This window comes from Chiloscyllium punctatum, chromosome 7 (genome assembly GCF_047496795.1).
Source record: "Chiloscyllium punctatum isolate Juve2018m chromosome 7, sChiPun1.3, whole genome shotgun sequence".
NCBI lineage: Eukaryota > Metazoa > Chordata > Chondrichthyes > Orectolobiformes > Hemiscylliidae > Chiloscyllium > Chiloscyllium punctatum.
In genome coordinates, this window is record NC_092745.1 from 50,399,315 (window position 1) to 50,537,100 (window position 137,786).

General features: G+C 43.4%; 1 protein-coding gene across 2 annotated transcripts; it reads left to right on the forward strand.

Moving 5' to 3' along the window:
* The first annotated feature begins 5,547 nt into the window (after window positions 1-5,547).
* On the forward strand, window positions 5,548-121,084 carry qsox1 (quiescin Q6 sulfhydryl oxidase 1). Of its 2 annotated transcripts, XM_072573518.1 has the most exons (13): window positions 5,555-6,045; window positions 39,099-39,199; window positions 46,870-46,924; window positions 55,691-55,796; window positions 62,946-63,036; window positions 73,890-74,035; window positions 83,302-83,433; window positions 85,076-85,205; window positions 102,330-102,452; window positions 104,518-104,674; window positions 106,636-106,824; window positions 119,769-120,098; window positions 120,652-121,084. In XM_072573518.1, exons 1-13 carry the CDS (start codon window positions 5,814-5,816, stop codon window positions 120,654-120,656), a joined length of 1,797 nt encoding a protein of 598 aa, XP_072429619.1. In that variant the 5' UTR covers window positions 5,555-5,813; the 3' UTR covers window positions 120,657-121,084. The 2 variants fall into 2 exon arrangements, with proteins under 2 accessions (XP_072429618.1, XP_072429619.1); XM_072573517.1 differs by lacking the exon at window positions 120,652-121,084 and having other exon boundaries at window positions 5,548-6,045; window positions 119,769-120,645.
* The last annotated feature ends 16,702 nt before the right edge of the window (window positions 121,085-137,786 follow it).

Here is a 137,786-nt window from a genome sequence, read left to right on the forward strand (position 1 = left end):
CACTTCTCAAGAGAAATCAGGGATGAGCAATAAAAACATATCTAGCCACTGACACCAATGTGCCATGCATAAATAAAAGAAAAGACTGACTTCTCTCTAGCTCCCTGAATGTTAGTGAAGTGCTCTGCTTTGGTGTTGCCAGGTTTCCTATAATGTTTTCAAACTCTCCTGTTTCCTGGTGTGCTCTGCTGTTGATAGCAACTGAGCTTCAGATTCTATGGTAACATGAGCCTTACATCTGCTTCACCATGGCCTTTAAATGCAGAAGCAGAACAACTTAGACAATTAATTTTTTTTTACATGTTTCACTGAATAATCAATAAAACTATCATAATGGAATAATTTGTTATTTTGAAAGAAACATTAGTCAGAAATCCTTCCCTCTTTTCGAGGCCCTTTTTACCAAGCAACTTCTTCTGAGAGTACTACGTTTACACATCAAATCATGAGGTGTCTTTTTTTAATCTCAGTTTCTACAATCTACCAACTCAGTCTGTGAGTTCTTTGTGAATAAAAATACCTGTGATCTGTAAAATGATATCTCTGATAAGCATGGAACTTTTCACGATCAAGGAGACAATTATGCTATTGTATCATTGCTGAAATAGGATTTAGACAAAATCTTATAACAGGGCCTAGAAATGCATTATTAACAATCAGACTGATTTATTTCTTTTAAGTGTAATTTTGATGCGATTGATCGATTGATTTATTAACTTGTCTGCAGAATACTCATATTTCTAAGAAGCAGAAATGAAAGGTCTATCAGGTTGTACTTATATTTCTTTCTGAAATTCTATTTATATCTCTCAATAAAATGGTTCTATATATTCCACAGAACAAATTCAAACAAAATCTACATGGTGTGGTGTGAAATATTGCAGCACAGTTTTCTGGCATTTGAGATTATTATTGCTGCCTGAATGTTATGTTTTGCCTTCCACTGACATTTGCTAATTTTGTCTGGATGTACTCCCGGAGTAGGAAGTGTTGTGGTGCAGTGGGTATGCCTCTGAGCCGGAAATTCTGAGTTCAAGTCTCACTCTAGGCCCTGACCACTGAGGAGGTTGTGTTCATAATGCAGCCATCCTTCAAACATATGACTGGTGGTAAGAATGTGAAGGATTCCTTGTCATGTCATAGAAAGAACATTGGAGCCTCATCCATCACTATTTGCAGCTCTGGATCTACAACATGCAGGTAAAAGTGCATGTCAGCAGGCCAACCTGGATTCCTTGAGAGATTGAGAGGGGCGAGGTGTGGGATCAGGTAGGATGGCCTAGCTTACTGCATGGCCAGTGTGGATTAGACCTATGGCAGGACTCTGTCTTTGCCCTACCCCATGGTGATGATGGTGGTTCTGTGGATGGGATCTACTTTCAGGCAGAAAACTCAAGAAGTGTTCCTGGCGGTTTTGTCACCTGGCTTCTCACCTCCAACAGTCTGAGTCCCCTTAGCTGACTAACACATCTCACTTTTTTTTGTAACTATTAAATAAGGTTATTCAAAGACAAAAAGCAAAACTATCACTGTACTTAACGTCTATGACTTTCATTTTACCATGATCTACATGGTGTGGTGTGAAATATTGCAGCACAGTTTTCTGGCATTTGAGATTATTATTGCTGCCTGGATGTTCTGTTTTGCCTTCCACTGACATTTGCTAATTTTGTCTGGATGTATTCCCGGAGTAGGAATGATCGTTCAAACAGCAAGTCATGGCTTACTTGTCCAAATGTTGGATCATGCTGGAGGACTGATAACCTGAACTAAGTCTCCTCAGTAAAATGGCACACACATTGATTTCAAGTGATTGATCTTGGGTGTCATCCCTCAAAGATTGAGGAAAATGCTTCCAACACTCATGGACAGAATAAACAATTATCACATCTCACCTTTAGTGTGATGGAAATCACATGATGGAAATAGGAGCAGGTTACTATTAATTTTGCTTCTGTTTCGCCATTCAACTCGATCTTGGCTGATGTGTACTTATCCTATTGTGTGCTTACCAATCATAATCTTGAAAATTTCAATTGGCCCAGACTCTAAACCCTGTGAAGAATAGGATTGTATTACTCTTTATATGAAAAACAACTTCCTGATTTCATTCCTACTTCCAGTTTTGTAGCTTTGTCCTTTTGTTCTGGATTTCCCATCCAGAGGAATTGAACCTCTATTACTCGAATCCCTTTATAATCTCAAGCACAAGCAATGCATGAGTATTGCTGAATAAAGAAACATTTAAAGGGTGTTTCTCTTGGTTGTTAGGCTGCTAGGTTGAACATTTGTGCTCATTTTCATTTTTGGCGTGAAATCCCTGACAGTCAGTTGCAAGGTTACGCACTACTGCTGCCATCATATATTAATATCACAAGCAGGTACATAGAACCACATGTAAATGATGACTGTACACCATGTGAGTGCAATGCTATGCATGTTAGTTACAGAGACATAATAGACCAGGACTCCACTTGACATTCCTTCCCTAAGATCGCAGTTCCGTTTAATCTGATTTTATTGACAATGCAGACTAGCTATTACTGTACAACATTAATCTCATATCGACAACATAATCTCTGGTACGTTTCTGCTACGGTTACGGCAGCCTCATTCTGTCCTGTAAAATTCTAAATTCTACAACTCTAATGTGATCCTGTAACACTTTCTAGAAGATTTCTGACAGTTTACACAACAATAATCATTATGTCAGAGTGGGCTAGACTGAATTACATCATGTTGAATGATACTAATTCAAGGTGTTGGAATAATCAAGTAGAAATGCTAACTTGTAAAACTGTTGCATAAACAAAATGAGTATAGCATGAAATTTATGAATGTGTGGAAATCTATATATGTGTATATCTATATCAGACACAAAAAATAAAATGGGAAAGGTGCTTTAAACAGGGTTACCAAGGAAATTAGGGATAGCATTAGATCCAAGGAAAACTGATCAAATAAAGCAACAGACCTTTGGATTGGGAGCAATTTAGATTTCAACAAAACAAGACAAAGATATTAAGGGGGGAGAATAGATTATGAGTGTAAGCTTGCAGGGAACATAGAAATTCATGGTAAAAGCTTCTATTACTATGTGAAGAGAAAACAGATTAGTGAAAACAAATGTAGTCCCTTTACAATCGGAAACACAGGAAATTATAACGGGAGATGAAGAGATGGCAGATCAATGAACGACATTAATTGGTTCTGTCTTCACAAAAGAAAACACAAATAAAGTCCCAAAAATGTTGGGAAACAGGGTCTAGTGAGAGGGAGGAACTGAACAAAATCAGTATTAGTGGTGGGAAAATGATTGGGATTAAAGGCCAATAAATCCTCAGAATTACATCCCAGAATAATTAAGGAAGTGACCAAGGAAATATTGGATGCATTGGTGGTCCTCTTTCAAGACCCAATAGATTCTGGTACAGCTCTTATCTATTGGAGGATATCTAACATAATCCCAATATTTTAAAAAGACAGAGAAAAAACAGGGAATTGTAAACCTGTCAGCCTGAAATCGATAGTGGGGAAAATGCAAGAGTCCATTATAAAATTGTTCATAACAGTGCATTTGGAAAACATTGACAGGATGAGATAGAGTCAGCTTGGATTTATGAAAGGGAAATCATTACTGACAAATCTTTTGTAATGTTATAAGGACATAAGTAATAAAGTTGATCAGGGAAGCCAGTGGATATGGTTTATTTGGTCTTGAGAAGGCTTTATAAAGTCTCACATTAGAGATTAGCATGTGAAATTTTCAGTGTGGGATTGAAGGTAGTGTACTGTCACGGACAGAGAATTGTTTGGCAGACAGGGAACAGAGTATGAATAACTGGGCCATTTTCTGAGTAGCAGGCCATGACTAGCGGGGAACCACAGGGATCAAGGCTTGGATATCATCTATTAACAATAAATATTATTGATTTAACCAAAGGAACTAAATGTAAGATCTCCAAGTTTGCAGACAACATAAAACCAGGTGGAAGAGTGAATTGAGAAGGATGCAGAGATACTTCAGTGTGATTCCAACAAGTTGAATATATGAGCAAATATATGGCAGATGAAGCACAATGTGGATAAATTAGAAATTATTCACCTTGATGGCAAAACCAGACAGGCAGTTTATTGTCTGAATGGAGATATATTGGGAAAGGGGAAGGGCAATGAAATCTGGGTATCCTTGTACACCAGTTGCTGGAGGTGGAGCAGGCAGTGAGGATGGTTCATGGTGTGTTGGTCTTCATAGTGAGAGATTTTGAGTATCAGCACAGGAATGTCTTACTGCAATTACAAAGGCATGGGTGAGACCACAATTGGAGTATTGTGTGTAGTTTACTTTTCCTAATTTGAGGAATGATGCTCTGGTTGTTGATAGAGTGCAACAAATGTTTACCAGTCTGATTGCTGGGTTGGTAGGAATAATGCATAAAGAGATACAGGGTTGATTAGGCCAGTCACTCGACCTGAAATATTAATACTGATTTCTCTCCTCAGATGCTGCCAGACCTTTTCCAGCAATCATTTTTTTATTAGGACTATGTCCACTAGAGTTTAGAAGAATGAGGAGGGATCATATGGAAACCTATAAAATGCTAACAGGGCTATACAGGTAAATGCAGTAAGATGCTCCCGATCACTATGGAATCCAGGTGACTAGGGATTCCAGAACTAGGGATCACAATTTACGGATCGGATAGGCTATGTAGGACTGAGCAAAAGTGAGGACTGCAGAGGCTGGGAATCAGCGTCTAGATTAGAGTGGCGCTGGAAAAGCACAGCAGGTCAGGCAGCATCCGAGGAGCAGGAAAATCAACATTTCAGGCGAAAGCCCTTCATCACGTGCTTTTCCAGCACCACTCTATGTAGGACTGAAATAAGGAGAAATTTCTTCACCCAGTGATGAGCCGGTGGAATTCTCTGACACAGAAAGTAGTTGAGGCCATAAAACATTGAATGTTTTGAAGGAAGAGTTAGATATAGTTTGGAGGTCTAAAGGGATTAAAGGGAATGGGGAGAAAATGGGAACAGGGTATTGACCTATGATCAACCATGATCACAATAGCAGGTTCAAGGTTCTCCTGCTCCGAATCAAGTCAATACATGAGTATGTATATCAGGAGATAAACATTTCGATTCCCAGTGTTATTTATTTACTTGGATCGTCCCATGAATGGTTCGTTCATTTCTTTCTGCACCCAGCTCCGAATTTTGCCGGTTGTTTGTAAGCTTCACCTGAACCTCACTGAGGGTCAGCATGCCTCAGGCAAGGGGAGAGAGGCTGCGGAGGGAGAGTCTTGGGAAAACAGAAATTTGCAGCACAGGGAGAGAGAGATACTGAACATCCAGTCTCCTGGTTACAATGCAAGGAAAATAAAAGGATCTTAGCAGAAATGCACACACGCGTATTGTTTTGCCTCAAATTCCTATACCAGGGAGGTTTGGCGTGTGTGTGTGAAAGAGTCTTTTGCAATTTCACATGATTAATGAAGTCTGAGAGCTTCACGAGGCGCCGGATAAAATGTTGGTGTTCGCCGTCTGTGAAATGGCAATTGCAAGTCTGAAGCACAAGCGAGCGGATTTGTGCCCGCACAGTCTGACCTTTAATCTCGGCCAGACGGTAAATGCAAAACAAAAAGTGGGGATGCAAATACGTTGATAAGATTGTTTTGCTTTCGGGACCACATGATCGAGTCTGTTGAAGCGAGAGCCAACCTCGCTCCTCCCTCTGACTCCCCGCACGTAGAGATTGGGGTTGGTTTGCAGAAGGTTAGAGGTCGGTCTGGGACCGGAGTGATCGCTGAGACATGGCGCTGCGCCGGGACGCGCTGTTCGCCCTCGCCGTGGTTTTCCTGCTGGCGGTGCCCGGAGCCGGCTTGTACTCTCCGAGCGACAACATCGCCCTCCTGAAGACCGACAACTTCGACCGCATCCTGTACAACTCCAGCAATGCCTGGCTGGTGGAATTCTACGCCTCCTGGTGCGGACACTGTAAAAAGTTCGCTGCTGTGTGGAAGGAGCTGGCCAACGACATCAAAGGTTTGGATGCTGGGGATTTTGATTTGTCCTGCAATGTGTGTGTGTGGGGGGAGTGAAAGCAACTTCAAACTCAGCCGTCTGGGAGCTGTCACAACAAGAGAGTGTAGGCTGTGCTGCAACATGTTTTATTTCCCTTACATTGTAACCAGGGGATGGTGACTGAGTATTCAGTATCTCTGTCCTCAGTCTCCGTGCTGCAAATTCCTGTTATCCTATCACTCTCCTCCACAGCCTCTCTCCCCTTGCCTGAGGCATGCTGTACCCTCGGGTTTAACTTGCCATCATTCCTGATGAAGGGCTTTGGCCCGAAACGTCGATTTTCCTGCTCCTGGGATGCTGCCTGACCTGCTGTGCTTCTCCAGCACCACTCTGATCTTTGACTCTAATCTCCAGCATCTGCGGTACCCACTTTCGACCAGTTGTCTTTGTCTACTGAGAAAGCAGTCCTATAAGTCTGGTAGGATCATGGTGATTTCACCTTTACTGTGTTTGGGAGGGTAGTAGGCACCAATCGCAGTCCTCTGCCCTGATGCCAAGACCCCTTGGATACCAGCACCCCTTCAAGTCACTGTTCCATAATTTTGGATGTTGCAGCCAGATTTCACAGAATTCTGCCCCCAGCAGCACCTATCAAGGACTGGTAACCTCTGGGAGAATTGGGGGAGGTATTTGGGGAGAATAACAAAGCTCCTAATTTGCTCCTGGCTAACCTTCGGTGTGAGTGCACTGTTCCAGTGCCCAAATAATGCCAGGGAGACAGGCATTGTGCTGTACGTAGAGGCCAGGCACAGCCAAATAGTTGCATGAGCACAGTGACAACTGGGAAGAATGCAAATAAACCACTGGCAAACAAATCTGTGAGCATTACGGACAGGGGGTTGAATAATGCTGGATGGGAAACATAATGGAGGGCTCAGAGGCTGGGATGACTTTCCAACAGGCATTTTAGTAGTTGTTCCAATGCACTTAGCTGCAGTGAGATCAGGGTGCACAAATGGTTTTCTATCTGGGTGTCTCAGTGAGTGGTGTCACGCTGTGAATCAATACTGCAAGTTGTCTCAGAACCCTGTCAAACTCACTCTTGAAATGTCAGTAGTAAATGGCAAGTAAAAACAATGACTGCAGATGCTGGAAACCAGATTCTGGATTAGTGGTGCTGGAAGAGCACAGCAGTTCAGGCAGCATCCGAGAAGCAGTAAAATCGACGTTTCAGGCAAAAGCCCTTCATCAGGAATAAAAGCAGAGAGCCTGAAGCGTGGAGAGATAAGCTAGAGGAGGGTGGGGGTGGGGAGAAAGTAGCATAGAGTACAATAGGTGAGTGGGGGAGGGGATGAAGGTGATAGTTCGGGGGGGTTGGGAGAGGATGGAGTGGATATGTAGAAAAGAAGATAGGCAGGTAGGACAAGTCATGGGAACAGTGCTGAGCTGGAAATTTGGAACTGAGGTGAGGTGGGGGAAGGGGAAATGAGGAAACTGTTGAAGTCCACATTGATGCTCTGGGGTTGAAGTGTTCCGAGGTGGAAGATGAGGCGTTCTTCCTCCAGGCGTCTAGTGGTGAGGGAGCGGCAGTGAAGGAGACCCAAATGTCAGGGAGCACTGACAATTGCAGAGCTAGGATCTGAGTGGAAGTAGCCTGCCATATGTCCTCACTCTTCATCTCCCTCGATGGTGTCCATTGAAGTATCATTAAAGAGTGATGCCTTGAAACATACTGCACCATTAAGACAACGTGAGCAAACAGTTAATTCATTATTGACGTGTGTCATTCCATCATACTGAGAATGTTGGAAAATGTTCAACAATTTTGACTGCCCTCTGGCTGCCAATTAGTAAAGCTCCACTAGATATTTTATATGTGTGAAACTCAACAAATGTAGATTCCACGTGCCCTGAATGTTCTTATTTGTGCCAGAAAACTGTTGAATTTTAAGGCTTCATAAAGCTTGTGGTCCTATGCAGTGAACACACACTGTTCTGTGCATTGTTTCTTTTTAGACGTAAACAATGGTTCCCTAAAGGCGTAAATCTGATTAACAAGATCTCACACATCACAGCCAACTGTCCCAAATGTGTAAGGCTGTTTATTAGGATGATGCAGTCTGACACTTACTGGAGTACTGTCTGTATCTAACACAAGCTACACACAGCCAAAGCTGTTCCAGGTTGAAGAATGGATCCTTTCTACCAACTCCTCCAGTCTACTCCCTCCCATCCCAACCAAACCAAACCAACTACAGTTCTAATTTGAGTCTGCTGTACTGGCTTAACCGAGTACACCACCAGATAGTACTCATGTATTCCTCGCTGGTCAATCTGGAAGGAGCATTCAGATGGTTAGTATGTTGGCGATGTGAAATAGGGCAGCAGTGAAATTGTCAGAGCGGAAAATGGGAAGATGTGAAGCCATAAACTGAGAGGATTAAGAATTGAGATAACGGTAGGTAAAAAGGTAAGAATCTGCAATGCTGTGTGGAAGAGAAAGGTGATAGGAACAGCAAGGGGTGCAATTAAGATGTCAGAGAAGTGTAAATCTAGTTTTTACTGAAAATGACAATACGCTATGATTCATTTGCAAAGAGTGCCTGAGAACAACTTAACACTTCACACAGAGTACTTTTGCAATGTTGCCACGATAATTCTTTGGCACACAAGGCAACCTATTTGTACATTGTCTAATCCCTGTTTGTGGATTATTTCTAATGGCCAGTTAATCAATTATATGGATGATGGCTGACTGAGAATTGTTGGCTGCAACACAGGAGAACTTCTTGTTCTTCATTGGGGTCCTGTTCATTGTCAGGAGGCAGACAGAACATCACTTTAACTCCTCAAGCAGAGAATGCATGTTTGACGATAAAGCACCCACTGCACATGGGAAAGCGTGCACGCCGATTAGAACTCAGCTATTTCTTCCATTCGGTATTTCACCAGTCTTTAAGTTACACCTCTCTATTTCTGCTGCCACCTCTTATAATGTATTAGGCAAGAACTTTCAAAATGTTCGCAGGTAAAGGGACAGCTGGAAAATGGGAAATCTTCAGAAATGAGATTATGAGAGTCCAGAGGAAGTATATTCCTGTTAGGGTGAAAGGGAAGGCTGGTAGGTGTAGGGAATGCTGGATGACTAAAGATATTGAGGGTTTGGTTAAGAAAAAGAAGGAAACATTTGTCAGGTATAGACCGGATAGATCGAGTGAATCCTTAGAGTATAAAGGCAGTAGGAGTATACTTAAGAGGGAAATCAGGGGGGCAAAAAGGGGACATGAGATAGCTTTGGCAAATAGAGTTAAGGAGAATCCAAAGGGTTTTTACAAATACATTAAGGAAAAAAGGGTAACTAGGGAGAGAATAGGGCCCCTCAAAGATCAGCAAGGCGGCCTTTGTGTGGAGCCACAGAAAATGGGGGAGATACTAAACGTGTATTTGCATCAATGTTTGCTGTGGAAAAGGACATGGAAGACAAAGACTTAAGGAAATAGACTGAGACGTCTTGAAAAATGTCTATATTACAGAGGAGGAAGTGCTGGATATCTTGAAATGCATAAAAGTGGATAAATCCCCAGGACCTGATCAGGTGTACCCTAAAACTCTTTGGAAAGCCAGGGAAGTGATTGCTGGGCATCTTTCTGAAATATTTGTATCATCGCTAGTCACATGTGAGGTGCCAGAAGACTGGAGGTTGGCTAACATGGTGCCACCGTTTAAGAAGGGTGGTAAGGACAAGCCAGGGAACTATAGACCGGTGAGCCTGACGTCGGTGATGGGCAAGTTGTTGGAGGGAATCCTGAGGGATAGGATGTACATGTATTTGGAAAGGAAAGGACTGAATAGGGATAGTCAAAATGGCTTTGTGCGTGGGAAATCATGTCTGACAAACTTGATTGTTTTTGAAGAAGTAACAAAGAGGATTGATGAGGGCAGAGTGGTAGATGTAAATCTATATGCACTTCAGTAAGGCGTTTGACAAAGTTCCCCATGGGAGATTAGTTAGCAAAGTTAGATCTCATGGAATACAGGAAGAACTAGCCATTTGGATACAGAACTGGCTCAAAGGTAGGAGACAGAAGGTGGTGGAGGGTTATTTTTCAGACTGGAGGCCTGTGACCAGTGGAGTGCCACAAGGATTAGTGCTGGGTCCACATTTCATCACTTATATAAATGATTTGGATGTGAGCATAAGAGGTATAGTTAGTAAGTTTGCAGATGACACCAAAATTGGAAGTGTAGTGGACAGCGAAGAAGGTTACCTCCGATTACAATGGAATCTTGTTCAGATGGGCCAGTGGGCTGAAAAGTGTCAGATGGAGTTTAATTCAGATAAACGCAAGGTGCTGCATTTTGGGAAAGCAAATCTTAGCAGGATATATACACTTAATGGTAAGGTCCTAGGGAGTGTTGCTGAACAAAGAGACATTGGAGTACAGGTTCATAGCTGCTTGAAAGTGGAGTCACAGGTAGATAGGATAGTAAAGAAGGCATTTGGTATGCTTTCCTTTATTGGTCAGAGTATTGAGTACAGGAGTTGGGAGGTCATGTTGCGACTGTACAGGACATTGGTTAGGCCAATGTTGGAATATTGTGTGCAGTTCTGGTCTCCTTCCTATTGGAAAGATGTTGTGAAACTTGAAAAGGTTCAGAAAAGATTTACAAGGATGCTGCCAAGGTTGGAGGATTTGAGCTATAGGGAGAGGCTGAACAGTCTGGGGCTGTTTTCCCTGGAGCGTTGGAGGCTGAAGGGTGACCTTATAGAGGTTAACAAAATCGTGAGGGGCATGGATGGGATGAATAGCCAAAGTATTTTCCCTGGGGTGGGGGGGTCCAGAACTAGAAGGCATAGGTCTAGGCTGAGAGGGGAAGGATATGAAAGAGACCTAAGGGGCAACATTTTCACGCAAAGGGTGGTACGTGTATTGAATGAGCTGCTAGAGGAAGTGGTGGAGACTAGTACAATTGCAACATTTAAAAGGCATCTGGATGGGTTTGTGAATAGGAAGGGTTTGGAGGGATATGGTCCGGGTGCTGGCAGGTGGGACTAGATTGGGTTGGGCTATCTGGTCGGCGTGGACGATTTGGACCGAAGGGTCTGTTTCCATGCTGTACATCTCCATGACTCTATGACACTATGAAATAGTTCAATTGTAAAACTGCCCCGATCCACTGAAAGCCATTTCCCATTGAAAGCGGAGTAGATGCCAGTTCTCAACCATGTCCTGTTTACACAATATGTCTCCCCATCTGTAACCCTTTTGGAAAAAAAATATTTTTAAACAGAGAGTACATACTGCAATGTGCAATAATACAGTAGCAAGCAAATTGAGAGGGTTTGATGTAATAATTGCAACTGTAAAGAACCTCAACTACTCCATGGGCCCTTGCTTTGTTTTTTTTTGTGTCATTTCCAAGCAATATGTGCCTTGAGGACAAAGAGGGATGCTGAATGTGTTGCAAATAAATCTGAAGACAACTGGAATGTTGGCCTTTATTGCAAGGTGGTGGAATAGGGGAATGATTTTATGAAGTATTAATTGCCCTTTGGCTCAGCAGAATATACTTCCAGATATTTTAAAACTACCACCATTTTACAAAGATGCTTTATTGCTTTGTAAAAAAAAATGCACTGTTGCTGAAAGTGTTTGAAATAGCTGTGAAATTTTCAGGCAAATTACAAATACTGGGATTCCTTGCCATCACTATATAGTATTTGATGGTAATGTTGCTACATGTTGACAGTCTCATAAATCTCAAATTGACATCATCACCATGAGTTCAGCTGGTAACATTTCAGCGTTGAGCACTGCAGACCTTTTAAAAAGTTAGATTCCCTACAGCATGGAAAGAGACCCTTCAGCCTAACAAGTTCACACCAACCCTCCAAAGAGTAACCCACCCAGATCCATTCCTCTACCCTACAACTACCCCTGACTAAGGCACCTAATGCTTGAGCAGTTTCGCACAGCTAATTCACCTGATCTGCACAGCTTTGGATTGTGTGAGGAAACCCACACAGACACGGGGAGCATGTGTAAACTCCACACAAATGGTCACCCGAGGCAGGAATCGAACCTGGCTCCCTGGTGCTATGAGTCACCATGCTGCTCTGTCATCCTTAACCACAGAGCACTGCCAGAATTGATTCCTCTACCTTAATGTCTGCAAAGTAGTTTTGTTTCTTGTAAACTTTGTTTTGCGATGCAAAGTGATCTAATTGTGCCTGTTCGCAAAATATTGATTACTTTGCCAACAGAACCAAACAGTTGGAAATAGGAACACAATTACTGCACTAGTGGTAGACTTGAAGCAGCTCTCAGTGAAAGGGAAAACAGTCTAATTTGTTGGGCCCTTTCTAGGTGTTAATGGAATAACAGGACATGCTACAGATGCACCTGGCTGCTCTGAGTTGGTTGTTGAAAGGCAAGGGAAGTACATTCTGTGATGTACAGGAAAGTTTTGCAAGTTCACATTACCAGTTCGATTGTTTCAAAAGGGCAAATTTATCTTGGAAGGAGCATGGTGCAGATTCAGCAGAATGTTACCAAGACATCGAAGTGTCGGATTGAGTAGAGATCGTATAACTAAAGCAGTGTTGTCTGGAATGTAAATATTAGGATACCAGTGTATTCAGGAATGTAAATATTAGGATATTGTTTAATTGAGGCATTTAGGATTTTGAATGGAATTGCTGGCATAAATGGAGAGTATAATTTTCTGCTGGTGGGAGAGTCTAGTAATGTCAGATTATGCAGCTGGAGGGGAAAATAGGGATGGAGAATGGAAGAGGAACAAGTAATTCAGAAAGCAAATGGAATGTTTGCCTTTGTTGCAGATAATAGAATACAAATGTACGAAAGTCTTAATTTGACTTCAGATGGCAATAGTGAGACCATATATAAAGCACTCTGTTCAAGTTGCACTCCTTAGAAGATTCACTAAGCTGTTTCCTTAAATGAAAGAGTTGGCTTATGAGGAAAAGTTGAGCACGTTGGGTCAATACTCATTGGAGTATTGGCCCAGAATGAGAAGTGATCTTATCGAAATAATATCAGATTCTGAGGTAGCTTTAGTTAGATGTTAAGAGGAGATTGCTGGTGTGAGGGATGAGAGTACCAGAGACACAATATTAGGTTTTCTAATTATGGTGGAATTTGTTTCTGTAGGTCAATAATCTTTGGAATTCTCTAACACTGAGAGCATTGAAGTTTGGGTCACAGAATGTAGTTGAGGCACAGCCAGAAAGATCTTTTACAAGAGAATCAAGGGTTATGTGGGCTGGCAGAAAAATGGAGTTAAGGTTACAAGTATATCATCTATGCTCCTATTCAAACCAAGAACAGGTTTGATGGACTGATCTTACGATAATAGGAGTGAAAGATAGAGGGTTCTAGTCCTGATGCTCCAGCTTTCATGTGGAATGTTTGAAGGAACAGTTAGTTTTGCCTCGCTTGTTCAGTTTGTATATTGTGCATTAACACACCTCTGGCACATACAATCTTGACCCTGATTCAGAAGAACCAGCATTCCTTCTTTAGTGTTCAAATGCAAAGTGAAAATAAGGAATCTTCTTGATGTACAATTATTCGGTATTTTTCTGTACAGACAATAAGCCTTTAACCCAGCCAACATGCCTTCCCCTACCACCTTCACCAACCCCCACCCCCAATCAGATCATCAGTCTGTGCTCACCTGTCCACTTGTACTGATATTTGTTGGTTTCAATATGTGAAGGATCCACAGAAGAACTGTTGGGAAAACAAAACAAGATATTGCCATCAAAAGGTGCAAGCTATCCCAAGTATTAATTAATCTCAATATATCCTATCCGATAATTGAGAGTTAGTTGAGTTTATTATGTTCATCTGAATTGCTAGTAATCTGATTTCAAATGTATCATAAGTAAAGGCAAAAGCTATAGAGTCCTACAGCACAGAGACAGGTCCTTTGACCCAACCTGGTCCATGCCAACTAAAATGTCCATCCATGCTAACCCTATTTTCCTGCACTTGGACCATATCCTTCTAAACCTTTCATATCCATGTATTTGTCCAAATACCTTTTAAATGTTGTTAGTGCATCTGCCTTAACCTCTTCTGCTGGCAGCTCATTCCAAATGCGTAACCACTCACTGAGGAAAAAAAACATGTTGCCCCACAGGTTCCCTTTTATTCTTTCCCCTCTAACCTTAAACTGATGCCCTTGAGTCCTCGATTCCCCAACCATGGGAAAAAGAGAGTGCACTCACTCTATCCATACCACACATGATCTTATACACTTCTACAAGATCCCCCTCTCAGTCTCCTACGCTTGAAAGAAAAAGAGTCTTAGCTTGTCCAACATTTTGCTGTAACTCTGACCATTGAGTCCAGGCAACATCCTTGTAAATTTCTTCTGTGCTCTTGCCAGTTTAATAACATCCTTCCTTTGGCAAGTTGACAAAAACTGAACCCAATATTCCAAGTGCGGCATCACCAATGTCCTGTACAACTGCAACATATATTCCCAATTTCTATACTCAGTGCCCTGACTGATGAAGGCTACTGTGCCAAAAGCCTTATTCACTTCCCTGTCTACCTGTGACTCCACTTTCAGAGAATTGTGAACCTGAACTCTAAGGTCCCTCTGTTCAACTACACTCCTTAAAGCCCTATTATTCACCATGAAACTCCTACCTTAATTTAACTTTCCAAAAAGAAAGACCTCACACTTGTCTATATTAAACTCCATTTGCCATATCTCAACCAGTTTCCCAGCTGATCAAGGTCCTGCTGTAATTTCTGAAAACCTTCCTTACTGTCCATGATAGCACATAGTTTAATGTTATCTGCAAACTTACTAATCATGCCTTGTACATTTCCATCCAAATCATTGATAAAGATAACAAACAGCAAAAGGCCTAACACTGATCCCTGAGGCACTCCACTTAGTCACAGGTCTCCAGTTTGATGAGCACCCTTCCACTATTACCTTCTGCTTCCTACCATCATACCAATTGTGTATCCAATTAACCAGCGCGCCCCCCCCCCCCCCCCCCCCCCCCCCCCACATTCCATGTGATATAACATTCCAGAGCAGTCTACCATATCGAAGGCCTTACTGAAATCCACATAGACTATGTCTACCATCCTGTCCTTGTCAGCCCTCCTGGTCACGTCATCATAGAGCTCTAACAAATTTGTGTGGAATAGTCTCCCAAGCACAAAGCCATGCTGACTACTCCTAATCAAACCCTGTCTTTCCAAATGCATATATAGCTTTGTAAGAAAATTGTTCAAGTGTGATGTTGAACTTTTGGCTGAAGGTTTGGAGTCATAGAGTTATATAGCATGGAAACAGACTCTTCGGTCCAACTTATCCTTGCCAACCAGAATCCTAAATTGATCTTGCCCTATTTCCCAGCATTTGGTCCATTTCCCTCTAAACCCTTCCTATTCATGTACTCATCCAAATGCCTTTTACATATTGTAATTGTACCTGCCTCCAAGTTGCAATTCATCAAGCATTTGGCCACAGTGTAATTATATTAATTTTAGAGATTGTATTTCAAAACAATGGCATTTGAAACTTGGTTACTTTTGTGAAGGACCTTTCTTAAAAAAAATTTGGATAATCCTTCTGGAAAAGTAAACTAATCCAGTATTTGTCAGAAAGCAGGGAACCCCTAAAAAAAAAGAGAAAATGTTTATACTGTAGTGGTTTATGATAGTTAGAGTAAACATTTGAGTTTGTTGGCTTATTTTCAGTTCAGAATAACTAAAGGTTATGTTCAGATAACCCAAAGATTGAATGTTTTTAGGTCAATTCCGATGGCTCCTGACTTTGTTCAGAAGCAATATATTTCTTTCCTAGGAAAGAGTGTTTTTGCAATAATTAAGGGATAAAGTTATCTCAGTAGAAATGTTTAGTTTGTGCAACTTCCAGACCATGAGCATTTGGTTCAAAATCTGCAGGCTCTTAAAATCCAAGAAAGTGTAAGCTCCTAGTTTTTTAAGTATTTGTGTAAGAAAATTTCACAGTTCACAAGAAAGACCGGGGGAGAATCAATTCCATTGAGCTTAAAAATTTGATGTGCATGAGACATTTATCCAGGTTTGAATCTCAGTAATGTTTTTGGAAAGTAGTTTGAAAATGTTATTTGCTGTTTGTTTTTCTAAATTATCTTTTCTATCTACATGGCTTTTCTTCATTTTTGTTTTCAACTTTTGTGCAATAAAGTTTTATTTGTTAAAGAGACTTTGCATCTTCATATCTGTTTTAGTGACTGAAGATGATATTAAGTAATTTTTAAAACAATGTGGTATATCAAACCAGATTGCATTCTAAGATCTGACTTATCAATGACTTGGGATTGTCACAAATGTGACTTTCTGTGTATGCCTGATTATTTTGGGGTCATAGTAGTTTTAAATCTGTGACATCAGAGACAAGAATGGCTATTTAAGTCATTTGTCAGTGGGGTCCAGTGCATCATTGCTTTCAGAACCTCCAACATTTTAATAACTTGCAGTATCTGGTGTAGTTTAGGATGCTGGATGTAACATTAGCCAACTTGGCTTTATGTCAGCAGCTGAATTGGATGCTGGGTCAGCCTGCACAACATTCCCATCTCGCTATTGCGTCGTTTGCACAGCCTGCCAAAATCAGTATTTTTCCGGATAATCTCCAGGGCACTTTCCTGGAGCAAAATTGTTGGTATCTTTTTGCAAATGTTATTCTGAATGGATGATGGATTCTGTGGATCCTGTATGTTCCTTACTGAACCTTAGAAATTTGCAATTATATCTATTTCCTGCTTGAAATTTTGATCCTTCTCCACCATTATCTTCAGCTATGTGTGCTTGACTCAAGTTGGTCGCAGTTTTATGTGATGCAGGTAGGAGATAAGCTATCGATGGGATTTGAGGTCAATATACAGTATGCAGCCCAAGCCATTTAGAGCCAAATGAGGGAGATACTTGGTTCTGATACGTCATAAAAGATCGAGGCAGCTCAAGAGTGCCTCCTCTCTGTCCAGAACCTGATATTAGTCATGTGTAATGGATCCTCCCCAGGATGGGGTAGGCCACAATTTTAGCTGTCTTGGAAAATGCCCCTCATCCCCTTCAGAGAAACATGGAGGTGCTTCCTGTATAGGCTACTGATGTACACTCTCCCCTTCTGCACCTTTGTCTACCACTTGGATATGCTTGGAGCAATGCTTTACCTTCCAACAGTGGAGATCCTCAGTGGAAGACCCCCTACATAGAAGTCCTTTCCGTAACCATCATGGATCTGGAGTGAGGGGGGAGTTCTGCTCGCAGCAGTGTCATGCAATCATGGACTAAGTCACTACTTTTATATTGAGTGTTTCTGTTTGCAGTCCCTCTTTAGGGTTTCGAAGGGCCTGCTGCTCAATTTCTGGTTGCACTTCAGCCCACATTGCCGATCCATGGGCACCCTGGTGAACATGGGAGGGGTGAACGGGTCAGTGAGCCTGCTCCTGGGTTTGGCCAAAGTGACCGCTAACAAGTCCAGCCAATGGGCTGTGGAGGAAGTCATTGCACTTGATTGTCTGCCCCTCTTTAACAGTTATGTCTGCAATCCATTGAGAGGGAGCATGCGGTGTTCACTGACAAGATAGAGACCTTTAGAATGCAGGGGGTACCACACAGTGTGGGTTGCATCATCACAATGTTATTTTGATTTAGTTAGTCTCTGTTCACCTTAAATCCAGCAAAAAAAAGGAAAAAACAAGATAAGATTTTGGGATTATGTTTGATACAAATGTTCACTTAAGGGCTGAACTCCAGTTAATTACTTGTATTCAAGGCTTCATTTATCTCCTTTAAATCCCTCTTTGCTGATGGCATTTTCCTAATGATGAGATCTGCATGTGTTAAACCAGAACCATTATCTTGTTATGTTTTATCTCAGACTGAAATCCAAGCCATGAATGAATAGAACAATGCCAGATTTGTCTCTGCAGTTTGTCTCTACTAGCCAACACATTAGAGTAAATTGCAAAAGGAGAATGAGAAAAATGACGAATGAACTCAAATGTAATCTGATGAGTCACTAGTGTATCACACACGCCACACAAACACCCCTTAACTAGCTTCAGCAATATAAGCAGACCATTAATAAATAAAGATGCAATTAAAGAATTGAGGTGAAAATTGATTGATGGAAAAGAGAGGTGGGACATCTTTGAAGAAAGCTCAGGAGAAACTTGGTCTCCCATTGAGCCGCAAGAGCATATTTCCAGATGTCACTAGTGAGCAACATATTTTGGTTAAACATTTCAGACAACAGCTTTCTGTAGTGAGTGCAATCAGCTTAAACAGAAGAGGCAACAATGTGTTTGTCAACTCTAAGGATTAATCTGCATGTTTCATCACATGATATCTGGCCTCCAACCTGTATTTTCAATTCATATTTAATATTTATTGAAAAAGTTTTCAAGGAAAAATAAAAATGAACAGGTGACTTAGAGTCATAGAGATGTATAGCACAGAAACAGACCCTTCGGTCCAACCCGTCCATGTTGACCAGATATCCCAACCCAATCTAGTCCCAACTGCCAGCACCTGGCCCATATCCCTCCAAACCCTTCCTATTTATATACCCACCCAGATGCTTTTAAATGTTGCAATTGTACTGGCCTCCACCACTTCCCCTGGCAGCTCATTCCATGCACGTACCACCCTCTGCGTGAAATAGTTGCCCTTTAGATCTCTTTTATTTCTTTCCCCTCTCACTCTAAACCTATCCCCTCTAGTTCTGGACTCCCCCACCTGTGGGAAGAGACTTTGTCTATTTACCCTAACCGTGCCCCTCATGATTTTATAAACCTCTATAAGGTCACCCCTCAGCCTCTGACGCTCCAGGGAAAACAGCCCCAGCCTATTCATCCTCTTCCTATAGCTCAAATTCTCCAACCCTGGCAACATCTTTGAAAATCTTTTCTGAACCCTTTCAAGTTTCGCAACATCTTTCTGATAGGAAGGAGACCAGAATTGCACACAATATTCCTTTAGACTTCTTTTGAGTTTTTTCCTTGGATTGCTCCCATTAGTGTTCTGATGATTGTTCTCCAGTTGCTGGAGGCTCCAGGTCAGTTCTGGAGAGTGAGCAACCCTAGACACAATACATCCATCATTTCAAAGGACAGGACACACTTAAATCAGTGCCATGCCGGTTCTAACGTAACATTCGAGTAATTGTGGACCTGATATTTGCCAAAGGCTAGCTGGAACCAACTAGCATCTCACAGAAGTGGGATAGGCATCTCGTTAATTCTCAGAGGAGGTAAGTCTTCCAAACTCCCCACTCTCCAATCACCCTGGGCAGAGAGGATCTGGATAAATGTGAGGTATTGCATTTTAGTACAACAAACAGGGGTAGGACTTATACAATTAATGGTTGGGCCTTGGGTAGTATTGTAGAACAGAGGGACCTAATGGTTCAGGGACATGCTTCTTTAAAGTTTGTATCGCTTATAGACAAGGTGGCTCAGAAGGTATTTAGCATGCTTGCCTTCATTGCTTAGTCCTTCGTGTATAAGAGTTGGGAAGTCATGTTAAGGTTGTACAAAATGTTGGTGAAACCTCTTTTGGAGTACTGTGCCCGGTTCTGGTCCCTCTGTTGTATGGAGGATATTATGAAGCTTGCAAGGGTTCAAAAGAGATTTACCATTATGTTGCTGGATATGGAAGGTTATAGTTATAAAGAAAGGCTGGGACATTTTTCTCTGGACTGTAGGAGGTTGAGAGGTGACCCTTATGGAAGTTTATAAAATCATGAGGAGAATAGATGGGGTTAATGGTAATGTATTTTTTTTCCCACTGGGATGGCAGATTTCAAGACTAGGGCATATATTTTTTCTTATTTTTAAAAAAGACATGAGGGGCAAATTATTTGCACAGAGGGTGGTTAGTGTGCAGAATGAACTTCCTGAGGAAGTGGTGGATGTGGGCACAATTTAAAAGACATTTAGATAAGTACATGAATAGGAAATGTTTGGGGGGGATATGGGCCAGGAGCAGACAGGTGGGACGAGTTTATGCAGCATCCAAGGAGCAAGAGAATCAACATTTCGGGCAAGAGCCCTTCCTCAGAAACAAAGGGCTCTTGCCTGAAATGTTGATTCTCCTGCTTCTTGGATGCTGCCTGACCTGCTGTGCTTTTGCAGCACCACACTCTTGACTCTGATCTCTAGCATTTGCAGTCCTCACTTTCTCCAGGGACTAGCTTATGTTTGGCATGAACTGGTTGGACCGAAGGGTCTGTTTCAGTGCTGTATGACTCCTCAAAGGTAACAGCAGCATTGAGGGATTGTTGTGCTGTCAAAGATACAGTCTTTCAGCCATTTATTAAGTCAAGGTTCTGTCTACCCTTTCAAGTGAATGTCAAAGATCCAACAACATTGTTGTGACAAAGAGCTTCTAATTCTAATTTTTATCCCTTAAATTGGCATCATTAAAGACAAATTATCTGCTCATTATCACATTGTTGTTTAGGGAGTTAGTGCTGCTCAAATTGCCTACCACATTTCCTAAATTGCAGCAGAAAACTATGAAGTGCTTAATTGGCTATAAAATGATTTGGGACGTTCTGAGGCATTGAAAGGCCCTTAATAAATAAGTGTTCTTTCTGTCTCCTTTGGTGCTTCCCTGTATCAGCACAGATAAGACCGGGAACTGGGTCATGAAAGAACGATGATCTGAAAATCTGCTCCGCTTCTGTAGCACAGAGTGTGGAACTGCACTGTGTTGCGATTTCCTGGAGAAAGAGTGGGGTAAAAGGGCAATGGGGATGAAACCCATGGTAGAGAAACAAAGGAGCAGAAAACACTGGCAGTTCAGGCCTGAGTCTCTCAGTGTCTGTGAGTCTCCTTATCTCCTGTGCTCCTCCAAACTGCTCAGGAATTGGGAAGGGCAGGGAAGCGGAGACTTTACCCACCTTTAGGGCTTGAGCTCTCCCATATCCTTACCTCAACCCCCACACTCCAGGCTCTGTTATCTCGTAGTCTGCCACTACATACAACCCATTGTTAGCTCCTCACAATCCCCTTTAATAGCTATTCACCCTCTAGCCAGATGGTTATCATCTCCTTTGTCTGTCTAACTGTTCTTTCTCTTTGGGCTCCATCCTCACCTAACATTTATTCTTCACCCCCTTCCTCCACCCTACCTTCTGCATGTAAACCAACATTTTCCCAGCTACCATCAGTTCTGAGGAAGGATCATTGGACCTGAAACGTTAACTCTGATTTCTCTCCGCAGATGCTGCCAGACCTGCTGAGTTTTCCTGCAATTTCTGTTTTTGTTACTGATTTACAGCATCTACAGTTCTTTTGTTTTTTTTTATGTTTTTGTTTAATTTACCATGTTCATCAGGTTGGAAACATTGCTGATTTTTCACATCAAACTATAATGGACAGTAATATCTGACAGCGTGCATGGTTAGATTAGTTTCCCTACAGTGTGGAAGCAGGCCCTTCGGCCCAACAAGTCCACACCGACCCTCCGAAGAGCAACTCACCCAGACCCATTCCCCTACATTCACCCCGAACTAATGCACCTAACATGACGGGCAATTTAGCATGGCCAATTCACCTGACCTGTACATCTTTGGACTGTGGGAGGAAACCGGAGCACCCGGAGGAAACTCACGCAGACATGGGGGGAATGTGAAAACTGGACACAGACTGTCGCCCTAGGCTGGAATCAAACCTGGGTCCCGGGCGCTGTGAGGCAGCAGTGCTAACCACTGAGCCACCATGCTGCACCTTTCCAGGGTAATTTCTGTTTTTGTTTCTGATTTACAGCATCTGCAGTTCTTTTGTTTTTAAAATTTTTTTTTGTTTAATTTACCATGTTCATCAGGAAACTGACTAGATTGGAAACTTTGCTGATTTTTTCATGTCAAACTATAATGGACAGTAATATCTGACAGCGTGCATGTTCTATGTAATTCTGTACGTTTCTTACTTAGAGATGTAAGACCGTATTGCCACTGAAATATGACCTTCACAATTGTCTCTGTCCTACTCCGAGCTGAGTCAAAACAGACTAGAAAAGACACACCCTTTGCTAGTTTACTGCACGGTGACCAGGACAGAGCGTGTGGAGGAGCAGACTTGGTCCGAATGCCTCGTGGTTGGGATAGAGCAGTAATGAGCTGGGTCCCCTGCTTCTCTTGAGTATCTGCTGCTTTTGGGGAACTTTAGGTGAGGATGGAGACTAGGTCATGGCTTCAGTGCTCTCATGGTTGACTCCATGTCAATGCTTGTGGACTCTGCGTGTGGTAAAAGGTGTGCATAGAGCCAAGGGTTCAGCTAGGGATTGAAGTCAGCAGCTAACATATGCCAGCTTATTCAGCACAGAGTAAACATAAGGTTGTTAAGATAGCCCTTGACAAGATAGCCTAAAATCCAAAACTGGAGGGATTTTTGCATTGGCAATGGCAGATAGCAAAGCTGAGCAAATTCTCGTGCTGAAAGCCACAGCATAATGTGCTGCTCTGTGTGGTGGTTGGAAAATATAAACAGCAATTCCTTGGCCAGTCCTAGACAAGGCCAGTGCCAATATATCAACACACAAGACAGAGGAGAAAAAGAAAAGTAAATTGCTGAAACAGTTTGAGATTTTTAAAGCCTAGCACAGTTTTGTGTATTTATAAAGTAAATGTCATGGAGAGAATTTAATATTTTCCAAATTGCTAAAGTTATTCATTTCGACATTTAGTCTCATCTGGAGACTTCAGGGACTTGTGGTATAAGTTTGAAGTCCCAATTATTAATGCTTATGAAAAGTAACAGTGGTCCTAGTCCTGAATTGGAGGCAATCTAATATATATCGCTCCAGTACAAAATAAGCAAGCATTCACCACAATAATCTGTTTTTGATGCCTTAGCCAGTTTTATACAAGTGCTGCTGCCAACTCTTGAATTCTATGTGCTTCTACTTTATTAACTCACCATATTTGTTATACTCTGTCAAGTTTTGAAAGTCCAAATATGAGATAAGTTGCTAGTTATCCAGTTGCCAGAGCAAGAGTCAGTCTGTCTTCCAACACCTACCTATTTGCATTTCATGTTTCAGTACAAATTCTAGTCTGCTCTCTGCTCCCTAACCAACACCCCCTTACCTGGAAGAAACAGCCTCTTTTTTTTTTACCCCTCACACAAAGACCAAATTATAAACACTGCCCATCGAAGGCAGTGTAATGATAACAAAAACCAAAATGGGAGGAAACTAGGAAGGGAACTAAATCGAAATAGATAATGCACTCCATCCCCATGCACTGCTTAAACCTTTCGAAAGGCTTTGAGGGTGCTGCATGCTCCCTCTCCAAAGATGCCCAGGCATAAACATATCCCTGTGGAGCTGCAGGTAATCAGGCTTGAAGGTCCCCTCTGTGGACTGCTGGTTGGACTTGTTGATGGTGAATTTAGCCAAGAGAATGTCCTCCAACTTGCCTCTGTACTAAGTGAGAGACAATCCTCACACACGTGAGCAGTTTGCCCTGAACAGATCCATACTAACTTTCCTTTATTAGTTTGTGCAGTTAATTTTCTCCTGGATTATAGTTCCTTAACGATTCTGCGCCATTATGTTAAAGTTAACTGTCTTGTGTTCACTAGATTTACTCATTTCACTTTTTTTCAACAAAGGCAATCCACTGACATCATCCCATTTAATAGAAAATTGGAAAATCGTGGCTGACATTTCTGAAGTTTCAACTCTTACCTCTCTCAGGCAACTAAAGATGCGTCCTCTCTCTATTTGGTGACTTGTTCACTTGAAAGGGTGTCCGTCTTCCTCATCACTTTCTCATTTTAGTCAATATCCTAACAATCCTTTCACTTATTATATGGCAAATCTCCATTTTGCTTTCTAATCAACCTCACTGTTTACAACCTTTCTTAGATAAGGAGACCACTACTATACACAGTTCTCCAAATGTGGTCTCACCAATGTCCTCATAAACTGAGGCATAACCTCCTTACAATGAACCAGAGAATTCTATTAGCTTTCCTCAATACCTGCCTTACTTAAAACGTTTTCTATCATTATTGCACAAGGACACTTAGATTATTTATCATTCTCAGAGCTCTGCAAATTCTCACCATTCAAAAAATAAGCTTTTTTTTATTCTTCCTGCCAAAAATGGGCAATTTCACATTTTCTCATGCTATGTATTTGCCAAATCTTTACCCTCTCACTTAACCTATCTATATCCCTGTAGCCTTCCTTATGTCAGTCTAATTTGTCCAGTCAATATGTACATTAAAATCATCAAGGTCAACTGCAGTGCCCTTCTTCCAGGTGTCCATTATTTTCTGATTTCTACTTTGCCCTATTGTGAGGCAGCTCTCCAGACTGTTCCCACCTGTGACTTCTTTCCCTTGCTATTTCTTCTTTGCACCCAAACTGATTCCTCATCACAATCTATTGCATTTATATCTGTATTCACTACTGCACTGATTCGCAAAGCTAACCCACCTCCTTTTTGCCTATTCTTCCAGAACGTCAGATGTCGTTGTATCTTGAGTTCCTAATCCTGGTCACCCTGCAACCACATTTTTGCAATAGCTATCAAGTTACATTCATTCATTTATGTTTGTGCCTTCAATGTATCGATTTTGTGACAGATGAAGCATACATTCTGATAAAGAACCTTAAGCTTTGACTTTGTACCATTATTACATAGCTTTTGTTTTATTTAATGCTGCACCGATACATTTTCTGTCTTTTCCTGTCACACTCTGATTATTGTTCTCCGCTACACCTCATCTCTACCCTCCATTTTATTGTTTTTTGATCTTTTTAAACTTGCCTTCAATGGCGCTCCCACCCCTCCCCCTCCCCATTTATTAATTCAAAGCATATCGTAAGATCATTTGTATGTTCACATCTACTACACTATCCTAAACAAAAGCAACTCAAACCTAATATAATTCATTCTTTTCCTCTAACTTCTATGATTCTCCCTAAATCTACACTATTTGTAACTCTGTCTCTCCCAGTGTCTCTCTCTAGTTGCTGTAATTTAGTATGTCATCTTGGTGCCCAACTTTTGCCGTTTTAGTCAAAACCCTTCCCCACAACATTTGTTAACCATGCCCTGGGGATATTGCTCTCCCAGCTCTGATCAGCTACATCTCCTATGTTTTGACCAAGTCTTTTTCTGCTGAGGAATTTGTCTCAATGGAATCTACAGCCCTTCCTTGAGCACCAGGTCTCTAGTCCTACAGTTATCGGCCTTATCTTCCTATTTGCACTAAGTGGCCCTGGAAGTAATCCAAAAGTTGCTAACTTCAAAATCTTGGATTGTATCAAAGACCCCTGGTAAAATTGAAGACAGTTGGTAAAAGGGGATAGTTCTCCACAGATTGGACTCCCATCTAGCACAATGGAAGGTGGTTGTGGATATTGGAGGCTCATCATCTCAGTTCCAGGATATCACTGCAAATGTTTCTCAGGTTAGGTGTTTTGTAGAAAACCTGTTCAATGGATGTCATTACACACCTTTGGAGCAAGTGGGATTTGAACCCGGGTCTCCTGGTTTAGATGTAGAGACACTACGAGAGCACCACAAGAGTTCTACTTTCTCAGGTTAGTTTTCAAGGACCAATTATCTTTAGCTGCTTCATTAATGATCTTCCCTTCAGTATAAGATCAGGTGTGGAGATATTTACGTTTAATTGCACAATGTTCAGCACCATTCTTGACTCCTCAGATTGTGAAACAGCCCGTGTCCGTGCGTAGCAAGGCCTGAACAATATTCAGGCTTAGACTGATAAGTTACAATTAACTTTTGAACAAGATGGCAGGCAATGACCACGTCCAACAGCAGAGAACCTAACTATCTTTCCCTAACATTCAAACAACAGTACTGTTGCAGAATATCCCTCATCAACATCTTGGGGATTGCTATTCACCAGGAATCTAACGGGACCAACCATTCTGAGGCTACAACACATGGTCAGAAACAGAGCATTCTAATGGCAAGTAATTCACCTCTTGGCTTGCCTACCATTCACCTCTTACAGCTAAAAGGTCAAGGGCAACTGGGTAGGTCATTCAGCCCCTCATAACTGCACTAACATATGATAAGATGATGGTCGAGTTGATTAGAACCTCAACTCCATTTTTCTGTCTACCCTCACCACTCCCCTCAGAATAGCACTTGACCTCTTTGTTAATCAAAAATGATACATGATTAAAGCCACAGAACCAATTATTTCCTGAAAGCTTCACCTATTTTTTTGTACAATATGTTGGAGGAACTGAGTACATTTGTTACTAGAGGTTGATGATGGTTACTGTCATACATGCCAAACAGTCTAACAGCATTTTGCACTGAAATTAGAGGAAAGATTTTGTCTTGTGTTCCATGCTACAGCACAGTGTCCATGGATTGACCACTAGGTTGACCTTATTGAAGTTTATAAGATCATTAGGGGCATAGACAAAGTAAACAACAAGGGCCTTTTCCTGAGCGTGAGGGAGTTTAAAATTATACGGGGCATATTTGTAAGGCGAGAGGAGAAAGATTTAAGATGGACATCAGGGGCAACCTTTTTACAGAGTGGTTCATGTGTGGAATGAACTGCCAGAGGAAGTGGTGCATGCAGGGTATAGTTACAACATTTAGAAGACATTTGGATAATTTCACGAATAGAAAAGGTTTTGGAGGGATATGGGCCAAAAGTAGGCAGTTTGGCTAGTTTAGTTTGGGAACATGTTTGGAATGGGCTGGCAAACTCATGACTTGCAAATTAATTCATTAAAAGAGACTGATGCCATTCTATGTAAAAAATGTGGGCTGGGATTTGTTAACAGTTCTATTTTTAAAACTGCCAGATGATAATTTATCAGCTGTTAGTCATGTGTTATAAGCAGTCATAATATACCATTATTAAAGGTTGTGAAAGGCCCAAGCCATATCAGTAACAATTCCATCACATCCTGTTTATTAAGAAACCTTAGGAAAGTGAACTGGTATCTTGATAGGTAACAGGGATATCTGGTTGGCATGGATGGGTTGGACCGAAGGGTCTGTTTCCATGCTGTACATGACTCTATTATAGGATATTGTCCATGAGCTTGCCTTCATTGTCTGGCAGGAACTGGTAATTCATCCTTTTCCAGGTTATTCAACGGCTGTCATGTTTTCTTCATGTTTTCAAATGTTAGAGACAGAAGTTTAGTTGTAAAAATAAAATCGAAACTTAACAGGGTAGTGTTTTCACTCAGGAAATTGAAACCAATATGCTTTTGAAATTGTATTATGTCGGTTGGGCTTCAAGTTTCTCCCAACTTCATAAAAACATTACCACAGATGTTTAGTTCTTGCATGAACCGGTGCTATCCAGCAGCTTAATCGCTCATACTTTTTTTGATTTTCTATTATCAAGTGTTCTTGATGTTTTTAAGAGTGGTAACCAATTGCAGTTTTATTCATACGACTAAAAATGGATTTATCACCAAAATGCAACGTTGTTAATGAATGTGTTTCACCTTCCGTGTGTGAATAACGTGATTGAACATAATTGCCTGAATGACTTGCTGTTTTAATTGGGAAACGCTTGCTCATTTCTGAGTAACTTGTATATTTTTGATAAGAAATAAAGCTTTAAAAATTGTCTTTTTCGGCCCTATGTGCCCAAGAGAGCAGACCCAATCTGAACAGCTTCCCTAAATGGAGCAACTGCAGAACCTTGCATTTTCAAGCTGAACCCATGGCATGTCTTGTGACAAATCGAAGAAACATAAGATGTCTAACTCTCAATCCAACATAAGACACAGGAACAGAAATTAGGCCATTCAGTCCGTCAAGTCTGCTCTGGCATTCAATCATGGCTGATAGGTATTTCAACTCCATTCTCCCGCTTTCTCTCCATAACCTTTGATCCCCTTGGCAGTCAAGAACCTATCTATCTCTGTTTTAAATTTACTCCATGACCTGACCTCCACAGCCTTCTGTGGCAATGAATTCCACAGATTCAGCACTCTCTAGCTGAAGAAGTTTCTCGTTATCTCCATTCTAAAGAGTTTTCCCTTTAGTCTAAGGCTGTGCCCTTGGATCCTCGTCTCTCCTGCCAATCTTCCCAATGTCCGCTCTGTTTGGGCCAATCAGTGTTCTGTAAGTTTCAATCAAATCCCCCCTCATACTTCTAAACTCCATTAAGTATAGTCCCAGAGTCATCAAACATACCTCAAATGTTACGTCTTTCATTCCTGGGACATTCTTGTGAGCTTCCTCTGGACCCGCTCCAGGGCCAGTACATCCTTTCCTGAGCTATGGGGTCCAAAATTGCTCACAATATATAAACCCACATGTTTTAAATTCCCAAATCTTTTGCACTGCCATGGCCAATTTCTCCTCGAATTATACTGGGATAACCGGCAGGTATAACATGATGTCTCATTGTGCAGAGCAGTTTAGCAGTCTGAGGTTGGACAGAATGTGATGACGCCATTGAATCACTTCCACAGCATCACTTTCTGAATGAGCTTCCCCTCGACTGATCTCAAGCCCAAAGTCTCCAAAGCCATAAAACAACTATTTGTGGGTACTCTCTGGGAGCTGACGATCTTCAGCTGAAGAATTCATGTATTCTCCCATTGTTTGACTAATTTGTTGAATCTGGAGCCAGGGCTTTGTATCCTGAGATAAAAAGATGCTTCCATATTCACCTATGCCAATGGAAGAGAGGCAAGTCCATATGCACCAATCATGATATTTCACTTTTCTTTCCACACCAGGAAGAAAATTTTACAAGTCTTTATTGTCAACATGATTGTCACTTGTCTTACAGAATTACAGTGTTGGAGTCAGCATGATCTTTGCACAATGTCAAGCTCAAGAAAAATCCCATAACTCCACATGAAGGTATCGAGATATAACAAGAACCTCCCCATGATCAGAGGATTAGATAGGGTAGACATCGAAAGTCTTTTTCCTAGGATGATTACTTCAGCGAGTAAGAGGGGGCATAACTACAAATTGAGGGGTGATAGATTTAAGGAGAAAGTGTGGACTGCAGATGCTGGAGATCAGGGCTGAAAATGTGTTGCTGGAAAAGCGCAGCAGGTCAGGCAGCATCCAAGGAGCAGGAGAATCGACGTTTTGGGCATGAGCCCTTCTTCAGGTGATAGATTTAAGACAGATGTCAGAGGTAGGCTCTTTACGCAGAGAGTGGTAAGGGCGTGGAATGCACTACCTGCTAATGTAGTCAACTCAGCCACATTAGGGAGATTTCAACAATCCTGAGATAGGCACATGGATGATTTTGGGATAGTGTAGGGAGACGAGCTGAGAATAGTTCACAGGTTGGCGCAACATCGAGGGCTGAAAGGCCTGTTCTGCGCTGTATTGATCTTTGTTAAAGTCAATGAAAAACAAGGCCTTCAGCACAGTAAACCATGAAGGCCTATGTAAGGTGCCGTACAAATAAGGCTGCCCTAGCAAGGCCTAGCCATAAGGCTGAAGGTCATGTCTGACAGGGTATTAGAATCCTTTGAGGTACTGAGCAACTTATGCAAGGGAGAGCCAGCGGACGTGATCTATTTGGATTTCCGGAAAGCTTTTAATAAGGTGTCACACAGGAGGCTGCTAAATAAGATTAGAGCCTGATGCTAAGGGCAAGGTACTGGCATAGATAGAGGATTGGCTGACTGGCAAAAGACCGAGAGTGGGGATAAAAGAGTCATTTTCTGGATGGCGCCGGGTGACTTGTGGAGTTCCACAGGGGTCAGTATTAGGACCACAACTATTCATGTTGTTAAGTAGATTAGATTCCCTACAGTGTGGAAACAGGCCCTTCGGCCCACACTGACCCTCTGAAGAGCAACCCCCCCCCCCCCCCCCCATTTATTGCTGACTAGTCCACACTACAGGCAATTTAACATGGCCAATTCACCTAACCTGCACATCTTTGGACAGTGGGAGGAAACCCTCGCAGACACAGGGAGAATGTGCAAACTCCACACAGACAGTTGCCCAAAGCGGAAATTGAACCTGGGCCTCTGGCGCTGTGAAGCAGCAGTACTAACCACTGAGCCACCGTGCCGCCCATAATGTTATACATTAACAATCTGGACAAAGGAACTGAGGGTATTATTGCTACGTTTGCAGATGAGACAAGGATAGGTGGAGGGGCAGATAGTGTTAGGAAGTGGGGAGGCAACAGAAGGACCACCACAGGTCAGGAGAGTGAGGTGATCAACACATCCTAAGGATGTGGGGGCTTGGGAGTATGGTGGGAAAAGGGGGCAGATGGGGAGAAAGGGAATTAGTATATTCTGAAGTTGTGACAGGTGCTTTGGAAATGAGTCTTGGGCTGTAAATTTTCTTTGTTCTTTGAGTCAGGAGGTGAGCTACTTGTCATCGTATTCCTCACCTCTGGCCTGCTGTTGTAGCATTTTATTTATGTAATGAGTCCAGTTGAGTTTCTAGTCAGTGGTGACCTCCAGGATGTTGGTAATGGGTGATTTAGTGATGGTAACACCAATGAATGTCAAGAGTTCATGGTTAGATTATCTCTTCATTGGAGATGGTCATTGCCTGGCATTTGTGTGGCACGAATGTTACTTGCCACTTGTCAGCCAAAATCTGGATATTGTCCTGGTCTTGTTGCATTTGAACATGGACTGCTTCGGTGTTTGAGGAGTCAAACATGGTGTTGGACTTTGTGCAATCTTTGTTGAATATCCACACTTCTGACCTTATGATGGAGGGAAGATCATTGAAGCAGCTGAAGATGTTTGGGCCTAGGACAGCACCGCATCTGTTATGTTGATGCTACCATCCGCTGGGGGCCCTTAGAAATGTCAACCTTTCTCGTCAACTGAGGATTCTCCACCAACGTAACTGACGAGGCCCTCAGCCATGTCTGTCCCATTGCCCATACTTCTGGCTGTTCCCAGTCTGACACACCTTCCTGTTCCCAGTCCGACACGCCACCCTGTTCTTGAAGTGAACTCCCTGCTGTCTGTCAACCATCTACAAGGTGCCATTCAGGAGTGCAGTGTGATTGGGTGGCACGGTGGCTCAGTGGTTAGCACTGCTGCCTCATAGCACTAGGGTCCCAGGTTCAATTCCAGCCTCAGGTGACTGTGTGGAGTTTCCACTTTCTCCCGGTGTCTGTATGGGTTTTCTCCGGGTGCTCTGGTTTCCTCCCACAGTCCAAAGATGTGCAGGCTAGGTGAATTGGCCATGCTAAATTGCCCGTAGTGTTGGGTGCATAAGTCAGAAGGAAATGGGGCTGGGTGTGTTACTCTTTCGAGGGTCGGTGTGGACTTGTTGGGCCAAAGGGCCTGTTTCCGCACTCTAGGGAATCTAATCAAAAATTTGTCTGCATGACCACAGCTCCAACAATACTCAACATTATCTAGAACAAAGCAAATCACTTGATTGGCAGTCCATCCATCACCTTCAAAATTAATCCTCTCCACCTCTGGCGCTACAGCAGTGTATACCTTCTTACAAGATGCGATTCAACAACTTGCCAAGCCTCCTTTGTTCGCGTCTTCCAAAGGGTCAGCTCCACTGCTTAAAAGGGTATGGTCAGCAAATGCTTGGGAACACCAACTCCAAGCATTCTGAATCCTAACTGTATCACTGTTTCCTCACTGTCACTGTGTCAAAACTCACAAGCTCCCTCCCAAATACAACCTACCTACACCAAATGGATGGCGACAGTTCAAGCAGCTGACTCACTTTCTCCAGAGCTGCCTTGGGACAAGCAGTATATGCAAGCCTCATTAGCAGTGTTCATACACCATGAAATAATATAAACAAAACTGTGGGTAAATAGGATATCCTAGAATGTCACAGCAGGATGTTGGTGTTTCTAAGGTGCATTCCTTACATCAGAATTGATAGATTAATCAACTCATATTCCAGGAAATATAGTGGAGGGAAAAGAAAACAGATGAAATATTGTGTGTTAAATGTGGGTGGTTCTTTGTTTTATTCTGATAAGGTAAATGCTTTCTATCTGACTCGTCTGGTGACAACCCAAATGCCACATGCGTCAACATAGTTTCAAGCCACAACCACTGTGTTTTTGGGTAGAGTCCAAAACAATACCAGGAAGATGTCTGTAGTCTCTCAGACTGCTATTTATAGAGTTCAATTTTGTTCTTTCCTCAACATCTTACATCCAAAATGTAAAAGTGTCTGCAGCAACTGGAAGTTGAATTGCAGAAATAAATACTTTGATTTTAACTTTTTTTACTGGAGATAAAGATGTGATTTGATTTATCCCATCTCTTAAGGGATACCCCTCATTCTTAGATTTTGTCATTTAGTCTTCATTTTCCCTTCAAGAGCAAATATCTGCCAACATTCTGTCACATCCCCTCAGGATATTATACATTTGAATGATCTCTCCTATTTCATTCTTCTAAAACCCAGTGGGTAAAAGATTCAACCTGTTTTGCCTTCCTTCACAGTATAAGCCCTTCATCCTGGGATTGAGTTGAATAATCTTTGACCTGCTAACACAATTATGTAATTTTTCAGATAAGGAAACAAAGATAATGTTCTTGAAGTGAACTCATCAAACCCCTGGAGAGCAATTGTAAAATCTCGCTAAATTTATATTCCAGCTCTCTCTCTCCCCCCACCCCCACACTGACCTTGCCACAAGTGGCAATATTTCATTTGCCTTCCTAGACATGTCTGCCTCTGGACACTGACATTTTGTGACACATGTATCAGGACACCTAGATCTCTCTATTCCCCTTGAAATCCACAAGTTTAAATCTTTTTAAATAGTACACCACCTTCCTGTTCTTCCTATCGTGCTGTCATTAGCAAGATTAGCCACTGTCCATTTGGTCCCTTCATGGATGTAGATCGGTAGTAGTTAAAACCCCAGCACTGAGCACTGTGAAACTCAAATTATCAACTTGAAATGGACGCTCTTATCATTTCTGTTTGCTTCGCGTTAGTTAACCAGTCCATTGAGGTGGCCCCATTACCAAAAGTCTTCTGACAATCCACATACACCACATCATCTGCGTCAATGTGACTGATCTTTTCATGGCCTCGGCTCCACTTACTTGTCTGGTCACCATAGCCCTTAATTCCTTTACTGTCCATATATCTGTCTATCTTTGCCTTAAAAACATTCAACGAGGTAGCCTCATCTGCTTCACTGGGCGGGGAACTCCACAGATTCACGACCCTTTGGGCGAAGAAGTTCCTCCTCAACTCAGTCATAAATCTGCTCTCCCTTATTTTGAGGTTATGTCCCCTCAGATCTATTTCACCCACCAGTGCAAACAAACTCCCTGCTTCCTATCTTGTCAATTCTCTTCATAATCTTATGCATTTCTATTAGATCTCCCCTCATTCTTCAAATTCCAGTGAGTATAGTCCCATAAACCAACCCTCTCCATTCCAGAATCAACCAAGTGAGCCTCCTCTGTATCTCCTCCAGTGCATCTTTTGTCAAGTAAGGTGACCAAAACTGTACACCGTCAATGCCCCTGTAACACCGAAAAGGCAGAAAGCATCGCTGCTAATGGTTAGAGGTGGCGTTCCCTACAGGACACTCACACCCTGGTTAGTGTTGTCATGGCATTGGGATAACGAGTGACACTCAGCTGCTAGCTCATGGATGTCTCAGCATTGCAACAGATGAGCTGTCAGTGCATGGACCTTCATAAGTAGTGGGTGCAGTGACAAAAATAGTGTGAGTGTAAAGGGGCCGAGGGCAGAGTTACCCTGGCAGAGAAGAGAAAATAATTGACCTTTTTCCCCTGCAGTCCAGTCCTTTTACACCCTGCCGATGACACCTGGGTCAGTGTCAATCTTCGACCAGGCTGGCATTGGCTGTTGAGAGTGTCTTGCTGCAGCTCCTCCAGGCAGTGGACATTTTGTTGTTGCACCAGCCCTTCCATCAGGACCTCCGGAGCAGAAATGGCTGTTAGTGGCAAGTTTGAGAAGATCAGGTCAGAGAGCGCACTTCAGTTTGTCAGGTTACAGCCAGAATCACTCCGCCGAACTTGACAGGGCTTGAACATAGCTGAAAACGCTGGGTTTTCTAAGCTGGAGATCAGAAGTAGAAAGTGAGAACTGCAGATGCTGGAGATCAGAGTCGAGAGTGTCGTGCTAGAAAAGCACAGCTGGTCAGACAGCATCTGACGAGCAGAAGAATTGACGTTTCGGGCATAAGCCCTTTATCAGGAATGAAGGACTTATGCCTGAAACATTGATTCTCCTGCTCCTCTGATGCTGCCTGACCTGCTGTGCTTTTCCAGCACTACACTCTCGACTAAGCCAGGGATCAACACGCTAAAATTTTAAACCGCAAGCAAGCAAATGCATTCAACCTTGACCCTCTGACATAAACCCCACAGTATAAACAAATGATCTTCCAGTAAAACTGCAAGGTGGGGGGTTGCAGTCACCTGATCTCTGGCACATACTGAATTCGGTCACAATTTTCTTATTAAAATGTCCGTCAGGAAAATAACTAACGCCCATGTACCACTAGTTTTAAATACAAACTCTTGCAAATAATGACATATATAGCACACACCTTCCATCATACATCCGCCAAAGGAGATTGTAGTATCTCTCGAAGAGGCATTTTGATTGACAAATTATTTTAATGCTGTTTCTTTTGTTACATTAGCAATAGTAACATGTTGATAACAACCTAACAACAAGTTTCATGGATTTTACACATGTCCATTTGAATCACAGCACTGGGTTGCTTCACATATGTTTTTGATAACATATCAAATAACATGTCCATTCTAAGAATATCAACACCTATCAAAAGCATTAAACTCCACTGAAATAACTGTGGGTCCCTGTCCCAACACTTCTCTTTTAAACAAAAATCAAAGGATTGTGGCTCATACAAATAAGTTTCTTCTACATTTTTGCTGTTAAACTATCTCAAAGTGATGCGCAGCTAGCAAAGCCTCAATGTCTGTCCCCACTATTGAATATTTCTGTTTACGAGAATTAGTTTTGGTTGAAAAAGCGCTGACAGGCTTTCCCATCCTGAATTTGTCATCTTCTTGTAACAGGTACTGGCACCAATATTGCTATCATCAACAGCCAGTTTCAATGGCTTTTCATAATTCACTGTTACTGAAACCAGTTATCAGCACAGCTTTCAAATTGCCCAAAAGCACTCTGAAGTTCTAATACCCATTCAATTTTTAAAAATCTTTATCACGTTCATCAGAGGAGCCACTGCAATTGCTGAAGTTCAGAACATACCTCTGGTAAAATTCATATGTGCCAATACATCCCAAAACATCGCAAAAAATAAAAGCCTGAAAAAACTGCGGATGCTGACAAAGATATTAATTCTGCTTTCTCTCCACACAAAGATCTGCTGAGTTTTTTTTCCCAGCAGTTTCTGTTTTTGTTTCGCAAAATTTCATGTTTTGTCCTTGGCACAGGAATATCCAAATTAGCTCTTACATTTACTTCTCTAGGTAGTCCTTGGCTGCACAGCATAGGCCAAGTACATTGACTTTGCTTTAGTTAATCCCCTTTTGCCCAGATTTATTTGGCTCTTTTCAACTGGTTGAACATTTGAGTCATGTGTTATAAAGGTTCTTCACAGGTTTAACTGAATACAACCACATTGTCAGTGTAAACCAAGCAGTTACATAGTCCCTCAATGACTTTATTGGTTGACATTGCTATTTCATTTTCCATTCCAAATGCATGACTTTGCATTGTAACACCACTATGCCCACTACTAAGGTTGGCTAAGTATGTCAGCCTCATTTTCTATACCTGTTCTCCTTTTTCTAAAAAAATTTGTATCTAATAGCTGAATTTCTATGTCAGCTCCTTTTTTTTCATAGTCTCTTCCTGCCTCAGTTTATAGGCCTAAGGTTGAGTCACAATACACTCAGGAAAAAAACCAAGGACATCCTCCTGTAACATCTTTTTCTATTACATCCACTCGTGTCTCCAGCAAACTTCAGTGAGCGTTCCAGGCACTTGCCACCCTTTGTGTGAAAAACATGCCTTGCACATCTCTTTTCAACTGCTCCCCCCCCCTCCAGCTCCCCCACTCCACCCCACTGTGTCCCCTTGTAATTGACCCCTCCACCCTCAAGAAAAAACAAGCCCTGTGGGAAAGTACCACTGAACTGCCTTCCCAGTTATTCCCTCTGCCCATAACACCTGTGTATCTATCTGTGTGTGGGAGCAGTTTATAATGGGTTAGAGGTTTAACCAGGAGAGCTGTATGTTAACTGTTCGTAACTGTTTAACTGCAGTTATAATCCGTTTATTTCTAATAAGTAACCATTCCTTTTAAGTGTCAAAAACCGATCCGTGCTTTCTGACAACTTGAGCCTGAAAGACAAGTGAACTGGGAATTTCAGCATTCTTTCCGACATCTTTAAATTTTGTGACAACTCCAGGAATAGCAGCATTTGGTTTCCCCCTCACAATGCCAGAGAGGATTTACGGAATCGGAAGTAAATGGAAGTGTTTACTGACACCGACAGCCGAGGGCAACTATACTCACTGGGGAATGCAAGGGAGCAAGCATTGATGGCATCACAAACACCTTTGTGATGTCATGCGCAAATGCAGTATCGTGCATGTGTGTGGTTTTGAACTGGCTTTCAGTGGTGGGGGAGAGGGATACCGTGCACACGACGGGGTGTTGGAGAGTTCCCAGAGTGAGCGAGGAAGAGAAGGACAGCCCAGCAGTGGAGTGAAGGCAGAGCCGGGTGGGTGAGGGGAGAACAGAACGGGCTGGTGGTCGGAGTGACCTCTGGCACCCAGCCCATCTTTGCTGTCTCCACTGCTCCACCCCCACCTCTCCACTCCCTGCCTAGTTCTGAATCCTGGTTCCTCACTTCCCACTTATTGTTCAAAACTTCAACTTAACCAATTCTTTAAAAGGGACTTGGTTGCCACTTACATTGTATCCAGCACAAAACCATCAACAGCCTCCCAGTTTTTGTGATCTCATCTAATGTTGCTACCGGGCAAGTTAGACCTCAGATGGAAATTGGCTTGAGAGATCACATTTTTAAAGAATATTTAACATTGTGGCCAATCACTGAAACATAGGCACATAGAAGATTAACACAGAAGTGTTTTGAGGTCCATTGCAAAAAATTGAATGCTGCTGGAAGAAATAATAGAGGATTGTTTGAATAAAACTAATCGAGAGTTAGCAGATAAATTGGTGTAAGATGTAAAAGCAGGATCTTGTAGAGAGCACTGGCGTTATGTCTGCAAATTTCCTTTAATAATAAAACAGAAGTTTATTCCTGAAAAGGGAAGATAATAAAATAAGACAAACCAAGCTCTATAAATAAAGAATGGAGTTTGAGATAATCTAAAACAGGCTGCAAAACAAATTCTTAACTATTGTCTAACACTATCATTTTACAGTGATTCAGGTCCAGCAAAGTGACCCTTCAATATCAAATCTTTAGATCTGACTCAAGCATTTCTTTCCAGCTCTATCCTATCCATTGTGAAGTCTTCCTATGTAAAGACTCTCAAACTAAAAATTTGGACTTCCTATGTTTTTTTAAAGAAATAATCTGCTGTCTTCTAACCAAATACTTCTGGTCTGGAGGTTTCAAAGGCTATTACACCAAGATAAGAGCACTTTCCTTGTGCTGCCCATACTGTGCCTTAGAAGGGAAACTATACTTGTTTCAGGTGTCCTCAAAAAAGGACACGAGAAGCTCTCAGTATTTGGGTTTCTCAAGTTAATGAAAAATTCCTTGATGATTCTTAAGCAAATTCAAGCCAATACTTTTCAAATTTTACCCTGCAGTATTAGTAATTATATTCCAATAACCTCCAGGAGGCTTGCAATCACTATCTCTCTGCCACACAATGAATTAGGTCATGGTTACAGAAAGGATTTGCTTGAGCCCATTTTGTTCTAAACCTCTTTACAAAAGTAATCTATATGCCACTGGTTTGAAACGCAAACTCTAATAAAAACCTATGTCGACAATGTATGTTGCAAAAACCACTCACCTTCATTGTAGCTGGAGATGCCAGCCATAGTGACAGAACGAGTGGGTCACTTCACAATGTAAGTAAAAGACAGCAGTAAGAAAAGATCACCCTCTAGTGGTTCTTACAATTACAGCAATACAGAGGAACCTCGATTATCGAGCATTCGATTATCCGAATATCCGGCAAGATTGCGAGGTCCCCATGCTTGGCTAAACTGTGTTATCTGGAATTCAATTAACCGAACGAAATACTCCCACCAGCGTCCTTCAGATAATCGAGGTTCCTCTGTATTTATAACTGGTGTTGATTGATATTTATTGTCACGTGTACCGAAGTACCGAAGTGAAAAGCTTTGTTTATGAGCATTAAAGACAGATCTTAGTAAGCAAGGAAGTACAGATCAGAGGTTGTAAAAAGACTTAGACAGAGGCATGCAAGTTAATGTTGCGCAGGGAGTGGGCTAGGCAAGATCAACATTAGCAAGATCAGCATTATTTGAGGTTAGACAGTCCATTCATCGGTCTAATAACAGCGGGGAAGAAGCTGTTGCTGAACCTGCCAGTGCATATGTTCAGGCTTCTGTACCTTCTGCCTAATGGAAGAGGTTGTAGGAACCCATTACCGGGGTGAAATTATAACATTGAAGAGTGGGTCTGCTACACATTTTGCTGCACATAGCCTTTAGACCAGTGGTGGAACAAAACTTATAGTCATTTTTATTTTCGTGGCTGTTGCAACTGTGTGTAATACTTGGGCAGTGTGACTTTCAGCTGAATAAATGTTTACATATGTCAATCCTTCATAGTTCACATAAAACAGAAGGTTAGCAACAGGGACTTTGGCTATCCTTCCCTTTCAATCATAGAAACAGAGAGCAAGAAAAGGACTCTTGATTTCAATGGGGCAGTCAATTAAACCAGTTGCTATAAAGCAGCCACAAAGATTTTTTTTCCATTGGTTTGGAGCTGGGAGGGGATAATGGTCAAGTGTATAACTCCTTGTTAATGCATAAATGCACAGATTTGCAACTAGCTGTGTTTTTTAAATTGTGGAACTCACCAAATCCCTGTCACTTTCTCCAGAATGGAGACCCGCGGTGAGGCTGGCAGCGGTCAACTGTGCAAACAGTCAGGATAAGAGAATCTGTCGAAGATTTCAAGTGACCGTCTATCCAACAATGAAGGTATGGTGTTAGTGCACTGGATCGCAAGAAATGCATTCACTGAAAATACTTAGGGCACATACTGAGTCCAGTTCCATTCAGCTGCTCAAATCCAAGATCTGAGTGTTTGTAATTGAAACAAAATGTGCCAAACCTCACGTACAACCCCTACTTTAAAACCAGAAATAAATTAGTGCTCCCTCTGCCTGGAATGAACTGAAAGCTCATTTAGAGTTTCGGCCGATTGGTGTGTGAGTGCTGTTTATTTCTGAGCTTTGGCTGAGTTATTTTTATTGTTATTCATTCACGGGATGAGGGCATCACTGGCTAGGCCAGCATTAGTTGCCCATCCCTAATTGCCCAGAGGGCAGTTAGGAGTCAACCATATGGCTGTGGGTCTGGAGTCACATGTAGGCCAGAACAGGTAAGGATGGCAGTTTCCTTCCCTAAAGGACATTAGTGAACCAGATGGGTTTATCTGACAATAGATTCGTGGTCACCACTAAACTCTTAATTACAGATATTTATTGAATTTAAATTCCACCATTTGCCAGGTCCCCAGTATTATCTTTATAGCTATACTTGGGAATCTTGTGGTGCCATGGTAATATCCCTACCTCTTAGCCTGGATTCAAGTTCCACCTGGTCCAGAAATGTGTCACAACATGTCTGAACAGGTCAATTAAAATGATCTATTCTAGGGTTAAGTGCACATGTCTACTCCATTCTCCGGAAGTGGTGGTGGAAGGGTTTTTAACACTATAAGTGCGTGTCTTATTTATCATACAGCGGGTTCAGTGTAGCTATGGCAAAGGCCTTTATACCAGCTGAGTGGGTGATATTTTAAAGGGTTTTATTTAGATCTGTACCAGCTCATCATTGCTCAACAAAAGCTGGATTGTGGATGGGAAAACGTAGCCCTACACTAACTCAGTTAAAACATACTTAGTTACCCTTCTGCGCTTCTTCCATTGCTAACTTGGCTTCAGGTTGTGGTTAATCAGGGTATTGGCTCAGTTGCTTTGTTACTTGTGTCCAGCTGAGTAGTGAACAACTGTTCTCTCGGCTTCTGCAAAATGCCCCTGATGGGCTGGAATGCGAATTTGGCTGCAGTTCAGGCATCTCACTGAGTCTTTCTGTTCTGAGACTGTCTGCAAAATGTGCATTCGCAGTTTCAGAAATTGGCAGCGCAGGTTCGTGTTGTGGAAAAACAAGGGCGCTGCCAGTATTTAACCCAACATTAACTTGGCGGTGAAAGATCGGGGGTAGAATCAGGTGCGTCTCCGATAACTGGAGCAAACAGTGAGGTGCAAGCTGACTTCCACCAATTACAGTCGCTGCTAATGGGGCTTTGATCCAAAACCTCACTGAAATACACATCATTCATATACACCAATTTGCATTTTAATATGACATCCTATTATTTCCTGACTCCAACCAGTTGGTTGCAGTGCTGCTTTCAATGCCCCACCCAGGTCAATGTGATAGGAAGAGAGTGAGCATAATCTCTGACTTCTGCTGTTAGTTTGCTTCTCTTTTGTTTTAGCCTACAACACCGGTTAGCAGCAATGCAAACAAGCAGATATATACTTTTTAAAAAGTCAGTTTGTAATTCCCTTCTGTTAGTGTACAGCCTGTCTGTCAGCTAGTCCACAGCTCCTCATGGAGACACATGGAGATCTCATATCCTCAGACAATAATGTCAGTGACACTCAGAGGAACCTTGATTATCCAAATACCAATTATCCGAAAGTCAGATTATCCGAACGAGATCTCGAGGACCCGATGGAAGCGTTGCAACAAAGATGTGTTTCCAACAATGATCGCACCTTTTGTTTACAGTGATTAAACAGGCACCGTCTCCAAATGACTGACCTCCTGTCCTGTCTCTCACCCCACACGTTCCCTGGAGTTCTACAGAGGGGTGTCCCCTAACCGTGCCCCACCACGCTTCCCCCGATAATCTCTCTAACATTGTCCTGTACAGGGCAGAGGTGGAACCTGTCAAAACGTTGCAGTACAAAATTGTGTGTGTGTGTGTGTGTGTATACACGTGTGTCTTGTTGTTGGTGTCCAGTCCAACTTCCCCGGAGAGGGGGCAAGTGTCTACGGGAATGGGGGGCAGGGACGGTATTGGACAGGGTTGCGGGAGGAGGGGGGTTGTTGGACAGGGTTGGGGGTGGGGACGGTGTTGGATAGGGTTGTGGTTGCAGGGGTGTTGGGGACAGGGGAGTGTTGCACAGGAGTAGAGGGCGCGGTGTTGGGGGCGGGGGTACAGTGTTGGACAGGGTGGGGCTGGGGAGTGTTGGGGGCAGGGGGGTGGGGGGGCATGTTGCACAGGAGCTTGGGCGGGGTTGAGGGCAGTGTTGGAGATGGGGTCTCGCGCGTGGTGTGCTGCTGCAGTCTCCTGAACAGTGAGCAGACTTTAAAAGCTCCGAGCCCCATAGGAAAGGCATTTGATCAAACAACCAAATAATCAATTATCCAAACGAAATAGTGCCCGCCCATCAAATTCGGATAATCGAGGTTCCTCTGTAAAGGCTTGGCAACCCCAGCCCCTAGATGTATACCATGCAGATGCATTACCATCTGCGCATGCTCCGACACTCGTGAACCAAGCTGCCTGCTAAAGGCAAACAGCTCCCCTGCCTCAGAACAAAGAATCGGTGGTGGAGCTCAAAGGTGGACTGATACCTAAATTAAGTTATTATAAATTTGACAATTCCTGCAATCCAAGTGGATTGGGGTGGCATGATGGCTCAGTGGTTGGCACTGCTGCCTCACAGTGCCAGGGACGTGGGTTCGATTCCATCCTTGGGCGACTGTCTGTGTGGAGTTTGCACATTCTCCCTGTGTCTGCGTGGATTTCCTCTGGGTGCTCTGGTTTCCTCCCACAGTCCAAAGCTGTGCAGAATTGGCCATGCTAAAATGCCCCATAGTGTTCAGGGATGTGTTAGTTAGGGGTAAATGTAGGAGAATGGGCTTGGGTGGGACACTCTTCGAAGGGTCGGTGTGGACTTGTTGGGCCAAAGGGCCTGTTTCCACACTGTCGGGATTCTAAGCCATGGCCAAAGGTAGTGTGCTGCATTCCTTTGGCCTCAACCATGGCATTTGAGAGAGGAGCCTTGTCATATGGGTATCCTAGAGTCTTAATACATTGAGTCCAGATTTTGCCCAGACATTCTAACACTAAAGGGAAGGTAACCATTCAGGGTGATAACCCCAACTAGACTGGCATAGAGAATGGGGTGCTGTGAGCTGTCTCCATTAGTGGGAGGGATTATTTTGACCCAATGGAGCAGCCACTGCCTACCTGTATTACACCTGACTTGTAAAATGCTGTCCTGCCAGAATCCACCAGCTTCAAGGGAGCTTTGAGTCCCCGCTGAGGAAGTGACCGGAATTTAACTCACCAGGGAAGCAAACAAAACATTCAAAGGGAGATTCCAAATTTTCCATTGCCAAGCTAGAAGGTCAGGGGCACTTGCACAGGGCTGACCCAGGTAGCTGGTTGACAATGCCTGCAAGACACCTGTACTCAACAAGGGAGTCCCCAGGCTGACCATTGGCATTGCCACTCAAGAAAAGACCAGGCTCATCCCTGTAGTGGACCACGGGAAGCAAAAGAAGCATTACAGTCACCCGACAAGACATGTGTTTAGCGGAAACGCATCAGCAAGGTGTCGCTTTCTGTGCAGGATGCAACTCTTGAATCTTTAAAGGCGAAACATTGTCCTTGTGTCAGATTCAGTCCTGCTGCCTACCTGGATATAGACCTGCAGTTCCTCAACTGAACTGAACAGGCGCTGTCTGACATTCTCACGTAGGTTTCAGGATGAGGGGGGAAAGATTTAAAAGGGACTGAAAGGGGCAACGTTTTCACGCCGAGGGTGGTGCGTGTATGGAATGAGCTGCCATAGGCAGAGGTGGAGGCTGGTACCGTTGTAACACTTAAAAGGCATCTGGATGGGTATACGAATAGGAAAGGATCAGAGAGATATTGGCTAAATGCTGGCAAAATGGGACTAGATTTACCTAGGATATCTGACCGCAAGGATGAGTTGAACCGCAGGGTCTGTTTCTGTATTGTACATCTGTATGACTGCAAAAGGGAGCAGGAACACACTTGGAGATACTGTCTGTAGTACCATGCTCTTGACATATGGGAGGTCAGTGCAAGAACATGCTGTCTGGTTTGAGAATCGTACCACTGAGATGGAACCTCTCCTTGAAGCCAAGCAGCCTGCTCCAAGAGGGTCAACGTACAGCTTAACACACTGTTCGGCAGGCTGCTTTTGGTGACATGATGGCTCAGTGGTTAGCACTGCTGCCTTACAGTACCAGCAACCCAGGTTCGGTTCTACCCTCAGATGAATATGTGTGGAGTTTCCACATTCTCCCTGTGTCTGTGTAGTTTTCCTCCCACAGTCCAGAGATTGCAGCTTTGGTGGATTAGCCATGCTGAAGTGTCCAGCTAGGTGGGCTAGCCATGGGAGATGCAAGGTTAAAGGGAAGGAGTGGAATAGTGTTTGGAGGGTCGATGTGGACTCGATGGGCTGAATGGCCTGTTTCCACGCTGTAGGGATTCTATGGTTTTAATGACTGGTTGTTGTAACTGTGCTAAAATATGCAGACGACTTTTGATTGAGGGAATATTAGGGAGAAAAATTAAAGTATCAAAATGTCACCCTGTCCATCAGTAAAGAAAATAGTTCCATTGAAAACAAAGACTTTGGATGTTAATACTGGCTGCAGTAAATCATTGGAGAGATGATTAGATTACTTAGAGTGTAGAAACAGGCCCTTCGGCCCAACAAATCCACACCAACTCTCTGAAGAGCAGCCCACCCAAACCCACTCCCCCACATCTAACACTATGGGCAATTTAGCATGGCCAATTCACCTAACCTGCGCATTTTTGGAGTGTGGGAGGAAACCCACACAGAGAATGTGCAAACTCTACACAGATAGTCGCCTGAGGCGGGAATTGAACCCAGGTCTCTGGTGCTGTAAAGCAGCAGTACCAACCACTGTGCCACCGTGCCGCCCACCTTAAGACTTACTGTAGGGAAAGCACATCACATTATATAAAGTCAGCTTGGTGAGAAGCTGATATGGAGTCCATAGCAGAGGAGCTTAGCAGATCTGTTGACTTGGATAAAGATCCCAGTTGCTGATGCAATACACCCTCTACTCTTAGAACACGGAAAACTGGCATTCCTGCAATAACCACACAGATGCCACTGTCTTTTCCAAGAGTAGGGGCAGCAGACCATACCACCATGCAGGCAATCAATGATCTAGTGGTATTATCACTGGAGTATTGATTCGGAAACTCAAGTCATGTTCTGGAGGCCCAGGTTCGAATCCTGCAGTGGCAGATGATGGAATTTGAATGTGATACAAATCTGGAGTTAAGAGTCTGAAGATGAAACCATTGTCACTTAATGGAAAGCCCATTTGGTTCACTAATTCCTTGTAGGATCTAGTCTACATGTGACTCCAGGCCTGCATCAGTGTAGTTGATTCTTTATTGCAGTGCAGGTAACAAGTCTAGCCAAGTCAGTGATATCCACATCTGTGAATGAATTTTTTAAGAACAATTGACGGTAAGAAACTATGAGGTAAAAACAATGACTGCAGACGCTGGAAACCAGATTCTGGATTAGTGGTGCTGGAAGAGCACAGCAGTTCAGGCAGCATCCAAGTAGCTTTGAAATCGACTATGGCCCTGTAGAAGAACAGGAAAGACCGCAGTGATTGGAATAACTATTGAGGTATCTTGGTGCTAGGCATCATGAGAAAGATATTTGCCCACATTGTCCTTCTGCAGACTGCAGATCCCAGCTAACACATCCACGCTAATCACATTGTGGTTTCAGAACTCAATCAACAAATTACATGATTGTCTTGGTCCAGCTGTTGCAAGGGATATCAAAAGCGACAGCTATCTAATACCTACTTTGATCTGACCAAGGCATGCGACCATGGGAGCAGAGACAGTGTACTTAAACTGCTGGAAATTGGAAATATGTTCAAACTGATTAAGAGAGTTGAACAACTGTGGTCTTACTGAGAACTGAGTCTACCAAGCAGGAGCAAGGCCCGAGCAGTTTCCATCAATGATGTCTTCATTGCCTCGGCCACTTGCATCAGATGGATGATGACCGTGTATCCAGATATTTTCTGTACAATGAATTGGGAATTAGTTCACAGCCTCCTGGACATCCAAACTGTGCTGGAAGGACATCTTCAAACCCTATGTGAAACTGGTGGATACCAGCATTGAGGAGGAGGGACAAGTGAGGACTGCAGATGCTGGAGATCAGAGTCGAAAAGTGTGGTGCTGGAAAAGCACAGTCGTCCAGGCAGCATCCAAAGACAGTTGATATTTCAAGCTTGAGCTCTTCATCAGGAAACCAACATCGACCAACTGGGAGACAGCCCTGACCTCTGCAGAGGTTGAATATTTGGAATGACAACAGAAGAAGCTAGCAGAAACAAATAGGCTCAGTGAGCTGGGCACAGGGCCCAGTTCAAACAGAAGCCAGAAAATAGTGCATCTTCTCAGCTCAGCATCTCCCTCATCACCAAATGTTACTGGGAAAGCTGCTTCTGAATCCTGCTCCCGCCTGTCCTCAGAGCCTCTTGATTCACTATAGTTTAAGAATCTCTTTGTCTCAGCCTTGAATATATTCTATGACTCAATCTCTGTGGTTTTCTACGAGAATTTATTTGTCCTCTGAGAGACTTTTTTCCTACTCATCTCCACTTTGATTGGGGGATGCCTAATTTGGACATTTGCCCACTAGTTCCACATTCTCCCATGAGGAGAGTCAGTTTCTTGACATCTGTTCAGCCAAGCCCCCCCCCCCCCTCAGAATCTTCAATGTTTTAATAAGATCACCCCATGTGGTTCTAAACTCCATTGAGTCCAGGCCCAACCTATTTTTTCACCAAACAAATCACGGTGTTAACCCAACACTTTCTCTATCAACACCTTCTGTAAACTGCCTCCAGTGAGGTACACTGATGCTTGGATAAAAGGACCAAAACTATACACAGTACTCCAATGCGGTCTCACTTGTAAAACTGTGGCAAGATTTCCCTATGTTTTCCCACCAGCAGATAATGATACAACTTCCTATACTGCTACTTTCCTTACCGTCAGCATCTTTTCTTGATAAGGGCATTGTGTTTGTACGTTTCCAATTTGTTGGAACGTTTTCCGAAACTAGGGAAGTTTAGAAAAGTACAAGCCTTTCCTATGTGTGAAACTGTTTCCGAATTTCATTCTTCTATGGTCTGACTCAAGTTTCCCCCTTATCCTTGGGAGTCCGTAATCAGCAGAATTACAGTTTAAAAAAAAACTATCTGTTTCCTGTATTATTTTGTTGCATTACTTCAAATCGCTCCTAATTCATCCATGGACAAAATTTAACTTGCAAGAATGAAAAGCAAGCGAAGCCAATGTTTCAAATGGGATGTCACGATATTTTAAAAATTTGGCCAGTATTTCCAAACAGATACACTTTGTGTTTATGGCAGTGTTTCAGGAAACATTCTTCATGATCCTGTGGTGAAAGTTGGTCTAGAAGATGTCACTGTGACTTTTGGAATGTATCTCTATCTCTGACCTGTTTCACTTGGCTGCCTTGATTATAATTTTATTTTGTTTTTTTTCTCCTCAGTTCTTCAGAGCATTTTCAAAACCGCCATTCAAGGGAGAGGCTCTTAAAGATGCTGGTTAGTACATTTTGAGCATGGTCTATCTTCGCACTTCAGTTCCATCCTGTTCATCAATCATTTGTATTTTGCTAGCACTGTTTCCATAGAGCCCTTCAAAAGGTAAGTGATATGGTGGCTCGGGGGTTGGCACTGCAGCGCCATAATGCCAGCTACCCGGGTTCAATTCCACCCTCTGGCGACTGTCTGTGTGGAGATTACACCTTCTCCCTGTGTCTGCGTGGGTTTCCTCCTGCAGTCCAAAGATGTGCAGGTTAGGTGGATTGACCGTGCTAAATTGCCCATAGTGTCCAAGGGTGTGCAGGCTAGATGGATTAACCATAGGAAGTGCAGAGACAGAGTAAAAGGGGGTGGTTAGGATGCTCTTCAGAGGGTCAGTGTGGGCCGGATGGGCCACATCGTGGGGATTTTGTGTTTCTATGGATATCTGTTCTGGGATATTATGCTTCTTAAATAGTCGGCATTTGTACTTGGCTGTACGGTGGCACTAACATGGCATCAAGAAGCATCTTATTTCCCTCATTCTGGCCATTTTCTAATTGAGTTGCTGCACCTACACCCCCTCCCACTCCACTGCCTCGAAAGGATTTGCCAGGAGGAGTTTCCAGACTATCGGGTAATGCTGCACTTTCCACCTCTATAAGGCTTCTGTGGACCTCTTGGCATGTGACATTTGGCATCATGTTGGGTTCCGGGATGTACCAATCACTGGTGGAAGAGCGTGGGGTGCCTTATGCTGCCAGTGTTGGAACCAAACATCTTTGTTATGTTTGGATAGATCCTTGAAGATAAACTTAAGGCGCGACTAGGTATCAACGAATGGGCTAGGATGCCTGATTCTGAGCCAGAGACCCCATGTGCTAATGTTCCAATCCCCAACATTCGTGGTGATGCCTATGTTGCTCCATACAGCTGGCTGTGCATTCAGTCTATAGCAGTCGTGTTTGTACTTTGGTATTTTCATCTTTGAAAGAGACGGTAAGTGGAGGGCATATTAGGCAAGGTGGTCAATTAGACTGCAGTTGGAGTGCTAAGTAAACATCAAGCAGAACAACAATGCTCAAGAAAGGACAAACAGACCCGGGGATGGACAAAATATCAATGGTCTGGCATATCCAACTGGTTGCATCTAACCACAGGGTAACCTAGGTGACCATCCTCTGACCCATATGACACTCATTTGAGTTACTCAGGAGGAGCCTAAGTAGAAGGAACAGAGAAGGCTAGATGTCATTGGACCAATCCTCACCATAGATATTTTAGAGGACTTTTACTGAAATCAATCCAAGATCAGAAAACCAGAGCTCAGTGCATTGCGAGGTGGGATTTCAGGGGTGGGGAGCTGGAGGAAGGAGAGGGTAAAACCCCAAAACCTGCCTCTGTGTAGTCAGGAGATCAACTGGAGAAATGGTGGAAACGAGGACAACACTGAGATCTCGCTACTGATAGCCAAGAGAGAAAACCTGGTTTAACCATCATCCCTAAGGCCCAAAATAATGACTGTAATGAAGCTGAAGAGACTGGGGAAATCCAGAACAGAGTAAGGCTTTCCAGGTTGATTTCAGGGAAGAATTCTTCCCACTCAGGGTCGTGATGACCTGGAACTCACTCCCTCTATTAAGGCTCGACAGTCAATGGAAATGGTGACAAGTCCGACTGGCACATTTTTATTCTAGCAAGTATTTTAAAGATTCTGGAGCCAAAGTAGTTAGGCACACACCATTGAGAGTTTGAATAGCCTATTTGTGTTTGTGCAATGCAATGTCAGTCTTCTGGAGATGTTCTTCAAGGCTTTTTCCTTTGCCAAGTGCTGAGCACTTGTTCACCAATTCCAACTGGAACAGATCAGCGAATACACTTATCTGGTTCGGAGGTTGAGCCATGCAGTTTAAGGAGGGAAAGGCGTTGGCTGAAGTAGCTGATGCTGCCTGAGTTAAAAATCACACAACACCAGGTTGTAGTCCAACAGGTTTAATTGGAAGCACTAGCTTTCGGAGCCTGAAGCTACATATGAGGCTGTTCCATTCTCCAGGGTACTGTTGAGATATGGATGTGTTCCCACTCCTTGTTAGTATCTCGGCCTAGACTGGTGAGATTTTGTATCCAACTCTGAAGTAAGAAAGCACCCGGAAGTGCTTCCAGTTTCACCCATCAACTGCAACCTGACTTCTGCCATTGCAGCTTGCCCTTCCAGTCATGCACTGAGTTTCCACTGGACCTAGTAGAGGGCCACCCAAGATGGACTGGTGCCAGACTGTGAGTTGAGATCTGCAATTGGCCAACAGACATTGAAGAAAATCAAGGACATAATCTATAGGAGAGTATGGAGCCCTTTGTCTGCCTCATCCATTTCCAGAGGCAGGAGCTAATGAGTCTAAGTAATGAAAGTAGTATCCAGTAATAGGAAGAGTTTTGATTGTTCTCTTCACTTTTCTGCTCTCGTTCAAAAATAAGAAAAGTAGTTATTAAATAGGAAATTAGAATTTATGGTAAAAAAAACAATTGAGACCCATAAGGTAGAGATATGACTATGAGTTGAAAGGAGTAAAAGAGCCAAGTTAAATCAGGAACTGGTAAGTGCCAGCATTCCCTCTAGGCCACGCAGCCGTTCCGAGAGTCTCTGAGAGAGATTGGTGTGCTGACACCGTTCCCAATATTAACCTCCAAAGGCACTTGTGCATGGACCTAGGAGGTCCTTAGAGGGGTAAACATAATTGGACGGAATATGGGTAAGTCCTCACGGCAATCTTGGCCTTTGAAAATTGTAAGAGGGAGGAAAAGGTTGCAGGTGGTTTTGTACCATTCTGTCCTTTTGAGTCAGAAGGATATGGGTTCAAGGCCCATTCCAGAGACTTGAGTGCAAAATCTCGGCTGACTTTCCAGTATTGACCTAAAGAGACTCTATACTCTCAGGCATCAAACATTCCACAGCACTACACGAAGATAAAGCAAGAGCACTCTTCAAGTGTCCGGGCAGCATTTGTCCCTCAACCAGTATCAAATGAAACTAGTTCATTGAATAATTTAGCTGGCATCTCGCTTTGTTCGATTTGGCCACCATGTTAACTGCACTCCAACAGTGACTACACTTCAGAAAAGTAGTTCATTACCAGTGAGGTAATTTTAGGGTGGCCTGAGGCTGTATGAAAGCAAATTGGTTTGTTCTTTATAAATCAGAAAGAAGTTACCATTGTGGGAAAAATAAATGTTAGAAATCCTTAAGGCTATCTAAAGCGGAAATTGGAAGGAAACTCCAAAGCTTTGAGATTTGGTAAAGAATGAGATAAATGGGGAACCTGTGATAAGTTGGTGGCACGGTGGCTTGGTAGTTAGCACTGCTGCCTCACAGCATCAGGGATCCAGGTTCAATTCCAACCTCAGGCAACTGTCTGTGTGGAGTTTGCACATTCGTCCTGTGTCTGCGTGGGTTTGCTCTGGTTTCCTCCCACAGTCCAAAGGTGTGCAGGTCAGGTGAATTGGCCATGCTAAATTGCCTGTAGTGTTAGGTGCATTAGTCAGGGTTAAATGTAGGGATGTGGAATGGGTCTGGGTGGGTTACTCGTCAGAGGGTCGGTGTGACTTGTTGGGCTGAAGGGCCTGTTTCCACACTGTGGGGGATTAAATCTAAACTAAAATGGGGAACAGGAGAGATGACTTAATGTAGCATGTCAGGAGTATAGTCAGAACTGGAGAGGAGTGTTTAGAACTGTATTAATCAGCATAGTATTAATCTAATAGGGAAGGATAATGAAGAACCACGGATGCTGCAAAACAGAAATGGCTGGAAACACTCAGCAGGTCTGGCAGCATCAGGGGAGAGAAATTAGAGTTTACTTTTCAAGTCTGGTGATCCTTCTTCAGAACTGAAAGTTAAGGAGTCTGTGACAGAGTAATTGAGAGGTACTAGCTTGGGGATTGATCTTGACTTGTGGATCAGTGACTAGATAACCAGTGGCTCATCAGATAACTAGTGTTCACATTTTCACTGAAACCTGGATCTGCCAAACAGTCTCGTGCTGCTCAGAACCCTGAAGAAGGCAGATTCAGAGTGGAGCCATCAAAAGGAGGTGGAACGGTGATTAGATTGGTGTTAGGAAGGGCATGTTCTATGAGCTTGTTTGCAACACACGGTACCAACTCATGCTACCCTTGATGCAATCCTCCGAAAATAACAACATGTCACTTTTAAAATGTCGCTTATCTGACTCCCAGCAGGTTATCCAGCGAGTAGCTCAATTATGCAAGACATCAGACCAAGTTAGCTGATGGCAGAATGATGTACACTTTGGCTACCCACAAAGCTGATTTCTCCTGCTTTCTATGCAGTGATCTCGACTGGAAATGGATGCACATAATTGGACGTTAATTGAGGACAGCACTGAGAATGGTTATGATGCTCCACGCAGTCCGTGACATTGGCTGAGCTCTGGGGAGGGGGTTCAGCTTGTACCTAGTGAACTGCCTCTCTGTGGTATCCCAGGGCTGGGGGTTTGAGAAAAAAATACGACAGAGACGTTGGAGGCCACTTTGCTGAAGATGTTCACTCCTTGAGAGCCTAGATGCCCCACCCTTTCCAGGAGAGTTTGTGGATGTGCCAGATCTCCATGGGCAAAAGGGTGACTCAGGCACTGAGTCTGGAGAGGATCCTGATGATCTCTTGTTCACACTTACTGATCCTTTATAGCAGAGATCACTGTCTGTCAATCAAGAAGGTGTGTAACCTTCTTTCCTCACTCTTTTCCAACCCATGCACACTTGAGGGCCCTTCAGAGCACATTTAACTTGAGTGTCCCAAGAAGACTTCCTTCAGGAATTTGCCTGCTTTATGAGCAAGAGGATTAAGTTGACTGTTTGCTTCCTGTTCAAGGTCAGATTCCTTTTGTGTTAGCAATTAGTCTGTAGTTCTGAATTCCTTGCCGCTGAATCCAAGACTGAGCATGCAAGAATTGCACGTTTTTACAAGCTTATGCACACAAGAGAGGAGATTGGCTTAATTCTCTAAGGAAAAAGAACTGTCAGGTTGATTGTGGAGACACATCAGTCATTTGCGTCAGTGGAATGCTGCCACAATGTGGTGCAAAGCCAGGACTAATCCTGCTGTGCCAGAGATCTTCAATGTCTGCGGATTGATGCTGGAGGCAGCTGGGAGCCTGCCAGGAGCTTGCTTGCCCTGGCATTGCACATACATGCCCAGCCACACTGGCGGGTGCCAGCCCATTTCTGTTAAGGCTGAAACTCAGGAAAATTGTCACCTCATTTCACCTTGTTCAGCTAGGTCCAACCGAAGGGCAAAGAATGAAGCAAGTTCTAGTTTAAACATAAAAGAGAGTGTGCAGCCAAGCTCTGCTTTAGTAGAGAGAGAGAGAGAGAGCTCCTGCTGTGGCTCCATTTAAGGACTTTTTGTTCCATCACTCTTTTTGAGCGAGGGAGAGAGTGTGGATATTTTCCACTGGCAGACAGCAGCCAGTAGAGGTACGTAGAGACCGCAGTGCAGATAGAGACAATTCAAATTACATGTTATAACCCACATGTTTACTATGTCTTTTTTGATTAGATTACCTAATCTAATTACCCTTCGGTCCAACAAGTCCACACCGACCCTCCGAAGAGAACACCCCTCCCCTATATTTATCCCTGACTAATCCACCTAACACTACGGGCAATTTAGCATGGCCAATTCACCTGACCCACACATTTTTGGATTGCGGGAGGAAACAGAGCACCCAGAGGAAACCCACACTGACCCAGGAAGAATGTGTAAACTCCACACAGACAGTTGCCCGAGGCGGGAATTGAACCCAGGTCTCTGGCGCTGTGAGGCAGCAGTGCTAACCACTGAGCCACCATACCGTCCTTGCCATCTTCATGGGACCACTTGAAAGAGGGATACTTCAGAAGCTAACCCATAACTGGGCTTCACTTTTTAGTCAACTTGAACCAAATGCAGGCCTGCTCACTAGGATTACCTCTGGGATATACTTCTGGAGGTTTCTGCACTTACAGTCATAGAGGTTTACAGCATGGAAACAGGCCCTTCGGCCCAATTTGCCCATGCAGCCCAGTTTAAATTAGTCTTAACCCCTGTCCCTAACTCTTTGCCTTGAATCCAAGCTCCAACCTGCCTGTGCCCACTATAAAGTGATCAGATTCTTTGAATTAATATGGACTTCAGTGCAATAGCACTTTTCCTCCTTACCACCCCCTTCCAGCTCTAATCATTATATAACCATTAAACAAATTTTTCCAATATTTATTTTTCTGAGGGCCTATTATCTTTTTTTTGAGTATGCTCGCAACTATGCCCTGGAGCTTAATCTTCAATTGGTGAAGATTCCAGGACATCTCCATAAGGTCAACGCCTGATAGTCTGCATTTGAAAAAGATAATCTGCTCTGAAAAATCAAAGAGAACAGTGGAAACTGGTTTGGAATTCCCTACTGAGCCAGAAAGGAGTGTAAGTGGGCTTCTTCTAGTGAGGAGTAAAACTTTGGGATTTTGTCACAGCATGTACTTTGCTGAATTGACCATGTCTGATTTGAGAAAGAATAAGGGAAGACATTGAATATCCAGCGGAAATAATTAGATTAGATACTCTACAGTGTGGAAACAGGCCCTTCGGCCCAACCATTCCACACTGACCCTCCGAAGAGTAACCCACCAGACCCATTTCCCTCTAATTAATGCATCTAACAACTATGGGTAATTTAGCATAGCCAATTCACCTAACTGGCACATCTTTGGACTGTGGGAGGAAACCGGAGCACCTGGAGAAAACCCACCCACAGGGAGAATGTGCAAGCTCCACACAGACAGTCACCCGAGGCTGGAATTGAACCTGGAACCCTTGTGTATGAGGCAGCAGTATTAACCACCGAGCCACTGTGCCGCCCCCGAAATGTGTTGTACTGTCTCTCAGGGTGGATGTCCCTTCTGCGCGGCTTGGTCCCGCACCGGAGAGGGGCTAGACTCAGTGCCTGCACACCATTCATGTATTCAATTTCAGCTGGAACATTCAGTCTCCATGGCCGTGGGCCAGGAAGAGAGGGAAATGTGTCCGTGTCCCTCCCAGCTAGAAAGCACCTGTGTATGAGCGGATGGAGGCATCGTGGGACTGTCCCAAGCCAGATCACCAGAATACAAATTGTGTTTGGACACCTGGTACTTAAGTATCAAAGGACCTCTTAAAACAGAACCAATAAAATAGTGTTCATGGGGCAGTGGGAAGTGGTAGTGAGGGGATTTGTGTGGGGCAGACAACGGATGCAAATTTGTTCTGCTACTTGATGTTGCAAATAAATCAAAAGGCAGTGAAGGTGGAATTCTCTAGTGTTTAAAGTTTCGCATCCATGAAGAACCTCAGACTTTGATCTTTGTCTGAGATTTCCCAAAGTTCATCTGTGATTCTGCCAAACACTGAACCAGTAATTGGCTGATTTTTCATCATCCAGTGTGGTATTCTTGGAGACGATGCTCCCAAGTTGTCTGGACAGAAAGGAGGGGTGTGTTGTTGATTCTGACTATAAGGTCACAAACCTGGATCAGACCCTGGCCCTGTGGCCAGGACCAGGTTGTTGCAAGGTCTCTGTCTTCTTCAGGCTTATTGTAAGGCCAGAGTGCTGTGGGGCGAGCAGTGTGCGATCATAAGTGACTGAATGACCTCTGGAGAATGTGCTATAGGAGTGCAGTCGTCCATGAACACAGTGCTGCATACCTGGCATGGAGAGTATGTTGATCAGACTCTAGCTTTGTTGTGTCAGTCCTGTCATTCACACAAGGATGGCAATATGCTACAGCCAGCTGAGTATGGGAACCACACCTCCCACACCCCACCACTGCCAGAGGGCATCTCAGTCTTCAGTGTAAAGACCAAGCTCAGAGCCTGCAACCTGGATCCCAATAAATGAGAGATCAGCAACCTTGGCCTCTGACATTTGAGGAGAACAGAGTGCAGTGCCTTCAGGACAAGTGAGCTCAGTACAAAGACATCTATCTTTCCAATGCTGATGTCCCATGCCATAATTTGCAATCTGTTATGCAAATTGAGCCTTACCCTAACATTGCACGAGGCTGCATTCACCTGGGCTATGAACTGGTCTTTTTGTTCCTTCTAATTTTTGCGGAGCATTCAAATGAAGTTATAGGAAAATCCAGCTCTCGGATGGGGAGATGGGTGGGGTGGTGGTGTGGGGAGTTTGTAACTACATTCTCAGGGCCTGTAATTGGGTACCCAGGCAATGGTGCTGACTACTCGGGATCTGTAGTTGTAATCTGGCAGTCTGTATTTATCCTTTAGTGGTCTATAATGGTCCTCCAGTGGTTTGCGATCTTCCTCCTGGGATCTGTAACCTCATGTCCAAGGTTTATAATCATATACCCAGTGTCTGCACTTGAGTCAGGGTATCTTATGATTCCAGATCCTCAATATTGTTCCATGTTACCTGGGATTGTCAGAGAGCCTAGAGAATAAATCAGTCACATCCAGCAGGTTCATTCAACCTATTTTTTGTCAACTTGGATGTCCGTGTTCTGGTGTGTACAATTTACTAGTGTTGGTGAAATGGAAAATAAAGCCAGGCCTGGCTCTGTAGTACTGGTGAATAGTAACAGACGCACAATGAGGGGGATCCTACTGAGTTAAATACCTTCACATCTACCTTACAGTCATATAACACCCAAAATCCAACATTCTCTTCAGATGCCCCTATTATTATCTCGCCCTGGTTGCCAGCACGTAACTAAATTCAAATTGTGTTTGACTTTATACAGATTCCAAGTCCAGTTTAGTATCTCTACGCCATTACATCATTGACCTCCTGGAGCAACATGGAGAGGCTGAGTGGCCCCCAGACTGCCCCCCATTGGAACCAACCAGGTAGGCATCTGCTTGAATTGAACTTGCATGAGGTCATTCCTAATGTGTATTCATAATTGTAGAGATTGAGCTGTATCTGATACTTAACCAGAAACTGGAGAGTTGGAGTGCTCTCCCCAGCAGTGGTATCTACATCCAAATGAGGGATTGTAGAGAAGGTGGAAAGAAGCCTAGAAATCCCAGTTTGTGATGAATTTGCACCTCATCTCCCATGATGTCTGCTCATCCAAAAAGGTCACCTCAGCTAAGTAAAGATCTACTGGCACTGGAGGCAGTCCAGAGAAGGTTCACTAAGCACATCCCAGGAATGGAGGGAAACTCTTACGAGGAGAGATTTAAATAGTTTGAGCCAATATGCATTGGAGAGTAGAAGATTGAGAGGTGACCTTATTAAAATATACAAGCTTCTTAAGGGACTTGACTGAGTAGATGCGAAAAAGTTGTTTCCTCTTAAGGGAGAGTCCAGGAAAAAAGGACATAATCTCAGAGAAAATGGTCACCCATTTAAAACATCTCTCTGAGGGTAATGAGTCTGAGACATTCTTTACCATAGAGACCTAACAAGATTATGTTGTTAAGTCTATTCAAGGCTGAGAGAGACTGATTTTTAATCAGTAAGGGAATCAAGGGTAAAGGCAAAAAGATAGGACAGCAGAGTTGAGGATTATCAGATCAGCCATGGTCTCAATGTTTGGCGGAGTAGATGGAATGAGTGGAATAGCCTGCCTGTGCTCCTGCTCCTTATTGTCTTTTGTACCACACACACATCCCACACTGTCCTGATTACAAAGAATCCCTGATCAATGCATATTTGTTATCTGCTTATTCTTGTTTAGAATGCGAAGCTCATGAAGCTACTTTTTAGTAGTGAGTCAGATCTCTGTAAAAGCACTGGCTGGATTTGGACATGAGGAAAAGGTGAGGATTGCTGAGGGAACTGAAGGACAGACATGCGCCTAGTGTGAGCTAGGACAGAAGTCTGAAATGCATGGCCTTTCTCATTTTGCAATGCCTGCCATCACCTCCAGCTTTACAATCTTCAAGAACTTCCATGCTGTCCGGCGCTGGACTGGTCCACTCCTTTATGCTGTATCCCTCCTCGTTTATGACTGTCCCTTCAAGGCCAGGGCTCTGAAACTCCCTGCTTAAATCTGTGTGCCATCCATCTCCATTCTCCAGCCTTATTTGACCAATCTATTGGTTACCTATCTTATTATATTCTCCATTGGTTCAAAGTCCATTATTAACAGATTATAACCCTGTGAAGCAGTCCTTGGCATGTATTATGATGTTAGATGGCCCGTATGCTTTTAAAAGCAAGAGAGTTGTGGGGTGTTGTGATTAAAATCAAGGATGTGCAAGAGCCCAGTATGGGAAGGAACACAGCTATTTTGGAGGATTGTAAGGCTGCTGGAGATTTCAGAGGTAGGGAGGGGTGAACCCAAGGCAGGATTTCAAACAATTTCTGAATTTCAAAGCTGAGCTGTTACTTAACTGGGATCCCATGTGGGTCAGTGAGCTCAGGGAGAATGGGTGAATTAGATTTGGTGCAGTGTGGGACATGGGACTTTTGGATGACATTGTTTGTTTGAGACGTTCCAGTCGCAAGATTGTCACTTCAGCAGGTTATTGTAGAGTCAGAAGCAATGATTTCTGTTGCCTCCTCCACACAGTTGCCACTGGTTTCTCCTAGGGATCTAACCTTGACCCCCTCCTACCTGGTATCGACGTGCTATCCCTCAGCAATGTTATTTCAATAACACAGTACACTGTCAGCACCCACCTCTGCAGTCTAAAAAAGTCACTTTGCTCACCTGACACTCAATTCTGGATATGTAGAAACATCCTGCAGGTCGGTGTTGGGAAGGCCAAAGCCATTGTTGGCAATCCCTTCACAAACTCTGTCCCTGAACTACCAACGTGACAATGCATAATGCTGTGAACCAGACTGCTCACAGCTGTAGGATCACATTTGATTCTCAGATGAATTCCACCTCATGTCTCCACTCCATCAGTGAGTTTATTTCCATGTATCCTATTCAACTTTGTAACTATCACCCAAAATCAGCCCTGCCTCTGCTCATTGGCAGCTGAATCCTTCAGCCATAAGTTTACCTATCTTCGGATCCTTTCATCCCAACTTATTCCTGCCAACCTCCCATATTTTAACCTCAGAAATTCCAAATGCCGTCGGAGCACATCTGTCTGACGGTATCCAGATTTCTAAAAATGCCCATTGAACTTTTCATGTATTTTGTGGCCAGACATCTTAGACTGGCTGCCCCCAGATGCCTCCATCAGGCTGCTGTCTAAGCCTTGACACACCATAAATGAGAAGAAGCCACACTTGCTGTGTTGCCAGACCCTCCCTTATAGGTAGCAGCAAAAGTCACCAAGATTAACACAGAAAGCGAAGTTTTACAAAAGGTAAGACTTTTATCTTTTTTCTGTTCCTTTTTAAACAGTATCATTTTTATTGATTAATTGCAAATGTAATGATTTCTTTTTAAACTTTTAAAGATGTATGTCCAAGTCTTGGTTTTGCTCTGTTAATGATGCGATGTAAATGCAAGTTGCTGTTGAAAGATCATTTACAAACATTTTAAGAATTTCCAATTGCCTTAGTCCACAGCAACCCCTACTGGTCAATAGCAGATATTTCTGAATGTCTAAACTTTGCATTGCAAGCCGAATAAGCTAGAAGACATGGGGCATCAGACAGTATCCACTTGCCAAAAAAAAGGAATACATGGCATGGTTAATTTGTACTTCATGATTTTTTTTTGTATTTATTTAAGTTTCAGCTGCATTATTTGCTTTTTGTGTCCTTAAAGTTTGCTCTCACAGCATCCATGTCACATTTGCTGCGCACAAAGTTGTGAATGAACATAATCCAAAGAAACGCCAGTTGAATTTAGTCCTTTGTGAGCTCTGAAGTTTATAACTGAAACATCAAGTGAGCATGAAAGAGGAAGGCATTGAGTTGCAGGATTAAAAAAGACTCTGCACAGTGGCAGCTGCTCATTCAAGGCTGTTCCACAGTAATATTTGATCGATATTTAAGAAGGTGGATTAAAAAGCTTCTTTCGTATGATGTTCTACTCCCACATTGCAAAGATATTGTTCTCATCAACTGATGATAACCCGTTTTGTATTATCAAACACTGTTTTTGGTTATTTTATCCGTTCTGATATGACGATTGTTCAGTTAAATTTCAGTGCTGCAAGAGTTGTCATCTGTCACCACAGAGAAAGTAAATGAGGGCTTTTAGTAAAGGTCCTTTAGACCATAGCAAGCTTATGACCTGCAATTTATTAACCGGAAGCATTTTTCATTGTCTTCTCCTGGACAGATCCTTTCTGTTGTCCCTGTTGATTTCAGCACAGTAGGTAACACAGGGATACAGTTTACTGGGACACTGGTATAGCATCATCCAATGGTGGGATTGTGAGGTCACGCTGACTGTCCTCTCCCTCCACCACACCATGTCCTTCCACCACACCATTCAAGATTCAGTACACCAATTTGAGTGAGGTGCTGACTATGGTTCACCTGTCTATGTATGCAGCCAGTAAATGGAGAGGGTGCTTTCTCATGGCATTTACTGCACAAGAGGAGGTTATTTGACCCATTATGTCCATGCTTGGGATCTGAGTCCCTTCACACCCTGATATGTTGACTGTCGTAATAAATTCATAAATCCCCACATTGATATATTGGGATATGATTTTTTGTTATTTTCATCTCTTCACTCCCTTGACTTTGTGACCATTAATCATGGTGTTAGTTCAGACTGTGACTGCAGGGATTTGCAGTCCTGTAGTGAACTTCCAACAGAATTTAACAATTGGAGCTGGAAACAGTGGGACATTTCTTAGTAATGTCATCTGTACTTCATCCCTCAGTCTTGGGACAACTGTGGGCAACAAGGTGCCTTTGCAGAATCACAGAATCATGCAGCATAAAAAGAGGCCATTTGGTCCATCATGTTAATACTGACTTTGTGAGAGAGCTAACAATTAGACTCGATCCATGGCTCTTTCCACAAAGTCATGCACGTTATTGCCTTTTTAAGTGGAGATCCGTTTCCCTGTTGAAAGGTTTCGACTGAATCTGCTTCATCTGCCCATTTGTGCAATGCATGCCTAGTTTGGCAGAAACACTGAGGCAGGGATAGAGTTGGACAATGTTGCAGTGGAATTTTATAACAGTAAGCACATGGGATCTGAACCCTAGCTTAGGCTCAAATCTGACCATGGTCTAGGTTAGTTTGAGAGGGTGCCTGAAGAGGAAGAGGAAGTTGTTGGCAAGGTTACAGAGTTTGAGGCGGAGGTCAAAGATAGTGACTCCGGTGTTTAACTGGTGGCAATCATGCTTCAGAAAGCTTGGTCAAACAGTCTGACTGCACAAATGTAAAAGAAAGGTCAAGAGATGTCGGGTTTACATGGCAAACATAACACTTTGCCTGCGGATCATCTTGCAGACAGGGCAATCAAAGAATTAAGGTTATGGATAGCTTGATCATCAGCCTCCAAGGATGACCATGTGAGGACTGAGGGAGGAGCCATTACTAGGGATTCTCAGGTTGTGAATGGATTGACATGGGGTTACTTAGGTGCATTCAGCTTGGTGGGCAAGGGGATTGGACAGAGCAGCAGCACCAGCTAAACCAACAGTGTCTATCTTGAGGACAGAGAATTTCATGAGAACCTCACAGAATTGCTGTTATTGATGGGGCTGGAGGAGAGGAGTTTCAGGAGATCTTCGATCATGTAGAAAAGAAGTAGGTCCTTAGCTTTGCATTCCAGGATGACTATGGTGGACTAATTAACATGTTAGAGAGAAACTAGGCCTTATAGAGGAGAGCACAGATCAGGTGACTTATGAATCATCTAGCTATGTGCCAGATACACTCAAACAATGGTGTCTATTCTACTTGATAAAATTAAGGGGAGGGTGGGGCAGACAAAAGGGAATGGGAAACAATTAAACTTTTATTAGGGACATTGGCATTGAAGTGTCAGCATATTTAAGCAAGTCAGCATTGAACATCGAAAACCTTGCAAGGGTTCAGAGTAAAGTGCCGTGCCCTTCAGTATCTACTTGGGCTAATATAGCTGTTCAGTGACTTATTCTCCAGCCCCTCAGCTCTGGAAATATTAAAAGCTGGAGGCGGGGATGGATTTTATATACAAAATTGTTTGAAATAGTTACGAATTAATAAAAGTCATGAGAGAAATGAGTTTCAATCAGTAATTGTCTTGCTGATGTATTGGGTGGAAGGTCAAAGGTCAGCTGTGAAATTCTGAAAGGGGCCTACATTTGTCTGGGCTTTCAAGGTGTTAAATGGGCTAGCGGGAGGCGGAAGCAGAGGTTGATGTTTTAATAAATGGGGGTCGTCCCAGGAGGATCAAAGGTCACGGAAGTCTCAGACAGGGGATATGTCTTCTTATTAAGGCACGATTTGACAGTCGTGTTGAATGTGTGTGGAAATCGAGTGGGGTAGAGTCACTGTTCCACCATCTGTCAATCGGATGACCCTAAAACTCCACCCTGGCCCTTTGCCACTGAAAGAGCTCAAGCTGGTGGCAGTGAAGAGAGATGAGATTATTGCGTTTGTACAATCAGGAGTACACTCAGGTCAGCGAATTGAGTTCTCTAGCCAGCCCCCCTGAAGATCCTACATTGAATGGATTTGGGCAATCTGCCATCCCATTTTATGTGGGTGTACAACACTAACCTGGCTCTAGGATTCCCACTTTGAAGGGATCACAAGGCTGACTCACATGGGAAATAGGAATGGCAAAGGAATGTTTCTAAAATTCGAAAAGTAGTCGATGTTTGGGTTAAAGCAGGTCATGGAGAGCAGAGCACACTATATTTAATCCAGCCTGTGCCTGCTTTGGGAGTGCTAACACACACTGAGGTTGACAACAACAATACTGTAAAGAACCTCTGACATAATACAGTGTCTCAAGGTGTTTCCCTATTGCCACATAGGGATATCTTAGAAATGTCAACCAAGAGCTTGGTTAATGATGTAAGTTTCAACAAGTGCCCTGATGGAGGAATATGAGGGTGATTTGGTTCCAGGTGGGAACTCAAGAGCTTGTGGCCTGTGTAACTGAAAGCACAGCAAAGAGTAGTGAAATGATTAAGACCAGGGATATTCAAGATGATTGAATGTAATGAGCACAAGTATCTTGTAGGATTGTGGCGCCAGAGAAAGTGACAGAGATGGGGAGAGACAAAGCCATGGAGTGACTTGAAAGAAAGGTTGAACGTTTTAAAATGGAGTGTTTGCCTGCACAGCGTCGATGGGTGACTGGTGTGAGGGAGGATCTGGGTAGCTGATTTTTAAGTGATCTTCAATTTACTGAGTGCACAGTGGGAGGCTGACTAGGTGACCATTGAAAAGGTTGGTCTGGTGGTAAGAAATGCCTGGTAGCATTCTCAATAACTGAGAGTAGAAATGGGCAAGGTTAGGATGGTGGGAGTCACGAAGTTATATAGCATGGAAATAGACCCCTTGGTCCATCTTGTCCACTCCAACCAGACATCCCAGTCTGACCTAAAAGTCAGTGGTCTCAGTCATCATATAGACAGATAGTTAAATTCCGTTGAATTTGCAAGGCTGCTGCCTGTACTTGTACGAATGTATCTCAGGTTTGTTCCCGTATCCCATGCTTTGACCAGCCATATCTCAACATCCGTAGAGTCTGTTGTTGAGGGTAATGAGCAAGAATTGGTGCTCAAAACCTCACTGTCTCTATTTTATTTTGTCCCTTGAATGGGTCTGCTCTGACCAACAGGTTGTAGGCAAATAATGGGAAAGCTGACTTCTTGAAATGCCCAGCTAGCCAAGAAACTGGATGTACACACAAAAGGGGAAGAATTAAAGGGTTACAGGAAAGAATGGGGAGAGTGGCACAAATTGGAAAGTTCTCTAAAAGAGTTGGGGCAGACATGAGGGGTCAAACGCTCACCTTCTGCACTGTCATTCCATGATCGCCTTCAATTATATTTTCAGATTTGTTGCAGATTGACTTAATACTTTTCTATTTTTAATAAGGCTGAAACTTTTTTGTAGCTTCTTTTTCATATTGCAGTGTTATTTACGTATATGATTGTCCTTTCTTCCATTCTAGCATGGCAGAGGTCCAGAATTTCTTTGCTGTCAACAAGGTTCAGTATTTGGCACTGATTGTTGAAGAAGAGAGCTCCTACCTGGGGCGTGAGGTAAGACATGTGCTTGTAAATTTTAGTTGTTCATCTCAACCAGTAAGGTTCCCCAATTTGTTTCAATTCCAGATGGAATCCCACAGTCTATTAAGTTCCAGGTGAGGAGGGATAAAATTGCTCTGTTAGAGTTATTCCTGCCTGGTCACAATAGAGTTAAGTTTGAAATTAACTTCCCTTGCCTTATTCATATTTTCTCCCAGACCCAAATGAAGTTATATTTCAAAAGGAGCCATTTTAAGTGGGCTTTCTTGAGTTAACAGTGAGTGAATTTATTAATCGCTAAACATGAAAAGAAATGCAACAGATGTCAAACACAGAATAGGACTAAGAGATGACTAAGAGATGAGTCCAATAAAATAAATGTATTGAAAAAAAGAACTGTTTGTGCGGAGACAGTAATTGAACATTGCACCCATTGCAGTGGTTGTCACATATAATATTCGTAGTTGATTGATCAATTTTGAGGTTTCTGCCTTTATACGGTGACCAAAATACAGTTGTCCTGATTCCTTTTAGCAGTGACTAACTGGCAGCCCTGGGAGTGAGAGAGAGTTCCTCCACTTTACAGTACATGTAGTGTTTAAATGGCTGTTCTCACAGCACACTAGCCCACATATTAGGATGTCAGGTCATGAACACAAGTGTTGAAGTTGATTTTTAATCTCTATTGTTTGCATTTTCCTGGAAGGCCAAACCACACACACATTGTGGAAGAGGTGTCTTTCTGTTGGCGGTGAGAGGAGAGTGTGTGGTCAGTCCTCTTGTTATTTAGAGTCATAGAGATGTACAGCACGGAAACAGATCCTTCGGTACAACTTGTCCATGCCTACCAGATGTCCTAAATTATTTTAGTCCCATTTGCCAGCACTTGGTCCATATCCCTCCAAACCCTTCCTATTCATATGGCCATCCAGATGCCTTTTAAATGCTGTAATTGTACCAGCCTCCACCACTTCCTCTAGCAGCTCATTCCATACACACAACACTCTCTGCATGAAAAAGTTGCCCCTTGAGTCCCTTTTAGTCTTTCCCTTTCATCCTAAACCTATGCCCTTTTCATTCTGGACTCCACCAAGCCAAGGAAAAAACCTTGTCTATTTACCCTATCCATGCCCCTTATGGTTTTATAAACCTCTATAAGGTCACCCCTCAGCCTCTGATGCACCAGGAAAATTGTCTCAGCCCATTCAGCCTCTCTTTTTGGCTCAAACCCTCCAACCCTGGCAACATCCTTGTAAATCTTTTCTGAACCCTTTCAAGTTTTGCAACATCCCTCGGAGACCAGAACTGCACAAAATATTTCAAATGTGGCCCAACCAATTTCTTCCTGCTATGTTTTCTCTTCCTCTTAGAAGTTTCCTGGACCCTTTGCAATGTAACAGTCCCACAGAGGACTTTGCCAAATGGCCACTAAATTTATGTCTGCAGTCATTCCTTGGATGGGCAGACTTCTTTTGAAACAGCATGTGTTGGATTGAAAAGTTTAAAATGTCCATGGTACTTTGGGTTTGATCTGTCTCTAAGACACATAGCACTGAAGCCCTGTTGGAGAGGCCTGTTAATCTTCCTTTGGGTGTCTGGCCATTACTGTATCAAAAACGGTCACCAAAAATCTATGTTTTTGTTTAATGCAACTCAGTAACCAGTGTTGTGCAACAAATAGAACACACTCTTCAATTCTGCATCTTCCAGGTCAGGTGACTAGTGACTTTAACTCCTCATTGCAATAAGAATGTTAGACTTAGAACGCTGGAATTATTTTTTGAAGGAAGATGCTACATAATGAACAGGGTACAGTTCGGCTATTGACCAAGGTTATTTTGACAGCATTTCCTTTCTGATAAGTACAAAAGCAGCAAATGTTATGGGAAGACCAATAGAGATAAATCCTCCCCCAAGGCACACTGCCATGTTTGGGTTTATATACCCATGCGTACGTGCCTGATTTCAGCACTTCATTGGGACGCAAATATCCTTGGAGAAAGTCCAAAGAATGTTCACCAGGTCAATTCTCGTGATGATGAGACTTCCTTCTGATAGGAGACAAGATGAACTCACTTTTAAAATTGTGTATACAACTGGGGATGGACTTATGGGACAACAGTTCCTCCAAGTACAAGATTATAATTCTGACTACTCAAGTTCCAACAATACTTTTAAGCAAACAAATACTTTGTTGCAGAAGGTCATTGATAAGGATTAGCTTAGGGATTGTTACCAATATAGACAGCATGGTAGCTCAGTGCTGCCTCACAGCTGCAGGGTCCTGGGTTTGATTCCGCCCTCAGACATCTGTCTCTATGGAGTTTGTACGTTTTATATGCGTTGGTTTCCTCCCAGGTGCTTTGGCTTCCTCCCACAATCCAAAAATGTTCAGATTAGTTCGATTGGCCATGCTAAATTTCCCACAGTGTCCAGGGATACAAGCTAGGTGGATTAACCATGAGAAATGCAGGTTTATAGGGATAGAATAGAGGGGGTGAGTGTGGGTGGGATGCTCTTTGGAGGGTCAGTATGGACTCGATGGGCTGAACAGCCTGCTTCCACACTGTAGGGATTCATTGATTCTATATTTATTTGGGAGTAAGGGATTTGGAAAGATGCTTGCAGTAAAGATAAGGAATGTGAAGACGTACTTACAGTGAGAAAACGAATCAGATAAGGAGGCAAAAATTAGTTCGCACTAACCAAAGAAATTAATAAAATGGCAGAACAAGTTCGATGGGTATAATTGACTGATTCTTTCATAAAACAAGGTGGGATATAGGCTCTCTGAATGATGACACAGATTTGATGCTGACCCACATAGATCAAGAAATGCTCCATTTGCACTGAAATCTCAGACACAATACAAGTCATTGTAGGACCACTACTGCTGGCCTCAACACTTAAGAGACTATAGAAACATAGAATCCCTACAATATAGAAGCAGGCCATTGGCCCATTGAGTCCACACTGACCCTTCCGTAGAGTGTCTCATGCAGACCCACCCTATCCCTATAAACCTGCTTTTGCCATATCTAACCTACCTAGCCTGCGTATCCCTGGACACTATAAGGGCAATGTAGTGTGGCCAATCCACCTAACCTGCATATCTTTGGACAGTGAGAAGAAAATGGAGGACCTGGAGGAAACCCACACTGACACAGGGAAAATGTGCAACCTCCACAAAGACCTGAAGATGGAATCAAACCCAGGTTCCTGCTGCTGTGAGGCAGCAGTGCTAACAACTGAGCCACTGTGCCGAGATACACAGAACAAAAGAAAAACAATCAGATCTACTTTCTGCTTAGGGAAAGGTAGTCACCACGTGAATTTTATTTCTTCAGGCAGCAAGGTTTATCAGTGGTGGATTAGAAATTAAATGACGTTGAGGTTCCTTTGTGAAGTACCCAAGGTCGTAGAAGCTGGGGAAAGTGAGGGGTGCAGATGCTGGAGAGCAGAGTTGAAAAGTGTGGTGCTGGAAAAGAAGAGCAGGTCAGGCAGCATCCGAGGAGCAGGAGAATTGATGTTTCAGGCATAGGCCCTTCATCAGGAATGTTGGGGGTGGAAAGGGGCTAGAGAGAAATAAGGAGTTGGGCGAAGGTAACTGGGAAAGGAAAGGTAGATGCAGACAGAGGTGATAGTAGTAGGTCAGAGGGGAGGATGGAGTGGATCGGTGGGATGGACAGGTGGGACAGTTCAAGGGAATGGTACTGATTTGAAGGGTTAGATCTGGGATGTGGTGGGTGGAGGGGAGACTAGTGAAACTAGTGAAGTCGACATTGATGCTGTGGTTGGCTGGTCCCAAGATGGAAGATGAGGCATTCTTCCTCCAGTTGTCAGGTGACTTGGATTTGACAGTGGAGGAGGCCCAGGGCATGCACGTCCTTGGTGGAGTGGGAGGGGCAGTTGAAGTGGTCAGCCACAGGGTAGTGGGTTTGTTTGGTGCGTGTGTCCCAGAGATGTTCCCTGAAATGTTCCGTGAGTTGGCGTCCTGACCCCCAATGTAGAGGAGAGCACGTTAAGAGCAATGGACACAGGAAATGAGGTATTTGGGTGCGCAGAGAAATCTCTGTCAGATGTGAAAAGATTCTTTTGAGACCTTTGGTTGAGGTGTGGGTGCAGATTTTACACCTCTTGCGGCGGGAAGGGAAGGTGCCAGATATGGATGGTAGGTTGGGGAGGGGTGTGGACCTAACTAGGAAATCACAGAGGGAATGGTCTCGGTGGAACACAGTTAGGGTGGGGAGGGAAATGTATCTCTGCTGATGGGGTCTTATTGTTGGTGGCAGAAATGCTGGAGGATAATGTCCTGCGTCCGGAGATTGGTGACGTGGAAGGTGAGGACCAGGGGATTCTATCCTTGTTGCGGTTGGGAGGGTGGGGTTCAACAGCAGAGGTACAGGAAGTGGAGGAGATGTGCTTGAGGGCATTGTTGATCGCGTGGGAGGGGAACTTGTGGTCCTTGAAACAGGAAGCCATCTGGGATGTCCTGGAGTGGAACTGGTCCTCCTGGGAGCAGATACATTAGAGGTGGACGATTTGGGACTCTGAAGCCCCTATAGTAGAATGGCCTGCCAGTATACATTGACTGAGTCAGTCGCCTGAGGCGGGAATTGAACCCGTGTCCCTGGTGCTGTGAGGCAGCAGTGCTAACCACTGTGCCACCATGCTGCCCACCTAACAAACCAAACCAAACCAAATCAGCCTCACTATCACTGGATTTGCAGCTAAGTGAAATTGAAACATTCAATGACCCTCAAAATTGCTCCTTTGTTCCAAACCAGAATTTACAAATAACAGGTCAAGTTCAAAACTTAAACACAAATTAGCAATTTATTATTAAGATTTAAACTTTAGCAAAACAGAGATAGACCCTAATTAGGTTGCTTTGTAGTTTATGTTCTGGACCCAATCTTCTTCAAATATAAGCCTTCACAGACAGACGAATACAATTAAGGGATAAATTGGAAAGGAAAATAACAAGATTGTAATTTGCCAATTTGATAACTATTTCAACAATGAATAGCAGGCCTTCATAAGATCCTTTGATAAGTTGTATTACAGGCATATGGGACTGTATATCTTGCTTGAATTCCAAAGCCATCAGTTAATGCAAATAGCTTCCGCAAACAAAGAGACTTTTACTTCTTCCTTACAGACTGGGGTTCTTTTGTTGGAACTTCCAACAAGTCAATAACTGGAGGATAACCTGAGAGAGAAAAACTGAGAAACATTTTCCCAGTTCGGCAACTTCGAAAGTAAAGCTGCCTCCTCCCTGAAAACCTAGTGACAACCAGTTCGCTCTTTGCTTTCTCTTTTTTCAATATTCTCTGTGCTAAGCTGGCCAGCACCATTGATTGTACAGTTCTACATCGAACCATCTGCTATTCCTTGAGAATAACCATGCCTCAGTGCCAAACTGACTATAGCACCCTTGCAGCAGTAATTAACCTACATTATCTTTCCAGGCCAGTTTCCTGTAGCAAAAATCAGGCTTTCATTCTTTTTGTTTTAAACAAGCTGCTGTTCAAAGTTCAGACTTTAATTCTCAATTGCAACTCACAATTCCAAACCAAAAATAAGAAAAGAAAAATTATGATGGTCTCAATATTGTACTGTTCTAAGAATGGAAGCTTGCATTTACTTTGTAACAACAGTGTGAGATTGTGGAGATTTATCTGTGTTGCTTGCTTGTTTGGAATGTCGATATTTTATTCTCTATTTATGGAGCCCTTCTAGTCAGCAAGGAAATTAATTGAATTGCAAGGGGATGGTAGCATCCTTCTCAATTGTGGGTTGTCAACAAATTTAACAATCTGTCTCCACTATACATGGGCCCGCTTGGCATTGGAATAAATTGCTGAAGGATAATAAAGGGTACAGAATAGACAGCACCGAAGCCGACTGTTCGACCCAACTCTGTGCCAGTGCTTGGACTCTAAGTGAGTTTCTTACTATCCTACTGCAGCTAACATTTTCACAGTGACACAAACCCAAGGGTAAGTGCTACCATCTTCTCTCTGCTACTTCATACCCACAAAGCCACCACTTACTCTAACCCCTGCCACTGTACATGCCTATCACCAAGTCTCATAGACTGCAACTCTCACTCTGGCTTGCTTCATGTCTTCTCAACAGTTCACATCCACTTTCCTCCTCCCATCCAATTAAGCCTTCCTGCTCTCTCCACCTCAAATTCACACGAGGCACCTCATCACATCTCCAGCTCCTGTATCACCAATAATTACTCTTCCAATCTTTCTGTCATACTCAGTCTCTCCCTCTATCTCATTGCAGAAATAAAATTGGCCTTTCCCTCCAGACTGATACCTCCACAGCACCCTGACTGACCTATAGCTGTTGGGCAGGATGCACTTGACCTGCAAGATTGACCATAGCTTAATGCCCAGACTGCAAAGATTCCTGAACTCTGGTAGGACCAAGTGTCTGATCAACTGTGGTCAACCCACTGGACTGGAATAGGCTGAGCCCCTTGACAGACAGGCAATATTATCTGTTGACTGTAACTTCCCCCTTCACCCCACTAATAATTGCTCCCCTTTAACTTACAAATAGACCATTCATGAAACACTTGATGTGTTTGCTGCGTAAGTTGCAGGTGTCATATTGATGTAGCCCAGTGCCATGCAGTAACATGTCCACCTCCTTGGCTGCTCAGTGCTCCTAGCAATGACAAGCTGTATGCCTCTCCTTTTGCACAAGAAAAGCATTGCAAACCACAGAGGCTGGCAGCCTGTGTGTGAAGAGACACACAGAGACTGCTAGTCCTTTGGACGTGTCCCAAAGTCAGTGAGAGTGCAGTAAGAAAGCAATGTGAAGTGCATAGAGGCTAGCAACTTTCAAGTCAGTACAGAATGGATAAGCACTAAAAAAGAGCCGTAAAATTCATCCTATGTAGATGCATGAGATGTGTACGTGCCTCTGCAATCAAAAGAACCATGCAAGTCACAGGTGTCCCTGAATCTCAAAGTAAAGTTTTGAAGGGATGAGGTGGTTCATTAATTGGTTTGAGAATAGGCATGATGGTGCCATGAAACAGTTGGTTTGCCACAATGCAATTGTGTGGCTAAGAGATAAAGGAGGATGTTGGACATGGAGCATTGTTACAGACAAACATTTGCTTAATGTCTGGGCCAAGCATATGGCAATCAGATTGGCATGTTGGGAAGCAACAGGAGAACGAGAAATGACATAGAAATAATGCAAGTTGAGACCATAATGTCTTACAGTTGCGTGTAAGTAAGGTAGTCACTTCACAATGGCATGATTCTGAAGTCGTCATTTGAACCTTGAGGGGAAATTTGGAAGAAAGTTTCTCAACTTTGAAATTCTGTTTCTTTCCTCTCTATTTCTCACCTTTCTGACATTTTTCATACAACACCAGGGGGGAGGAAATTCCATTTTGTGTAAAGATACACAACACTTTTCCCAAAGCAATTTCACAGCCAATTAAATACTATAATCATGAAAAATAGTCATGACTGCAATGCCACGAAGCAAACAACAAGTTGGGTGTTTTGTCGTAATGTTCCATCATAGCAATGGGGAATGCTTAGGAGAATAAATTAGAATATGTTGGATACAGTTTTTGATTGCAAGTTAGTGTAAATGGTGCTAGTGTTTGTGCAAAAATAGAAATGCCCTTTAAAGACATTAGATTAGATTACTTAGTGTGGAAACAGGCCCTTCGGCCCAATAAGTCCACACCAATCCTCTGAAAAGCAACCCACCCAGACCCGTTCCCCAACATTTACCCTTTCACCTAACTCTATGGGCAATTTAGCATGGCCAATTCACCTGGCCTGCACATCTTTGGATTGTGGGAGGAAACCAGAGCACCCGGAGGAAACCCATGCAGACACAAGGAGAATGTGTAAACTCCACACAGACAGTTGCCTGAGGCAGGAATTGAACCTGGGTCTCTGGCACTGTGAGGCAGCAGTGCTAACCACTGTGCCACCCACATGAAGCATTTATGCATAAATCTTGCCCAGGAAACATGTCACTTGGGATTTTGCTTTTGAACCTGTGTAAGAAAGGCAGTTGGCCTCCGCTAAATAACTGGTTCTAACCCTTGGTACTGATTAGCATTTGAGGTGATAACTCAGAAGACATTCTGCCTGCCAACTCCATTTTAATGTTAGTTCCCTGTCTCTTTCCCTGCCATCCCCTTTGTTGTTCTGTTTTTTTTAAAGTTAGTAATGTGGGTAGTTTGGTGATGGTTACACACATATATATGTATATATAAAATAATTGGCTTAATGACAGCTATGAATGTGTTGCTGGGAAAGCTCAGCAGGTCAGGCAGCATCCAAGGAACAGGAGACTCCAGCATCTGCAGTCCTCAGTTTCTCCTCCTTAATGACAGCTATGGTGATTTAACCCAATGAAAAGATGGGTTTTGTGTGCCTCTCCTTTCCTGAGTTTTTGTGTCGTACAATTAAGAGTTTCCATTCTGCAAAAATGGTTTCCATGACCACATCCACGTGGATGGCAGCAATATTGGTTAAATGTTCTTCCAGATTAGTGTTGTGCTGGAAAAGCACAGCAGGTCAGGCAGCATCCGAGGCGCAGGAAAATCGACGTTTCGGGCAAAAGCCCTTCATCGCTCTTGTGTCATCCTGATGAAGGGCTTTTGCCCGAAATGTCGATTTTCCTGCTCCTCGGATGCTGTCTGACCTGCTGTGCTTTTCCAGCACCACTCTAATCTAGACTCTGATTTCCAGCATCTGCAGTCCTCACTTTTGCCTAAATGTTCTTCCAATCTGTCATACTGGTAAAATATGTGGCATCAATTTTGTGCTCCTCCTGAGTCATGGGACTGTCCAATGTCAGATGCTATTGTAGATTTAATTGTAGCTTTTATTTTGAAGCTCCAGAAACCACCTTAGACCATGATAGGTTATGGTCCAGCTCTTTGACTGAGAATGGGAGAAATTGAGAACAATTTGAATCAAGACCTATTTTGTGGCATTGTCGTTTTGTTTCAGTCAGCTACCTATGAAAGATTGTTCATAAAAGAACTGGAACTCGAACATGATTTTGTTCTTGAATTAGCATATATTCCTTGATAAATGTTGGCATTGTCTACAGAGAGATCTCAAGAACTAATAATACATATTTGCAGCTAGTGTGTGTGCCAAGCCCTCATAGGAACTGCCACAATACATAGACCTGAAAAGAAGTCTGTTCATCACTGCCTCACTGTATACTCAGACTTTACACAGCCTTTAATATCTGGAAGCAGTTGACCCTGGCATTGTAGCTATCAAGTCCAGCTTGGGATTCTCTCTTGTGTCATTGACTTCTCGTAATTATCCTTCAAATTCAAGCTTAATCCATCCTAAAGATCAAGAATTGTCTAAAATGCTCCTATTTCTTGGGAGACGCAACTTATCAATATACGATCGTATATGAAGGCATTTAAGGGTAGCATAGATAAGCAAATGAAGGAGAAAGGAGCAAGAGGATGTATTAAGAGTGTGAGATGAAGTGATGCTCATGTGAAGCAAGCAGGAATATCGTCTTTGACCTGCTCAGTCAAACACGCTGTTTCTGTGTTGTAAGATTCTACATAGTAGAGTCCATTTGAGATTCCTGGGCTTAAAGAAGCTGTTTATTTTCTGCAAAAGTAGGCATCCATTATGGAACGTTGTTAAGAGTACCGTCACAGCATAATATAAAGGATAGCATCACACTTTTGTGATAAACTAAGGTCCATTGAAATAGCCATTTGGTTGGCTAGCCAATCGCTAGAGTCTGTATTGTGGTGAGTCATGCTCTGTGTGGATAGTTGGTTAGTAACCCCAGTATTTGATTTTCTGGCCACTAAAAGCTCCCTTAGAATACTTAAACTGCGGGACTTGTCTTTTGATACAAAGCGGCTCTATCTGCTCTAGATGAGAGGCCACAAAACCCCTTGACTTGACAAACAACATTTGAACTTATAATTTTTAACTGATCTGGAGGTTTATGAGTGTCAGAGATGAATCTTTCCAGCTGCAGATTTACCCACTTGCATTTCGCTCACTCATGCTGACAAGCTTCTTAGCAATGGGTATCACAGAGATGTTGGTAGAGGCCAGTATCTTATTATGTCTGGGAAGAACTGTCAAGTCAATTAATTAGATAGAAACACTTGCATTGATGAAGAGCTTTTCATCACCACCAGATGTCTCTCAGCACCTTTACAGATGATGAAGAACCTTCTGAAGTGAAGTGTAATGTTGCAAACACAACAAATAATTTGTGCTCAGCAAACTCCCATGAGCTACAATATGCTAATGACTGGATAATCTGTTTTCCGTGAAGTTGATTCAGGGATAAATATGAGGCGGATCACAAGGGATAACTTTCTCTGCTGTTCTTCGTAATCGTGCTAAAAGATCTTTTTGAGATCATTTGCATCCTTTCGAACAGCTGGATGGCTCTTTGTTTAAAAACTGATATGAAAGAAAAATCTTGAAATGTGTTTCTTTTCATTTTAATGTTTTTAGTTTCCTGTAACAAGCAAAAGTGGTGACTGATTGCATCCCAGCGGGGGGAACTGGTGATTTTCAGATGACTCTGGGGTGTTGAAGTATAAAGATTCCAAACAGTGTGTTACTTCCATGTCAAGTATAGTTGCAGTATCCACTATTGTTCTTCAGGAACCATTCTTGTCACTGTTTAAATCCTACTGCTTGAGTTTTGTGATAAACTACTTGCAAACTTGTCCTGATCGTTCGTTTTGGCAGTTGTAGTCAACTTAACTCGTGCAGAGTTTATTTTTTCTGTGCTATTGTCCACAGTCTCTCTGAGCTGATTTGAAGGAAGATTCTAAAAGACGCATAATGTTCTCTCAGGTGACCCTGGATATGCTGCAGTACGAAAACATCGCTGTGCGTAGAGTTCTGAGCAGTGAGGCGAACCTCACAGCAATGCTTGGCGTTCAGAAGACCCCATCCTGCTATCTATACTTTGCCAACAACACCTTCAGGAATGTCACAGTGTACGTATGGCTCTGCAATTGCACACTCTGTGTGGTCTGTCATAAGGTATCATGCCATGTATGCGACTACCATAGCTACAATCTCAGTCACGCCATAACACTTACATCTTGAAGATCCTGGGCTTTACGGTTAAGTAACACCATTATACTGTCACAGCTCACTATGATAGTATTATGTTACTGTTAAACATAAGGTTGAAAAGAAATGCTAACAAACATCCTTTTGAGCATTACCAATTACAAAGAAGCAAGAAACTTCCGACATGCAATAATTTGGTGAGTTCGACTGGCCAAGTTATGCAATCTCCAGGGTTAAATAACCAAGGGAAGTTAAATAATTTAGTATTGCATTTTCTGGAATTTGAAAGGTTAATGGATCATTTGTTTGAAGATTTCAGATTATGAAGTAAATCATAATAGATAGGAAGGAACTATTTCCGCTGCGGTTTTTCTCTGTTTTTGATACAGGATATAAAGTCGTTGGCGGATCCCACTGTCAAACTCTAATGAGGGCATCTAGAAGGGAAATAGTGTTAAAAATAATCATACCAGTATTATTGACCAGACCAGACCCTCTCAAGATATTTTAAGAAGGTTGCCTAGACCCTATTTTTTTTATATTTTAGAGGCAATTGTTAAGTGTGTGTTCCAGATGTGATGTGACTGGTCAAAGTACTCGACATGATGTAAAATTAGTTTACACTTGTGTTTCATCTTGCTAGAATCCCTTCTACAATTATTTCTGCAAATAGAAAGCAGCATGAACTTGAAATTACAATATTTGTTATAAATATGGAGAGTTTTATTGTAATGGCGCCTTATTTATGCTATCCCAATGCTAGGTATTGGTCCGTGAGGGATTATTCCACATCATAAGGGGCATGTGATCTAATTATGACCATGTTTGATGTTACTAAACCTGGGAAGATAGTGAAGGGTTCAACACAGCAACCTGCTGTGGTGCAACAGGCCCTGGAATCCCTTGCTTTGAGGTTCCCTCCTTGACATATCCATCAATTCACAAAATTACCTAGAATCTTGAACATTACAGAGGTTCACCAGAGTAACTAAATGTTACAGTGGGAAATCCCCAGCCCTTCACAAAGTGAGCTAATGCCGCAGGGTGAAGCATTGAAAACAACAAACCATTAGTTACGGAAAACCAGAATTCTCCCATTTAGTCATGCCTTGTTTCCTTACCACTGCTTTGGTTATCCAAATATGCCTTTTCTCATATTTAAAACTCTTTACCTCAAAGGGCTCAGCCAACAGATATATTCAACACCAAGATTAACAGATCTTTAAATGTGTAAGATGCTGCGAGTGATATGGAAAAGGTGCTGTAGAGGTGATCTAATCAAATAGCACAGCAGTGGTGAAAAGCCATGTGGCCTAATCCTGCTTCTTTCAAGTCACAGAGTCGTACAGCATGCAAACAGACCCTTCGGTCCAACCAGTTCATGCTGAACTCTCCACTATCTTCCCAGTTTTAGTAACATCAAGCGCGGTCATAATTGGATCACATGCCCCTTATGATCTGGAGTAATCCCTCCTGGCCCAATACCTAACATTGGGATAACATAAATAAGGCGCCATTACAATAAGACGCTCCATATTTATAATAAACATTGTAATTTCAAGTTCATCCTGTACTCATTCAAATGTCCTTTAAATGTTGGAATTGAACCCACATCCACCACTTCCTCAGGAAGTTCATTCCACACGCGAACCATGCTCCATGTAAAAAATTTGCTCCTCATGTCTTTTTAAAATCTCTGTCCTCTAACCTTAAAAATGTAAGCCCTATTTTTGAAATACCCTATCATCAAGAAAAGTCAACTACCATTAGCTCTATCAATGCCTCTCATTATTTAATAAACTTCTATCATGTCGCCTCTCAACCTCCTATGTACCAGTGAAAGAAGTCCCAGCCTATCCAGCCTTTCTTTATAATTCAAACCTTCTATACCCAGCAACATCCTGGTAAATCTCTCCTGACGCAGCTTAATAATACCCTTCCTATACATGGGCAACCAGAACAGGCATGATCTTTCTAAAAGAGGGCTCACCAGTTTCCTGTACAACCTCATCAGAGGAGTGATCATTAGAGATCCATAATCAGGGGATCAGAGAGGCATTTCTGTGGCAGTAAATGTGACTCCAGGAACAACTGTGTGCTGCCTCCCCAGGGTCAAGGAAATCATGGAAGGGCTGAAGGACATCCTTACACTGGGGGGAGGGGATTGGTCAGAAGTCATGGTCCACATGGATATCTGTGGCATAGGTAGAAGCAGGAGTAAGGTCCTGAGGCACATTTCAGGGAGTTAGGAAGGAAATTACAAAGCAGTAATCTCAGGATCACTCCCAGTGCCGCATGCGAGTGAGGATGATTGATCATTTGAATATATGGTTGAAGAACTGTAGGAGAGAGTGAGCATCAGATTTCTGAAGAATTGGTGCAGGGGTGGCAGAACCTGAACAGCTTACACCTCAATGGGGCTGGGAATGATGTACTTGCAGGAAGATTTGCTAGTACTCAGGGTGGATTTTAACTAGGATATCAGGAGCTTGGGAAACTGAGGGGTAACCCAAATTGGAAGGAAATGAAGTCAGTAACAAAAAATCAGAAGGAGATTACGCAGACTGAAAGACAGGAGAGCAAAGCCAATCATCATGTATGCTTCAGAAACAGAATTATGTCATGAAGGAAAAGTTGAGGGCACTCTAGCTGAATATATGCAGCATCCACAACAAGGTAGACCGCTTAATCACAAATAGAGTTCTTAGGCATGATCAAATTCCCATTATAGAAATGATACTGGACGGGAGCTGAATATTCAACATTTCGGAAGGACAGATGAGAAGGACAAGGAGGTGGAATTGCACTAATAAAAGATGGGACCAGTACCTTAATGAGGGAGGATCTTAAATCAGAAGAAGTTATTTGAACCTGTTTCGGTGGAACAAAGAAACAGCAAGAGACAGCAGACATTGATTGGAGTTATTTATAGGCCAGCAAATAGTAGTGGTCGTGTGGGGCATGGTATTTATAAGGAGATGAGAAGCATGTAGCATGGACAGTAACTATCATGGGTGACCACTCTGCATACTGACTGAGTTCACCAACTGAGTATCAACACTGGAGGATGAGTTTTTGGAGTGTGTTATAGGATTGGCTAAATACTTCTCACTGTAGTTACCCACATATGTTCCCTTGTCTTTTCATGCCTTTTTTTTAATCTACCTGGCCAATCTAATCCTGAATATTGATAGATTTTTTTTTAACCTCTACCAGTAATGTTGTAAAGTAGATTTTGATTATGCACAGTGTAATGTTCTCCCCTCCCTTCGATACATTTCCTGGTTCATACAGGTTTGTCTGCTACAGTTTTTGATTTATAACTTCTCTAAGTGCCCATAGCACTGTGTGTTAGTGTAGCTCATAACTGAGCTAAGGACTGATGACAAAGTCAGCACAGCAATGTATTGTATTCCTAATGACAGAGCGTCAGCATTTCTGAACAGACCTGGGAGGCATTTATAATAAGCATGCTTGCAGGTGCAAGTATTTGCATGTACACGAGTGAATGTGTTTTTCTCTTCCCTTTTCCCAATTGTTCTGAGTGATGTTATAAAAGGCAGGTAGCTACAGAGCTTGTCCCTGATTCTTTCCCAATGCTGCCATGAGCCTAGATTCCAAGAAATACTGGACAACAGGCTCCTTTTCAGCACCTCGAACTAGGAAGACTGGGAGTCCCTGTCAGGAGCATTGTCCCAGACATGGTTTCGCAAATAACACATCATGTCCTAGCACATTGCCACTTTGGTGCTGCCACTCTTGCAGATCGAAAGCATTGGTGTTCAAAGTCATTTTGCCAATTGATGGCCATGCCAAGGAAGGTGGCTGAGGTTGCCGGGCCTACTGCATCAGCTGTCCACCAAGAGAAAGTGAGGACTGCAGATGCTGGAGCTCAGAGTCGAATAGTGTGGTGCTGGAAAAGCACAGCAGGTCAGGCAGCATCCGAAGAGCAGGACAATCGATGTTTCGAGCATGAGCCCCTTGTCAGGAATTTCATCCACATTCCTCTTGAAGGGGTCATGCCCGAAACGTAGATTCTCTGTCTGTGCTTTTCCAGCGCCACACTTTCCAACAGCTGTCCACCAGAGTGAGTAAGACATGCAAAGGAATTTGCAAATTAATCCAGATGGGTATGAGCTAGACACATAATGGTTGACAGCAGGTAGCCGAGAACCGTGCTCAGCAGACCCATAGGTACTCCTTTCTAGGTGTAGCCTTGGTTTAGTAAGGCTGTGCATCTGAGATCTATTCCAGAGGCTTAAACACAAAGTTCAAGCGAAGAATTGCTCTCCACGTGTCACCTTGGGGGAAAGGTTATCAAAACAAGGCTTGGACTGCTCCATCCAGCAGTTGTAAAATATTCTACAACGTTGTTTAAAGAATAGCGGGAAGTTCTGCCCTGTCCGCTGACCCTTCAACCATCATTGCTAGACTAGATTAAAATTAGATTAAATTCCCTACAGTGTGGAAACAGGCCCTTCGGCCCAAGAAGTCCACACTGACCTTCCGAGGAGCAGCCCACCCAAACCCTTTTCCCTCTGACTAATGCACATAAAGCTATAGGCAATTTAGCATGGCCAATTCACCTAACCTGCACATCTTTGGACTATGGGAAGAAACCCTCGCAGACACAGGGAGAATGTGCAAACTCCACACAGACAGTCGCCTGAGGTTGGAATTGAACCTGGGACCCTGGAGCTGTGAGGCAGCAGTGCTAACCACTGAGCCACCATGCTGTTAAATCTGGACTTTTTTCACATAACTGTTCATGGGTGTTAGTTGTCCATAGATTGGCTGCTGTTTTTTTCCTGCAATAAGGCAGTGACAAGACTCGATAAATAACTCATTTACTGGAAGGCACTATGGCAGGTCCTGAGGTGGTGTATGATGCCATGTAAGTCATTCCATAGGCTATCGCTCGGGCAGCAGCAGCACTTTGCGCAGAGTGTTGACATTGAGCTATTGTACAAAGTGGGCTGCACCATGTTTTAAATGCCTGATGTGGAGGCTTTACAGCAGACCCCTCCCTGAAAAGTACTCCATTTTGGATAACATTGAGTTTACGGTGGGGAGGAGTAAGAGGAGGGGAGAGGGCAAAGATCAGTGCATTGTCTGAGTTGCCGTGGAACTGATCTGTGAGAGGTAAATAATGGAGCCAGCATGTCCACTGGGGAATGCTGTCAAGCAAAGTCTTGCTGAAATAATAAGGAAAAAAGATTTTGGAATTAATACAGGAACCTTTCACAACCCCAACATGCCTTGCTAATTCATTGCCTTTGAAACATTGTTGCTGTAATGTAGGATACACGAGCCAATTTGTATATTGTGAGGTTTCATATGAATAGGAGTACAATAGCAATTAGATTTTTTTTGTTACTAAATGACATTGAGGGATGCAGTTTGGCTGGGATGGTATGGAGAGGTACGCTCAAGATTAGTGTGATGCTGGAAAGACACAGCAGGTCAGGCAGCATCCGAGGAGCAGGAAAATCGACATTTCGGGCAAAAGCCCTTCATCAGGCCTGCTGTACTTTTCCAGCACCACTCTGAACTTGACTGTAATTTCCAGCATCTGCAGTACCCATTTTCGCCTGGAGAGGTACCCCACACATCTTCAGAATCCACATTGCAGTCTTGTAGGAACTGAGGTTGCCATAAGGACACAGAGGAAATTCCCATGAACAGCAGTCTGGGAACGACCAGCTAATATTGGTGGATTGGGACTTGGGGAGTTGGTGGGGTGTGTGTGAGTGGTGACTGGTGAGCAATCCACACGGACCCATTCCCCTACATTTACCTCTTCACCTAACACTACAGGCAATTTAGCATGGCTAATTCACCTAACCTGCACATTTTTGGACTGTGGGAGGAAACCGCAGACACAGGGCAAATGTGCAAACTCCACACAGACAATTGTCTGAGGCGGGAATTGAACCCAGGTCTCTGTGAGGCAGCAGTGCTAACCACTGTGCCACAATGTAGATCGGAACAGTGAGTGAGGGTTTTACAAATAATGCATTTCTCAGTCTCTTTTAAAACATGTAGCAATATAGGGAGAGGGGGCAAACACAACTGAAACAGGAACCTGGCGTTCCCTTCCCAGTACAATTTCTGGTACGTTCACTGGCTGAGTCCGAAACAGTTAACATTTTGCTGCATGGAATATGCACCGGAGAGTGTATGGCTCCTGCACAATAGGAAGATGTTCCAAACTGTTGCATGAGAACAATAGGGTTTTTCTGGTTGACTGAACAGGGGCAACTGGTGCGATCGGAGAGTTAAGTGACAAGCAGATGGGATGTTCTCTCGGTGAATGGATGATTAATGCCGTGGTGCCGAGCAATGGCACAGTGCAAGGAGCAATGGGACAGTGCGCCACATTTGGGTAAATGGAACTTGCCAGGGAGAATTTCATCAGAGCTGGAGGGACAGATGTGGGAAGAAGCTAAAGTCAAGTGTAAGCCTGTCCCTGGCCGCAGCCTCCCTTTCCGCTGTCTCCTGCGACAGACGCCGGAGATAATTGGATGGTGCTGATGACATTATCAAAGTGCCAGGCTTTCTTCAGAGCTAGTGGAGGGGAAAATTATTTGTGATCAAGTAGGAGGCCTCCATCTGCTCGTGGTTAATCTACATGCCTGTGTGTGTTTGTGTGTGTGTGTGTGTCTTTAAGAGGGGCTAAACAGAACAGTAAATATCAGGCAGCAAGGTCACAGAACTAATGGCAGGGGCATGTTGGGCACTGCCTCTTTCAAACCTCAAAGACCACCCAGTTACTTTCCCTCCCTTTGTTTCTGGTCTCTTAGGTCTTCCTTTCTTGTGCTTTTCTCTGCAATTTTTTTCTCATCCCACTCACATTTTTCTCTGTTACTGTTCTTTTCTCATCTTTCTATCGCTTTTCCTCTCCTTTTTTAACTCTGTTGTCTGCCAATTACAACTTTTGTTTCTTCGCTTCACTTTTCCTTCTTTCTGCTGCTTTTTGTTTCCCCTTTGTAGTTCCCTCACCAACATTGGACTCTCCACCTGCCAGTGTTTCTTTACAAATAGACTCCTTTTTGAGCACTTCAGCTTCCTTCTCTTCCTCTCGGGGACCCGTGGAGGTAATTTTGACTTTCATAACATAAAAGCAGCTAATCAGATCAGTTGCCCTTTGTAAATCTCTTCCTGTTCATGTTTCCACTGAAAGTTGGGAAAGATGTACAACGGGTGACTTGACCATTTTGCCCCGTATCCTTTTGTCAGTAATATTATGCTGTATGTCTTTCTGGGTTTCTTAGTGTGTATCTGAGCACTGCTGGCAAGTTCAGTATTTAATGTCCTGATATAGTTGTCCTGAAAAGCTGTGATATAACTGAGTAACTTCCTGAACCATATCAGAAAGCTGTTCAGTGTTAACAGCATGGGTCTCAAATCTTTGTCCTAATTTTCAGTTGTAGATTTTGTTGGTAAAGCTAGTAATTATTCGACTTCCCCGGTTGCCTTCTTAAATTCACTCATTTTGGAACGAGTTTGGAAGATAAAAGAGAAAATGCTAGAAAATCTCAGCAGGTCTGGCAGCATCTGTAAGGAGAGAAAAGAGCTGACGTTTCGAGTCTAACTGACCCTTTGTCAAAGCTTACTGGAAGATAAAAGGTTGTATTTCATAACCACAGGTCATTTCAGTTCATTATACCAATAAAGTACTTTGAAAACATTTAATGTAGGAAACAAGGTAATTAATTTGTGCAGCTGAAAATGTGTTGCTGGAAAAGTGCAGCAGGTCAGGCAGCATCCAAGGAGCAGGAGAATTGACGTTTCGAGCATGAGCCCTTCTTCAGGAATCTTCAGGATTCCTGAAGAAAGGCTCATGCCAGAAATGTCAATTCTCCTGCTCCTTGGATGCTGCCTGACCTGCTGCGCTTTTCCAGCAACACATGTTCAGCTCTGATCTTCAGCATCTGCAGTCCTCACTTTCTCCAACTAATTTGTGCAACCAACTCCACAGACAGCAACCTGATAACCTTTTTTTTGTGATGTTGATTGAGGATCATGGAGGGTATAGAACATAGAACATAGATAATTTCATTGTTGTTCCTCACAAGGTATTGATGATAATTGGTAGTTAATTAAAGAGAATAGCAAAGGGACAGGCCACAACTTTGATTTATAAAGTACCTTTAATATTGGAGGTGAACTCAAGGTATACAGTAGAGATATTATTATGTCACTGAATGAAAGACATTAGGAGTGGCAATCAATAGCTTGGTGGGATGGATGGCTTGCAAGGAGAGCCATAGAGTAATTTGACTATTATTGAAAAGGATTATGTGTAGCTGAAGCCATGCTTTCACCAGCAAAGTTCAAGGGTCATAGAGGAAGAAGAGGGAAATGAAGAGTTAGATGTGTAAATGTCATTAGAGCTAGGATGAGGAGGAATTTCTTCAGCCAGGGAGTGGTTACCCTGTTAAACACATTGCCGCAGAGGCCAAACCATTGAATGTATTTAAGACAGGGATAGATAGATTAGTTTAGATTCCCTACAGTGTGGAAACAGGCCCTTTAGCCCAACATGTCCACACCGACCCGCCAAAGAGTAATCCACCCAGACTCATTTCCCCTCTGACTCATGCACCTAACAAGGTGGGCAATTTAGAATGACCAGTTCACCTGACCTGTACATCTTTGGGCTGTGGGAGGAAACTGGAGCACCAGGCGGCAACCCACGCAGACTTGGGGAGAATGTGCAAACTCCACACAGACAGTTGCCCAAGGCTGGAATCAAACCAAGGTCCCTGGCGCTGTGAGGCAGTAGTGCTAACCACTGAGCCACTATGCTGCCCCAGAGGTTCCTGATTAGTAAGGGGATCAAGGGTTAAGGAGTAAAAGCAAGCGAATGAGGTTGAAAAACATGATCAAATGGTAGAGCAGACTTGATGGGCTATATGGCCTAACTTAGCCCTGTCACTTATAGTCTTATGGGCAGGTGATGGTTTGGTCAGCTGACGGACAGGCGGCATGCAGTTGAGGAATTGAGAGCTTGAAAGCAAAGTTTTAAGGGTGCTGGGCAATGTAGAAGCTGAAGAGCTAGAGGCAGTCACAGAGATAGTGTGATCCTGGCAACTCTCTGGTGAAATGTTTTTACTGCTAAAAGGGTTTGAGGTGAAACGATGAATATTCTTTGTGCTGAAACTGGCTGTTTCTCAATCTGCAGGGAAATGCCAATACGCGCTTTCTACAAGTATTACTTGAGTCAGTTGCCAGGGGTGATACGCGTCGCTCCGAGTCTGCCTACTGTAGAGCCCATGAACATGACCACTGCACCACCATGGAGAGACTTTGACAGGTAAGATGCCATGAATAGTTGAGTCACAGAGTTTTTAACAACATGGGAAAAGGCCTTTCAGCCCATTATATCTGCACTAGACATTAAGCATCTCTCTATTCTGATCCCATTTTCCAGCATTGTTGCCTTGTATGCCATGCCATTTCAAGTGCTCATCTAAATACTTCTCAAATGTCTTGAGGATACCTGCCTCCATTATCCTTTTTTAGCAGTGAATTCCAGATATCCACCAGTCTCTAGGTGAAAAAGATTTTCCTCAAATTCTCTCTCAATCTCCTGCTCCTCACCCTAAGACTGTGCCCCTTGGTCATGGCCACCTCTAGCAAGAGGGAATAAATCTCTGTATCTACCCTGTCTATGTCTCTCAGAACTTTGTATTCCTCATTCAGATCCTCCCTCAACCTTTTCCACTCAAAAGGAAAACTACTCCAGCTTATCTATTCTTCCTTCATAACTGAATCGCGCCAGCATCCTGGTGAATCTCCTCTGCCCTCTGTCTTGTGCTATCACATTCCCATGGTGGGCACTGATGGGATAAATATGATGGGGAAGAGCAATAGGCCTCACCATGCAACTGCACCACATCCCCCAACCTCCCCGAGCCCCTTTGGTCCTATCCAACCAGCATTGTTGAATTGAATAAGCACTTAGGTCTTATTTGCTGATGACCTTCTCAGAGACAAAAAAACTGCAGATGCTGGAATCCTGAAGAAAGGTTACACCCGAAACGTCGACTTCTCCACCTCCTGATGCTGCCTGGCTTACTGTGTTCTTCCAGCCTCCTGCTTGGCTACCTTGGACGATCTTCATAGAGGAAGAAGAGGGAAATGAAGAGTTAGATGTGTAAATATCATTAGAGCCAGGATGAGGAGGAATTTCTTCAGCCAGGGAGTGGTTACCTTGTTAAACACATTGGGTTAGAAGTTTGAGCTTGCTAGTGAAGGTAAGTTTCAATGGCTAGTGTATATTACCACTTGGTGAAGCAAGGGGAAGCTCATTGTTCCCCCTCTTCCCTAACCTCCCATTTACCAGAACTGGACAATGGGCTGATCTATTGCTTAGGCGAAAGTGAGGACTGCAAATGCTGGAGATTAGCGTCAAGAGCGTGGTGCTGGAAAAGCACAGCAGGTCAGGCAGCATCTGAGGAGCAGCAGAATCGACATTTCGGGCAAAAGCTCTCCATCAGGCTTAGTCTACTCATGATTATAATGTATCAATAATTTTATGAAATGCCAAACAGATTCTGGTTTTGCAATACAAACAGAAATGAATAATGCACTTCTGTTATATAAAAATGACTTTAGATTACTGAGTTGATGACTTGTCTAGCTAACTTCATGGAGGGAGAGTTTCAGATACACTCGATTAACTGTATCATTCCCACTCGCTGTCAGAATGCAACTTTACTTCTCTCTCTATGAAGGTGTAACTGTATTCTCTCTTGGTGTAACTGTCTCTTGTCTCAATCTCACTATTTCTGTTAATGTGTGACTGTATTCTCTCTCTCTCTCTCTCTCTCTCTCTCTCTCTCTCTGTCTCTCTCTCTCTCTCTCTCTCTATCTGACTCTGTTAAGGTGTAACTCCATTCCCACATTGCTATCTAACTGTATCACTGAATGTTTGCATGTGTTGCTGCCCGCAGTTCCAAGATATACATGGCTGACCTGGAGTCATCACTTTACTACTCTCTCAAAGTGGAGGTGGGAACACATCAGGTGCTATCTGGAAAGAACCTCACTGCCCTGAAACACTTCATCAGTGTGCTCACAAAGGTTAGTTGCACAGTGAGTTTGGACATGTAATACTGAAATTTGAACTGTGTTGAATTTAACTGGAGTTTGTAAGCCATGGATAAGAAGGTCTCTCAGGCTGAAAGGTGTTGGTTTAAAGGACACCTTTATAAGTTATCTTTAGCATTAATCTTTTTAAAGTACTTTTACATGATTTCCCTCATTCTAATTTCATAAAAGGTACTGTGGTGGATCTATTCCATGTTTTATCTCAAACTGTGATGTTCCATATGGGGATGAATTTGAAACTATTTTCATTTCAGTGGGATTTCATAATTCAGTGATACCTTGTAAAGGATTTGTTTCCAGCAGGGAATGAGTGCCTTACTGTGTCACTGCCTGCAGTGTCTGTTTGTTTCTCACTGTATGAGCTTCTAGTTTACTCAGCAAGGTGAGGGTCACTGTATAAGTGTGGGATTTTCCATTAATTCTGTTGAGGCTACTGGCTGTCTAACAGTAATGAGTTTTACAGAACCAAAGAGCTAATATTGCTGAGTACCGACTGACTGCTGTGTGACTTTCAGCTCAATAACATTCTTGGTCCTGAGTAAATCTTTCTCAAATTTTGAGGCAAGATAATGATGACACTATTTATATTGGATATTTAAATTGTACCAATATCATTTCGTTGTCACATCACATTTTCCTGTGTGTTACATTTAGATGTTGCACTTTTTGATTCAATTAAATTTAATCTTCTCAATAAAATCAATAATGAGAGTTGAGCAAATGCACAAGTTGAGAGTGAGTAAGTTGGCAACAAATCAAAAGTGAGGTGTTACGTCCTGCTGGGAACTGGGACTACATTAATTTAGGATATCTCCTCATGGTCGACATGGACGAGTCGGACGGAAGGGTCTGTTTCCATGCTGTATAGTTCAATGACTAACTCAAATCTAGAAATGAAGCCAAAATGAATTTGCTCAAATTTTAAGGATGGGAGTTTCCTTGCCTAGCTCCTCCATCTGCTGACAGTGAATTCTAAACAGGATTTTTAATAGAATGGGATCATTAGCAAAGTTACAACTTTAATGCTAACGTTATTACTGAACAGTACCTTGAATATTACCCTTTGTATCTCTGATTTAAGGCCATATATAGGAACAGGGGAAGGTCATTCGATCCTGTAAGCTTACTCCACCATTCACTGGGATCGTGGCTGGTCCAACACTGCTCATGTACACCTTCAAAGTTTGCGAAGTGCAAAATCAAGTGTCATTTTGCTACAATTGCCATTTCTGTAAAAAATATTTTTGGTTTCTCTCAAATTATTTGAAAGCAAGCTGACCATAGATTCCTTGAAAATTTAACATCCCAGAAGCCACCATCACCATCCTTGGATATGTCCTGTCCCACCAGCAGGACAGACCCAGCAGAGTGGCGGCACAGTGGTATACAGTCAGGAGGGAGTGGCCTCGGAGTCCTCAACATTGACTCCGGACTCCATGAAGTTGCATGGCTCCAGATTAAACATGGGCAAGGAAACCTCTTTCTGCTGACGAATTGGTACCCCTGCATGTTGAGCAAAATTTGGGGCAAGCACTTAAGGGTGGCAAGGGCACAAAACATACTCTAGGTGGGTAGGGTGGGGGAGGGGAGTTTGAACGTCCACCACCAAGAGTGGCTCAGCAGCAATATTACTGACCGAGCTGGTGGGGTCCTAAAGGATATAGCTGCTAAACTGGATCTGTTTAGGGAACCAGCAAGAGGAACCTGACCTCATCCTCACCAGTCTGCCGGCTGCAGGTGCATCTGTCCAAGCCGGTATCACTAAGAGTGACCTCTGCACAGTCCTTGTGGAGACAAAGTCCCACCTTCACATTGAGAATAACCTCCATAGTGCTGTGTGGCACTGTTACTGTACAAAATGGGACAGCCAACTCAAGACTGGGCATCCATGAGGCGCTGAGGTCCATCAACAGCAGCAGAACTGAACTTCAGCACAATCTGCAACCCCCATGGTCCAGCATATCCCCCATTTAACCGTTGCCATCAAGCCAGATATTCAACCCTGGTTCAATGGACAGTGCAGGAGGGCATGCCAGGAGCAGAACCAGAACCTGAAAATGAGGTATCAACCTGGTGCTGCGACCAAACAGGACTACTCACATGCCAAACAGCACAAGAGCAAGTGATAGAGCTAAGAGATCCCACAATCTATGGAAGCAAGCTCTACACTCCTGCCAAATCCAGTGGATAATTAACAACTTGCTGGAGGAGGACGCTCCACAAATATTCCCATTCTCAATGATGGAAGAGCCCCGCACATCAGTACAAAAGATAAGGCTGAAACATTCGCAGCAATCTTCAGCCAGAAGTGCCGAGTGGCTGATCCTCCGGTGGTCCCCAGCATCACAGATACCAGTTTTCAGCCAATTTGATTCACTCCACATGATAACAAGAAACAGCCAGAGGCACTGGACACTGCAAAGGCTATGGGCCCTGACAAAACACTCCAGCAATAATACTGAAGACTTGTGCTCCAGACCTTGCCGTTCCCCTAGCTAAGCTATTCCAGTACAGTTACAACCACTGGTGTGTATTCAACACTGTGTGGAAAATTGCCCAGGTGTATCCTGTAAACAAAAAGCAGGACAAATCTAACTCAGCCAATTACCATCCCTCAGTCTACTCTCAATTGTCAGTAAAGTAATGGAAGGTGTCATCAACAGTACTCTCAAACAGCACCTGCTCAGCAATAATCTGCTGAGTGACGCCCAGTTTGGGTTCCACCAGGACCACTCAGCTCCTGACCTCATTACAGCCTTGGTTCAAACATGGTTCAAAGAGCTGAATTCCAGAGGGGAGGTGGGAGTGACAGCCCTTGACATGAAGGCTGCATTTGATTGACTGTGGAATCCAGGAGCCCTAGCAAAATTGAAATCGATGGGTATCAGGGGGGCAATCTCCACTAGTTTGAGCCCTACTTGGCACAAAGGGAAGATGGTTGTTGTTGATGTTGGAGGTCTGTCATCTCAGCAGAACTTCCTCAGCATAGTGTGCTAGGTCCCACCATCTTCAACTGCTTTCATCATTGACCTGCCCTCTGTCATAAGGTCAGAAGTGGGGATGTTCATTGCTGACTGCACAATGCAGCACCATTCATGATTGCTCAGATACTGAAGCAGTCCATGTTCAGATGGAACAACATCTGGACAATACCTTGACAGAGTGGCTACAAGAGCAGGTCAGAGGCTTTGGATACTGCAGTGATTAGATTAGATTACCTACAGTATGGAAATAGGCCCTTCGGCCCAACAAGTCCACACCAACCCTCCAAAGTGTAACCCACCCAGACCCATTTCCCTCTGACTAATGCAATGGGCAATTTAACATGGCCAATCCACCTGACCTGCACATCTTTGGACTATGGGAGGAAACCAGAGCACCGGAGGAAACCCACGCAGACACTGGGAGAATGTGCAAAATCCACACAGTCATCCGAGGCTGGAATCAAACCTGAGTCCCTCGTGCTGTGAGGCTGCAGTGTTAACTACTGAGCAACCGTACCGCCCAAGTGAATATTTCACTTCCTGACTCCCCAGAGTTGGGCCACTATATACAAGGCACAAGTCAGGAATGTCATGGAATACTTCCCACTTGCGTGGATGTAACGCCAACAACATTAAAAAAGCTTGACACCATCCAGGACGAAGCAGCCCACTTGATTGGCACCACACGCACAAGCATCCACTCCCTACACAACCGATGCTCAGTTGCAGCAGTTGTGTGCTATCTACAATTGTAGAAATTCACCAAAGATCTTTAGACAGCACCTTCCAAACCTACAACCACTTCCCTCTAGAAGGACGAGGGCAGCAGATATTTGGGAATGCCACCACGTGTAATCTCCCTTTCAAACCATCTGACTGTTCTGTCACTGTCACTGGGACAAAATCCCAGAATTCCCTCCTTAATGACAGCATCATAGAGAGTCTCAGAGATGTACAGCACGGAATCAGACCCTTTGGTCCAACTCACCTATGCTCCTCTGCAGCCCAATAGTAGCAAAGCTCCACCAAGCAGTTCTATACCGTCCAAGGCAGCAGCAGTAATTGATTCTTGAGAACTAAGCTGTGAGATGATGACCATCTGAGACTCTGATTTATTTTTTCCTTATCTAACCCACCTCCACCCAACCTTATGGCTGTCTCCAGAAAATCCCACAGCACAGAAGAAGACCAATCAGCATTCCAACTTAACACCAAATTGTATGCAAGCTTCAGTTGATCAACTCCAGTGAAGAAAGTTAGCCTTGCTGTGAGGTAGTATTGGACTTGCACCAAAAAATGCATCGGTAGTATAACTCCAGACACTCCATGTCTCTGGAACCCAGCCTTAGTTTTGAGTTGGTGAGAGATGACAGTTCCTCAAAGCTTCAAGCTGCTGACACTGATCCCCATTCATGGTTGAAATTCAGTGGCAGCAGTGTAAGGGTAGCTAATAGCCAGCAGCTCTAGGTGACAGAGTTCAGCTTCGACACTGACCCCCACGTGTGACCCTTGCAGAGCAGCAGCTCTCTGTCCTGGCAGGAGGCTGTTGGGTCACCAGCATGTATCCCCCCATCCCCCATCCACACCTCCAGCTGCTTTGTCAAGTTGAGCTGTTTATCAAGACTTGAATGCCTGGCCGCTTTAACGACTGGTAAGTGGTCACAGAATTGACGCCTTGACCTTTTCAGTCCCACTGTCTGCAGGGGTCATTAGACGCATACAAAGGGACATGAGCCAATGGGTGTTGCATCTGCTTTCAAAGTGAAGAGGAGAAAAGAGGGATCTGGCTCTTCAGGCGGGGTCAGTCTGATTCCTTTAATAAGTCATTCCAGTCTACTAGGGGAACTCTTCAAAATGACAAGCTATACTGGAGGAATTGGTGCAATTTTTCACAGTTAATGTGTTTAATATTTTGGTTTGTGTTATCACAATAAATTTGTTGGAATAACAAAGAAAACGTAGAGAAACTACCAAGAGCAAGCCTATTTTAAACTGAAAATATCTCAAAAATGGGTTCAATGAAATACATCACCACACTCAGCTCTCGCACCTTATCCCTGACGAGCAGTCTTCCCTTCTATGTAGTCTAGCCTTGCCAGCAATAACTTGCATTTGTATACCACCCTTTTGGCATTGCAAAATCTCTGAGGTGCACTATTTAATTTGGCTCCAAGTCTGTTCTCCCCAGCTACCCACTACAGTTTGTTCTTGACATGTGCTCTGTCAGTGAAGAGGGCTGTGAGCTGATAGCACCGCAGCTATGGCAGAGGCTGCAAACGAGTGAAGTGGGGGAGGATATCCATATTTACTGACTCAGCTGGCATGCAATTACCAAATCTCCTGTTGCTCTGCCGTTCCTTCCTGATGTGCAACTTGGCCATCCACAGTGATGGGGAGCATTTGACATTTAACTGGTTATGGTATCAGCAGAGGAGTGCATTAGCGCGAGAGACTTTCGCCAACTAGAACTGAACATTGCAATGATTTCTGACACCATGTAGGTTGATCAACCTTCGCATACTACACTATAATAGACAATAGACAATAGGTGGAGGAGTAGGCCATTCTGCCCTTCGAGCCTGCACCACCATTCAATATAATCATGGCTGATCATCCTTAATCAGTATCCTGTTCCTGCCTTATCTCTATAACCCTTGATTCCACTATCCTTGAGAGCTCTATCCAACTCTTTCTTAAATGAATCCAGAGACTGGGCCTCCACTGCCCTCTGGGGCAGAGCATTCCACACAGCCACCACTCTCTGGGTGAAGAAGTTTCTCCTCATCTCTGTCCTAAATGGTCTACCCCGTATTTTTAAGTTGTGTCCTCTGGTTCGGCACTCACCCATTAGCGGAAACATGTTTCCTGCCTCCAGTGTGTCCAATCCTTTCATAATCTCATATGTCTCAATCAGATCCCCTCTCAGTCTTCTAAACTCAAGGGTATACAAGCCCAGTCACTCCAGTCTTTCAGCGTAAGGTAGTCCCGCCATTCCAGGAACTGACCTCGTGAACCTACGCTGCACTCCCTCAATAGCCAGAATGTCTTTCCTCAAATTTGGAGACCAGAACTGCACACAGTACTCCAGGTGTGGTCTGACCAGGGCCCGGTACAGCTGCAGAAGAACCTCTTTGCTTCGATACTCAATCCCTCTTGTTATGAAGGCCAGCATGCTATTAGCCTTCTTCACTACCTGCTGTACCTGCATGCTTACCTTCATTGACTGGTGTACAAGAACACCCAGATCTCTTTGTACTGCCCCTCTACCTAAATTGACTCAATTTAGGTAGTAATCTGTCTTCCTGTTCTTGCCACCAAAGTGGATAACCATACATTTATCCACATTAAACTGCATCTGCCATGCTTCTGACCACTCACCTAACCTGTCCAGGTCACCCTGTAATCTCCTAACATCCTCCTCACATTTCACCCTGCCACCCAGCTTAGTAACATCAGCAAATTTGCTAATGTTATTACTAAAACCATCTTCTATATCATTAATATATATTGTAAAAAGCTGCAGTCCCAGCACTGATCCCTGCGTTACCCCACTGGTCACTGCCTGCCATTCCGAAATGGAGCTGTTTATCACTACTCTTTGTTTTCTGTCAGCCAACGAACTTTCAATCCAAGTTAGTACTTTGCCCCCAGTATCATGCGCCCTAATTTTGCTCACTAACCTCCTATGCGGGAGTTTATCATAAGCTTTCTGAAAGTCCAGGTACACTACATCTACTGTATCTCCCTCGTCCATCTTCAGAGTTACATCCTCAAAAAATTCCAGAAGATTCGTCAAGCATGATTTCCCCTTCATAAATCCATGCTGACTCTGACCTATCCTGTTACCACTATCCAGATGTGTCGTAATTTCATCCTTTATAATAGACTCCAGCATCTTTCCCACCATTGAGGTCAGACTAACTGGTCTATAATTTCCTGCTTTCTCTCTCCCACCTTTCTGAAAAAGTGGTACAACATTAGCCACCCTCCAGTCTGCAGGAACTGATCCCGAATCTATTGAACTCTGGAAAATAATCACCAACGCATCCACGATTTCTCGAGCCACCTCCTTCAATACCCTGGGATGTAGACCATCAGGCCCTGGGGACTTATCAACCTTCAGACCTAACGGTCTCTCCAACGCCAGTTCCGGGAAATATGAATTCCCTTCACTTCAGGTCCTTCAGACACTGTTACCTCAGGGAGATTGCTTGTGTCTTCCCCAGTGAACACAGATCTGAAGTACCAATTCAATTCTTCTGCCATTTCTTTGTTCCCCATAATATATTCCCCTGTTTCTGTCTTCAAGGGCCCAATTTTAGTCTTAACCATTTTTTTGCCTTTCACATACCTAAAAAAGCTTTTACTATCCTCCTTTATATTTTTGGCCAGTTTACCTTCGTACCTCATTTTTCCTCTGCGTATTTCCTTCTTAGTAATCCTCTGTTGTTCTTTAAAAGCTTCCCAGTCCTCTGTTTTCCCACTTATCTTTGCTATGTTATACTTGTTCTCTTTTAACTTTATATGTTTCTTAACTTCCCTCATCAGCCAAGGCCACCCATGCCTCCTCCTAGGATCTTTCTTCCTTTTTGGAATGAACTGATCCTGCATCTTCTGCATTATACACAGAAATATCCGTCATTGTTCCTCCACTGTCATCCCGTTAAGGTATTGCACCATTGAACTTTGGCCAGCTCCTCCCTCATAGCTCCATAGTTCCCTTTATTCAACAGAAATATTGTCACTTCCGATTGTACCCTCTCCCTCTCAAATTGCAGATTGAAGCTTATTGTATTATGGTCACTACTTCCCAATGGCTCCTTCACTTCGAGGTCCCTGATCAATTCTGGTTCGTTGCACAATACCAAATCCAGAATTGCCTTCTCCCTGGTAGGCTCCAGCACCAGCTGTTCTAAGAATCCATCTCGGAGGCACTCCACAAAGTCTCTTCCTTGAGGTCCAATATCATCCTGATTCTCCCAGTCTACCTGTGTGTTGAAATCCCCCATAACAACTGTAGTAACATTTTTGCGACAGGCCAATTTCAGCTCCTGATTCAACTTACATCCGATATCCAGACTACAGTTTGTGGGCCTGTAGATAACTCCCAAGAGGGTCTTTTTACCCTTAGAATTTCTCAGCTCTATCCACACTGACTCTACATCCCCTGATTCTAGGTCCCCCCATGCAAGGGACTGAATATAATCCCTTACCAACATGGCCACCCCACCCCCTCTGCCCGTCAGTCTGTCCTTACGATAGCACGTGTAGCCTTGAATATTCATTTCCTAGGCCCTGTCCACTTGAAGCCACGTCTCAGTTATCCCCACAATATCGTATCTGCCAATTTCCAAAAGAGCCTCAGCTCATCCATCTTATTTCTAATGTTTCGTGCATTCATATATAGTATTTTTAATTTATTACTGCCCTCACCCTTCCCATCAACTCCGATTTCACACAACCTTACAGCATGATCCATTTTTGAGTTTTCTGCTTCATTGACACCGTTGTCTTTCTTGACTTCCCTTGTTCTAATTTTCCCTTAAACATCCAGTTTGTCCCCTCCCCCCCGCTACTTAGTTTAAACGTAGCTGTGTTGCAGTAGCAAACCTGCCTGCCAGAATGCTGGTCCCCAACCTATTAAGTTGCAAACAGTCTCTCTTGTAGAATTTATGTTTACCACAAAACACACCCCAGTGATCCAAGAATTTAAATCCTTGCTTCCTGCACCAGTTCCCCAGCCACATGTTCAAGTCCATTATCTCCCTGTTTCTGGCCTCACCAGCTTGAGGAAGTGGAGATAACCACCCTGGACGTCCTGCTTTTCAGCCTTCTTCCTAGTTCTCCGAAGTCCCGCTGTGGTATGTTCTTCCTCTTCTTCCTGACATCATTTGTGCCGACATGTACCACTACCTCTGGCTCTTCACCTTTGCCCTTGAGGATTTCCTGCACTCTGTCTGTGATGTCTTTAACCCTGGCACCAGGAAGGCAACACACCATCCTTAAGTCCCGTCTGCTGCCACAAAAACCCCAGTCAGTTCCTCTCACTATGGAATCCCCTATTACCACGGCTCTGTGCAATGTCCGACTCTTCCACTCTGCCTCCACGCCAACGTTTGATTGACAGACCTGGTCGCCTCGCCGACTGGCAGTGTCATCTGTCTCTACTATTTCCAAAAGGTTCAATTTGTTCCTGACAGGTACTTCCCCCAGGGTCTCTTGCACCTGTCTCCTCTCTGCCTTCCTCATCGTCTGCTCTCTTCTGGTATATTGAACAAGTTGGTTGCACCCCCATTCCTGGCCTGGTCCTATAATAATATTCTAATCTTACACCATGCCAAAAACCAAATTCCTTGCAAAGTTTTTTGTGATGTAGAGGCACAGAGATGTCCAGCACGGAAACAGACCCTTCAGTCCAACTCTTCCATGCCAACTAGATATCCTAAATTAATCTAGTCTCATTCTCCAGCATTAGGCCCATATCCCTCTAAACCCTTCCTATTCATGTACCCATCCAGATGCCCTTTAAATGTTGTAATTGTGTCAGACTCCACCACTTTCTCTGGCAGCTCATACCAGACACGAACAACCCTCTGCATGAAAAGTTAATACTTAGGTCCCTTTTAAGTCTTTCTCCTCTCACCTTAAACCTAAGCCGTCTAGTTACCCTGCTACCTTGGAGAAAAGACAATGTCTATTTACCCTATCTATGCCCCTCATGATTTATAAACTGCTATCAGGTCACCCCTCAACCTCCAACACTCCAGGGAAAATAGCCCCAGCCTATTTAGCCTCTCCCTATAGCTCAAATCCTCTGAACCCAGCAACATCCTTTGTGGGCGGCACGGTGGTTAGCACTGCTGTCTCACAGCGCCAGAGACCCGGGTTCAATTCCAGCCTCAGGTGACTGACTGTGTGGAGTTTGCACATTCTCCCCGTGTCTGCGTGGGTTTCCTCCGGGTGCTCCGGTTTCCTCCCACAGTCCAAAAATGTGCGGGTTAGGTGAATTGGCCATGCTAAATTGCCTGTAGTGTTAGATGTAGGGGGAATGGGTACGGGTGGGTACACTTCGGCGGGTCGGTGTGGACTTGTTGGGCCGAAGGTCCTGTTTCCACACTGTAAGTAATCTAAAAACAATCTTTTCTGCACCCCCTCAAGTTTAACATCTTTCCAAAGCAGGTGAGTGCGCTATCCCAAATGTCTTGCACAGCTGCAACATGACCATTGTCGAATAAAGGCAAGTGTGCGTTTTGGAAGGTTGAGGATTCAGTGAGATTGTGAATTGGTCGTGTGTGGGATAGGTGTCTCGATGGCTAATCCAAACTTATTAATGTGGGACATGCTGAGATGCCATATAACTGTACAGGTTATCTGCAAAGAAATAACATCCAATTTGCAGTTATGTCGTAGGACCTAAGATTATTAGTTCAAATTTTTAAAACACACATTTAATCCAGTATCATGCCAAATATGTTGATGGGAAAGAAACCTTCCCAAGGAGAGCAGTTATGTATCTCCCTGCTTCCTGTTTTGCACACACTGTCCACTATGGATATTGAGACATAGAAATCTCTGATTTCTACAGGCGGTAATGGTCTTATCCAAGGCCAGAGCAATAGTGCTGGCCTCCACACCCCAAGGTTTGGGGCACAACGAAGCCAAAGATCCTGAGCTGCATTACACACGCCCCTTCCAAGCGAGGTTACTGAATAATGTAAGTGTCAGCTGAAGGGAAGCCTTGGGCTTTTTGAGGTGACTCCCACTCTATGGCTGTATGACTCTATGACCACTCCTCAAGAAAACAGTCAGTTAGCGTGAAGAATCACTTGGGTGTTTGTTAATGAATGACGCTGTAGAATTGCACCCTATTCCGAGGCAAGTTAAAAGGGAGGCGGTTGGGAGATAAAGTCAAAGGTAGGAATGGGTTCAAGCAATTATGGGAATTCACACTATCATAATAAGGAAAGTGAACCAGAGGTTGAGTGTGCTTGCAAGAAGCACAAAGCCCAGGGAGAGGAAAGCAAATGGAACTGCATAACTTGGGTCCGGCTGGCAGTGATTTTTAAGGTGGCTGCTCACTGACATCACTGAGGAAAACCTAGAAAGTCAGAAGCCACACAACACCAGGTTATAGTCCAACAGGTTTATTTGAAATCACAAGTTTTCAGAGCACTGTTCCTTCATCAAGGAACTATGCAGCTGCACCCCAAGGTCTCTTTGTTAGGCAACACCCCCCCAGGACCCAACCATTAAGTATATAAGTCCTGCCCTGATATACTTTTCCAAATTGCAGCACCTCATATTTATCTAAATTAAACTCCATCTGCCACTCCTCAGCCCATCGGCCCATCTGATCAAGATCTCATTGTACTCTGAGGTAACCTTCTTCACTGTCCATTTCAGTACCAATTTTGGTGACATCTGCAAACTTACTAACTGTACCTCTTATTTTCACATCCAAATCAATTATATAAATGACAAAAGGGGTGGACCCAGGACTGATCCTTGCGGCGTACTGCTGGTCACAGATCTCCAGTGTGAAAAACAACCCTCCACTACCACTTTTGCCTCTTACCTTCATGCCAGTTTTGTATCCAAATGACTAACTCACCCTGGATTCCATGTGATCTGTCCTTGCTAACCATTCCACCGTGCAGAACCTTGTCACACACACACCCGGCAATGATCATCTCCAACATCCTGAGGTTTACGATTGACCAGAAACTGAACGGGGCTCAACATGTAAATACTGCAGCTCCAAGAGTAGGTCAGAGGCCAGAAATACTGTAGTGGGTAGCTCAGTGAAGCACACCTTTGGAGTGTGATGGAATAATCTGCACTGGTCTGGATGAGTGCAGCTCCAATTATACTCAAAAAGCTTGACACACCATCTAAGCCAAAGTAGTCCACTTGCTTGGTACACCATCCACTACCTTCAACATTGGCTCCTGCTGGGCCAGCAATTTGGTTCTGAAATGTTGCAATAATGTGTTCAAAACCATCCATTGACTCGCCACTCCCAGTCTTGGCAATCTCTTGCAGTTTGGTCTCCGCTGGTGAATCCCCTATTCTAATCTTACACAAATGGCAATCCCATTTTCCGTTGCATGGGCCTCAAGTTCTGAAATATCCTTCCGAAACACCTCAACCTCTCTGTACCTCGCATTCATCTGCTAGGCAGCCTAACTTTTTGACCAAGTTTTTCATCATCTGACCTCAAGCACTCTGCCACTTTGGATAGTACTTTATTTTGCGATGCTGCTGTGAAGCACCTTAGTGAGTCATTGTTGAAGTCAGAAGGATCATTTAAAATAATAACTCTTCTCTGGGTTTCCTTTCTGCTTCCAATTAGGAAATGTATGCTTATGAGTACTTTTACACAATCATTTTTGGGTACACGTTTATACACAGGTGGGACTATGTGTAAATGTGTGTCTGAGTATGATCATGCATGTCTCTCTGCATCTACATTCACCAGCAAGAAGGCTCTACCACAGCATAGGTTGAGGACAAATTGCCCCGTGAGAGGTTTTTGAAATCCTATTAGTGGAGCAAGTAGCGTAGACTGAGGCCACTGATTCCATCGTAAGCTTAGACATAGGTCACTGGAGAGGAAGGAGCCTGTTCAGTTAACCATGGTAATCTTGTTTTTAACCCTGATTGTGGTGAGTGTTCTCAGATCCTGTGGTGTTTGTCTCTGTGCTAATACTAATTGAATTTTAGTTTCAGTTATTGAACAGAAGTAGATTTTCTGGGTCCTTCGGGGCTGTGGTTGTTGGATTGAAGCAGACATGATTTTATCTCAGCTCGTAGCTGAGTGTTTAAGACAGAGAGCAGAATACTAATGGGGATTAACAAGAACTTCTGCAAGGCAGAGGGGAGTGGGCAGGCATCCAGAAATTGTGGAAACACAATTTTACTTTTTTTTTATTTTAAAGAAGTGAAACATGAAAAGGGAATTTTAATCTCCTTTTGTCACAGCTGGGTCTCTCTCAGTTTCTCTTGATAAACCATGCAGGTACACTCATGTGCCAAAGCATGTCATACTGACAAGGGAAATGGGGGTATTGCCACTGGGCTGTTAATCTAGGGACCCAAACACAAATTACTGGAGAAACTCAATAGTTCTGGCAGCGTTCATGAAGGGAAAGCAGAATTAGCATTTCAAGTTCAGTGACCCTTCTTCAGATGCTGCCAGGCCTGCTGAGTTTCTCCAGCGATTTCTGTTTCTGTTTCAGATTTTCAGCGATTGTAACTCTTCTAGGGATTTTGGCTCTGCCATCCTTACCTGGTGACTACATGTGACTCCAAACCAGTGCAGTTCACTATTAAGTGGTCCAGCAAGCCCTTCAGTTGGATCCTGCCACAATAAAGTCTGAAGGAAGGAAACCCACATTGATGTAAAAACTGGAAGATTGGTAAATACAGCCCTATCAACCCTGCAATTCCCTGCTTACTAACGTCTGGGGGGTTTTGTCAAAGTTGGGAGAGTATCTCACAGACTATTCATGCAACACCCTGGCCTAGTCATACCCATGGAATCATACATTATAATTTGTAAGATGCTGCACTTACCAATCTGGGGTGTATCCTGTCCCAGCAGCAATGGGATCAAGGATTAAAGCTGGAATAAATGGGAATCCAGGGGAGAACTCACCACTGTTTGGAGTCATTATCTGACACACAGGAGGATGGCCATGGTTGTTGGAGGTCAGTCATCTCTGCTCCAAGACATCTGTGCAGGAGTTTCTCAGGATAGTGTTCTAGGCCCAGTCACCTTCAACTGCTTTATCAATGACCTTTCCACCATGATAAGGTCAGAATTGGAGATATTCACTGATAATAGTATAATATTCAGCACCATTTGTGACTACTGAAACAGTCCATGCCCAAAGGCAGCAAGACCTGGACACATTATCCAGGCTTACACTGATAAATTGTAAGTACTATGTATGCCATGCAATGATCAGGCAATGATTATCTCCAGCATTCTGAAGCTCACCATTGACCAGAAACTAAACTGGACTGGCCATTTAAACACTGTGGCTAAACGGGTGGGTAAGAGGTCACTTCCTGACTCCACCATCAATGACATATATTAGGAGTGTGATGGAATACTCCCCAATTACTTAAATGAATGCAAGAAGTTTGACACAGTCAACTACCTTCAACATTCATTTCCATCACCTCTGACATATACCTGCAGCAGTGCATACAATCTACAAAATACACTGCAGTAATTAACCCTGGTTTCATCGATAGCATTTTCCAAACCCACAGCCTCCACCATCAAAAAAATACCAGAGCAGCAGATACATGGGAATGCTACCACATGCAAGCTTCCCTAAAAGCCACACACCATCCTGACTTGGAACTTTATTGCTGCTCCTTCAGTGTCTCTGGATCAAAATTATGAAACTCCCTTCTAGACAGCATTCTGGGTGTACTTCATGGATTGCAGCAGTTTCAGAAGGCAGCTCACCACAACCTCCAGAGAAGGCCTTCTGACCGAGCCAACAATCTCCACATCCCAAGCACAATATTTTTTTTAAATCAGAATGTGAGGAAAACCATAGCCTTACTTTGTAGTGCTTTGCAAGCTGTGGATGAGAGAGGGTTGCTAGAGAGATATGTAGTCCTGGTCCTCATGTGGCATGCATTTATTTCCCTCCTTTGACTGTTTGCAAATGGACAACGGGGTACTATTAACCACATGAAGTAACCATCTTGGCTGAAAGGCTTCCAGCTGAGCCACATGCTCTGGGTTTCCACTGTGCCCAATCTTTTCTCAAGCCGTGGGCTGCTGTTGTTGGAATAGGCAATCGTGCCATTAGTAGGTGAATACTCAGCAAGTCCATGCAGTCAATGCCAAAGATTAAGACTAATGGATAAGTTTGAGCTGGGGCCCACTTGCCAATTTGAATACAAATTGCACACAAAGTTATACTAATGTTCTAAATTGGTTTTACCATTTGGGTTTCTGCTTAAATTTATTTAGACAATCACAGATCTAAAATCTGCAATGGACTGGTGTGGCACGCGGACAGCACACGGCCTCAGTGGTTAGCACTGCTATCTCACAGCACCAGGGACCTGAGTTTGATTCCACCCTTGTGTGGAGTTTGCACATTCTCCCTGTGTCTGCATTGGTTTCCTCTGAGTGCTCCGGTTTCCTTAGGTTAGGTGGATTGATCGTGGTTAATGTGGAATTACTTGGGAAGGTTAGGGGGTCTGGGGTAAATACTCTTTAGAGGGTCAGTGTGGACTTGAAGGACTGAATGGCCTGCTTCGGCACTGTAGGGATTCTGTGTTACGACTGGGCAGAGTTCTAGAATGCAATTTATTTTTCCAATAAAAGTATTCTTTGATAGTTTTAATAATCTGTGAGGAAAGGCATTTTTAATGCTTCTTAATTTTACCATTGTGAAAAACCCTATTCAGTATAACTGCAAAATGACTTTGCAAAGCCATTTATTATTTGCTGCTGTGTGATAGTCAATGTCTTAGGAAATTAAATAGCACTTAATATCTAAAAGCTTTTAAAATGTGTCTATTAGTTCCCAACAGCTAAAGAAAAGTAAAAGCTGTGAAGGCCTGCAATGAGGCACAGATAAGAACATCTCGATGATTGATTCAACCTGGGAGCATCAATTTCTTGAGCAGAATTCACGCTGCGTTTTAAAAGCTCATGGGAACATGATTTCCACGGGCCACAACTTGCACTTGAAATTTCACAATCTTTGGGCCATTGTTGTTGAATTTCTCTACAAATATCAATGCAACCGAACAGAAACTTTGCCCTCCCGTATGAACAGAGCTCACCACAGGCCAGGGTGCTGCAGAGGCAGCTGTAAAGTCCTTAGCTGCCGGCTTGCTCGTCTTAATAATAGGAGTTAGTAGCAAGCTATCCTGTTCGCAGATGGGGTTCTCCAGATTTGGATAATAGGGCTGGGATCCTGTTGGTGCTGGCGTAAAGCATATGCAATTGATGACAATCAAGCCGAAGCTCCATCTTAATAGATTGTTAAGTACAGTTTGGAGACCATTGTCATGAATCTGGCTTTCTGTATGCATCAGGCAGCCGGAAGACAAGGAAAGAAACCATCTTGTGAGAGAAAGCATGAGAATGTCCGTAAGAAATTTGACAGTCCTAGCATTTTTACAACCAATTGAGAGAATTCTGACAAAACTATTGGACTTGTGGTTTTATTGGGGCAATCAGTCTATCATTTTCTTTACCTGGCTCTCTCTGCAGGGATATCCCCAACCTTCATCTGGTAATCCCCAAGTCATAACATGATAAAAACAGGCATTCCCTAAATGGGGTCTCCCAGCACAGGCCCATGCCAATTTTCGTCTTCGCGTCCACCATATTAGACATGTTTGAGAGTCAATCTCATGCCATATACTGTGCCCATAATGGAAAGTTGATGAAAGACTCAGTGATTTATCTGCTAGAAATTACTGTGACCAAAGGGAGGCTCAATGCCTCGAAAAATTTCTTCAATGTTTTGTGTAATGTCCTTTGTAACCATGCTCTGTGGACTCCATTGGATAAACATCAAAAATGTAATTTGTTCTGATGAGCTGAGGGGTACCTGTGTGAGTGATTTAACAGACTGCACATTTAAACAGATTGTCAGCTTCCATTGTTTGCAATCAGTTATTTAGCTCTTGCCTGATTGTCAAGGATTCAGTATGGAATTAATCCAATTTTCAAATTGACATGTGTCCATGACAGAACTGACCCTTCACTCAGCTCACCACTGGCAGGGAATTGTCAGCAGTGTTCAATGGGGAGGCCTTGGAATCACTCGTTTTGGAGTTGAAAATGTCATGTAGTGCTCTCTGGGCTGCTGTCCTAAGGTTCATGGACATTGCTTTCAGAGGGACCTAAGATGCACATTAAGTCTGATAACTGGATGCCTTCATTCATTCAGACACTAAGTGGATATCAAGAAGAGGGAATTTTGTTAGATTCTCCTTTTGAAAGATGGGCCAAGGGACACTTGCTCATCAGGATTCATCTTGTGGACTTAGAATGCGCAACAAAGGAAGCATATGTTGGTTTCTTTTTGAATAATTGTTAACATGCCTTGCTTTCTTTTCCTAGTTCTTTCCTGGGCGATCCTTTGTCATGAAGTTGCTTCAAACCACTAACTCCTGGCTAGAAGAGGGCAACATGACATCAATCTCCTACAATGCTTATATTGATGTGCTAAACAACAAGAATGGGGTAAGCTGCCTGATTGATGCATTGAACGTGCAGATCACGTCCCATTTTGTGATGGCATTCTTCCTGTCTGGAGCTTGAATTCTAACTTAGTCACTGGTAAATTCAATAGGAAATTCAGGAGAATCTTCTTTCAAGATTGCTTAGAATGTATAACTCTCTCCAATAGGATGTAGATAAGATGCATTTTGGGGAAGCTAACCATAAATATAAGGAATAAAGGGATAAGCTTATGCAAATAAAATTTGTTTCTAAGAGCCAAGAGGCCACTACTCTATTACAGTTACTAAACTTTGTTTTGCTTGGAGGAGACCCTTTGGTTCAGATACTGAATATATCAGAACCAGGAATCACATTCTAAGGCATTTCGGACTGAGATGAGGAGAATATTCTTCACCCAGAAAGTGCTGAGCCTGTGGAGGTTTCTGCTACAGAGGTAGTTGAGGCCAAAACATTGATGGTTTCAACAAGGAGATATACAGTCATCAGGGCTCAAAGGATGAAAGGGTATGGGGAAAAAGCAGGAACAAATTACTGAGTTGGATGATTAGCCCTGACCGTATTGAAATGGTGGAGCAGGTTCAAAGGGCAAAATGGCCTACTGTTGTCTGTGTACCCCTAAATGAAGGTTAAGCTGTACAGACCAGGGAGTAGATGTTGAATTATCTGGGGAAACAGCTGGGAGTGTTGGAATTGGTCAATGTATCACTCTTACTCCCTCTTCAGTTGAGTGTATTAAACTTGGCACGGTGGCTTAGTGGTTAGCACTGCTGCCTCACAGCGCCAGGGGCATGGGTTTGATTCTACCCTCAGGCAAGTGTCTGCGGTGTTTGCACATTCTTCCCGTGTCTGCGTGGGTATCCTCCAGGTGTCCTCACTTCCTCCCACAGTACAAAGATGTGCAGGTTAGGTGGATTCACCATGCTAAGTTGCCCTTAGAGTGCAGGGATGTGCAGGCTAGATGGGTTAGTCATGGGAAACACAGGAATACAGGGTAGGGGGGTAGATTTAGGTGAGATGCCCTTCAGATGGTTGGTGTGGACTGAATGGCCTGTTTCCACACTGTAGGGATTCTATGGTAAGTTTTATGATCTGGAGAATAAACTGTAAAGAAACACACATAGTTAGCCCCTCATGTAACATTGTTAACATTTGTCAAGCACAATAAGGTTTTAACCTGTCAGCCAGGAGCAAACAATTGTTTGGGCAATAAAACTGTACTAAAAAGTTTTGGCAAATTGTTGAGAGCTGTTATAAAATTCATAAAATGAATTGTGTTAGCAACAGCTGCCATTCTAAAGTTTGGTATGGCATTTGTTTTACTGGGAACTGTTCTTAGTTAAGTTAGTTTATTGGATTTGATTAGCCAACATAGATCAAAATTATAACAGTATTTTATACTTGAAATTGCTGCATTTAAACATGGATTATTGTACGAATGCTTTAAAGGAAACAAGTGCTGCTGAGTGGGAGAAGGGTGGAGCATAGCAAAGGAGGCAGAGGGAGTGATGTTGAGCTTGTTAAGAAGTTATATGGCAGGGAGCTTCTCTTGACCTTTGTCACAGGCGTCAGGTCCATCAGATCATCCCCACCCCTTAGAAGACGCCAGAGGATTCAAAATGGCCTTCATGGCTATTAGCTGCACAGCAGTCAATGCTGCCATGGAGCTCGGGACTGTGAAGTCTTGTCAAGCAATTCCAGCAGGGTTCAGGACCCATGATTTGGGATGGCCTGTGTAATGCTTCTCAGTGGCAGAACTTGCACAGAACATATCTACTCATGCACAGGACTATCTACAAGTTCACTCTGGCCTCTCTTTAATACAGTGGGAAACAAAACGTCGTCCGTGACATGGAATGAACTTGAGCATGGGCTAATTGTGTAGTACAGCAAGTTTGAGGGGCTGAATGGCCTGCACCTACTGCTAGTGATCCCACTTTTATCAGCGCTGCAAACTTTAAAATCCCTGAATGACAGCTTCTGAAAGCATTTCTGTGTAGAAAGTGCACCAAACGTGTTCTTGATCTTGACTAACACCTGTTTCAATCTGTTTCTTTCCTTCTCCTAGACAACTGGGGCCCTGTTGCCTGATGGACAGAAGTGGGTCAGTTGCCAGGGCAGCAGACCCCAATTCCGAGGTTACCCCTGCTCTGTGTGGACACTGTTTCACCTCTTGACAGTGCAGGCTGCAAAACACAACAAATCAATGGCTGACAGGGGAGAGAGTAAGACTTCATCTTCCAATTTTTTTTTTCTATATGTTGTCTATCTCCCGATCTTAAAGGAAAGGTGATTGAATGGCTGGTTGCTCTTGGTTACCTGTTGTCACCCATGTCAATCCTCTAAATTGGCTAAAAGAAAATAGGCCATCATTCTTCGCATTCTTCTGAAAAGTCGTGTGGATCTCTTTTAAGTTATGAAGGATATTCGTTTTCCAAATCCTCAGTCATTCTCTCAAGGTATCTCTCACTCACCCAACTCCAAATCCCTCATGGCCTGTTCAAAACTCCCTCCATAAATTGTCCAAATCACTCGCGCACACCTCATCCTGTCCATCCACAATCATAGTCACCCTCTACCTAGTCACACGAATCCACATACAATATTTTAATGATTGACAGCAGTTCCACCCAATGGGAACGTGTCTATCTGATAAAAGCCACCTGCCCTTCCACAGGTAGCAGCTCAGGTGGTGTTCCCAAGTGGCTGAATGTGAAGTTGGTGCAGGCGATGGAAGGCAAAATGGTGTCACAGGATGTTTGTTCAACCCCGTCCCTGGAGCAAGCCACCCTCAAGATGGAGGCAACCATCTATCATACTCAGAGAGCATTTGGTGTGCTTGACTGAGCCTTCGGTGAAATTAGTGAGATCGATGCTGAATGCGAGAGGCTTCCCGCATGGGTCATTAATCAGGAAGCGCAAAGACTTTTCTAATAACCAGAATCTCTGTGCACTTTACACTTTAGCTGTCACCAGCTCTGGTGTGAATCAACATTGGCCCTTAGCAGATTATTGCCCCTGACTTAAAACTGCATAGCAGTCATGCTCATTAATAGCATTAGGAAGAGGACGATGGGGCAAGGAAGGGGCAGCTTTAGACATTTCACACCCAGAGATCCAACTTAATGAATGTACCACATGGGCAGGAGTTAGGTTAGACACACAATTCATGGTGGCCTTAGTGACGCTTTTGATAGTCCATCAATTTTAGAGTGTCCTGACTTGGAAGCATTCAAATTTCTTACCCAAAAATGGATGAATGCTTAACTTTAGAAAGAATAATGTCTTAATTAGATGTGGGTAATACTGACAAGACCACATTTTTTGATTAGCCCTTGCTGGAGAAAGGGCCAGTGGCTCCACCAATCGAGCCCATGTATTCCTTCTGGATCATGTTGTTGCAATCCCAGGAATTGGACCCAGTCTCACTGGAGGAGTCCGGTCAGAACAGTGTGCAATTTGGATTGAAACCTGGAGCTGAAAACGCGCTCATAGCATTGTGCTTTCTCCAGAGCCAGGGAAGGGAGTTTTCACAGAAGGCTTGACCGTAAGCATCCTGCAATGCATCAATCGCTACGCTTGCTTCCCAGTTGTTACTCAGGTTCAGAGAGCTGTGAGTTGGTCTGACCCAGGCCAACATCAGAACGTTGGAGTTGAGTTCAGCACCTTGAGGCAGCAGAGATGAGACTTCACCAATGATTGCTTCCCCTGTGACTGCTGCTGGCAGTATGTCGAACCTTGGTGGGTCAGGAGTGGGTTTGGTTTTGAGCTGCCCTTACCCTCTCCCAGAATTAGCCTGCCACCGTTGCCTGTCTAAACCGGCTCGTGGCCTTTGGATAAGGAGACCCAGCAAAAGAGCATACAGGTCGTTTTGTGATAATGTGCATTTTGTTAATGCAAATTCACTGTAACACAATTGATGAATTGGGGACATTGTTCTATAGCACGAAATTCAAAGCACACATTGGTTCGAACGGGATTCCATTTGTTTAAGTGGTGCTGCTATTACGTAATTTTCTTAGAACACGGGGATGCACGAGAATGAAACCACTGCGTGATAGCACAACATACTGTCCTGGCTGTTGGCACAGAGAAGTTGCTGGGCAGTGGGGAAGGAAGGGATTAGCACTCCTTGCTAGGCCTTTAGACTGAGCACTTTTTTCCTCTTCCTCCCTTTCTCCCTCAGCTACACAGGCTGACCCTCTGGAGGTGCTGAATGCCATGAGACAGTATGTCAAGCATTTCTTTGGCTGTGGGCATTGTGCCAAACATTTCGAAGCCATGGCACAGGAGTCCATGGACAAGGTCAGCAGCTTTGATGAGGCCATCTTGTGGCTGTGGTCTCGGCACAATCGGGTGAACGACAGGCTGGCAGGTAAGAGCAAACCGCTGGATGGTGTGGCCAGAGGCCATGTACAGAAATGCATTAGTGCACCTTAGAACAGTGCCCTGCCTGAGTAACCCCATTCCCCGTCTGGGTTAAAGTGACACTTGAGAATTCAAAGGCCTTCATTTATCGCCTCACCAGCTCAGCATGTCCCATGTGTTTTCAAACTGAGTGAAGGGTAGTCTCTGTTATCATGTTGGAAGAACACAACTGATTGTCCCACTGCCAGGTCCCACAATTCAAAAAATTTGCTGTCAACAGATGTTAGGTAAGAAATAAGTACTGGCCATGACTCTGTAGAACTCCCCTTGCTCTCCGTTAAACTAATGTCACATTTACACGAGAGGACAGAAAGAGCTTTTGTTGAACCTCCTGTCCGAGAGTGGGCACCTCTGACAGTGCTGCACTCTCCCAGAGCTGCACGTTGTACCTGACGAGATTTGGTGCTCAAGCTTTAGACTAGGACTTCTATCCATAGCTTCTCATTTCAACACACAGCCACAGCAAATGAAACAGCACTTGGGTGGAAAGCAAACTTTCTTTTCAATTAATTCAATTGACACATAAAGACTTGACTTGATTGGGCAGCACTGAGGACAGCTCATTCTGCACAAACCTGAAGGACGATCAGCTGGAATATATGGACTGAAGGGAGACTTCAGTGCTGGGAGTGTTACTGTCCCTGTACACGGTGGTGTCAGGTTAGACAGTGCGGGGAGTGTAACTGTCACTGTACACAGTGCTGTCAGGTTAGACAGTGTGGGAAGTGTTACTGTCTCTGTACACAGTGGTCTCAGGGTAGACAGTGCTGGGAATGTTACTGTCTCTGTACACAATGCTGTCAGGTTAGATAGCGCTGGGAGTGTTTCTGTCCTTGAACATGGTGTTGTCAGTTTAGGCAGTGCTGTGAGTGTTACTGTCCCTGTACACGATGCTGTCAGGTTAGACAGTGCTGTGAGTGTTACTGTCTCTGTACACAATGCTGTCAGGTTAGACAGTGCTGGGAGTGATATTGTCCCTGTACATGGTCTGTCAGTTTAGACAGTGCTGGGATTGTTACTGTCCCAGTACGCAATGCTGTCAGGTTAGACAGTGTTGGGAGTGTTACTGTCCCTGTACGCGGCGCTGTGTTTTGACAGTGCTGAGAGTGTTACTGTTCCTGTACATGGTGCTGGGAGTGATATTGTCCCTGTACACGGTGCTGTCAGAGTGCTGTGAATCTCGGTGACAGAATAGTAAGTCTATTTTCTGTGGTAGCACAGTTTGATTTTGCTGCAAGCAGTAAGGGGTTAATGCAACTGATCTGTCTTTTGTGAAGAACTGGATTGGAAGTGGCCAGTTTGTGTTTTGTTGAAATACAGAAGCTTGGTGGCACAGCAGGCTGAGGAGTGAGGACCCAGGCTGCTGCTTAGCTCCTGCAGCCTCCTTCAGTTTGGTGTTTGGAGAGAGGCAGGAGGCACGTCTGTACATGGCACATGGAGCATCGCTTCTCCCTGGGGGAGAGTGTTTGAAGTGTGCGGTTTTACTCCAATCTTTCAGGGTCAAGGAAGCATGAAATCCTACCATTTGTAAAGTGTCAACGCAATTAATTTGATCCCCTCCCCAACCCCACAAAATGCACTAATGACAATTGGGATCTTTGAGAGGTTTATTGGCCAGTATAGTCTCCTGGGGGAGTGGTTCTCCTTTGATTTAAAATCTTTTGATTTTAGAAACTAAATAGAGAGAACCGATTACACACCAAATTAAACAGTTTACATAGCGTTTACGTACAACTTTTCCACTTGACTGACTGGGTTGTAATTCGATTCTTTTGCCTAAAGAGGCCTGGCATCTGAAAGAACTCTTCAAGTTGTCATTGAGCCATTCCAGAAAGCAAATCTTTATTTGTTTCCGTAACAGCCTTTTTGTACACAACTTTGAGGCGATTCACCAGAATGATGTTGAACTCCAAAGTGTAATTTATCAGGGGACAACATGCAAACCAGGGTTATATTCCTGGGAATTCAGAAGATTGATCGCATTTTTCAAGATGTTACGGGGAACACATAGATAAGATAGAGTCATTGAGATGTACAGCATGGAAACAGACCCTTCGATCCAACCCATCCATGCCGACCAGATATCCCAACCCAATCTAGTCCCACCTGCCAGCACCTGGCCCATTTCCCTCCAAACCCTTCCTATTCAGATACCCATCCAAATGCCTTTTAAATGTTGCAATTGTACCAGCCTCCACCACATCCTCTGGCAGCTCATTCCATACACGTACCACCCTCTGCATGAAAAAGTTGCCTCTCAGCTACCTTTTATATCTTTCCCCTCTCACCCTAAACCTATGCCCTCTAGTTCTGGACTCCCTGACCCCAGAGAAAAGACTTTGTCTATTTATCCTATCCATTCCCCACTATAAGGTCACCTCTCAGCCTCCGACGCTCTAAGGAAAATAGCCCCAGCCTATTCAGCCTCTCCCCGTAGCTCAAATCCTCCAACCCTGGCAACATGCTTGTAAATCTTTTCTGAATCCTTTCAAGTTTCACAACATCTTTCTGATAGGAAGGAGACCAGAATTACACGCAATATTCCAACAGTGGCTTAACCAATGTCCTGTACAGCTGCAACATGACCTCCCAACTCCTGTACTCAATACTCTGACCAATAAAAGAAAGCATACCAAATGCCGCCTTCACTATCCTATCTCCCTGCAAGTCCACTTTCAAGGAGCTATGAACCTGCACTCCAAGGTCCCTTTATTCAGCAACACTCTGTAGGACCTTACCATTAAGTATAAAAGTCCTGCTAAGATTTGCTTTCCCAAAATGCAGCACCTTGCATTTATCCGAATTAAACTCCATTTGCCACTTCTCAGCCCATTGGCCCATCTGATCAAGATTCTGTTGTAATCTGAGGTAACTTCTTCGCTGTCCACCACACGTCCATTTTTGGTGTCATCTGCAAACTTACTAACTATATCTCTCATGCTCACATCCAAATCATTTTTATAATTGATGAAAAGTAGAGGACCCAGCACCGATCCTTGTGGCACTCCACTGGTCACAGGCCTCCAGTCTGAAAAACAATCCTCCACTACCACCCTCTGTCTTCTACCTTTGAGCCAGTTCTGTAACCAAATAGCTAGTTCTCCCTTTATTCCGTGAGATCTAACCTTGCTAACCAGTCTCTCATGGGGAACATTGTCGAATGCCTTACTGAAGTCCACATAGATCACATCTACCACTTTTCCCTCATCAATCCTCTTTGTTACTTCTTCAAAAACATCAATCAAGTTTGTGAGACATGATTTCTCACGTACAAAGCCATGTTGACTATCCCTAATCAGTCTTTGCCTTTCCAAATACATGTACATCCTGTCCCTCAGGATTCCCTCCAACAACTTGCCCACCACTGACGTCAGGCTCACTGGTCTATAGTTCCCTGACTTGTCCTTACTACCCTTCTTTAACAGTGGCACCATATTAGCCAACCTCCAGTCTTCCAGCACCTCACATGTGACTATCGATGGTACAAATATCTCAGCAAGAGGCCCAACAATCATTTCTCCAGCTTCCCACAGAGTTCTAGGGTACACCTGATCAGATCCTGGATATTTATCCACCTTTTGGAGAGAAAACATCTCTGGTACTTGGAATTAGAGGCCACAGTGTAAATACTGAGCAAGGTGATTCAGGAGCGAAATTTGGGAACGATTCATCTAAAAGATGGGGAAATGATTGAGATAATCCGTGTGTGTGTGTGTGTGTGTGTGTGTGTGTGTGTGTGTGTGTCTGTGTTTCTTGCTGCTTTGACTGCAGGAAACAAAATGGAGTTGCTTCCCTTCAGTACTAAACTCCAATGACTGAGCTGGTATTGCACCTCTACCTGGCAACCAGGAACTTAGATGAGTAGTTGGGTTTTGGACAGGGCTTCAGGATGAGGGTGGATCTCATGATAATTGAGTGATGTAGGAGCCTGGACATTAATCCCTTTTACCCCTTAACCCCATTAGAAGATGGGGCTGTGTGAAGACCTCAAAAGACTGACCACAGACGATCAAATCATGCCGCACACCATAAGGCTTTTGAGTGCCTTTGGGAGAATTTCCTCCACCCCTCACCACTTCTGAAAGATTACAACTACCCACCATCCACACTCCCCAACTACTTCACCCAAGTGACTATCCTTAATATGTTCACGTTAAGGTAGTCACCCTCGGGTATATGTTGAGAACTCAGAGGTAGTCCGTCATATAAAAATAAGGATGAAATAGAACTCAGTACCTCGGGGAGTGGTTGAGGCAAATGATTTGGATGCATTTAAGGACGGGCTAGATAAGCATGTGGGACAAGGGAATAGATGTTTACAGTGAAAGATTTAACTGAAACAAAATGAGCTGAGGCTGAAGTGGAGCAAAAATACTAGCGTGGACTGATTTGGGCTGAATAGTCTGTTTCTGTGCCTTATACCCTGCCTAATCTTATGTAATCCATTATAAGGTCAGACTGCAATTTTAGTACTGGCTGTTTGACAGTAAGACAAAGCACAGTGTTGACCAAATCCCAACAGACAGACACTGCAACAGACCAATATCTAATCACTTTGTTGTTCTGCACTGTGAGATCTGGAGTTCCATAGAAGTTCTGAACTGGGGCCTAGACCCTTACTTCAGTGATGATGGTACCTCAATGCTGACATAAGGTCACTACTCCCAACAATTTCTCAGTGGTCGGGTTAAGTTAAAACGACTCCTGTTCACCCCTCATCACGAAGCCCTGTTTAACAACGCACTGGCCCCAAGGGCATTTCATTTCAAGGCCCTGCCGGGGATAAGGAGGTCACGCCCTTGGAAAGAAAGCAACTGCCAACAAAGATCGTGAACTTTACTTTGAAAGTGACCTGTCACTGCAGCTGATGGGCTAAATGCGGTGGCCTGTTAGTCGGGAAAGACCCACAAGCCATCACATTTGCATTGATTACTCAAATGCATCACTGGGACTTGCAGTCTCCTGGCTTTCAGACTCTATCTCTCCTTCTGTAATTCCAGAGAGTACAACAGTTGAGGCTGGTTGGCTGTGTCAATCATTCATCCCTGTTAAATGCACAAGACCCGCACTCCTGAAAGGGTTGGTTTGGCCAGGGACCAAGTGAGTGACACAAGGATTCAGTGTCGTGAAGGGTGTATTAGACTCTAGAGAGAAGGGAGCAGCTGTCCCCTTGTCCCTTCATAAAAAGGGGGTTGTATTGAACACTCCAGGGTGGGAGGGAACTCACATTATGTTTGGCAATAAATGGAACAGGACCGTTTATCAAGAGGCAGGATATAGTGGAAACGTGGGTCCCACAGGGTGATGGATTTATTCATGAGCATTAGAAAAATTCTCAAGTTACGAATGAACAAAATGGGAATTGTTTTGTTTTAAGAGGGATGTTTGACACCTCTTGAGGGCCACTATAAATTTTCCATTTGTTTCTATTCCTGTTGTGGAGCACACCCCTAAACACAAACAGGATCTTACAGTAACTCAACAGTGAAACCTCAATGCCTTTTAAACATGTTTAAGAAACAAACACTAAAACATGCAGGGTTTTTTGTTTTTGTGAGCTGCGACTCTCACATCTCACTGTTTAGGCTTAGGTGTTATAGATGCTTGCGCGGTATTAAAGTTTACGAAGGCACTGCTGCAAAAAGTTACATTTGTATTCCACCTTTCAGTTCCACAGGATGTCCTATGATATTTTACAACTAATGAAGTACTGTCAAAGCGTAGCCACTTTGTAATATTGGGAAACAATGTAACCGATTTCTGCACAGCAGGCTCATACCAGCAGCAGTGATTTAATGACAGGATTGTCTTTTTAGTAGTTGATCGAAGGGTCGATAATTCACCTAGGTATCAGATAAGGCTCCCTACTTCCTTTGAAATGTAGCCATGAACTTGTCTGGCCTCTAATCAACGTCTTATTCAAACAACCCTATGTCACAAAGTGTGTGCCCACTTAGTACTGCACTAGAGTGGCTGATGGACAGGTGAGACTGCCATCCATTGAACCACAACAGATTTGGAAATAGGTACCCCATTTCAAGTCTTGCCAACTGAGAGGCACCCTAACTACCTGGGTGCTGCAAGTCAAGAGATGCTTAACTATGTACATGTCCATGGGAGATGAAAGCAGGTTAGAAATCATGTCAGTTTTCAAGGTTTGATTGAATTTGTTGAGAAAGGATAAAGAGATATGGGAACAGTGTAAGTAATTGTGTTTCAGAATATCAATTTCTGTGTTGCAACATTTATTAATGTCTATATTTAGCATCTGCTGCTCAACGTTGGAAGTTTACGTCAACAAGTATTACTGATGGATAGGCTGTTCTGTTAAATGCTGAAAGCTGAGGAGAATCTTATTCAGTAATTGGAAACACAGGTTCTTTTGTTGAAAATCCAATGTATCGTAGAGTTTTAAGCAGCAGATGGCTTTGTATGCAAAAGCATTGAGAGGCCTGTGTGATCAGAAGCTCTTACTATCCAGACTGTTAACCCATTAATGAAGTGTCCAGTCAATCTGCCTTGTTAGCAGTAGAGCTTTTAACTGTTCAGCCATCCATCAAAGAGCACAGAGCAGTTGAGCTCCAAAGTCTCAGCAGACTCACTATCCCCGAGTCCATCACTCCTGCTTGTTATCTGGCAGAGTCCCAAGTGCCACATTATAGTGAGGGTCAGCTGTCACTATGTTGTCTATACTTGTCTTTCTTTCTCTGTCATCAGATGTTATGGTAATTGAAATATATTGACTAACAAGGGGGTTGGTAAATACCTAAAAGATTTAACCTGTGAATGGTGGCAGTAGGTCCGATGCCTGGTATCATGAAGGTGTGGCAGTAAGGGCATAATATTGTGGCACTGTTTTATAGTGGTTTGTATGAGATTTCCAAGAACCAGCCTTGGGAGGCATTGTAATATTCATTTTGGAAGGATGAATTTGAATGCAGATTACAGGGTTAAAAGCAGGATTCTTCATAGTGTGGAGGACCAGAGGGATCTCGGGGTCCACGTCCATAGATCTCTCAAAGTTGCCATCCAAGTTGATAGGGTTGTTAAAAGGCATATGGTGTGTTGGCTTTCATTAGCAAGGGAATTGCGTTTAAGAGCCGGGAGGTTATGCTGTAGCTCTACTAATCTCTGGTTAGACCACACTTGCGTTCAGTTTTGGTCACCTCTTTATAGGAAAGATGTGGAAGCTTTAGAGAGGGTGCAGAGGAGATTTACCAGGATGCTGTCTAGTCTGAAGGGCATGTCTTATACAGAAAGGTTGATGGACTAGGACGTTTCTCACTAGAGTGAAGAAGGATGAGAGGTGACTTGATAGAGGTGTACAAGACAATGAGAGGCATAGGTAGAATGGATAGCCAGAGACTTTTTCCCAGGGTGGAAATGGCTATCATGAGGGAGCATAATTTTAAGGTGATTGGAGGAAGGTTTAGGGGAGATGTCAGGGGTAGGATCTTTACACAGAGAGTGATGGGTGCGTGGAATGCACTGCCAGCGGTGGTAGTAGAGTCAGATACATTAGGGACATTTAAGCAACTCTTGGATAGGCATATGGATGATAGTAAAATGTAGGGTATGTAGGTTAGTTTGATCTTAGACTAGGATAAAAGGTTGGCACAACATCGAGAGCCAAAGGGCCTGTACTGTGCTGTACTGTTCTATGTTCTTATACTGGTGACACAGTTCTAAGCCCGGCACACACTTATAGAATAACACTCCATGAGGTTACTGGAAACTGGGATGAATGTAGATCTAGAACCGTTTTTATTTTAGTGCAGATTGGATGGGCCAAAGAGCATCATAGAACCATAGAGATCTGCAGCACGGATAAAGAACCTTTGGCCCACACTGATCAAAAACAACTCCCTAACTATTCTAAGGAGGGAAATGGGTCTGGGTGGGTTAATCTTCGGAGGATCGGTGTGGACTGGTTGGGCCGAAGGGCCCGTTTCCACACTGTAGGGAATCTAATCTAAAAAATCTAATCTGTGTACCTGATGATTGATCCCTCTGCCAATGGGAAAAGTTTCTTCCTGTTTGCCCTCTCTAAATCCGCTTATAATTTTGTTGTGCTCAATCTTTTCCTGTCAATCCCCTCTGCTCGAAAAAGCATTACTACAGTCTGTCCAAACTCTCTTCATTACTGAAGTTCTCCAACCCAACCAACATCACCAGTAAATCTTCTGCATCCTTTCCAGTGCTATCACATCCCTCCTATAATGTGGATTCCAGAACTGTATACAGTACTCTGACTGTGGCCTAACCAACATTTTATACATTTCCAGCATAACCTCTCTGCTCTTAAATCCTATGCCTCAAGGGCAGCACGGTGGCTCAGCGGTTAGCACTGCTGCCTCACAGCACTGGCGTCCCAGGTTCGATTCCAGCCTTGGTAACTGTCTGTGTAGGGTTTGCACATTCTCCCCGTGTCTGCATGGGTTTCCTCTCACAGTCACAAAGATGTGCAGGTCAGGTAAATTGCCCATAATTTTAGGTGCATCATGAAATGGGTCTGGGTGGGTTACTCTTCAGAGGGTCAGTATGGACTGATTGGGCCTGTTTCCACACTGTAGAGCATCTAATCTAATCTAAAATAAAGACAAGTATACCATGCATCTTCTAAACCACTTTATCCATCTGCCCTAATACCTAAAGGGACTGATGTACATGCACATCAGGATCCTCTGATCCTCAGTGCTTCCTGGTCATACTGTTCATCATGATGGAAAATATTCATCCTGGAGTTCAGTTCCTAGTGGTGTACCACAAGGATCTGTTTTGGGTTCACTGCTGTTTTTATAAATGACCTGGATGAGGGCATAGAAGGATGGGTTAGTAAATTTACAGATGGCAATAAGGTCGGTAGAGTTGTGGATAGTGACGAAGGATGATTGTAGGTGACAGAGGGACATGGGTAAGCTGCAGACCTGGGCTGAGAGGTGGCAAATGGAGTTTAATGTGGAAACGCATGAGATGATTCACTTTGGAAGGCGTAACAGGAATAAAGAGTACTGGGCTAATGGTAAGATTCTTGGTAATGTAGATGAGCAGAGAGATCTCAATATCTAGGTACGTAGATCCTTAAAAGTTACCACCCAGGTTGATAGGATTATTAAGAAGACATATAGTGTGTTAGCTTTTATTGGTAAAGGGATTGAATTTTGGAACCATGAGGTCATGCTGCAGCTGTACAAAACTCTGGTGCAGCCGCACTTAGAATACTGCATACAGTTCTGGTCACCACATTATAGACCGCAGGGATGTTGTCTGGTATGGAGGGAAGGTCTTAACAAGGAAAGGCTGAGGGACGTGAGGCTGTTTTCATTAGAGAGAAGAAGGTTGAGAGGTGACTTAATTGAGACAAATAAGATAATCAGAGGGTTAGATCGGTTGGACAGTGAGAGCCTTTTTCTTCGGATGGTGATGTCTGGCACAAAGGGACATAGCTTTAAATTGGGGGTGATAGATATAGGACAGATGTCAGAGGCAATTTCTTTACTCAGAGAGTAGTGGGGGGGGGGGGCGTGGAACACACTGCCTGCAACAGTAGTAGACTCGCCAACTTTAAAGGCATTTAAATGGTCATTGCTTAGGCATGTGGACAAGAATGGGATAATATAGGTTAGATGAGCTTCAGATTGGTTTCACAGGTCGGCGCAACATCAAGGGCCGAAGAACCTGTACTGCGCTGTAATGTTCTATGTGTTTCCTTGCCTCTCTGAACTCTATGATTCTATGAGACCAGTTGTCAATACCTTATCAATGCCCGCATGTTTCAGAACTTCAATTAATGCCATCCAAATGCCAAGTCATTCCAATATTGGTCAAGAGCCATTAGGACATTTGACTTTGATATTAAATAGGAAATGACAAAAAGTTCTCTGTTCACTCAAGAACTCATTGGGTGCAGTTCTGGGTGCCACACTGTGGTTTTAATATGAATGCATTAGAGGGAGTGCAGGAGAGGTTTATAAGAATAGCTCCAAGGATGAGGCACTTCAGTTATGAGGAGAGATGGAGAGTTTGGAATTGTTTTCTGCATAGAGGAGAAGGCACAAAAGAGATTTGATCATTCTTAAACTCAAGAGGGGTAGAAGGGAACCCACTCCCTACAGACCAAGAACCTGAGGGCGCACATTTAAAGTACTTACAGAAGAAGCAAATGTGAGGTGAGGTAAGTTTTTTTTTTGCATACAATGCCTAGTTATGGAATGGTGGAGGCAGGTTCGGTTGAGGCATTCAAGAGGCTCTGGATGATTAAATAACATGCAGGGAAAGGCAGGAAGGTGGGACTAAAATGTTCAGCAGACACAGTGAGTAAATTGGTTCCTTCTGCATCGCAGCAATCCTATGATTTTGTAAATCCTGCCTACAAGCACTTGACACTCATCTAAATCTTGCTTCACAATAGTTCTGTTGTACCTGTGTCCATACATCAGCAGAACTACTTTGAATTAATTCCACTTTTAATAACATTGCTTTACTGAGCTGCTAATAATGCCACATTATTTCAAAACCTGCTGCTATTTCAGTTTTATCACTGGCGTGTCAGCATCTCATTCGGAGCAAGATTAGGCCATTCAGCCCCTCAGGCCTGCTCCACCATTCAGTAGGATCATGGCTTTTCTGATTCGGCCCTAACTCCATTTTTCTGCCCACCTCTTAAACCCTTTAGCTCCCTTACTTATCAAGAATCTAAATAACTCCGCCTTAATGGCCTCCCCTCCATTGCTTCCTGGGGAGAGAATTCTACAGATCACACCCTCTTGGAGAAAGAAATTCTTCTTATGTCCATGGGAGACTTTACTTTTTAAATTGTGTGTCAAAGTTCTGGTCTCTCTCACAAGGGAAAACGTTCTTTCATTCTCTTCCCTGTCAGCTCCATTCAAGAGTTTGTGTGTTTCAGTAAGATCACTTCTCCTGGAACAGCTTGATTGATCATGCCTGCACCATACTCTCAGTCAGTGAATTTCATATTCTAACCACTTGCTGTGAAAAGATTTTTTTTTCCAAATCACTTGTTTTTCAAATTACTTTAAATCTGCGTCCTCTTGTCCTTGATCCTTCCATGAATGGGAAGTTTCGTCCTATGTATTCTGTCCAAGAGCCTCATGATTTTGACCAGGGCGACCAAATTTCCTTGTAACCTTTTCTTCTCTGAGGAGAATAATCCCAGTTTTCTCCAATCAGTCTGTGTAATTGAAGTTCCCCATTCCCAAAAGAATTCTCCTCTCTCTAATGTTCACATCCTTCCTAAAATGTCATGCCCAGAAGTTTGTTCAAGTCCATACTTTGAACAACTTTAACCTAATTGTTGCGATTTTCTACTCTATGCTCCTATTTCGAAAGCCAGTTTAATGAAAGTTTTGTTAACCACTTTCACATCTGCCCTGCCTCTTTTCTGTGATTTACGTACAAGTACACCCTGGTTCCTTTTATGCCTGCACTTTCTTTAGAATTGTTGCACTTTAAATTATCTCTCTGCATCCTTCCTTTTACTAATGACTCAAAACCTCTGAGAAAGGAGGGTAAATAAGTGCTAGATCTGCTTTGGACTTCACCTCACGGCAACCAAAGAGCTTTTTAAGTGGCTCCTCAAGATCTGTATAGGCATAGTTTGCTGAATTAGCTTTGGCAATGCTGATTAACAGGAAAATCGCATCGAGGTCTTAGCTGTGTTATTTTAGCCTTATCTACTTATGTTAATTAGTTCTCTCATTCCAACTTGTTTCTGAAAATGTGGTAGTGACTGAACTCAGTCCCTTCTTGACAAGTATTGCAGTGAGGCCTCCAACTATGAGCGGGTGACTTTCTCCCTCGATTTTCCACTTCCATTTTATGCCTAAAGTCAGTCCAGCAATCTTCAGCTTTCTACAATTACAGATGGAAGAGGTATTAGAATATGTTTGAGCCAGATTTCAGTACATTCTTGTGCTGTGAAGCTGCAGCCCACTTCACACCTCTCTGGGATTAACCAAAGTCTATGTTCTGAAGTCCATGTTGGTCAGTCATCATGGGATCAGCCTATATTCTTGGATGGAATTGCTAAAATATAGAGCACAGCAGCAGGCCATTCAGCCCAACTACCAGTGTGTGTACCACATAACAAATCTTTTGCCACTCAAATTCCCTTTGTCCTAGCTTGCCCTTGGATCCTTGTAGTTCCTTTTTCCTAATGTGTCCAAGGAGCCTGTCCATAATGTGCCAATCCTGTTAGCTTTAACCACACTCTCTGTATAAAGAGGTACACCCTTCATACATATAATCCTTTATTGGGTCCAACCCTTTTGTTAATGCATTCAAGAGATGGCACTGCCAAGGCTGGCATTGATTGTCCAATGTGCAGTTAAGAAACAATTATATTGCAGTGTGTCTAGAGACACATATAGGCCAGACCACATAAGAATGGTAGATTTCCTTCCCTGAAGGACATTAATGAACCGGATGGGTTTTTACAACAAATCGGCAGTAGTTGCATGATCACCATTGGGTCAGCCTTTCCAATTCCAACAGTTTATTGAGTTTGCATTTCACCATCTGCCAAGGTGGAATTTGAACCCATTTCACCAGAGCATTGGCCTGGGCCTCTGAATTAGCAGCCTAGAGATAATACCACAAGGCTGTAGCCTCCCCACTCATCTTCACATTTCCAGAGAGAAGGGTCACAGTCTCTAAAGTGCTTCCGGATGCTTTCAATTCTAGCAACATCCTTATCCTTTTTCTTTTCAATTTCTCCAGGACTTCAATATCCAACTTTCAACATGGAGAACAGAACAGCAAACAGTACTTCATGTTGTCTCAGGAAGGAACCAGATACACTTTACTGGTCAATGCAAGCTTGGAATATTACGCTGTATATTCAATTGAATTTTCTTTCTTTTATGCCCTTAGGTGCAGACACTGAAGATCCAAAATTCCCAAAGCTCCAATGGCCACCTCCAGATATGTGTACAGAATGTCACAGTGCACACAGTGGAGAGCACATGTGGGTTAGAGACGAAGTGCTAACATTTCTCAAGACCCACTATTCTCCTCAGAACATTGATTACAGTTACCTGGAAGGGGAGCAGGAGCTACTGAGGAAACAGAAACCAAAGGAAGAAATTCAGCAGGGCCAACAGAAGGTGCCACTAAAAGAAGAGGAGAACGAAGACGAGGGTGAGGAAGAAGAAATGACAGAGGAGCCACCAAAAAATGATGAGATCTCCAGAACCATCACAGGTATAAGAAGGGAAGGTAGTCAAAAGAGGACTTTCATTAAGGGAAAGCAAATATCCAGGAGAGAAGAAGATGATATTGTGGACTTAGACTTATTTGTGAATGAGCAGTACAAAAGCCAAGCTTTGAAGCAGAGGGCTGAAAATCAAAGGGAGGGCCAAATGAATGAGGGACTCCGCAGATCACAACTGCACCTACAGTCCATTGATGACTCAGAGTCACTCAACCATGCCTTGCTTCAGTCAAGATTGCAGAAACGAGCAATCGAGGGCAGGCATCTTGGAGCCAGGCCTAATTGGCTGAGCATGCTGGGAAGGAGCCTGTCCCGTACAGACCTCAGCCTTTGTGTGCTGCTGTACCTCCTGTCCTCTCTGTGCCTGCTGTCCATGTACCTTTATTTCAAAATGAGGTTTCGTTGGCGGAAATGGAAAAAGAGCTTTGCATCCTCCTGATTAGGAGTAGCATGTAGCATTGGAAAGAAATGGTGGAATGAATGCATGGACTATGTCGGTCACAGGGACTGAAGTAACTTTTTGTTTTTTTTTTCTCTCCTCAGATTAACTGTATATAGATGAAGAAGCCCTTGACATAAAACAATTTGGAATGTCACTTAACTGTATGTGGGGTGAACATATTTTCTTTGGATCTCTTATACAATTATGGTCATGTGATTACGCAATAAGGAGCACTAAATTTAGCAGATTGCAATTAATCTGTGTTATCTCCAGCTTTTAAAAAAAAAATCCATATCTGAATGTCTGTCTCTCCAGTAAAGTCCCGCTGCTCTTTGAAGGGATTGCTGTTGAAAAAGAAATTGAGTGCACTCGACTTAGTGCAAGGCTTAGCTCCTGTAAATTCACCAAATTTGAGTCTGATAAACCTCTCACTTGAAAGCCTATCCTACCAAGGATCTATCAGGCCAGGCTTCAGTGTCCCTGTTTCCAGACCTGTTCAATTACTCAGGGGAATGTCAATGGGAAAGTTGAGCATGGGGGGGGCGGGGTGGGGGGGTGTGGAGGTGGGGGCAACCGACCACACTTTTCCCTAGGAATAGCTAAGTCAAGGCGAAACTTTTCAAGGGACAACTTTTAAAGCATATCTAAAGAGTGAACCAAGAATCCCTTCTTGGAAATCATCTTGTTCATTCACATGGTGAACTGGGCAGATAATCCCACATAAGTAGCACATTTTGTATCCCTAATTTCACACTGCTCCATTCTTGTTTTAGGAGACAATTTCATAACAGAAGCTTGATTTAAGAGGCTAAAACCTCACCAAGTGCCAATACTTTACCTGCACATTGGAACATCTGATGGATGTCAATCTTGCAGCTTATGGGGAGGGGAGTAGGGTGAACTTTTCTTTTTGTTTTGAAGTTGGAGCTGAAACGCATTAAGTGGTCATTGGCAATGAACTGAAGTTGGACAAAGTTTTGGGCCTTCAAATAGAGCTATGTGCATTAAGAGTGATTTTGTTTTTTGTTGATGTTGTTGGTTTTTGAGAAGACATGTCTGACCAAGGTTGCAACACTGCATTCACGTGAGTATAAACGTTTGCAAGCCACATACATATAATGGGAGAGGAAGAGAGAAGACCTGGGGAGGGATTCTTTTTTTCACATCTGTTTATTGGGATGTCGGACATGGTTCAAGGCTCTTGCCTCTTCATCTCTAAGATTGTCAGTTCAGTTTGCCCTCCAAAAACTTGGGCCCATAATCCAGGTTGGAACGACAATGCAGTGCTGAGAGACTTATGCACTGTCGGAGGGATTTTCTTTCAGGTGAGAGGTTGAACTGAAGTCTGGTCTGCGCCCCAAAGGTGAATGCAATGGACCCCATTACTACATTCAAGAAAGTGCAGTGGCGGGCTACTTCACCAACAGGAAAACAAATTATACAGTCATAGGTATCTGCTTGTTGTATCAATGTTTGTGGGATCTTGCAGAATTTAAATTGGGTGTCGGGCATCATACGGTTTTACGCAAAATGAAAATGTCGTTGGCCATTATTGCTTTGACATATCCTGAAGTTGTGAAAGGCATTCTAAAAGTTCTTCTGAGAAAAGTGATACTTCTGTCATAAAATGGTGATGTTGGGTTTGGTATTTCTAAAATGATGTTACTAAATGATTTTCAGTGCAGAGAGCATTTGTTTCGGGACAGGGGCAAGTTACTGACACGGCTCCCCAACCCTGCCTTGTACTCTGACAGCAGCAGCAACCATCTACAAATGGACAATTTTGTCCGTAGATCCTTTCTGTTTCACTGCAGCTTCAAGTGACAGCTTCATTGTATTCCAATGTGAACGCTAGGCCTACTGCAGCAGGTATTGGGAATGAACAAAAATGCCAGTGTATCTCGAAACAAGAGCAGGAGGACACCTCTCAAACCAGGATCTCCTATTCATCCTCAAGTGATTGCTTATTGATTGCATCATTACTCCTCTCACAATGATCAATGAATTTGAAAACAAGCCTCACAGCTGCCTTTGGCCCCGCTATCATTTCCTGGTGTCACTAATATATCAAATGCACTTGCCTGCCTGAGAGATAGACAGTTTTGACTGTGGTTCTTTAGTGTTAAACACAAGGGGGAAGGGGGAGTCATAAGTTAAGGTCATGGATTAACATTTTAAAATAAAAATGGCTAATTCTTTCCTCGATGGACTCCTGCAGTTTGTATCTGCTCTCCCGCTACCAGCCCCAACTCCTAAAACTGATGCAGGCGCATTGGTGAAGAAGCTACACTGCAAGATGTTGGGACCTCTATTGAACAAGTATTGCTTTACTTGTGTGTGCAGCATAAAGATGTGTGCAGCACTCCGATGTAAATTTATACCCAGTGTATGTTTCCAGTGTTACAGCAGTGCTCCAAAATAGTCCTTAATTGACCATGAAGGTGCCTTGCGGTACCTTCAGGTCATGATGTATGCGGAGTGTCTTCTTGAACTGCATAGACTTTGATGTGGAGGTGTCAGTGTTGAATCAGGATGAGCAAGATCAGAAGTCACACAACACCAGTTTTATTTGAAATCACAAGCTTTTGGGATGCTGCCCTTTCATCAGGTAAAGTCTTCACCTGACGAAGGGGCAATGGTCCGTAAGCTTGTGATTTCAAATTAAATCTGCAGATAAAGAGGACTGAAGATGCCGGAGAGTCAGAGTCGATAAAGGGTGGTGCTGGAAAAGCACAGCAGGTCAGGGCAGCATCCGAGGAGCAGGGGAGTCGATGTTTCAGGCATAAGCCCTTCGTCAGGAGGGGGGGTGGTGGGGGGGAAGGATGCTGAGAGATAAATGGGGGGGGGGGGTGGCATTTGGACGGGAGGTAGCTGTGAAGGCGATAGGTAAATGCAGGGTGATGGGTGATGTTGATAGGTCAGTGGGGAGAATGGAGTGGATAGGTGGGAAGGAAGATGGACAGGTAGGACAGGTCAAGAGGGCGATGCCGGGTTGGAGGCTTGGATCTGGGATGGGGTGAGGGTTCCCCTCCAACTCGACACTGCCCTCTTGACTTGTCCCACCTATCCACTCCAACCTCCCTGCTGATCTATCATCATCACCTCCCACTTGCCTTCACTTATCGCGTTCCCAGCTACCTTCCCCCCACCCCCTATTTATCTCTCAGCCCCCTTTCCCCTCCACATTCCTGATGAAGGATCCTGAAATGTTGACTCTCCTGCTCCTCGGATGCTGCCTGACCTGATGTGCTTTTTTCCAGCGCCACACTTTATTGACCCACCACCCCCCCCCCCCCTCATTTCAAGTAAACCTGTTGCACTATAATCTGGTGTCATGTGACCTCTGACCTTGCCTAGACTCTGGGCCAAGTAAGTAATCTGAAGCAATCTTGCTGCCTTTTCTACATCAGATAAATGCCATTCATATATCTGGTATTTTACTTTACAAAATGCTGGGCTATCAGAAAATTAGCTGTTTGGACCATGCCTTTATATGAAACATTTACTGCTGGAGTAGAAACCTTCCCTTCCCAATCCTGTTCATTTGAATTTGAACAGAAAAATACAAAATGGTATAAGTGGGCAGCATGAGAGTGTGGTGCTGGAAAAGCACAGCAGCTCGGGCAGCATCTGAGGAGCAGGAAAATCAACGTTTCGGGCAAAAGCCCTTCAATCGAGAACCTCATTTCTGACCTGCTGTGCTTCTCCAGCACCAAACTCTCAATTCTAATCTCCAGCATCTGCAGACCTCAATTTCGCCTAAGTGGAGGGATACATTAATGTTTCTGAGATGACTTCTTCCCAAGCTCCGGCAGAATGTTAAGCAGTTCCTTTTTTTCACACCCACTAGCAGCACGTCAGTCTCCTCTCTCTGTGTGCTTATTCCCACTCTGGTATCCAACCCTCCAGGATATTATCCAGGAGTCTCCCGGAATTAAAAAATATTAACCTGCCGAATAAATGTTGCGAGCGACCTAAATGAATAATCAAATGTGGAAAGATGACTTTTTTTTTTGTCTTTAAATTCTCTTTGACCCTTTTGTTTTCTGTGGTATGGAGAGAATCAGGCTAGCTGACTGGATGTCATGTGATGTAGCTCTCAAGAATTTGTTCAATCAGATGACTTGGCATGGTGGCTCAGTGATTAGCGTTGCTGCCTCACAGCACCAGGGACCTGAGTTCAATTCTAGCCTCAGGTGACAGTCTGTGTGGAGTTTGCACATTCTCCCCATGTCTGCGTGGGTTTCCTCCCACAATCCAAAGATGTGCATTGGCCATGGTAAATTGCCCATAGTGTTCAGGGAGGTGTAGGTTAGTTGCATTAGTCAGGGGTAAAAAGAGGATAATAGGGTAGGGGAATGGGACTGGGTGGATTACTCTTTGGAAGGTCGGTGTGGACTTGTTGGGTCAAAGGGCCTGTTTCCAGACTGTAGGAATTCTATGATCACTCATAGTTTATTGTGGGGCTGTGGTAATGTCTCTACTAATAGACCAGAAGGCATAGGTTCAATTCCCACCTTCAATAGAGGTGTGTCAAAGCAACTCTGAATGTTGATTTAAAAAAATCTAAGTGTCTATTGAATTGCTTGCAGTGACCTTTGATGAGAAGGACATTGCTTGCAACTGGCCACTCGGCTGTTTCCTTTCTTCCTGGTGATGGAGTATAAATAAAGATTTATGCGCTTGTTGTTCTTCACTGTGTCCTACACCTGCACACACACGCACACACACACACACATGGGTGCTGAGGAAAAATAAGCACTACCGCTGTTTGGTGGTAGTGTGAGGGAGAGATTAAAAAAAACAGGAGTGTCAGACAAAAAGGAATAAACAGGAGACCTCTTTTATGTTTTTGGTTGCCCCACTTTAGCCCCACCCTTCTGATCTTTGGGTATCCCATGCAGAGGGGGGAGGGTCGGTCACAGGATCTCCTTGTGTGTCTGCTCCTGGGCCTGGCCAAACAGGACATAAACAGGTCCAGGCACTGGGCTGTGCAGGGGGTCAGTATGGCTGATTGCCTGCTCCTTCTTCTGTGTTTACATCCATGGCCGGGATGTCCCTGGAGAAGGAGCATGCAGTGTCCACCAACAGTCTTGAGATTTTCAGGGAGAGGTGGGCATCACAGGGTATGGAGTGTTTTCTTTCCACCTCCAACTCAATTTTGATTTAGTCCCTGCTCTCCCATTTCACTTTTTGATCACGGCAGAATTGCCTTTTGATGAGGAGGGCACTGCTTGTCACTGTATGGCTGATTGCCTACCCCTCTTCCATGGTTACATTCAGGCCCAGATGTCCTTAGAGAAGGAGCACGCAGTGTCTACAAATGCCCTTGAGATTTTCAGGGAGAGGTGGGCACCGCAAGGTGTGAATTGTTTTATTCCCCTTCTGATTGTATTTTGATTTAACCCCACCCCCACCCCCACCTCACCTTTTCAATCACACTGCTTGTCACTGGCCACTCGGGTGTTTCTTTTCTTCCTGGTGGTGGAACATGAATGAAGATTTTGGCACTTGTTTCTTCACTGTATCCTACAACTGCACACACACACAACATGGGTGCTGGTGAAAATAAGCTGTTAGGCAGTAGTGTGGGTGTTTAAAAAATATATAAACTAGAGTTAGATTAGAATCTCCTCAGTTGAGGACTGACTCAGAGCTGGCTGGCCACAGTCAGTGTACTGCGGTGGAGAAAAGGTTCTCTGGACTGGGAGAAATTTGCCCCCTTTTTGGAAAAAAAAGAAAAAGGCAAGTCTAAACAGGAGATCACGGCTGTGTTTGTGCCTGGGTGTCACTGGAGAAGGAGCATGTAGTGTCCACCAACAATCTCAATACCTTTTGGGAGAGGTGAGCGCAGGGGTTGGAGTGCTTTATTTCCCCATCCAGTGCTGTTTTGACTGAGTCCTTACCCTCTCCCTCACTTTTTCTTTCACACAAGCATTGCCCCCATCAGCACTCTACTTGTCAGTGGTTCCTTGATTACGTCAGTTTTTATTTTCCTGGTGGTAGAATCTAATAAAGTTATTTATACAACTGGTGCATCAAAGAGAAAGAAAAAAATATTTATAAACAGGACATTCCAAAGGTCCCTTCAGTGTGGGGAGTTTGCTGGTCAGAGCCCATGTCCTGTGAACATGTAAATAAAGGGGCTAGATACCAACATCTGTGCAGTTACTTCACTCTTGGAATCACCCCACTTTTTCAATTCCATTCCATGTTGAAAGTTACCATTGTGTCACTTCCCACCACACGTTCAACCAGATGGCAAGAAGTCATTTGACTACCATTGCCAATTTGACTCCCAAGAATGTCAGTGGCTGCAATGGCGGTACTAACACTGGATCACATAGTGAGCATCACATCTAAGATGACTTACATGCAGGGTGGAAGTCCTTCAAAAAAAAACCTTGCCCCACAAAATGACAGGACAAGGGGTGGAATTGGAAGGAGGGGTTGATCAAGCAAATCTTGTTTTGCTGGTGGGACAGGGAGGTGTGTATGCTGCATTATTCCTGCATGGAAGAGCAGAACTATAGCAGTGTTTTCTTTTGACATTTAATTTACTTTTTGAGAGCAAAATAGGAGGAGGATTATCTTAAATTCTGTCATGGGAGATGATTTGCGGGAGACACAAGTGCCATTGCTCATTCTGCATGCCGCTCAGTTGAAGTGTGGCCTGGCCATGTCCTGATAGTATTGTGCGTGCTTTGAATGTAGTTTTCTCAGAGTCTGTCAATCAAGTCTACACTCCCACACCCTATGCAGGATGCATCATATTCAGAAAAGGAGGGAGAACAGAATTACTTAAAATCCTTAATTTGGAATGATGGGTGTCCTTAGGTATTTACATGAGATGTTTATTTATGATTGATCATTCTTGCCATCAATCAATCAAAAACCAGTTGGGTTTTTCCAAGCTGATGTCTTACTGCAGGACCTCATGCTATAAGTGTACATCTCTTTATCCCAAAGATTTCACAACCATTACTAGTGTTAGGTATGTATCGTGACCAAGTAATGTGGTAGATTGGTTGCCTGATATATTCTAATACTGGATTAGTGGTGCTGGAAGAGCACAGCAGTTCAGGCAGCATCCAACGAGCAGCGAAATCAACGTTTCGGGCAAAAGCCCTTCATATTCCTGATGAAGGGCTTTTGCCCGAAACGTTGATTTCGCTGCTCATTGGATGCTGCCTGAACTGCTGTGCTCTTCCAGCACCACTAATCCAGTATTTGATTTTCAGCATCTGCAGTCATTGTTTTTACCTTGATATATTCTAATGCTTAACCATTGAATTCAGTGAATGGAGAGAACAGGCAGGATAAGTAATTGATGGCTTATCTCTTACCACCAGCTTTTCACTAGCTTAAAATTGACACCACATGTTTTGGTTGTTGTATTGAAATTTTGACAGGACGTTATTGAGCAGCAGGTTGGTGAACATGGTAAGGGTGTCCTGCAGTGTGACAGTGGGATTGCTTTCACAAGGCAGCTGGAGTCATCTGTGTACTGTGCACTAAGGATAATGATTAGCTGTGGAGCTTGGTCCCCTGAGATCTGCAGTGACACTCCTCCAGACTAATTTAATTAAGGCCCCTTGATGACCATACAACAGGACACTTCTTCAAGAGCTGCCCGATGCCACTACTAGAATTCATTAAAGGATCACTTTTAAAAATGAAACAGTTAATACAATGCTTTGCATTGATGCTCAGAGGCTATGTAGCACGTTAGGTTCCTCAGTGCTTTGCACTCGTAAAGCCCTGGTGCAGTACATACTATAAATGTAGTGGTTTCCTGACAAAAGTGAGGCTTTCTCAGAAATATCTCTCCTTAAACTTAATAACCGTGTCAGCATCATAGTGAGTTCGTTAAATCCTTAATAAAGTATGTGTTGGAAAGTGAATCATGTCCAAATTTTGCCTTGCCTTTAACAACAAGTTTATTTTCAACAGAAAGGTTAATATTTCCTTGCACAGTTCATAGAGCAAGATAAACAAAAGGAGCAGGAGTAGGCCATTTGTCACCTAGTGCCTGCACAGTTGGTCAATAACATCATGGCTGGTAAGATGTGACGTTAACTCCATTTTCCGACCTGTCACCCACAACTCTTCACTGCCTTGTCAATCAAAGGTGGAAGTGATTCAGCCTTGAATTCGATACGGACTTAAGACGATGATAAGGTTCAACTTTAGACACGCTTTACATTTCATTCGTGAAACTCCTGCTCGCCCCCACAATATGGTCTATATTTAAAGGTGAATTGGATTTGTTAGCCAGCCTATTGATCTCAGTCATTTCTTGTCCACACCAAAATACAGCTAGCATTGATAGTCAGACAGGCTGTTTTAAAGGATTACAGGAACAAAGTTGTGAAGGGTGCTTCATTCAGGAGTTAGTTTCCAAACATGGGGGCATTCCACTTCCTTCCACACCGCCTACTCTGGAGAACACAGCAGCTCATCTCTCACATCTCCAACCCATCCCCAATCCCCACACAGTCCCAGGGCCAGTGGACGCCTCCCCAGTGAAGGGTGCTTCATAGAGTCATAGAGATGTACAGCATGGAAACAGACCTATTCTAATCCCATCTGCCAGCACCCAACCCATATCCTTCCAAACCCTTCCTATTCATATACTCATCCAAATGCCTTTTAAATGTTGCAATTGTACCAGCCTCCACCACTTCCTCTGGCAGCTCATTCCATACACGCACCACCCTCTGTGTGAAAAGGTTGCCCCAAGGTCTCTTTTCTATCTTTCCCCTCTCACCCTAAACCTATGCCTTCCAATCCTGGACACCCCAACCCCAGGGAAAAGACTTTGCCTATTTATCCTATCCATGCCCCTCAAAATTTTGTAAACCTCAATAAGGTCGCCCCTCAATCTTTGATGCTCCAGGGAAAACAGCCCCAGCCTATTCAGCCTCTCCCTATAGCTCAAATCCTCCAACCTTGGCTTGCAAATCTTTTCTGAATCCTTTCATGTTTCACAACAACTTTCTGATAGGAAGGAAACCAGAATTGCATGCAATATTCCAACAGTGGCCTAACCAATGTCCTGTACAGCCACAACATGACCTTCCAACTCCTGTATTCAAAACTCTGACCAATAAAGGAAAGCATACCAAACACATTCTTCACTATCCTATCTACCTGTGGCTCCACTTTCAAGGAGCTATGAGCCTGCACTCCAAGGTCTCTTTGTTCAGCAACACTCCCTAGGGCCTTACCATTAAGTGTATAAGTCCTGCTAAGATTTGCTTTCCCAAAATGCAGCACCTTGCATTTATCTGAATTAAACTCCATCTGCCACTTCTCAGCCTATTGGCTCATTTGATCAAGATCCTGTTGTAATCTGAGGTAACCTTCTTCGCTGTCCACTACACCTCCAATTTTGGTGTCATCTGCAAACTTACTAACTGTACCTCTTATGCTCGCATCCAAATCATTTATGTAAATGACAAAAAGTAGTGGACCCAGCACCGATCCTTGTGGCACACCACTGGTCACAGGCCTCCAGTCTGAAAAACAACCCTCCACCACCACCCTCTGTCTTCTACCTTTGAGCCCGTTCTATATCCAAATGGCTAGTTCTCCCTGTATTCCTTGAGATCTAACCTTGCTAACCAGTCTCCCAGGTGCCCTCACCAATCCTCTTTGTTACTTCTCAATAAACTCAATCAAGTTTGTGCTCCCACGCACAAAGCCATGTTGACTATCCCTATTCAGTCCTTGCCTTTCCAAATATATGTACATCCTGTCCCTCAGGATTCCCTCCAACAACTTGCCCATTACTGACGTCAGGCTCGCTGGTCTATAGTTCCCTGGCTTGTCCTTACCATCCTTCTTAAAGAGTGGCACCACGTTAGCCAACCTCCAATCTTCCGGCACTGCACCTGTGACTATCAATGATACAAATATCTCAGCAAGAGGCCCAGCAATCACTTCTCTAGCTTCCTACAGAGTTCTAGGGTACACCTGATCAGGTCCTGGGGATTTATCCACTTTTATGCATTTGAAGACATCCAGCACTTCCTCCTCTGTAATATGGACATTTTGCAAGGTGTCACCATCTATTTCCCTACATTCTATACCTTCCAAATCCTTTTCCACAGTAAATACTGATGCAAAATACTCATTTTGTATCTCCCCCATTTTCTGTGGCTCCATACAAAGGCCGCCTTGCTGATCTTTAAGGGACCCTATTCTCTCCCTAGTTACCCTTTTGTCCTTAATATATTTGTAAAAACCCTTTGCATTCTCCTTAATTCTATTTGCCAAAGCTATCTCATGTCCCCTTTTTGCCCTCCTGATTTCCCTCTTAAGTATACTCCTACTTCCTTTATGCTCTTCTGAGGATTCACTCGATCTATCCTGTCTATACCTGACATATGCTTCCTTCTTTTTCTTAACCAAACCCTCAATTTCTTTGGTCATCCAGCATTCCCTATACCTACCAGCCTTTCCTTTCATCCTGACAGGAATATTCTTTCTCTGGATTCTTGTTATCTCATTTCTGAAGGCTTCCATTTTCCAGCCATCCCTTTACCTGCGAACATCTGTCCCCCCGATTAGGTTTTGAAAGTTCTTGCCTAATACCATCAAAATTGGCCTTGCTCCAATTTAGAACTTCAACTTTTAGATCCGGTCTATCCTTTTCCATCATTATTTTAAATCTAATAGAATTATGGTAGCTGGCCCCAAAGTGCTCCCCCACTGACACCTCAGTCACCTGCCCTGCCTTATTTCCCAAGAGTAGCTCAAGTTTTGCAACTTCTCCAGTAGGTACATCCACATACTGAATCAGAAAATTTTCTTGTACACACTTAACAAATTCCTCTCCATCTAAACCCTTAACACTATGGTAGTCCCAGTTTATGTTTGGAAAGTTAAAATCCCCTACCATAACCACCCTATTATTTTTACAGATAGCTGAGATCTCCTTACAAATTTGTTTCTCAATTTCCCTTTGATGATTGGGGGGTCTATAATACAATCCCAATAAGGTGATCATCCCTTTCTTATTTCTCAGTTCCACCCAAATAACTTCCCTGGATGTATTTCCGGGAATATCCTCCCTCAGTACAGCTGTAATGCTATCCCTTATCAAAAACGCCACTCCCCCTCCTCTCTTGTCTCCCTTTCTATCCTTCCTGTAGCATTTGGATCCTGGAACATTAAGCTGCCAGTCCTGAGCTATGTTTCTGTAATTGCTATGATATCCCAGTCCCATGTTCCTAACCATGCCCTGAGTTCATCTTCCTTCCCTGTTAGGCCCCTTGCATTGAAATAAACGCAGTTTAATTTATTAGTCCTACCTTGTCCCTGCCTGCCCTGACTGTTTGACTCTCTTCTGTTCTCAACTGTACCAGTCTCAGATTGATCTCTTTCTTCACTATCCCACCCTCCCACCTTACTAGTTTAAATCCTCCCGAGTAGCTCTAGCAAATCTCCCTGCCAGTACATTAGTCCCCTTCCAATTTAGGTGCAATCCGTTCTTCAATTATTCAGAAACGTGAGTCCTTCCCCCACACACCAGCTCCTCAGCCATGCATCCATCTGCTCTATCCTCCTATTCCTGCCCTTACTAGCTTGTAGCACCAGGAGCAATCCAGATATTGCTACTCTCGAGGACCTCCTTTTTAAATTCCTGCCCAACTCTCTATAATCTCCCTTCAGAATCTCAACCTTTTCCCTTACTTTGTCATTGGTTCCAATGTGGACAATGATGTCTTCCTGACCCCTCTCCCCCTTGAGAACATTCTGCACCCTCTCTGAGACATCCTTGATCCTGGCACCAGGGAAGCAATACACCATTCTGATATTTCGCTACTGGCCACAGAAATGTCTGTGTGTACCTCGGACTAGAGAATCCCCTAACACAATTGATCTCTTGGAACCCAATATACCCCTCATTGCATTAGAGCCAGTCTCAATACCAGAAACTTGGCTGTTCGTGCTACGTTCTCCTGAGAATCCATCACCCCCTCCATTTTCCAAAAGAGCATACCTGTTTGAAATGGGTATATCCACAGAAGGCACCTGCCCTAGGTGCCTACCTCTCTTACATTTCCTGGAGTTAATCCATCTATGTGACTGTATCTGAGAGTTTACACCCTTCCTATAACTGCCATCCATCACATACTGTTGCAGTTGCAAATTCCTCATTGCTTCTAACTGTCTCCCCAACCGATCCACTCGATCTGATAAGACTTGCAACAAACAGCATTTGTTGCAGATATAATCCACAATAACCCTGAAACTCTCTTTAAACTCCCACATCTGTCAAGAACCACATATCACTCTACTAAAGGCCATTTTTGCTCCTTCACAATCTACAGACCCAGAAAATAACACCGTCTTATTCCTCTACAAAACACTGCCCCAGGTTAGATTAATAGTTACAGTTTATATTTTAAGTTTAATCCAGAGATATAGCTCAAAAAACATATAATCAAGAAAGAACCCACTCTACTCATTACTACAGACTTTCTGTAGGCCACTTAAAGCAATTAACTTATCTGATTCTGTGTTGTGAACTTTGCCCAAACAGCTCCTCCAAGATCAGTTGTGAATTTCACTGTTTGTTGGTTTTCCCAGACGCACTCCGATGTCCAGCGATACATGAATTCACCAATTCAAATAGCAAAGGCAATACTGTGCAGATTCACTCTGGTGTCAGTTTTTCTCTCTCTCTCTCTCTCTCTCTCCTGCACTGACCTCACCATGTGCTTCCTTTGTCTTTTCTTTTGCCTTTTAAAACTGCTGTTGTTTTGATTTTTTTTTTCCAAAGTTCCAAAACAATGCAACAGCATATAAAACAGTAATTGCTGCTCCTGGAATTCGAGGAAATCACCTCCAATATCTAAAATACCTCAATAAAGGAGCAGCTGTTACAACCAGAATTTTTCCCATCCTCCATCTTAGATTACCCAGCTGTTGACTAGAAATGTGACTCATTTTTAACATGTGTCACAATGTTGCCAATTCAACATGGAGATATTCCTGGAGGTTTCATGATTTAGTCTGCAACAGTCCCGCCATCAGACATAGAATCCTACAGCGTGCAGACAGGCTCTTTGGCCCAAACTGGTCTATGCCAACCAAAACTTCCATCCACCCTAACTCCATTTCCTGCACTTGGTCCATACCTTCTAAACCTTTCTAATCCATGTATTTGTCCAAATGCCTTTTAAATATTGTTAATGTACCCACATCAACCATTTCTGCTGGCAGCTCATTCCATATGCGTACCACCCTCTGTGTAAAAAGGTTGCTTCTCAGATCCCCTTTTAATCTTTCCCCTCTAACCTTAAACTAATGCCTCTAGTCCTCAATTCCTCAAACCTGGGAAAAAGTCTGAGTGCGTTCACCCTAACCATGCCTCTCATGATCTTATATACTTTCTTAAAATGCCTCCTCAGTCTCCTACATTCTGAAGAAAATTGTCCTAGCTAGCCCACCCTATCCCTATAACTCAAACTATTGAGTCCAGGCAACTTCCTGGTGAATTTCTTCTGCATTCTTTCCAGTTTAATAAGATCCTTCCTATAGCAAGGTGACTAAAACTGAACACAATATTCCAGTGCAGCCTCACCAACGTCCTGTACAATTGCAACATTTCAACTTCTACACTCAGTGCCCTGACTGATGAAGGCCAGTCTGCTGTCTAGCCGTGACTCCACTTTCAGAGAACTGTGAACCTGAACTCCAAGATCCCTCTGTTCCATTACATTTCTTAAGGCCCTACCATTCACCATGAAACTCCTACCTTGATTTGACTTTCCAAAAGTCGACTCACACTTATCGATATTAAACTGCATATAGGCAAAGGTGAGGACTGCAGATGTTGGAAACCAGAGTTTAGATCAGAGTGGTGCTAGAAAAGCACAGCAGGTCAGGCAGCATCCAAGGAGCAGGAAAATCGATGTTTTGGGCAAAAGCCCTTCATCAGGATTAAACTCTATTTGCCATTTCTTGGCCCACTTTCTAGCTAATGAAGATCCTGCTACAATTCTGAGAACCTTCCTCACTGTCCACGATACCTCCTATTTTAGTGTCATCTGCAAACTTATTAATCATGCCTTGTACATTCTCACCCAAATCATTGGTATAGATATCAAACACTAATGGGCCCAGTACCATCTCCTGTGGCACTCCACTAATCACAGGCCTTCAGTCCGACGAGAATCCTTCCACTATTACACTCTGCCTCCTACGATCAAGCCAATTTTGTATCCAATTTGCCAGCTCACCCTGGATTCCATGCAATCTAACCTTCCAGAGCAACCTACCATGTGGAACCTTATCAAAGGCCTTACTGAAATCTCTATAAATTTGTGAGGCATGATCTCCCACTCACAAAGCCATGCTGACTACTGCTATTCAAACCCTGTCTTTCCAAACGTATGTATATCTTATCTCTCAGAATCTTCCCAGGTCACTTACCCATCACAGATGTTAAGCTTACTGGTCTACAGTTCCCAGGCTTCTCTTTGAAGCCATTCTTGAATAATGGCACAACATTCGCTACCATCCAGTCATCTGGGACCTCACCTGTGGCTAACGATAATACAAAAACATCATTTCTCCTCTTGTCTCTTCCAATGCTTTTGGATATATCTGGTTAGAACTAACAGATTTATTCGTCTTCATGCATTTACTACATCGAATACCTCTTCTACTGTGGTAAAGGTTGTCCCCAAGAAATGACCACTAACTTCCCCAAGTTCCCAAATGTTCATGTCTATCTCCACAGTAAACACAGAGGAGAAATATTTATTCTCAATCTTGCCCATTTCTTGCAGTTCTACATACACATATGTCCACTTTGGTCCCTGAGGAGCCCTATTCTCTCTCTAGTTATTCTTTATCTTTTAATATACTTAAAATACCTCTTTCGATTCACCCTGATCTTCTCAGCCACGGTTATGTCATGTTGTCTCTTCACCCTCCTGATTTCCCTCTTCAGTAACCTCCTGTATTCCCTGCATACCTCCACGGATTTCCTTGATCCCAGCTTCCTGTACCTGAGCCATGTCTCCTTTTTTCTAGTCAAAGCCTCAATATCTCTTTTCATGCATGGTTCCCTATTCCTACCAACCTTGCCCTTCACCCTCACTGGAACATATAGACCTTGAACTCTCGCTATCTCACTTTTAAAGGCCTCTCACTTGCCGGAGATCCCTTTGCCTGGAAACAAACTACTCCAATCAACTCCTGCAAGCTCCTATTTCCATCAAAATTTGCCTTGCCCCAATTTAGAGCATGAACCCGTGGACCAGTTTTGTTCCTTTCCATAACTATTTTAAAATTAATAGAACTATGGTCACTGGTCCCAAAGGGCTCTCCCACTGTCACCTCAGTCACCTGCCTTGCGCTATTTTCCAAGAGTAGGTCGGGTTTTGCCCCTTCCTCAGTAGGACCCTCTATGGACTACCTGAGGAAATGTTCCTGAACGCACTTAACAAATTCCACCCCATCTAAGCCCTTAACGATCTGGCAGTCTATGTTAGGAAAATTAAAATCCTCTACTATGACAACTCTATTGCTCCTGCAAGTCTCCCCAGTCTCCTTGCATATTTAGTTGGTCACCTAATGAACTCATTTGCTCTGTCCATTGTCCACCCCATCATTTCCTGGTTGATTGATTCAGTCAAAGAGTCCCTTGTTAGGATAAAGTACAAAGAGGATAGAATAGCAAGAACCAAAGGCCTCTCTGATTGCTCTCAGTTTCCCATAGCAGTACCCTGGAGATCAGTCTTTCATTCCTGGAAGGTGTACATATCCAATCCCAAATCATGCATTAATTTCTTCACCCTCTGGAGCGTTACTACAAAAATAAACTTCCTTCAATAGGCCCTACCAAACCTGCGAACTCTACTACATTGAAAGTCGAGAGCAACACATAAATGAGAATGCCACCCCCTGCAAGTTCCCCTCCAAGTTGCACAGCATTCTGACTCAGAAACGTATTGTTGATCCTTCACTGAGGCTGGGTCAAAACGCAAGAGCTACCTCACAGCACTGTGGATGTGCTTGCACCAGACAGAGGCAACAGTTCAAGAAGCTAGCACTCTTGGCCAACTTGCAGATGTAAAATAATAACAGATATCAAAGGACTTCTGATCTGGAAGCAAAAGTGACAGGAACTCAAATTCTTTCAAAGATCAAGGTAGGGAATAAGGAAGGATTCAATGCCATTTTCCCAATATTCTTGCTATCTCTGAATTACAGATTGGCTTATCTGCAGGACAAATCTGTGAAGGTTAATTTTTTTTTACCTGTCAGTTAACTGTACAATTGATACATTATTTTCCCTCCGCCCATTTACTTTGAATTGTACTTTCCCAGTGAGTCAAATAATTAATGTTCTGTTCCCAATGCTCTACAAATATCACTCGGAGAGGTGCTTTAGGATGGTCTTGGGAAGATTGAGTATTTAAATGTTCCTAATTTCAATAAAAATAAGTACCTTCACATGTCTAGGATATAACATGTGTTCATCAGAGATGTAATCCCCAACCCTACTATTTGACAGAGAAGCACAGTAGCCCCATTCTGTTATCTTAATTATTGATGTATGCTTGCAATCATGTCACACAGTGAATAGCCACAAGTAAATTACATTGGCCTCTGTGCCTTCTGCTGTATTTTTCCCCTTGAAGGCTGTACCTTGATCCTCTCAACTCAATAAACAAGGTGAATTTTACTATGAATAATTCTCACAAGGCCAAAAATACATCTATACATTTAAATGTTATAATGGCAAGAATGAGCTCAGTTAGTTTCCAACCATCATGTAAACTCAGAGATAAGAAAACCACCTGGAACCTACTGCATGAGCAGCTCGAATTAATAGAATTGCATGTTTCATTTTGCTTCTAAGAGTGATTACAAAGATCTGTCAAAGGATTCAAGTATGTTCCTGTGCTCAAATGAAATTGGATGCATTATTTTTCCATGTGAACTGTGATGGTATTAGTTTTATTTCTGATGAGGGACAGGATACCTGGTATGTGTTTCATCAAAATGTACTCTATCTCCCTCTGTATCACCTACAGTACATATCTGTACACTATTAAGAATATTCAGCATATCACTGCATACAAAAGAAGCAAAGGTTTATTTGCTTTTAAATCTTGTGAAGCATATATTAAATAACATCTAACAGGGAGCCACTCAGTTTAAGCAATGTGTAGTCGGTGGTATAATGTTTGTAAGCAGCCTGAGGAAC

Excerpts from the sequence above, each read along its gene's own strand:
- qsox1 (XM_072573517.1), top strand. The coding sequence starts at position 5,814 with ATGGCGCTGCGCCGGGACGCGCTGTTCGCCCTCGCCGTGGTTTTCCTG. Across the intron at positions 104,675-106,635 it reads AATGGCTGACAGGGGAGAGA|CTACACAGGCTGACCCTCTG; the intron begins GTAAGACTTCAT and ends TTTCTCCCTCAG. Across the intron at positions 106,825-119,768 it reads GGTGAACGACAGGCTGGCAG|GTGCAGACACTGAAGATCCA; the intron begins GTAAGAGCAAAC and ends TTATGCCCTTAG.